Source organism: Oncorhynchus gorbuscha, linkage group LG25, assembly GCF_021184085.1.
Source record: "Oncorhynchus gorbuscha isolate QuinsamMale2020 ecotype Even-year linkage group LG25, OgorEven_v1.0, whole genome shotgun sequence".
NCBI lineage: Eukaryota > Metazoa > Chordata > Actinopteri > Salmoniformes > Salmonidae > Oncorhynchus > Oncorhynchus gorbuscha.
Window position 1 is genome coordinate 25,405,459 of NC_060197.1, and position 117,901 is coordinate 25,523,359.

The following is a 117,901-nucleotide window of genomic DNA, read 5'->3' on the forward strand; positions in this document are numbered from 1 at the left end:
TTGGGAAAGAGGTAGTTGTTTGTATATTCATTTATGATTTATAACAGGGAGGAATACGCAATGGGCAATGTTTTGCTTTTTGGGTGGACACCCTAATTGCGTTAGTGTTTAGGTCAATTACAATCTTTCCGGTCACACAGTCCGGCGAAATTTTTTTGACGAAAACCCTGAAAGCAACATACCAGTAGCTAGCTAGATAAACAACATTCAGCATAGAGCTAACTTTTGCTAGCTAATCAAATCAAATTGTATTAGTCACGTGCCGAATACAACAGGTGTAGGTAGACCTTAGTGAAATTCTTACTTACAAGCCCCTAACCAACAGTGCAGTTTCAACAAAAAAATATGGCTAAGAATAAGAGATAAAAGTAACAAGTAATTAAAGAGCAGCATTAAAAAATAACAATATATACAGGGGGGTGCTGGTGCAGAGTCAATGTGCGGGGGCACCGGTCGGTTGAGGTAGGTAGAGTACATGTAGGTAGAGTTATTAACCTCTTGCTCCTACCCGACACGCAGGCGTCCCATCAAGACATCTGGAAATGCAAATGTGCTACGCTAAATGCTAATAGCACTCGTTAAGACTCAAACGTTCATTAAAATACACATGCAGGGTACTGAATTAAAGCTACACTCGTTGTGAATCCAGGCAACAAGTCAGATTTTTAAAATGTTTTTCGGCGAAAGCATGAGAAGCTATTATCTGATAGCATGTAACACCCCAAAAGACACGCAGGGGACGTAAACAAAATAATTAGCATAGTCAGCGCTACACAAAATGCACAAATAAAATATAAAACATTACCTTTGACCATCTTCTTTGTTGGCACTCTTAGATGTCCCATAAACATCACTATTGGGTCTTTTTTCCGATTAAAGCGGTACATATATAGCCTAGATATCGATCTATGAAGACTGTGATCAAGGAAAAAAATAGTTTTATAACGTAACGTCATTTTTTAAAATTAAAAGTCGACGAAAAACTTTCACAAAACACTTCGAAATACTTTTGTAATGCAACTTTAGGTATTAGTAAACGTTAATAAGCGATCAAATTGATCACGAGGCGATGTATATTCTATAGCTGTACGTCTAGAAATAATGTCCGGGTAAATCTCAACCAAAATATCCGGTCGGAGACCGGAAGAACTGCGCTACCTCATGTCTGTTTGACCAAGAAACAAATCGTAGGCAAATGACAAGACTGTTGACATCGTGTGGAAGCTGTAGGTATTGCAACCTCGGCCCCATTTAATGTGGTTCACGTTTAACAATGGGTTGAAGTGGCGCATGGATATATTTTCCCATTTTCAGTGATCAGATTTTCCTGCACTTTTCGATGAAACGCACGTTCTGTTATAGTCACAGCCGTGATTTAACCAGTTTTATAAACGTCTGAGTGTTTTCTATCCACACATACTAATCATATGCATATACTATATTCCTGGCATGAGTAGCAGGGCGCTGAAATGTTGCGCGGTTTTTAACAGAATGTTCAAAAAAGTAGGGGGTAGGAGTAACATGTTAAAGTGACTATGCATTGATGACAACAGAGAGTGGCAGTGGAGCGGAGGGGCAAATAGTTTGGGTAGCCATTTGACTAGATGTTCGGGAATCTTATGGCTTGGGGGTAGAAGCCTCTTGGGCCTAGACTTGGTGCTCTGGTACTGCTTGCCATGCGTTAGCAGAGAGAACAGTCTACGACTTGGGTGGCTGGAGCCTTTGACCATTTTTAGCGCCTTCCTCTGACACCGCCTGGTATAGAGGTCCTGGATGGCAGGAAGCTTGGCCCCAGTGATGTACTGGGCCGTTATCACTAACCTCTGTAGTGCCATGTGGTCGGAGGCCGAGCAGTTGCCATATCAGGCAGTGATGCAACCAGTCAGGATGCTCGCGATGGTGCAGCTGTAGAACCCTTTGAGGATCTAAGGACCCATGCCAAATCTTTTCAGTCTCCTGAGGGGGAATAGGTTTTGTCGTGCACGCTTTACGACTGTCTCTGTGTGCCCTGACCATGTTCGTTTGTTGGTGATGTGGACACCAAGGAACTTGAAGCTCTCCACCTGCTCCACTACAGCCCCGTCAATGAGAATGGGATGCTGGGTAACGTCAATTCACTACACTAACTTTATTTGTGATTGCTAATATGCAAACCCTAATGCAAGGTATGCTAACTTTAAAGCTGTGTTTGTGCTGAGCGATTAACCAAAATGTAAGTTATTGTTCAGTTTTAAAAAACTAATTGCGTCTTTGGTTCAATTATTTGAATTCCATTTAGTTCGTTTTTTTCTTCTTCTGTGAGCTCAATGCGCGCATTGCACAGTTCTCTAAAGATAAATTATATCCAGCCTGAACTGTGTGATGTAGTTGAGTTGTAGTTTCCAATAGGCCAATATTCGACATAGTCTAGCGCATAAAACATGGTAATTAACTACAATGATCATAATCCATTGCACATCTCTACTGAACAAAAATATAAATGCATCATTCAACAATTTCAGTGAATTTACAGTTGCAGTTCATATGAGGAAATCAGTCAATTGAAATAAATAAATAAATCAGGCCCAAATCTATGGATTTCACCTGACTGGGAATACAGATATGTATCACAGTGGGCCTCAGGATCTCGTCACGACATTTTTGTGCATTCATATTGCCGTCAATAAAATGCAATTGTGTTCGTTGTCCATAGCTTATGCCTGCCCATACCATAACCCCACCACCACCATAGGGCACTCTGTTCACAACATTCACATCAGAAGACCGCTGGCCCACATGATGCCATACAAGTGGTCTGCGGTTGTGAGGCCAGTTGCACGTATTGCAAAATTCTCTAAAACAACGTTGGTGGCGGCATATGGTAGAGAAATTAACATTAAATTCTCTGGCAACAGCTCTGGTGGACATTCCTGCAGTCAGCATGCGAATTGTACTCTCCCTCAACTTGCGACAACTGTGGCATTGTGTTTGTGTAACAAAACTTCACATTTTAGAGTGGCATTTAATGTCCCCGGCACAAGGTTATCATGCTGTTTAGTCATCTTCTTGATATACCACACCTGTCAGGTGGATGAATTATCTTGCCAAAGAAGAAATGCTCACTGACAGGGATGTCAAATGTCTGTTAACTTTTATGTCAGCTCATGAAACATGGGACCAACACTTTAAATATTGTTTATATTTTTGTTCAGTGTGCTTGACCGGTCTGTTTATTTTTCACGCCTGCTACAGAAGAGACAAGAATGCATGCTTGTGAAGGGATATAGAGAGCAGCTGTTGCTTTGCGAGGTATCTCTAACTGAAAATACAAAGTTATTGATAGTTGGTATTCAGCAGTCATAAAAGTGTGCCTTATTTACTTTGAAGAACTACAAAATAGTAATTTTGTCAGACCGCATAGGCAACAGCTGATGATGACTTGGAATTAAATAATATTAATCAATAAAACAAATGTAATATACACAACTGAAATATTTTATTAAAGTACATTTAATAAATTATTCAGTGGTGTTACAGCATTCAACCCAAATAATCTAATCCAAGATTATTTTGAGTAATTCAACAGAAACTGAACTGACCTCAAAAGGCACTAATTGTTCTGCACTACCAGAAATGTTGTTAATTCACTGAGTTAGCTAAATGACTTGTCTTTCTCTTGCTGAGCCGACCTGAACTGCCTGACTACATGCAGAGTATGTGAGCGGAGTTGAGCATCGGAAATCCCGTTCCTCGCTCACGGAGCGCTGCTTGCCGCTCTAGCGCTCCACATCCTTACGCGTTCAGCATTTAAACATTTAATTGTATTAAATCACCATAGTCTATAAATTGCGCATGTAGGCCGTGACTTAAAACTAAATAAAAATGAAAAAATGCTTTATTAGGCTCCTCATCTTAGTAATTAACCTTGATTTTGCACCTGTGTGCTTTTTCAGTTTATTTATGAAAAAATGTAGTGAACTCCATGACAGTGCCTTTTGAATTCACTTTTAGAAACACAAGTTTGGCCAGAGTCTGTGGCTTCAGGCTCATGTGACGGTGCCTGGAGAGTAGGCCAGTAGCGGAGAATACCCTCTCTGCGATTGCGGAGCCACGGGATGCTGAACACCCTTCGGCCCACTCTTGCCAGGCTGGGCGGGGAGGAGGAGTTTTTCTTTATGTAGGCGTAAAGTTTTTTTAATTTTTAGGAAAAATAACCCTATCAAAACAGAAGGCCTCTTGACAGAGGTAATATGTCAGGCTTATTGAGCCAAAACCAAGGATACCCTATTGTATAGATAATAGAACGAACATGAAGGAAACTTTTAAGAGATCAGATTTTTTTGTTTATGAATACTTGAATACAATGGCACACTTAGCTAGCTACCCATCTCGTTCCTTTCTGTTAGCATGTGCATGTAATACATCATCATGCTTTCGGGGTACGTGTCTTTTCAGATTCCACAGTGATTCGTTAGTGGACACTACATCACCGCTCTCCCGCTCTTGCTCTTGGTCCTCATCTTTGTGAGTCACCTTGATTTTGCACCTGTGTTTTTTTTTCAGTTTCTTTATGAAAATATTTAACGAACTCCGTGACTGTAGCTAATGCAAAAGGGGCTATAGCAGCACACAAGTAGACTACAAATGCATGTCCTGATCTCGTGAAATAAGTGGAACTGGAGCGAAATTGGAGGGGCCGAGACAGCCGCTGCCTAATCCTTTGGGAAACTGGCTCTGCGCTTCAGTCAAATTCGGCAAGCTCCTCTCTAGGCTCTGCTCTGCTCACATACTTTGGTTACACGACACAAGAGTGTTGTCATGTCTCTTAAAGAGACAACACATATTTTTGAAAATATATTTTTTTAAAGACAAAGGGCTACTTCTGTAAAAAAAAAAAATGTCTCTATCAGTAGGCCTAACGTGGTCTCAAATGAAAGGGCAACAGATTGTCTTCTGTTGCCCCATAGACTACTGAAAAAGGCCCAAAAGAGTCAATAAATCAATCCATGAAGACCTCTTAAATATGAAATCGCCTGTATTGTGACTAGGCCTATACAATCTTGCTTCACCCAGTTTATCAATAAATGTACCATTATGTTAAGTAGTTATAGTGTTAAGAACAAAGTCAAATTGATTGTATGGTTGTATAAACGATTTGTTGAAGCCATATATGGCTTTCTATGGGAATATTTATTCAAATGTTAATTAAATTATTGAAATGTTCAAATGATTAAAATGTTCACATTTTCAAGGTATTATCGCCATAAAATATTGGCCATTTTTAAATTTTTCTCCATATCGGCCCTTCAAAACCCATATCGGTCGTTCTCCACAGAAAATGACAACGAGCGTTTCTTATTGGACATTTCCAGATAGTCCCTCCCTGTTTCTGTCCATTTTCGTCTGTTTCGTGCTTACATAACACGGCGGCGGTACATCGACATGGTTGGTGTAAATCAAAATGTGGGTCTTGTTGTGTTGTAGGTATCAACCCACCCCCTCCTGGTATAAATACTGGTGGAATGAACCCACCCCCTCCTGGTATGTCCATGATGCATACCCAGAGACAGAGAGTTCCCCCACCGCCAGGGGAGGATGCCAGAGAGGTACGACCCAACGTCAAGCTAATAGACATTGTCCTTGTAAATATTGTTTGTCGTGGTCTACTTTGCTTTTAAACACAAGGGACAAATACCCATGTAAATTGAACTGGATGATTGTTTTCATTTAGTGAGTTATCTCAGGTAAGAATTCAGCTGCTATAGAAGTCTGCTCGGTTTAAGATTTAGAAGAAATGTATATGCGATATGTTTAGTATCAGGAGACACCTGACCTAAGAAAATCTAGTGTGCGTGTGTTTAACAGGTGTGGCAGGGAGAGGAGGTGGGCATTGGCCCTAAGATCCCTCAGGCCCTGGAGAAGATTCTCCAACTAAAGGAGATCAGACAGGAGCAGCTAAGCACCGCTCCCACAGGTCAGAACACACTGGAGTGGGATTATGCATAAATCCTTAACAAATGACAAAATCATGACTTAAGCAAATAAAGTAAGCTAACTCTATTTATAACATATATTTATTGAATGTTTCTTTCAGTAAGTTAACATCAACCAAACCTCTAACCCTGATGGTATCTTTTTATTCTAAGTACTGCAGTCCTAGTTCTTGTTATCTGGGTTCAGAGCCTTGTAGGAGCTTGAACTGGTCAGTGAATGTTCTGTGTTTTCTATCCTTTTCCAGAAGAAGAGGAGGAGGAGAGCCAGGAGATGGAGATGAACAACTCCTCCGCCCCCGTCTTGTCTGAGACGGAAGAGGATGACAGTTCTCTCTCCAAGAAAGATGTGAGTATTGTTCTCATTCACAACTTCTCTCCTGCTGTCTGTGGGTGAATCTCAATTGTATTTTCTTGATTCCTTGCCTCCTTTTCAAAAGGCAACAGAGGGGAAGAACCTTGGCGCTTCTCCAATGCGAATTCAGAATGATGCGATTCAGCAGGGAATTTAGCTCACAACCTTAGAATTTTACGGCGGACACTCTAACCACAAGGCCACTGAGTTGGTGTGCGGATTAAGAAATGGTGCTATTTCCTGACATTATCTCTCTTCCCTTCTCAGAAAAACCGCAAGCGCAGGAACCGCAAGAAGAAGAACAAGAAAAGGCGTGTGCAGGAGAAGAGGGAGCAGGCGGTGGAGAAGAAGGAGGAGGATGGAGGGAAGGAGAAAGAGCATGAGGTGGAAATCGAGTACGTCACTGAGGAACCGGAGATCTACGATCCTAACTTCATCTTCTTCAAGAGGATCTTTGAGGCCTTCAAGGTGAGAGCCTGCTCCGTTTTGATCATTTGTTTATTCATAACGAATGAACAAATGATCAGTCGAAACATCCTACACATTTGTCCGCAATCTTCTTGGCCTTATTATTTACCATTTTGATGACCACTTATGAAATACAATATACTGTTGTGCAATTTGGATATTGGTTTTCTGTTTGAGTGTTCAGTAAATTGCTTCACTTAACCGGCTTTGTCTCCGTCCCTCTCGCTGTTTTTTTGTTTTGTTTTTCATCCCTCAGCTGACTGACGATGTGAAGAAAGAGAAAGAGAAGGAGCCGGAGAAAAAGGAGGCTCCTACCATGTTGAAGAAGAAGGGGTTCGAGGAGGAGACAAAAGACAGCGATGACAGTGATGACGTTAGTATTCATCTATCCTATGGTTTCTTCATTCCTTGGCTTGGATGAAGAAGACAAAATCTCAAGCAGGACTGTTCAGTGTCTCAATTATCTAGGCTACTGCCCTAAGTAGTGCACTTTCAGGGAGAAAGTTAGAGGATTGGGACATGGGGGATAGTGTCTTCCTGTTCAGGTTGTCAATTACTCCTTTGGAACTGTTGACCATTGAAGTCCTCCTTGCTCCTCTTTCTCCATCTCTCGCTCTCGCTCTCTCTCTGTGTGTGTGTGTGTATACAGGAGATCAGAACAGATGTTCCCAAGCTGTCTAAGAAGAAGCTGAGAAGGATGAACAGACTGACTGTGGCTGAACTCAAACAGGTAAACCACTTTCTTATAACATAGTGGTTATAAGATCTAGCTGGTACCAGTCAAAGGTTTGGACACCCCTACTCATTCAAGGGTTTTTCTTTATTTGTATTTTTCTACATTGTAGAATAATAGTGAAGATATCAAAAACTATGAAATAACACATGGAATCATGTAGTAACCAAAAAAGTGTTAAACAAATCAAAATATATTTTATATTTGAGATTCTTCAAAGTAGCCAGCCTTTGCCTTGATGACAGCTTTCCACACTCTTGGCATTCTCTCAACCAGCTTCATGAGGTAGTCACCTGGAATGCATTTTAATTAGCAGGTGTGCCTTGTTAAAAGTTAATTTGTGGATTTTCTTTCCTTCCTTCTTAATGCATTTGTGCCAATCAGTTGTGTTGTGACAAGGTAGGGTTGGTATACAGAAGATAGCCCTATTTGGTAAAATACCAAGTCCATATTATGGCAAGAACAGTGCAAATAAGCAAAGAGAAACGACAGTCCATCATTACATTACTCTAATGTACCTGTCCTGACAGGTGTGGCATATCAAGAAGATGATTAAACAGCATGATCATTACAAAGATGCACCTTGTGCTGGGACAATAACAGCACTCTAAAATGTGCAGTTTTGTCACACAACACAATGCCACAGCTATCACAAGATTTGAGGGAGCATGCAATTGGTATGCTGACTGCAGGAATGTCCACCAAAGCTGTTGTCAGATAATTTAATGTTCATTTCTCTACCATAAGCCGCCTCCAACATCGTTTTAGATAATTTGGCAGTACGTCCATCCGGCCTCACAACCGCAGACCATGCTTAACCACGCCAGCCCAGGACCTCCACATCCGGCTTCTTCACCTGCGGGATCATCTGACATGCTGACCACACCAAAAAAAAATACACATACATGTTATTCATTAATTTCAACCAAACCGCTCGCACACGTCAACAGGTATCTGCGTAGCCAGGCGCTAAAATAGTCCTGCCTCTCCCATCTTGTTATTGGTTTTTAGAAGCATATACCCACGTGGGTGATTGAAAGCTGAACTGAGGTCTACACTCCAGTCGGGGATTATAATGCACCTTAAAGTTGGGGTGGCAGGTAGCCTAGTGGTTAGAGCGTTGGACTAGTAACTGATCGAATCCTAGAGCTGACAAGGTTAAAATCTTTCTGCCCCTGAACAAGGCAGTTAACCCACTGTTCCTAGCCGTCATTGAAAATAAGAATTTGTTCTTAACTGACTTGCCTAGTTAAATAAAGGTACAATTAAAAAAATCAAATAAAAGTTGGTTGCCAACCGCCATATAAAGTCAGAAGATTACTAGAATCTTACTAGGTTTACCCTTTTCTCTGTGGATTGTTGGAGTAGAGGACCTTGTGTTAAATAACAACCCAATGTTTATATCCCAGGACAAATTAGCTACAACTGCAAGCTAGCTACTGCAAGCTAGCTAAATGGCATGAATGTTTAATGCGTTTCGACCTGTCCCCAAATTTATATAGTTGGTTCAGAGTTAGTTTTGATATTTTCACCTGCGTGTCCTGATCGTGAATGGACAAAATTAACAAGCGAACGATGGCGCATGCGAGTCCCAAGTCTAGTCAGCATGTGACCTCCCAACTTTATTACCTCTTTTTTTGCTCCCTTCTCTCCTGTCATCCCCCTCCCTCTCTCCAGTTGGTGGCGCGTCCCGACGTGGTGGAGATGCACGACGTGACGGCCCAGGAGCCCAAGCTGCTGGTACACCTGAAGGCAACCAGGAACACGGTCCCCGTCCCCCGACACTGGTGCTTCAAGAGGAAGTACCTCCAGGGCAAGAGGGGTATAGAGAAGCCCCCGTTTGAGCTGCCAGAGTTCATCAAGAGGACGGGCATCCAGGAGATGAGAGAGGCTCTGCAGGAGAAGGTGGGTGACTGGTTGGGGTTGAGTGGGTACAGGGGGCCACAAGCTGGTGGCAAGTGGGTCCATTTTGGGATGTACTCATGTTTGAATGCTTTTGAGGTTAACAAGGATCCATCATGACTAGATAAGTGTAAGAATGTGGTTGGGGCATTGCTTTTATCTGTGATTACTTCGGGGATCATCAACTAGATTTTTCATGAGCGGATGGTCAGGGGGCCAGAACATAATTACAAATTTGTTGACGGCAAGAAGCACAGATATAAAGGAATGCGAGTCTTATTCAGTACATTTAGTAATTAGTTGCTTTTCTAAAGTCTACCAACCTTGCCAGCAGGCATGCCAGCTAAGATAATTAGACAAGCTAGCTACTTTAACTTGATTGATAGCCTGAAATTGGCTTCTTGGTAGCTAATTGAGGTTGGGAGATGGGGAACCTGTCTGAAACCAACTTTATAAAATTGGCTAGTAGTATTACAGAAAAACAACAAGACAAATCTGATGGGGCGTGTGCCGCTTTTGATCACATACAGTATATCTCTCTATTATACTTTCGAACAGATTTCCAAAATTAAAATCAATTGGAGCTGATTTGCTAGTGTTTTTAAAGTCCCCCTCCCAAAAAGTAAAATAAACTCGAGGGGCCAAATAAAATCACCTGTGTGCCAAATTCGGCCCGCGGGCCTCCAGTTGGGGAACCCTAATGTATTTCTATTGTAGTAGGACACAATCTAATATGCATCTGTTTTATCCTGTGTAAACTCTTCAACACTATGTTCCCTGTTCACAGGAGGATGCCAAGACCATGAAGACCAAGATGAGGGAGAAGGTTCGTCCCAAGATGGGCAAGATCGACATTGACTACCAGAAGCTCCACGACGCCTTCTTCAAGTGGCAGATGAAGCCTAAACTCTCCATCCATGGAGACCTATACTACGAGGTAGATATACTACACCAAAAGTATGTGGACACCTGCTTGTCGAACAACTCATTCCAAAATCATGGGCATTAATATGGAGTTGGTCCCTCCTTTGCTGCTATAACAGCCTCCATTCTTTTGGGGTGGCTTTCTACTAGATGTTGGAACATTGCTGCGGGGACTTGCTTCCATTCGGCCACGAGCATTAGTGAGGTCGGGCACTGATGTTGGGCGATTAGGCCTGGCTCGCAGTCTGCGTACCAATTCATCCCAAAGGTGTTTGTCTAGAATGTCATTGTATGCTGTCACGTTAAGATTTCGCTTCACTGGAACTAGGGGTCTAGCCCAAACCATGAGAACAACCCCAGATCATTATTCCTCCTCCACCAAACTTTACAGTTGGCACTATGCATTGGGGCAGGTAGCATTCCCAAGTTTAAACAAATTTGATTAGTTTTACATGTATAGACAGGTTGGTTGTTTAGCAACAAATCCGATGTGTGCGCAACTATGGGGAAAAACACACGGTTGGCTTAGATTGTTGACAACATGTAAACTATATTCTATGATTATTGAAAACATAAATACATTTGCACAAAGAGCACTTCTTGTCTCAAATACATCATTACAGTTGTTGGTTAGCTAGCTAGCACATTTTTTCCATATTAGCATTGACATGAAATCAGTCAAAACACCTCAAAACAAGACATGGTATCAAGAACAAGATGAAATGAGCTTGTATTTATTTATTTAACCTTTATTTAACTAGGTAAGTCAGTTATGAACAAATTCTTATTTACAATGACGGCCTAGCTGAAACGAGTCCCTTACGATTCCCCAGCATAGCAGTTTCTTATCATTGTTGGTAGCCATCTGGCCATCCAGAATCATAACAAATCACGAACTTCTGCACCATTTGAAGCATGCGCATCGTTTTTTGTGTGTGACATTGTCAGCTAACCCATCTCTTTCAACTATCCGGATATCCCCCAAAAATATCATATTATTTTAAATAGTGAATTATATCAAATTCACTTCCCTAGCACATGAATGTTATAAACTTACCATTCTATTTATCAATATCACATACATTTAGGGAATTTATCGCGATATGGATTTTTGTCCATATGGCCCCAGCTCTCCTATGTGTTTGATTTTGGGTTTCCTTCAATAGTTCCTTGTTCTTGAATGAAATCCTGGTTGTCAGTGGACTGCTCTGGTAGGTTTCTGTTTCTCACACTGACCTTTCTCTCTCTTTCAGGGTAAAGAGTTTGAGACGAGGCTGAAGGAGAAGAAACCAGGCGATCTGTCAGATGAACTGCGTATCGCTCTGGGCATGCCGGTTGGACCGGTGAGTTAATCTTCATCCCCACCACCGCTACTTCATTTTATTGTTATCTCGCCACTAACTTTATTGTTGCTGGGCAGCTTTATAGTTGTGCTTTATTTGATTTGACGAAAATAAATTGTATTGATGATCGTCTTTTTGAGAGCAGAATGACACTGATACACAATGGTCTTGTCACTAAAATTGCTTCACCATCCCCTCTGTGCAGAACTCTCACAAGGTGCCCCCTCCCTGGCTGATCGCCATGCAGAGATACGGCCCCCCTCCCTCCTATCCCAACCTCAAGATCCCTGGACTCAACTCACCCATCCCAGAGGTAAGCCCGACTTTAACAGACACACTCTTTAACAATTTACCGACTTGTTACAAAAGTATTAACACTGTATTGAAATGTTGCAGTATCGTGAAGCTCATTACAGACGATTAACTCCCCCTCCTCCGCTCTCGCTCTCTCCCTCCTCTCAGAGCTGTTCGTTTGGTTACCACGCTGGTGGTTGGGGGAAGCCTCCTGTAGATGAGACAGGCAAGCCTCTGTACGGTGATGTGTTCGGGACTAACGCAGGAGACTTCCAGGTTAGATCCTCCTCATACACTGATGGATAACCTACAATCGAGCCTCATACCCCTAATATTTACCATACACCAAACTTCCCTACACTCTACCACATGTGCCTATATCATACAACCAGTCTGCTTTCAATCTATTGGTGTATTGACTGGTGCCCTAATGTGTGTGTGTGTGTGTGTGTGTCTTTCTCTCTCTCTCTGTGTAGGCTAAGGCTGAGGAGGAGGAGGTAGATCGTACGCCGTGGGGAGAGCTGGAGCCTTCAGATGAGGAGTCTTCAGAGGAAGAGGAGGAAGATGAGAGCGACGAGGAGAAACCAGACGAAACCGGCTTCTTCACACCGGCAGACAGGTAGACATTCACATGTTGTTTACTGGACGTTTGAAACACAAGTTGACATTGACTTGAAATGAACCAGTCTCTTTATACTGTTGGATCAATTGGCCTTTGATCGCACGGAATGACATTTGCATTTGGTTGACTTGAGTACCTTGATTAGTGTTCCAACTCCAGCCCTGTGTGTGTTTTGTATATGCCTCTCCCCCAGTGGTCTGATCACCCCAGGAGGCTTCTCGTCAGTGCCTGCTGGTATGGAGACTCCAGAGCTCATCGAGCTGAGGAAGAAGAAGATTGAGGAGGCCATGGACGGGTGAGTGTGTGGCCATACTTAAGCTGTGTGTGTATTCTCTATTGTGTGTGTTGTGCTACCTAGGCTGTGAGTGTGTGGGTTTGTATCTTCTGGTGATTTATTTCTGCTGAATGATGTGTAGGAATGAGACTCCTCAGCTGTTCACGGTGCTCCCAGAGAGGAGAACGGGCTCTGGAGGGGCAGCCATGATGGCATCCACACACATCTACGACGTATCGGGGGTAAGAACCACGTCTGCTTTCATGCCAGTTTTGATACATACTGTACACTAATGCATTGCATAGTCAACACATCTACATCCATGCTCAGGATCATACGCACACACACACTACAACTGCGCCTGAATCAGCACCCAATCTATAGTGAACTACTTTTGGCCAGGTCTCCAAACCATTTGGACGCAGTTGTACCACACACACACACACACACACACACACACACACACTAGGGAATTAGGGTGCCACTGCCATTTCAGATTGTCTTTTGTTTGAACCCCCTTCTCGCTCTCTCTTTATCCCTCTCCAGGCGATGGCTGGTCGTAAGGCGGGTGGAGGCCAGGAGTCCCAGGGGGTGGAGGTAGCCCTGGCCCCAGAAGAGTTGGAGCTGGACCCAATGGCCATGACCCAGAAGTACGAAGAGCATGTCAGGAACCAGGAGGCCCAGGTGGAGAAGGAGGACTTCAGCGACATGGTGGCCGAGCACGCCGCCAAACAGAAGGTGAGAGGTGGGAGCGACTGCAGGCTAGCGTACTGGAAATCTTTATTCTCGGTTTTCGAAATGTATTAGACCACTAGAGCCTTGCTGAGGTTAAGAGTGTTTGTATTACCAGTTTTCAGTTCAAAAGGAAGCAAAAACAAACACGAGATGGGAAGACTAGAGGGCCATTTTTATTATCTCTACTGGTATGAGTGATTTCAACACCTAAATCCCTATTACAACTTTCATAATAACTAATATTGCAAGGCCTTGCTTTAAAAAAAATGTTCTCTATGCTTGTGAATATGGCCATCCTCCTGTAATATCAGTATTTGAAAGGGGCGTGCACATGCACAGCTATCTCCCTCCTTCCTCTCTCCCTCTTATCAGCCCTGTAGAGATAATGAGAGAGAGACCTATGTCAACATGTTGTGCCGGGATAGGGGGTTAGTAGAAGGGGGGGGGGGGGAGTAGTCTTTTCACTGTTGTATGACAATATTGACAACTTGTTTTTTTCTCGCACTCTCATTTCTCTTTCTCCCACAGCAAAAGAAGAGGAAGGCCCAGCCCCAAGACACACGAAGTGGTGCCAAGAAATACAAAGAGTTCAAGTTTTAGACCAACAAAATCACACAGAGCGGAAATGGTAAGGGAAGAGAGGACAAAGTAGAACGAGACTGACAGGGCTCAGATTTTAAACCATGAGGAACCACTCTTTCATGACCACAAAACCATCAATTATCACGGTTGTTTTATTTTCCTTTAAATGATGATGTAAATAAGTGTCTGGCAGGATTGGGGTCATTTCAATTTCAATTCCAGTCAATTCATAACGTAAACCAAATTCCATTTCCCAATGTTCCTTATTGAGCGTTGAAGATAATTGGAATGAGATGTTCAGTGTAATTCCTGAATTGAAATGAAATTGACCCCAAGACTCGTGTCCGGTAGAACCACTGCCAGGTCTCCTCCTCCGTATGCAGCATTTGTATGACCCATCAATTCAATCCTGTGTGACTGTTATTTGTTCATGTAACTGCTTTTCTGTTTTTGTAAATAAACGACTCAAATCCATTCCATGGATCCATATGGTTAATATTTTCAGGGTTTATTGTTTCTTTCCTGGCCATGTGACCTGTCACCTGACCAGGAAAACTCCTGTCCCTAGTTAGTGATCGCCAATAACAAGTCGACACACGGTGCGGAAAAACTGGGCCCTACATTGCTGTAGTCCTTACTTTAGTGATCTACACCTTTAACATTCTGTCAACATGCCTATGGCTCTATGAAGTCAAACCTAGCATGAAAAACCATGAGCTGGCCTCATGCCTCGCCGATATACCCCCTGACCAAGTCCTAAGGCTCTCTAGAGCCATAGAGCTGACTGATGTACTAACAAGGTGTAGTTCTACACTCGTCCACCAGGGGCTGACAGAGGACCCAGTGTGACAGACACCTGACGTCCGGGGAAACTTACCCTCATACGAACCATCCTGATCTTTCGCCTAACAGAATGTAAGCTCACGAGATCAGGACGATGCTAGGAAACACTCACTGTGACCTAAATAACTGCAGTAGCCGCATGCTGACTCGATCACTAGTACACACACATATATATACACACACACACACAGTAACACAATGCCTGTGAGCCCCCCTCTGCACCACACTGTCTGGCAGGCTCTCTCCAATACCATTCCAGGATTTGTCAGCCAAGCGTATAGTAGCCTACTACAACCTCTCAGCCACATGCTCGAATAACTATTCCATGTATTTTTCTCATTAGCCTGCTTAAAAAAAGAGGTGACTGCTACATAACCATATGATATACACTATCTCTCAAATATGGTTAAAGATATTGTGTCAAACCCAGATGAGAAAGACCAAATAAGTATTTTCCTGTGTCTTAACGTCTTCATGAAAGGTCAAGTGGACTCGAGACATTGCCTATTGTTGTGGAGATGGCGTGACATCATTTGAACAGCATATGAAAGAATTCTCGCCCCACACTGGAGAAACCCTGGCATGAATCATCTGGCCGAAGACACCACATGGATGGGATCACACACACCGTGGGAGATTCAGAAACCGGTAAAGTCACTCACATTAATGAATGAATGTCATCCTAACTGCAAGTACTAGGCTTGGCCATTTACACAGTCATCAGTGATTCGCAATGGCCCCTTCAATAGACATGTCCTTGTCTTCCATACTCAGTTCTCGTTGATAAGATATATTCAAGACACTTGTTTCTTTACCACTAATTGGCAGTCAAGCCAAAAGTTGCACCGTCACTGATAAGTGGTCCTGTGTAGCTCAGTTGGTAGAGCATGGCGCTTGTAACGCCAGGGTAGTGGGTTCGATTCCCGGGACCACCCATACGTAGAATGTATGCACACATGACTGTAAGTCGCTTTGGATAAAAGCGTCTGCTAAATGGCATTTATTATTATTATATTATATATTATAAGGTCATAAATGACATTGGATTTATTTTTTATTTTTACCATAGCTGGTCTGAATAAGGTATCTTCTCCCCTTGACGTCTTGGAACGCAGTGAGATGTGGCAGATCCAGAGCACTGTTTAGAACCCCTGGGTCCATCCATGGCCATCATTTAATCTGTGTCATCCTAATCTCTTTCTGGATGTCATCACAAGCAGCAGTGGTGGGAAGAAGGAAGCAAGCAACACCTTATTTAATTTTACCTTTATTTTACTAGGCAAGTCAGTTAAGAACAAATTATTATTTTCAATGACAGCCTAGGAACAGTGGGTTAGCTGCCTGTTCAGGGGCAGAACGAAAGATTTTGTACCTTGTCAGCTTGGGGATTTGAACTTGCAACCTTTCGGTTACTAGTCCAATGCCCTAACCACTAGGCTACCCTGAGACAAATATAAATGGCCTGCCTGCACGCATATTATTCACGGGTGCAGGCATAGCCACGGGAAGTAGGGGTGCTGCAGCACCCCCTTGAAAAATCGGAATTAAAAAATATATGTTTTGAACAAATATATATTTTTTTGCCTCAAAAGTAGTGCACTGGGCCTTTACTTGTATTAGCTGACCGATATCGACGTCTGCAGTTCAGGCCAAAGAAAATGTTCAGCATCTCTCCGCTTTGGCAAAAAAAAAAAAGAAGGTAGTTGTATAATTAAGAACAGTGTCGAGCAGGATTCAATGGTTGGAATTGCATGAGTTGTTGCCCTGTCCCTTTCTCTGAGATTCATTGTAATGGAATCCAAAAGAACAAAACCCTGTCCTCAAACATTTTCATCAAAGGGTGCCAAGTTCTGGGCAAAAACACAAAACATCCACATCAAATGTAAAAATGTTTCTTGATCAAATAACATGGAAAACAACTTTTTTTTGTGCAGTGTTAATTTACCATCCTTACAACCCACTTAATGTAAATGTACGTTACTGTATATAGGCTGGTCATTTAGGTTTGTACCTGTAGACTTTCCATCACTGTGAAGAAAAACAATACACAATACAGTAATTGTGTACATTGAGACATCAAGTGGTATGTGATGATGTGGCTCATCTGGTGAAACATGGTGCATGCAATGCTGGGGGGTTTGATTCCCACGGGGGACAAATATAAAAATGTATGCACTCACTACTGTAAGTTGTTCTGGATAAGAGTGTTTACTAAAATGGAAAATGAATTAATAGACCATTTCAGCTTCCACATAGAAATAGGTTGCATCCGCAAGTCAGCAATAAAATCGCAGCACTCCCAAACTATTTTCCAGCAGCTATGGGCGCAGGGTGTTTATTTCAATAAACCGTTGCCTCCAGGAAGATGAAACATGCTATGTGAATACCGGTTATGACTAATTCATGACAAGTATGCATATATTATCACTAGCCAAGTAACTAAACTCATCCACGGAATTGAGTGTAGACGAGTTTTTTTTTCATGAACCTCTGACTCCTTCGAGTCGTTATGCGTCGATAGGCCTACTTCAAACATGTACATTCTTAAACCGTATCATGTACCTATGTTTGTCATTTGTTGTTTCATGCCTTTCTTTGTTTGCTGAAATCCATACTTTTTAATACAGTTTTAAGAAAATACAACCACTGACTGTTTACACATTGCTTTTGCTCTAAAATGGCAACAAAGCACGAACGCGTAGGCTATGTGCCAATTTAATCTCAACAAGGAAACAGTCGGTGGTTGTGTTTTATTCAGGCCATGTGACGTGTGTGTGATTATCAAATGACAACATCTAAGTGATTCATAGTCTAGCCAGACGGTAGCCAGACTATAAAATGCGCACCACTTCTCCTTTTGGCATTGGGCCTACAGCTAACCGCAGTAGCCTATTCACGTGCCCGTATCACATTGAAACCGGCCACGATAAGCCTAATTATTACTATCACCATGAAGAATCAGTTACTCGGTTATAGGCTGTGACTACCGAAAGTAGTAGAACCAATTGTAAATGAAAGGGAAAGCAACCCGTAGTCAACATGTGCACAGTCAAACATTTCCCCAAGGTCGTGTGACGCAACGAAGGTGAGCTCATATGCTAAATCAAACGTCTGAATGTAACCAGCTCTGCATCCTAATAAACTATCTTTATTCATGAGCTAAATCAAACATCTGACTGTAACCAGCTCTGCATCCTAATAAACTATCTTTATTCATGAGATAAAACAAATCAAACGTCTGACTGTAACCAGCTCTGCATCCTAATAAGCTATCTTTATTCATGAGATAAAACAAATCAAACGTCTGACTGTAACCAGCTCTGCATCCTAATAAACTATCTTTATTCATGAGATAAAACAAATCAAACATCTGACTGTAACCAGCTCTGCATCCTAATAAACTATCTTTATTCATGAGCTAAATCAAACATCTGACTGTAACCAGCTCTGCATCCTAATAAACTATCTTTACTCATGAGATAAAACAAATCAAACATCTGACTGTAACCAGCTCTGCATCCTAATAAACTATCTTTATTCATGAGATAAAACAAATCAAACGTCTGACTGTAACCAGCTCTGCATCCTAATAAACTATCTTTACTCATGAGCTAAATCAAACATCTGACTGTAACCAGCTCTGTATCCTAATAAACTATCTTTATTCATGAGATAAAACAAATCAAACGTCTGACTGTAACCAGCTCTGCATCCTAATAAACTATCTTTATTCATGAGATAAAACAAATCAAACGTCTGACTGTAACCAGCTCTGCATCCTAATAAACTATCTTTATTCATGAGATAAAACAAATCAAACGTCTGACTGTAACCAGCTCTGTATCCTAATAAACTATCTTTATTCATGAGATAAAACAAATCAAACGTCTGACTGTAACCAGCTCTGCATCCTAATAAACTATCTTTACTCATGAGCTAAATCAAACATCTGACTGTAACCAGCTCTGTATCCTAATAAACTATCTTTATTCATGAGATAAAACAAATCAAACGTCTGACTGTAACCAGCTCTGCATCCTAATAAGCTATCTTTACTCATGAGCTAAATCAAACATCTGACTGTAACCAGCTCTGTATCCTAATAAGCTATCTTTATTCATGAGATAAAACAAATCAAACGTCTGACTGTAACCAGCTCTGCATCCTAATAAACTATCTTTATTCATGAGATAAAACAAATCAAACATCTGACTGTAACCAGCTCTGCATCCTAATAAACTATCTTTATTCATGAGCTAAATCAAACATCTGACTGTAACCAGTTCTGCATCCTAATAAGCTATCTTTTACTCATGAGCTAAATCAAACGGCTGACTGTAACCAGCTCTGCATCCTAATAAGCTATCTTTACTCATGAGCTAAATCAAACATCTGACTGTAACCAGCTCTGTATCCTAATAAGCTATCTTTATTCATGAGATAAAACAAATCAAACGTCTGACTGTAACCAGCTCTGCATCCTAATAAGCTATCTTTACTCATGAGCTAAATCAAACATCTGACTGTAACCAGTTCTGCATCCTAATAAGCTATCTTTTACTCATGAGCTAAATCAAACGGCTGACTGTAACCAGCTCTGCATCCTAATAAGCTATCTTTACTCATGAGCTAAATCAAACATCTGACTGTAACCAGCTCTGTATCCTAATAAACTATCTTTATTCATGAGATAAAACAAATCAAACGTCTGACTGTAACCAGCTCTGCATCCTAATAAACTATCTTTATTCATGAGCTAAATCAAACATCTGACTGTAACCAGCTCTGCATCCTAATAAACTATCTTTATTCATGAGATAAAACAAATCAAACGTCTGACTGTAACCAGCTCTGCATCCTAATAAGCTATCTTTATTCATGAGATAAAACAAATCAAACGTCTGACTGTAACCAGCTCTGCATCCTAATAAACTATCTTTATTCATGAGATAAAACAAATCAAACATCTGACTGTAACCAGCTCTGCATCCTAATAAACTATCTTTATTCATGAGCTAAATCAAACATCTGACTGTAACCAGCTCTGCATCCTAATAAACTATCTTTACTCATGAGATAAAACAAATCAAACATCTGACTGTAACCAGCTCTGCATCCTAATAAACTATCTTTATTCATGAGATAAAACAAATCAAACGTATCCTGACTGTAACCAGCTCTGCATCCTAATAAACTATCTTTACTCATGAGCTAAATCAAACATCTGACTGTAACCAGCTCTGTATCCTAATAAACTATCTTTATTCATGAGATAAAACAAATCAAACGTCTGACTGTAACCAGCTCTGCATCCTAATAAACTATCTTTATTCATGAGATAAAACAAATCAAACGTCTGACTGTAACCAGCTCTGCATCCTAATAAACTATCTTTATTCATGAGATAAAACAAATCAAACGTCTGACTGTAACCAGCTCTGTATCCTAATAAACTATCTTTATTCATGAGATAAAACAAATCAAACGTCTGACTGTAACCAGCTCTGTATCCTAATAAACTATCTTTACTCATGAGATAAAACAAATCAAACGTCTGACTGTAACCAGCTCTGCATCCTAATAAACTATCTTTACTCATGAGCTAAATCAAACATCTGACTGTAACCAGCTCTGTATCCTAATAAACTATCTTTATTCATGAGATAAAACAAATCAAACGTCTGACTGTAACCAGCTCTGCATCCTAATAAGCTATCTTTACTCATGAGCTAAATCAAACATCTGACTGTAACCAGCTCTGTATCCTAATAAGCTATCTTTACTCATGAGCTAAATCAAACATCTGACTGTAACCAGCTCTGTATCCTAATAAGCTATCTTTACTCATGAGCTAAATCAAACATCTGACTGTAACCAGCTCTGTATCCTAATAAGCTATATTTTACTCATGAGCTAAATCAAACATCTGACTGTAACCAGCTCTGCATCCTAATAAGCTATCTTTACTCATGAGCTAAATCAAACATCTGACTGTAACCAGCTCTGCATCCTAATAAACTATCTTTATTCATGAGATAAAACAAATCAAACGTCTGACTGTAACCAGCTCTGCATCCTAATAAACTATCTTTATTCATGAGATAAAACAAATCAAACGTCTGACTGTAACCAGCTCTGTATCCTAATAAACTATCTTTATTCATGAGATAAAACAAATCAAACGTCTGACTGTAACCAGCTCTGTATCCTAATAAACTATCTTTACTCATGAGATAAAACAAATCAAACGTCTGACTGTAACCAGCTCTGCATCCTAATAAACTATCTTTACTCATGAGCTAAATCAAACATCTGACTGTAACCAGCTCTGTATCCTAATAAACTATCTTTATTCATGAGATAAAACAAATCAAACGTAACCAGCTCTGACTGTAACCAGCTCTGCATCCTAATAAGCTATCTTTACTCATGAGCTAAATCAAACATCTGACTGTAACCAGCTCTGTATCCTAATAAGCTATCTTTACTCATGAGCTAAATCAAACATCTGACTGTAACCAGCTCTGTATCCTAATAAGCTATCTTTACTCATGAGCTAAATCAAACATCTGACTGTAACCAGCTCTGCATCCTAATAAACTATCTTTAATAAGCTATATTTTACTCATGAGCTAAATCAAACATCTGACTGTAACCAGCTCTGCATCCTAATAAACTATCATCTTTTACTCATGAGCTAAATCAAACATCTGACTGTAACCAGCTCTGTATCCTAATAAACTATCTTTATCCTAATAAGCTATCTTTACTCATGAGCTAAATCAAACATCTGACTGTAACCAGCTCTGTATCCTAATAAGCTATCTTTACTCATGAGCTAAATCAAACATCTGACTGTAACCAGCTCTGCATCCTAATAAGCTATCTTTACTCATGAGCTAAATCAAACATCTGACTGTAACCAGCTCTGTATCCTAATAAGCTATCTTTACTCATGAGCTAAATCAAACATCTGACTGTAACCAGCTCTGTATCCTAATAAGCTATCTTTACTCATGAGCTAAATCAAACATCTGACTGTAACCAGCTCTGTATCCTAATAAGCTATATTTTACTCATGAGCTAAATCAAACATCTGACTGTAACCAGCTCTGCATCCTAATAAGCCATCTTTAAATCAAACATCTGACTGTAACCAGCTCTGTATCCTAATAAATCAAACATCTGACTGTAACCAGCTCTGTATCCTAATAAGCTATCTTTACTCATGAGCTAAATCAAACATCTGACTGTAACCAGCTCTGTATCCTAATAAGCTATCTTTACTCATGAGCTAAATCAAACATCTGACTGTAACCAGCTCTGTATCCTAATAAGCTATCTTTACTCATGAGCTAAATCAAACATCTGACTGTAACCAGCTCTGTATCCTAATAAGCTATCTTTACTCATGAGCTAAATCAAACATCTGACTGTAACCAGCTCTGCTATCTTTACTCATGAGCTAAATCAAACATCTGACTGTAACCAGCTAATAAGCTATCTTTACTCATGAGCTAAATCAAACATCTGACTGTAACCAGCTCTGTATCCTAATAAGCATATTTTACTCATGAGCTAAATCAAACATCTGACTGTAACCAGCCCTGCATCCTAATAAGCCATCTTTACTCAGGGTGAGAGATAAATGGTGGAAGACGGTGAGTCACACCGAACACAGACCGCATACTGTCAGAGTCAGGTAGGCTAGTAACCGGACCTGGGCCGATTAATTCCCTGTGGGATTACAGCAACAATAACATGGCTGAAATTCCAAAACACCTGAGCCCCCCCCCCATGTCCTGACTGATGGATTTCAAAATCTCAAAATTAAATAAGCACCTCTAATAATGTCACTTTGGGGAAATTCCTGGAATTCATCATCAGTGACACCAAATGACTTTTTGAAGCATGAGCTCGGAATGAGGTGCATTATGAGTACAAATCCATACACATTGATTGACTCATTGATTAATCAATTTAGTTTGTTTAACTCTCTAACAGCATAGCCTAGCATTTATTTATAAAGCTTTACCTGAAATAGTTTCTTAATTAACCAACTTAACCTTCAAAAATAAGGTGAATGCACCAATTTGTAAGTCGCTCTGGATAAGAGCGTCTGCTAAATGACTTAAATGTAAAATGTATGTAAATGTAAAAAACAGAATGTTAAGGGGGCACATGTTGTCACACTGTTTTTATGAATTTCCCATCTCTCACTCTCTCTCCCGCTCATGTAAAATAATAAAATAAGCATACATCTTCTTTAACCCTTCAACCACATTCTCAACAGGCTTGTAGAGCAAGTTTTGACAATGGATTTAGAAGTGAATAGGAAAAAAAATATTCACTTGAACTTGATTGGTCAACTAATACAAATAATGCCTATAATAGTAATAAAGAACGTCACTTTGTCTTATATTTTCAAAATGGGAATATTTTTTGAGGGACTGCACTATACCTCCACCTGAAAACACATTCATTTCAATGTAACTGAATATTCATGTTTGGACATACAACATGACCTTTATAGGTTAACATGTAACAGTCTTCAACAATACTTACCTATCAATAAAAGGCAATTGAAGCAGACTTAAAGTATTGTTTAAATAATATTGAAATGAGTCAAAATGCTATGCAAATTGCCATTCTAATATGGCATTGCTGGTATGAGCTTATTTTACTATCTCAACTACCTGGTAGAGCTCTGTTATTTCCAAATAAACATCAAGTTGAAAATTAACTATTGTAAAGTTGTTATTTTAGCTGTTAGTAATAGGAATGTATGGTGCAAACATGTTTTCATATTTTTTTTTAGAAACAAAGGGTTAACAAGAGAAGAGGCACGTTGATCATGCATTGTGACCAAGATTTTCATTATATTGACAAGATAGTTGAGTGACTGCTGTTACAATGAAAATACATTAACTCAATGATGGAAGACAGGCGCCAGGAGGCGAGATCAGGTGTGACCATTTTAGCCAATGAGAGGGCAGATACGCGTGTGACCACAGGGCACAACTCCGATAAAAAGTCGTATTTTTTCAAAGTGGCCGAAATGCCACGTGGTCCACTTATATCAGAGCATTTGTAACAACCCACCCAATACAAACCATATATTCGGTCAAAGAAGCCTCACGTAGAACATTTGCAATTATTTTTGTTGTTGACCAAATTCGAGACTCATTGACCTCCATACAAAAATTCCTCACTTCGTGGTCTTGTTTTCGTGGGCAGACTTTGGGGGGGAGTAGAACCTCTCGCTTCGCCTCTTCTCTGATTGTGCGATTTGCCTTGGTGGAGAAATGTTCTGTTTCCTGCACCAGGCTAGAGACAAGTTGAGAGCGAGAAAGAGGGTTTGCTCGTTGTGCTCTCTGAAAGAAAGGAAATTCACGGTAAAGTTACAATTTAGTACGACCAAAATAATAGTTATTCAATTGTATAGGAGATACGGATTCACTTTTAATTGCACAGACGAAAATTTTAACGTGTAGCCTAGACAGGCACACCGAGGTTTTTGCAACGAAGAGGCAGAAGGGAAAGAGGCTTTTATACCCCTTCGTTTAAGCTAACCTACCTCCAGGATGTCGGAGCGAGGAGGGCTCCCGCGGACTGGAGGTGCCCCCTCCCCGCACTTGCAACCCTCCAAACCGGTCACGATCACCTCGAATCGCCCTGTCCACATGAACCTATACGCCACCTGGGAAGTGGACCGCTCTTCACCAAGCTGTGTGCCGAGGTAAGAGCCTTCGAGTAAGGGAAGTAAACGTTAGTTCTATCCGTTGGTTCTTCTTGTCTGTTTTTTCTTCGTTTAAGACAAATAAGTACTGTTTGCAGACCATTTAAAGACGCCCACTGTGGGTTTTACGGGTCATACTTTGGGTTTACTACCAAAACGATCTTAAATTCTCTAACATAACTGTGGCAGACATAAAAGGCAGTGTTTGCATTGTTTTTAGGTGACTGGGTAAATAGCATAATAAGACATTCTCAACTTGCAATAACATTTTATTGTTGTCTATCTGGTCAACCCAGACACGTAGCCTATAGGTTAGTCTGCCACAATCTAATACAGAATCAACTTCTGTATCGTTCTTGTACACGTACCCCTCACGAGAGTATCCTGTGCCTATGTTTACGATAGAGCATTTTTATCTCTCGGTCGGTCGCGGTATTTTGGGGGAGATCCGTCATATCAAATGCACCACTGGCCATTCAGATGGTGGCATACAGAAACCAGTTGTTCGTTCCACGACAGAACAGACTGTCGGTGTATTTCCCCATAGCTCAAGGCTCCACCGTTAGATTTGGATTCCAAGGTTGCCAGGGGTTTTAGCAACGTTCTACGATCATTAGTATATCAATTGATAGGTTAGATTTGCTGTAATAGAAGTTATATTTTGGAGGGGGGTTTAACTGGAAGGGAGTGTATTAATCCAATGTGATGGAGCAGTAGGAAGAGTAGCCAGGAAATCTCACACACCTGACATCCATCCATGGTCATTCTGAACAAAGGCTCTCAAGATCCCGTGTGTGTGTGTGTGTGTGTGTGTGTGTGTGTGTGTGTGTGTGTGTGTGTGTGTGTGTGTGTGTGTGTGTGTGTGTGTGTGTGTGTGTGTGTGTGTGTGTGTGTGTGTGTGTGTGTGTGTGTGTGTGTGTGCGCCAGTGCCAGTTTTTCTATTCCACTTTTCCCCTTTCTCTGTTATATTATAATATACTGTATGCTCATATGCTACTGTATGTGTTTATGCTAAGTTTATTTCTGATGCATTCGGAAAGTATTCAAACCCCTTGACTTTTTCCACATTTTGCTTTACGTTACAGCCTTATTCTAAAATTGATTACATTTTTCCTCATCAATCTACACACAATACCCTATAATGACAGAGAAAACAGGCTTTTAGAAATTTTAGCAAATGCATTAAATATAAAAAACAGATGCCTTATTTACGTAAGTATTCAGACCCTTTGCTATGAGACTTGAAATTGAGCTCCGGTGCATCCTGTTTCCATTGATCACCCTTGAGATGTTTCTACAACTTGATTGGAGTCCACCTTGTGGTAAATTCAATTGATTTGGAAAGGCACACACCTGTCTATATAAGGCCCCATAGTTGACAGCGCATGTCAGAGCAAAAACCAAGCCATGACATCAAAATAATTGCCTGTAGATCTCTTGAGACAGGATTGTCTCCTAGACACCTAGAGCTGGCCGCCTGGCCAAACTGAGCAATCGGAGGAGAGGGGCCTTTGTCAGGGAGGTGACCAAGAACCCGATGGTCACTCTGACAGAGCTCCAGAGTTCCTCTGTGGAGATGGGAGAACCTTCCAGAAGCACAACGGTCTCTGCAGCACTCTGGCAAATCATGCTTTTATGATAGATTGGCCAGACTGAAGCCACTTCTCAGTAAAAGGAACATGACAGCCTGCTTGGAGTTTGCCAAAAGGCACCTAAAGGACTCTGATCACGAGAACTCTTTGGCCTGAATGCCAAGTGTCAGGTCTGGAGGAAACCTGGCACCATCCCTACGGGGACGCATGGTGGTGGCAGCATCATGCTGTGGGGATGTTTTTCAGGGACTGGGAGACTGGTCAGGATCGAGGCAAAGATGAACAGAGCAAAGTACAGAGAGCTCCTTGATGAAAACCTGCTCCAGAGTGCTCAGGACCTCAGACTGGGGTGACGGTTCACCTTCCAACAGCACAATGACCCTAAGCACACAGCCAAGTCAATGCGGAGGAGTTGCTTCGGAACACATCTCAATGTCCTTGAGTGGCCCAGCCAGAGCCTGGACTTGAACCCGATCGAACATCTCTGGAGAGACCTGAAAATAGCTGTTCAGCAATGTTCCCCATCCAACCTGACAGAGCTTGAGAGAAACTCCCCAAATGCAGGTGTGCCAAGCTTGTAGCATCATACCCAAGAAGACTCGAGGCTGTAATCGCTGCCCCAGGTGCTTCAACAAAGTACTGAGTAGAGGGTCTGAATACTTATGTACATGTGATATTTCCAGATTTTTTTTGCCACTTTCTCCCCAATTTTATGGTATCCAATTGTCTCATCGCTGCAACTCCCGTACAGACTCGAGAGGCAAAGGTCGAACGGCGTGCATCCTCCGAAATGCAACCCAACCAAGCCGCACTGCTTCTTGACACAATGCCCACTTAAACCATGAAACCAGCCGCGCCAATGTCTCAGAGGAAACAAAGTACACCAGGCCACTGTGTCAGCGTGCACTGTGCCCGGCTGGTCACAGGAGTCGCAAGTGCGCAATGGGACAAGGACATCTCTGCCAGTCAAATCATCCCCGAACCCGGACGACGCTGGGCCAATTGTGTGCCGCCCCATGGATCTCCCGGTCACAGCCGGCAGCGACAGAGCCTGGACTTGAACCCAGAATCTCAAGTAAGCACAGCCTTAGACCACTGCGCCATTCAGCAGGCCATTTTCTAAAATTTATACTAACCTGTTTTTGCTTTGTCACTATGGGTTGTTGAGTGTAGATTGTAGGGGGAAAAAAAAATATATATATTTTTTTTATAAGGCTGTAACGTAACAATGTGGAAAAAGTCGAGGCGTCAGAATACTTTCCAAATGCACTGTATACCCCCCCCCCCTCCAAATGGCGATAGATACCTCAGCAGTATTTCAGTAATATGTCAATGCAACATTCACCTGTAGAAGTCGGAGGAGCGGTGCTCCCTCACATTTTTTTCCAATTTGACTCGAGAATACACTGAGCTGTGACACTATTTCTGTCAAATGGCTTCTGAGAAATTATATTTAATTACAGCAATAATTCAATGTCAAACCAAATATTTATAGCAACCTAGAGGTAAATGGTGGTTTCTTATCTCTGGCGGTGGCAAGAACGATGAACTATTAGGCCACCAGTGTGCACTGCGGAGGCCTGTCCGAGTTCTGATTGGCCAAAGTGGTCAGGACGTTTGAATTAGTCCTTGATGATGTTCACGAAACTCCACGGAGCCCTTGTACACTGTGGAACCCAGAACGATATGTGACCACTTGGTTACGACGACGCCGTTTTGCCCAGGACACCTAAACCATAGTGGCCATCGGTTTTGTTCACTGCAATTGATTTGATAAAATTTCATCTATGCACATCAATTCTATGTTTTGTTTTATTCTGTAATGGGGTATATCGTCACCGTGTGTTCAAGCTAATCACGAACAGTTCAATGATATTAAGCTATATGCATGTGCATTCGGCTGTAGCCTAAAAACAGCTATACCACGTAGTCGTAGGCCTATTAGGTTAGTCCTACTGCAAGGGCCGTGGCTTTTGTGGAGCGATGGGTAACAATGCTTCGAGGGTGACTGTTGTTGATGTGTGCAGAGGGTCCCTGGTTCGCGCCCGGGTATGGGCGAGGGGACGGTCTAAAGTTATACTGTTACATTAGGTCAGAGCCAAGTCACAGAAAAACACAGCTATTTTTCCAGCCAACGAGAGGAGTCACAAAAAGCAGAAATATAGATCAAATGAATCACTAACCTTGGATCTTCATCAGATGACACTCATAGGACATCATGTTACACAATACATGTATGTTTTGTTAGGTATTTATATTTAAATATTTATTTATATTTTTTATATTTATATCCAAAAATCGGAGTTTATATTGTTCAGTAGTTCCAAAACATCCAGTGATTTTGCAGAGCCACATCAATTTACAGAAATACTCATAATAAACATTGCTAAAAGATACAACTATTATACATGGAATTTTAGATCCACTTCTCCTTAATGCAACTGCTGTGTCAGATGTAAAAAATTTTTTTACATAAAAAGCACACCATGCAATAATCTGAGTATGGCGCTCAGACAACAAAATCAAGCCATACAGATATCCACCATGTTGGAGTCAACAGAAGTCAGAAATGGCATTATAAATAATCACTTACTTTTGATGATCTTCATCAGAATGCACTCCTAGGAATCCCAGTTCCACAATAAATGTTTGTTTTGTTCGGTATTGTCCATCATTTATGTCCAAATTCCTCCTTGTTGTTAGCGCGTTCAGCCCAGTAATCCAACTTCATGACGCACGAGCAGGCAAAGTACAAAAGTTCCGTTACAGTCTGTAGAAACATGTCAAACGATGTATAGAATCACTTTAGGTTGTTAACATAAATCTTCAATAATGTTCCAACCGGAGAATTCCTTTGTCTTCAGAAATGCAATGGAACGCAGGTCGCTCTCACGTGAACGCGCAAGACTGAGCTCGTGGCTGCTGGCAGACCTCTGACTCATTCCCCTCTCATTCCCCTCCCCACTTCACAGTAGAAGCATCAAACAATGTTCTAAAGATTGTTGACATCTAATGGAAGCCTTAGGAAGTGCAACATGACACCATAGACACTTTTCAATAGGCCAAGCTTTGAAAGACTACAGTCCTCAGATTTCCCACTTCCTGGTTGTATTTTCTTCAGGTTTTTACCTACCATAATAGTTCTGTTATACTCACAGACATCATTCAAACAGTTTTCGAAACTTCAGTGTTTCCTATCCACATCTACTAATTATATGCATATTCTAGCTTTTATGGCTGAGTAGCAAAGCAGTTTAATTTGGGCACGCTTTTCATCCAAAATTCCCAACGCTGCCCCCTACCCTAGAGAAGTTAACCTCTCTAGGGTAGTGGGCAGCATTTGGAATTTTGGATGACAAGCGTGCCCAAAATTAAACGGCCCTGCTACTCGGGCCCAGAAGATGGTGCTTGTTTAGAAAAAGTGATCAATGTCTTGCCAGATCATATAATGATTTAATTTGCATGTTACATAACAGAACCGAAATATAATGGCATAGTAGGGCTGTAACATTACTGCTACACCAAAAAAACCTAATTTCTAATGAGATTTTAGGATGGTTAGCTGAAGCCGAATTGTCAGAGATAGGCGCTTTGATTGAAACAAAACACAAGAAGGGCTAATTGTTTAACCCGGTCTTCTCTAAATACGCTCACGGAACAGTTATTCAAGAAGATCTCTAAACGCATATTCCCGCGAAACTGACTGATCAATCAAATGGTCGGTGTGGACATGCAGCTGGGACTTTTCCCCGGGTAAAACATGAAGAACTATCCCTTACGATTTGACGGTGGTGATGGCCCATTTAAAAAAAAAATGAGGTAGCCTATCCCGAACTTGGAGTTTTGAGGGTGTTAAAAATAGGCTCATGTCAAAAGGAAAATGGCTGCGTGAGCACAGGCGGATGTTGCATTTTGGAGGATCTGTTTTCTTTTGCATCTGTTGGCGCACACTTTTGAGGAAAAGTTGACGTCATTTACATTTTTCTTTGTGCTCCCTCGCCTAAATAAATAGCGCTACTAGCACCCGTAGTAAATTAATGACATTATTAAAATAATAAACATACTATAGAATCAATGAATAAAGATACCACTGTATGAGACAAGGTGGGTAAAAACATCATTAATGGGCTTTAGTACTGTACGTCTTCTCCGGTTCAAAAAGCTTTAGAGCTTGGCTGGTTTAGTACTAAAGCCTTTGAGTGTGTTTTGACACATGCTTTTTAGTATTTTTGTCAAGTGCTTTGTTTGGGGTAAGTAAGTAGATGAGATATTTTTAGAGCACAACTCGTCTGTGTCCTGGACTCAGATCTCCGTTAGTTTGACGTCCTGTCTCTGATTACTAAGAATCTTTTTATTTGGGGGGGGGGGGGGGGGGGGTGTATAGTGATGTCACCTTGCTGGATCTGGACAGTTTCAGGGCTTTAGCAGAAGCCACGGTCCATCACCCCTTCTTCCATTTTACTGCAGAGAAGCCGAGAACCAACCAGAACGCTGAGAAATACAGCCTTCCTTCCTTTCCTTCCTGGAGACAATCACTGATCTGACACCATGTAGATTGTTAGACTGTGTTATAGAACCCAGAGTTTCGCCTGTCCAGTCGTGTTCGATGTGATCACTTCAAGGAAGGAAGGAAGTGGAGGAGGTGAGGAGTGATTTATTTTAGAAGCATCGTACCCAGCCCTCACCTGTGTCTCAAGACATTGTGATGGCTGGGTATGATTCGAACCGGCCAGGGTGTCTTATTATTGTTGTTGTTGCAGGAAGCTGACACGTGAACACCCTCCCTGTAGAGGTTTGTAGCTGTAACCTCTTCTACTTCCCGTCTACCCACAATGCTGTTGGTGTGTTTACATAGAGTGAGAGTGCCTCTGTAAGGTCAGTTCTTATGGACACTTTACCTTCATGAACTATTCTGTGGGCGGGAAACTATCAGTATGCAGTAACCTACTTCCTCAATTTACCATGTTTCTGCAGCATTGTCACCAGCCGTCCCTTTCTCACAGCTTTTTCAAATTTATCCCAAGCTAAATAATCCCAGTGACACCAGCAGGCCAACTACCTGTCTTTGGGTCTCTTAAAAAGTGTCTTCAAAAGCTCTATTAAAGTGCATTCGGAATCTATTCAAACCCCTTGACTTTTTTCTACATTTTATGTTACAGCCTTATCCATTTTTTCCCTCATCAATCTACACATACCCCATAATGACAAAGCAAAAACAGTTTTTTTTCTCCTACATTTTTGAAAACGTATATATATAAATATAAATAAAAACCCGCCCGGAAAATATCAAATTTACATAAGTATTCAGACCCTTTACTCAGTATTTTGTTGAAGCACCATTGGCAGCGATTACAGCCTCGAGTCTTCTTGGGTATGACGTTACAAAGCTTGGCACACCTGTATTTGGGGAGTTTTTCCCATTCTTCTCCGCAGATCTTCTTAAGCCCTGTCAGGCTGGATGGGGAGCATCGCTGAACAACAATTTCCAGGTCTCTCCAGAGATGTTTAGCAGGGTTCTCGTCTGGCCTCTAGCTGGGCCACACGAGGACGTTCAAATCAAATTTGATTTGTCACATGCGTTGAATGCACAGGTGTAGACCTTAAAGTGAAGTGCTTACTTACAAGCCCTTAACCAGCAATGCAGTTCTAAGAAAATCCCTAAAAAGTAAGAGAGAAGAATAACAAATAATTAAAGAGCAGCAGTAAATAACAATAGCGGGGCTGTATACAGAGGGTACCGGTACAGAGTCAATGTGCGCGGGGCATTGGTTTCGAGGTAATTATGTACATGTAGGTAGAGTTATTAAAGTGGCTATGCATTGATAATAAGAGTAGGAGCAGCGTGGGGGGGGGCAATGCAAATAGTCTGGGTAGCCATTTGATTAGCTGTTCAGGAGTCTTACGGCTTGGGGGTCGACGCTGTTTAGAAGCCTCTTGGACCTAGAGTTGGCGCCCCGGTGCTGCTTGCTGTGCGGTAGCAGAGAGAACAGTCTATGACTAGGGTGTCTGGAGTCTTTGACAATTTTTAGGGCCTTCCTCTGGCACCGCCGGTATAAAGGATCCCGGGACTAAGGGGATGGTTGGGATTCCTCCTCCTTCTGACTGTTGTTGGAGCTTTAGGCCCGGGCAGGAATCAAACTCAAGTCCTGTAGTCTATCGCAGTGAGATGCACCTCCTTAATGCCCACACCTGAGCTGTCAATGAGAAACACTAGCTATGAACGAAGGAAGGAAGCCCACAGATTGTAGGCTGTGTGCTGCTCTCGTGTGCTTTTAATCAATCCGCACCACAATAGGGTGTCACACCGCTACGCTATACCACATAGTCAGTTCTTGCCTAACCTGCCCTCTCCACACACACACACACAATCTCACGCTCACACTCATACTCGCCTGATTTAAGAAAGACTGGCACATGGATCGGGCCACTGCTCACTCTTCCGCTCAGTTGAATGGCTGAGAGGTCTGAAGCTTCCCTTCGCGCTCCGCTGCCAGGAGAAGTAATGGCAGACGGAGTGAGGTGGAGCAGGAGGGAGGGATGGAGGGACCCCATTCTCCACCCTTCTCGCGGGCCCACACTACGCTTCTTCTCCACGTGGGCACTCGTCCCCCCCATGGATGTAAAATGAATGGACTCTCTAGTCCTGGCTGACACCAATTCAATGCGTTTCAGTACATCTATGGGGTGTAGTGAACAAGTGTACACGCCTAGGGAGGAGAATAGGATCGTATCTCTGCTCTCTGTCGTCTGCCGCTAGAGAACAGTCGTATTGTGATGGGAGACTGTCTGGGTTACTTTGTTGAATGTGGATCGTAATGCTGCTGAATCCTGAGATGTTGGGTTGTCAATATAGGGTGTTTTGTGGAGGATCACTTCTGTTCTTGTCCTCACCAGAGTCGTGTGTGTGTGTGTGTGTGTGTGTGTGTGTGTGTGTGTGTGTGTGTGTGTGTGTGTGTGTGTGTGTGTGTGTGTGTGTGTGTGTGTGTGTGTGTGTGTGTGTTCACACAGTTAATTGGCCCTGACATCAATCTCATAGCTGTGGAATCCTATCCTCACATCTGGCAGAGGACCAACACCGGGATGTGTGTATTACTGTGTGTATGTGGAAAGAGGGTAGACATCCTGTTATGGCCACGGACGCTGTGAAATACACTGAGTGTACAAAACATTAGGAGCCATCCGCTCACCCGGACGACGCTGGGCCAATCGTGTGCCTCCTCACGAACCCGGATCTGCGGTGACGCCTCTATCACTGCGACACGGTGCCTTAGACCGCTGCGCCGCTCGGGAGGCCCCTCCATGTGTATTATTTCTGTTATGTTATGATGCTGATAGGGGTTGACCTCGACACAGTGGGATACTGACACACTAAGTAGTAGTGACACTCTGAAGAAGAAGCACTGTGACACAGTCTGAGGGAACTGAGTTGTTACACTACCTCTCCGGCATGATATACAACACACACACACACACACACACACACACACACACACACACACACACACACACACACACACACACACACACACACACACACACACACACACACACACACACACACACACACACACACACACACACACACACACACACACACACACACACACACAGTGCAGCCCTAAACAGGATTAGACGTGTGCTTTGGACATTAATCTCTAATCGCTTTAATGAAGGGCCAGAATCTTTCTCGCTCTCCTCCCCTTATCTCTGTACCGCACATGAAGTAACATGGTGTCTCCAGGAACAAGGGGTTAGGGGTGAGCGACCAAGGTGCTGGGTTGGATAACCGGGCGCTAACGCACGAGAGCGCCACTTAGCAAAGTTGTGATGTCCGATCAGTTCTATGACATTACAGTACTAGTCAAAAGTTTGGACACGCCTACTCATTCAAGTTTTATCTTTATATATATATATTACAATTTTCTACATTGTAGAATAATATTGAAGACATCAACTTTGAAGTAACACATATGGAATCATGTTGAAACCAATATTTTTTTCAACAAATCAAAATATATTTTATATTTGAGATAGCCACCCTTTGCCTTGATGACCGCTTTGCACACTCTTGAAGGTGTTCCCACATATGCTGAGCACTTGTTGGCTGCTTTTCCTTAACTCTGCCGGTCCAACTCATCCCAAACCATCTCAATTGATTTGTGGTCAGGTGATTGTGGAGGTCAGGTCATCTGATGCAGCACTCCATCACTCTCCTTCTTGATCAAATAGCCCTTATACAGCCTGGAAGTGTGTTGGGTCATTGTCCTGTTGAAGAAAACAAATGATAGTCCCGTTAAGCACAAACCAGATGGGATGGTAGATCACCCATTCACCTACTCTGTGTCTCACAAAGACACGGCGATTGGAAGTAAAAATCTAAAATTTGGACTCCTCAGCCCAAAGGACAGATTTTCACAGGTCTAATGTCCATTGCATGTGTTTCTTGGCCCAAGCATGTCTCTTTATTGGTGTCCCTTAGTATTGGTTTCTTTGCAGCAATTCAACCATGAAGGCCTGATTCACGTAGTCCCCTCTGAACAGTTGATGTTGAGACGTGTCTGTTACTTGAACTCTGAAGTATTTATTTGGGCTGCAATTTCTGAGGCTGGTAACTTTTTCATGAACTTGTCCTCTGCAGCAGAGGTAACCTCTGGGTCTTCCTATCCTGTGGCGGTCCCCATGAGAGCCAGTTTCATCATAGCGCTTGATTGTTTTTGTGACTGTTCTTGACGAAACTTTCAAGAAGACACACCTGTTAATTGAAATGCATTCCAGGTGACTACCTCAAGAAGCTGGTTGAGAGAATGCCAAGTGTGTGCAAAGCTGTCAAAGGCAAAGGGTGGCTACTTTGAAGAATCTCAAATAGAAAATATATTTTGATTGGTTTATCACTTTCTGGTTACTATGTGATTCCACATGTTATTTCATAGTTTTGATGTCTTGACTATTATTCTACAATGTAGAAATAAATCATAAACCTGGAATGAGTGGTCCTGTGGTTAGCTGTTGTGCTGCTGCTGCTAATGTTCTAACTTTAATTCAGTGAGAGACGTGCCCAACACTTACAGAGGGGGGGGGGACTATTCTCTTCAATCAGCTATTTTATTTAACCTGTGTGTGTGTGTGTGTGTGTGAGAGAGATGACCTTGCTCGTGTCTGGTCATTCACGGAGTTGACCTCTACGAGTGAAGGACCTACAATGCAATACATATTTTGCAGCACTTCATCCTGATAAAAAAAAAAAATCTGTATCAGTGGTTGGAGAGAGCCTGTGTGTTGCCGTTTGTGTGGTTTTACTGCAGGCGTCTGACTGCGCCCAACAGATTGAGCAAATACGGGGCAACGGAGGGTGGCGGAAACGATTGGGGGGGGTTGTAGAGTGAGGGAGGCCGATTATTGCTTTTTCTATCTCCCCGCAGAGAAAGCGAAAGGGGGAGGGAAGGTTCTTTCTCTCTCTGTAGACTAGTAGCTCAGAAAGCAGCACCTATTTATTTTTGCCTGCTCTCTGTCACACACCTGCTGTTGCCACCGCGGCTCTAGGTTGTTATTGCCACGGGCAGCATAACAACACTTCTCCCCGCCGCCGCTGCCGCCACCACTGCACAAGACAAACTAGGCTGTTCTGAAGCTGCTTTGCCATTTCTTCTAGCCACGCCACGGTCCAACCAAGGTGACGTGTGAAACCAGGAGTGAAGCAGTGCGAGGCAACGGAATATCGCCAAACGGCCGTGGAGAGAAATGGAATTCGGTAGCAAAGTATGTAAAAGTTGTTCAGGTTAAACAAGGCACCAGTAAACATGACCCCCTTTTGGACCAATTAGTGGCAACAATTGAAGCTCAGTTTGGGATTTCAGTTGATTGCTGTAGCGTCCCCCTTCAGCCAATCAGTGTCATGTTGTAAATTCCAGATCTCTATGGCATGACGCATCATTCACCCAAGTTTAGTCAAAATTGGGGCCAGTTGTCTCTGCGATATCTCCTGTGACTTACGCACGTACTAACATGCGTACGTATGAACGGACAGAGACGGATCCATAGTCCCCCCCCCGATTTTCGTCACGGGTCAAAAACGAGCCCATTTCAGCTTGGCTAAGAAGTTCGAAGCGGCCATTTTTAAGCGTTTCTCTGCCTCTTGTCAGAGGTGTAGTTTGGACAGAGCACAGCTTGACTATGGACACTGCCTTTTCACTTGATGTTTTCTCTTCCTTAGGAAGAATTAAAAACCGAACGAGTCTGTTTTAAATGTATTCGCATCGTTCTCACACTGTCGCTATATAATTGATATTTTGTCAAGTTAAAGGAATAATCCACTCAAACTATCTTTTGGTATTTGTCTTCACTATTCCACCCTTCACTGTTGATACAGTCCCACAGTGTTAAGGTCTTCGAAGTTTCGGTTGTGTTGACGTCGGGACATTTTTAAATGAGAATTTCCCACCGAGATTAGAATTGGATAAGAGCTCTGTCTTTCTCCAGAAGTGGAGCGTACAGCCACATGCACTGTGCAGACTAACTTCCTCCTCCAGGGACCCCTCTCTCTCTCTCTCTCTCTCGACTACCGCAGTTTCTCTACTGGCTGTCTGTGACGAGCGCAGGAAGAGAAACGGAGGTTTGTTATGACCTTTTGTTAGACTTGCTGTGGCGGAGGGAGAAACCCATAGAAACGCACAACGTGGAGGATGTACTGCGTTCAGATTAACTATGAGCCAGAACACACACACACACAGTCATGCATTCTGATTGTGGAAAGTGCACATGAATACATATTACTTATAACCCACTTTGACCAATACACCCCCCCCCCCCCACACACACACACACACACTGATAGAAGCATCCAGGGACATTTAAAGGAATGCGCTGGCAGTTTGATGTGATTGAGAGCTAGTTCATACACACAGACACCGAGAGGGAGGAGAGCTTGAGCGGGGGGAGGAGAGAGCAGCGGGTTGGGAGAGGGTGGAAAGAGCAGGGGAGGAGAGGAGGGGGTGTGGAGAGCAGGGGGGGGAGAGGACGGAGGGTTGAGAGCAGGGGAGGAAGAGCATGGGAGTTGGGTGTGGAGAGCAGGGGGCAGAGTGAGCGGGGAAGAGGAAGGGGTGGAGAGGAGAGGAGGGGTTGTGGAGAGCGGGGGAGCAGGGGAGGGGGCGGAGAGAGCAGGGGGAGAGAGGACGGAGAGAGCAGAGGAAGAGCATGGGAGATGGGTGTGAGAGAGCGGGGGGCAGAGAGAGAGTGGGGAGAGTGGGAAGGAGAGAGCGGGGGTGATCGAGAGAGTGGGGAGATGGGGTGGGGGGCGTGGGAAGGAGAGATGGGAGTGGGGAGGGGGGGTGGGGGGCGTGGGAAGGAGAGCGGGGGTGATCGGGAGAGCGGAGAAAATGGGGGGTGGGAGAGAGGCTTGGGGAGATGGGGGGAGGGAATGAGAGAGCGGGGAGAGAAGTTGAGGGGGGAGAGTGAGTGGGGGAGACGTGGGGGGACGGATGAGATGGGGAAGGAGAGCATGGTAGATGGGGGGAGAGTGGGGGAGACGTGGGGGGGGGGGTGAGATGGGGAAGGAGAGCATGGTAGATGGGGGAGAGTGGTGGAGCGGTCGATTGGGGGGGGAGAGCGGGGGAAATGGGGGCGAGAGACCTGGGGGGAGAGTTGGGAGGATGAGAAAGTGAGTTGGGGGGGGGGGGGGAGCAGGAATGATGGGAGGGAGAGAGAGCGTGGGGGAGATAAAGGAGGGGAAGCGGGTGAGATGGGAAAGGAGAGCATGGTAGATGGGGGAAGAGCGGGATGGGGGAAAGGAGAGCATGGTAGATGGGGAGAGAGAGCGGGATGGGGGGAAGGAGAGAGTGGAGAAAATGAGGGGGAGAGTTGGGAAGATGAGAGAGCGAGTGGGGGGAGATGGGGGAGCAGGGAAAATTGGGGGGGGGGGCGCGGGGGAATTGGAGGGGTGCAGGAGACCTCGTGGAGAAAGTTGGGGAGATGAGAGAGCAGGGAGAGGAGTGGGAGGGAGAGAGAGCAGGGTAGAGGGTGGGGGAGATGGGGGGCATGGGAAGGAGAGAGCGGGGGAGATGGGGAGGAGGGAGGGGAGACCGTGGGAGAAGGAAGGAAGGATGGAGGGAGAGAGGGAGCAAGGGGCAGGGAGGGAGGGAGGAGAGAGCAGGGGAAAGGGAGGGAGGAGAGAGGGCTGGGGAGAGGGTTAGGGGAAAGGCTGGGGGAAAGAGGGAGGGATAGAGGGCAGGAGGGAGATGAGAGGTGGATGAAGTTGGATGGAGTGAAGCAGAGGCTCTATCGGATGAGACCGATTGGGAGGGAGAGAATTAAGGAATGCAAGTGTGGAATGAAAAAGCCTTGAGATGAAAGGAGAGCGAGGAAAGGAGAGATTGTCGTTTTCATTGGCAGGCGGAGGCAGTGGTCCCCGGCTCATGTTGCCGTGGGCGATAAGAATTTGGGAAATGGAGAAACATGACAATGACACCCGACGAGACAATCGGATGAGACATGAAGCCAGCCACATACAAACACACACAGTATGGACACTGCTGCCGGGCCTCGAGCTGCTGGGCCTCGAGCTGCTGGGCCGTTACACACAGACACACAAAATGGAGAAGCGAAATGCCACGGGAGGAAGAGAGACTGGCAGATCGGGACGTCTTCGTTTGGCGCCTAATCTCCCTTGGCGGAGTGTATCATAATGTCTCTTTTGTCGTAGAATAGATTGAAATATCCACGGCGAGAATACACCAGCTGCTTTAACGGGAGCAATAACCCATAAGGCACTTGTCGTGCATAGCGCTCCAAGCGCTCTGAAAAAAAATGAATAATAATCATAATGGTTCCAACGTCAGACGAGACGATTTAGGATGACACGGAGGAAGATGCTTTCCCCAGAATGACATTGGAGACTTTTCATCATATTATGACACAATATCATTATGGTTTTATTGAAGTGATGTCATTCTGCATTTGGGGATACCTCGACTTTTATTGGGGCTGTGGGTTAACCTGGTCAGGATCCGTGAGCGGCGTTACGCGAGTACAGACAGAGGGGGGGGAAGGGGGACAGAAAGCCAAGCAGACAGAACAGGAACATGCACTCACTCGGCATTAAGTTTTCAGAAGCTCCGGGATCATTTTAGGGGAACTGGGTGCGTTAGAGCAGATTTGAAAGGACCTCAACATCAGTCACTGTCGGCAGACAGGTCAACAGACGGACAGAGAGACTGTAGACCGGCAGAAGGACACTCAGACGAGCAGTATAGTGGGTGGGCTCAGCAGTGTCTCTGTTAAAACTAATGAGAATCAGCTCGGATCGGATCAATACTGACTGACTGTGCTAAAAGCTGCTGTTCTCTCTGTCTCTCACTCTTCATCTCGTTGTCTCTCTCTCTCATCTCTCTCTTTCTCCTCTTTGTCTGCCTCTCTCTCTCTCTCTCTCTCTCTCTCTCTCTCTCTCTCTCTCTCTCTCTTTCTCTCTCTCTTTCTTTCCATATCTTTGTCTTTCTGTGGTTCTTTTTTTCTCACTGTATTTCTGTATCCCTCCCTCTCTCTCCTCCATCTCCCTCTCTCTCGATCTCATTCTCCTTACTCTCTATCTTCTCTCTCTCTCAAGCTCTCTATCTTTCTCTCCCGTCTCGTTCTTCCATCTTTCCCACCCGTCTCTCTCTCCATCTATTTCTCCATCTTTCACTGGGCTAACAGCAGAGTCACAACCCAGTCTGGGTGCAGCCAAGCGTACTTGCATACTGATCAGCACCGCTGTCATTATCGTGTGTGTGTGTGTGTGTGTGTGTGTGTGTGGGGGGTGTCTCTGTGTTCATTTATTGGCTTGTAGCGATCCATACCAAGCAGAGAGGAAGCAGCCACCGTCTTTCCATACAGTACCAGTCAAAGGTTTGGACACCTACTCACTCCAGGGTTTTTCTTTATTTTTTGACTATTTTCTACATTGTAGAATAATAGTGATGATATAACAACTATGAAAGAACACACATGGAATCATGTAGTAACTAAAAAAGTGTTAAACAAATCCAAATATAATTTATATTTGAGATTCTTCCAAGTAGTCACCCTTTGCCATGATGACAGCTTTGCACACTCTTGGCATTCTCTCAACCAGCTTCATGAGCTTGTCACATGGAATGCATTTCAATTAACATATGTGCTTTGTTAACCTTATTTATGCAATTTCTCTCCTTATTGCTTTTGAGCTAATCAGTTGTGTTGTGACAAGGTAGGGGTGGTATACAGATAGCCCTATTTGGTAAAATACCATATTCCATATTATTGCAAGAACAGCTCAAATAAGCAAAGAGAAACGACAGTCCATCATTACTTTTAAGACATGAAGGTCAGTCATGTCAAAAACCATCGAGTGCTATGATGAAACTGACTCATGAGGACTGCCACAGGAAAGGAAGGCCCAGCGTTACCTCTGCTGCAGAGGATAAGTTCATTAGAGTTACCAGACATCTTGATTTCTTTCCCTTTATTTAACTGGGCAAGTCAGTTAAGAATGGCCTAGGAACAGTGGGTTAACTGCCCTTTCAGGGGCAGAAGGACAGATTTGTACCTTGTCAGCTCGGGGATTTGAACTTGCAACCTTTCAGTTACTAGTCCAGTGCTCTAACCACGAGGCTACCCTGCCGCCCCCGCTCTGACATTTCCAGCCTAATAAATGCTTCACAGAGTTCATGTAACAGACACATCTCAACATGAACTGTTCAGAGGAGACTGCGTGAGTCAGGCCTCCATTGTCGAAAGAAAGAAACCACTACTAAAGGACACCAATAATAAGAAGAGACTTACTTGGGCTAAGAAACATGAGCAATGGACCTTAGACCAGTGGAAATCTGTCCTTTGGTCTGGAGTTTAAATTTGAGATTTTTGGTTCCAAATTCTGTGCCTTTGTGAGAAGTGGAGTAAGTGAACGGATGCTCTCCCCACATGTGTGGTTCCCACCGTGAAGCATGGAGGAGGAAGTGTGGTGGTGGGGGAGTGCTTTGCTGATGACACTGTATGTGAGTTATTTAGAATTCAAGGCACGCTTAACCATAATGGCTACCGCAGCATTTTGCAGCGATACGCCATCCCACCCGGTTTGCGCTTAATGGGGTCTATCATTTGTTTATCAACAGGATAATGACCCAACACACCTCCAGGCTGTGTAAGGGCTATTTGATCAAGAAGGAGAGCGATAAGAGTGCTGCATCAGAAAATAGTAAAAATAAAGAAAAACCCTTAAATGAGTAGTTGTGTCCAAACTTTCAACTGGTCCTGTAAATCCTTCCATAGTTAGTCTGTTTTTCACTGCAGGTGTTAGACAAATATTGATAAGATCCCAATCGCCAGGGCCTGCCCATCTCCCCAGCCCACCTGCTGCTAGGCTAACCGTTAATGCTGCTAATGCTACATCAGCAACATTTACCATGAGGCATTTTATAATACATTTTAGAGTGTGTGTGTTTGTGTGTTATTGGTTGGTAAAGTCAGCTATGACGTGTTTATGAATGCTTCTAGTAGTATTTGAGTAGAGTAGACTCTATGAATGCTCATAGGTGTGTTACAAATGCTTACAAGCTAGTGTTATAGTGTACGGATAGATCCCTAGTCCCTCTGTAGTCTGGCTGTCGGTGTGTCTGACTGCTGCTGTGAGACGCATGCTAATCGCTAAACCCCTGCCAGCAGGACGCTACACACACACACACACACACACACACACACACACACACACACACACACACACACACACACACACACACACACACACACACACACACACACACACACACACACATTCTCTAGAGCTGGATGATAAATTGCCTGAATTGGTATGATAAATAGAGCGAGAAGTTTATGACATTAATGTGCTCCACCGTAAATCATTTTGTATTATCCTCTAAACTACTACTAGTTTGATGGTTGTTGCCATCATTTATCCCGTTAACAATCAGCCATATTAGCAGACGTATTTCCTTTCGAACTTCACATTTCTCTAATTTAGGCTACTTGTTGCAATGAACGATATCAGGAACAAATGCCTGCAGTAGGTGATCGGTATGGTCTGTATCAATCATTTTTGGTTAATCTTTCCAGCTCTAACACACACACACACACACACACACACACACACACACGTTATGTTTTTCTATCCTTGTTGGAACCTACAATGAATTTCCATTCAAAATCCTGTTTTCCCTAAACCTAACCATAGCCCTAAACCTTACTTCTAAACCTAACCAGTTACCACCCTAACTGCCACCATAAACCTAACCAGTTACCACCCTAACTGCCACCATAAACCTAACCAGTTACCACCCTAACTGCCACCCTAAACCTAACCAGTTACCACCCTAACTGCCACCCTAAACCTAACCAGTTACCACCCTACACTGCCACCATAAACCTAACCACTGAGCTTGAAATATTCTTTGTCCTCATGGGGATGTGGGAAAAGTCCCCAAAAGGGAGAATTCTTCTTATTTTTAATGTCCTTTAAAATCCATTTGGGGGTTTTAGGTCCCCACAAGGATAGAAGAACCAACCCACACACACAGTGTGCACGTAACAAATACACACACATAATCCCAATTACACACACACACACAGAGCTTCTCTGTCCTAGTTAAAACAGACAGTGTGAAGCGCTATTACTAATCCCCGATATCTACTCGGTCAAAAATAACAAAACCCATTGATGGGTGACTGCTGGTTTCCCTCAACCCAGGGTTTCTGTTAGGAAAATGTGGCACGGGACATTTGACCGGCAGCACTTCAATTTCCGGGACATTTTGAGAAGTTCACCGAACCCAAATGCATTGGGTGCGTAACCTGATAAGGGCGTCCAACCACGGTGCTCAGAATGACAGACTTCAGATTATTAGATTACGGTAATTCATATTAACAAAACATGGAAGTCCAGGGTGCAACGATGTGCGGTGTCCTAATATTGAGGCGCACTCCGACGTGAGAGTAACTGTCCACATTTGCTTTTCCACCTCTAAAAAAAGACGAGTACCGAACGGCAAAATCACGAGACTATCCCCCTATAGTAGACCTATTCTATTGGTTAGTATGTCGAGAAAGAAATGGCCTAATTCCAAACAGATTCAGGACAGTTGTGGGAGGATCGATCCCACATTCATACAACCAGTAAACCGAAGCTACATAAAATATGTAAAAACGTTGACCCAATGAGTCTGATGCAACACTATTGAACGTTTAGCTTAAAAAGTTGATCACCTATTATTTCTTCACCTTATAAGCCCAACAATGCGCACAAAGGCAGTAGGTTATGCACAAAGTTCGTTCCACAATGCAACTAGTGGGAGAACACCATTGTCAAAAGCGCACCCCACATGCAAGCGACAGAGATGAAAATATCCGTTAGAATTTTTAAAGAGGAGAGGTCTGATATGCACCAATTACCATGGGTTGCTACTATGACAAGGATTGTGCCTTTGGCTACTGGACAATGAAAGAAAGTTTATATAAAATAATTGCCTCCACGGATATGGTCTGAGGCTACTTTGAAGCAAGGCCTCGTAGGCCTCACATGCCTCATGTGTAGTAAAACTTTCAGGTTTCAAACAATTAAGTATATGTTTTCAAAATGCATACTGCCTCCAGCACATTGCAAGGTGAACAAGATGGCGCCGGAGAACAAGGCTGAAGTTTTGCGTATTCCTGACCAATTTTTTTTTGTGTTGTTTGTAGCTTATTTTTAAAAACTTTGTACATAATATTGCTGCTACCGTCTCTTACGACCGAAAAATAACTTCTGGGCATCAGAACTGCAATTACTCACCACGGACTGGCAGAATCTGTTTTTTTCCGTTAACGAGTCCAACGTGAATTATCTACTGCTTTCCCGGGAACAGGCCCAGATCCCCATCATTTGCTTGAAGAGAAGGTGGAGAAAACTGGGCCAGAGGGCAGGCTGCCTTCTGAGAATTCATAGGCGATCGAATAAACCCCCACTTCCTTCCATTCTGCTAGTAAATGTGCAATCTTTGGAAAATAAAATGTAAGATTAAATTGAAGATTAAACGACCAACGTGTGTGCTCTGTATCTGTGTGCTCTGTATCTGTGTGCTCTGTATCTGTGTGCTCTGTATCTGTGTGCTCTGTATCTGTGTGCTCTGTATCTGTGTGCTCTGTATCTGTGTGCTCTGTATCTGTGTGCTCTGTATCTGTGTGCTCTGTATCTGTGTGCTCTGTATCTGTGTGCTCTGTATCTGTGTGCTCTGTATCTGTGTGCTCTGTATCTGTGTGCTCTGTATCTGTGTGCTCTGTATCTGTGTGCTCTGTATCTGTGTGCTCTGTATCTGTGTGCTCTGTATCTGTGTGCTCTGTATCTGTGTGCTCTATCTGTGTGCTCTATCTGTGTGCTCTATCTGTGTGCTCTATCTGTGTGCTCTATCTGTGTGCTCTATCTGTGTGCTCTATCTGTGTGCTCTATCTGTGTGCTCTATCTGTGTGCTCTATCTGTGTGCTCTATCTGTGTGCTCTATCTGTGTGCTCTATCTGTGTGCTCTATCTGTGTGCTCTGTATCTGTGTGCTCTGTATCTGTGTGCTCTGTATCTGTGTGCTCTGTATCTGTGTGCTCTGTATCTGTGTGCTGTACACATGATAAATAACGAATATACTGTACACTCGCAAAATATTCCTCTTCTCCTGGACAATTGTCCGGTGACAATTTTAGTTATCAGCTTTTAAAAAATACAAATAAATGGGCCAAAAGCTGTCTATTTCTGGCCAACGGAAACCCCATCTCAACCATAACATAACCAGTGATGACAGTTTCTCTCTGTTCGACTGTACGTCTAGCGAAGATGGTCCCTGTTTCTCTTTGACCACTACACAACCAATCACGACCAACCTGGTCTAAACGGAATTGCAACTCAACCAATCACGACCAACCGGGTCTAAACGGAATTGCAACACAACCAATCACGACCAACCGGGTCTAAACGGAATTGCAACACAACCAGTGACGATGTCTTTGTCTAAACTGAGCTCATCTGCTTTTCATTTGACGAATCCCAGAATACAGGAGGATTCGGTTGGAAATGTACTGTACTAAATATGTAATCTGTGTCCTTACAGGAAAACACTACATTGTGTTTATGCCGAGGTTTATACAGTTGTCTTAACAACAATAACATAGACGTTCATCTCCACAGTGTGTCTCCCTTGGTAGTCACTGGTCACCCTACACTCCAACGCTTCTATTTTAAGACTGTCAGTTTCCCTTTGAAATGGCTCAGAACCAGGGCTATATAAATACTTTTTTTTCATGTCCTCTTTCCGCCCTCCTTCTCCTCCTTTCTCTTATCTCCCTCCCTCCCCCGTGCCGATTTGAAGGAGCCTTACTGTAAGGTGTGTGTGTGTGTGTGTGTGTGTGTGTGTGTGTGTGTGTGTGTGTGTGTGTGTGTGTGTGTGTGTGTGTGTGTGTGTGTGTGTGTGTGTGTGTGTGTGTGTGTGTGTGAAGGATTGAAGGGTGGTGGGGGGAGCCGATAGCTTAAATCCTCACATGGTGCCCTTTCTGATATTTCAACCCACCCCAAGAGGCTTTTGGGTAAGCTCTACCCCTTTGGGGGGCCACACCAAAGGAACCAGGCAACGGTACACCAGCACACGACCACGAGACAGAGGTGAGAGTCTGAGGTAGAGGTCGACCGAATATGGTTTTTCAACGCTGATACCAATTATTGGAGGACCATACCGATTAATCAGATGATTTTTAGGTAGGTAGGTAGGTAGGTTTAGGTAGGTAGGTAGGTAGGTAGGTAGGTAGGTAGGTAGGTAGGTAGGTATAATTACAACAATACTGAGTGAACACTTTTTTACCTTTTAATATAATACACATAAAATCTATTTATTCTCAAATAATGAAAAATGTTCAAATTGGTTGAAATAATGCAAAAACAGTGTTGGAGAAGAAAGTAAAAGTGTAGTATGTGCAATTTATACGACTATTTCTCACTATATAATTTGTATTTCATATACCTTTGACAATTGGATGTTGTTATAGGCACTAGTATTGCCAGCCTAATCTCGGGAGTTGATAGGCTTGAATACATAACCAGTGCTGTGCTGCCGGCAAACGCAGGAAAGTGCTGTTTGAATGAATGCTTACGATCCTGCCGCTGCCTACCACCGCTCAGTCAGACTGCTCTAACAAATATCAAATCATAGACATAATTACAATATAATAAACACACAGAAATATGAGCCTTAGGTCATTAATTTGGTAGAATCAGGTAACTATCATTTTGAGAGAGAGTTTATTTTTTCAGTGAAATACGGAACTGTTCTGTATTTTATCGAACGGGTGACAACCCCAAGTCTAAAAATTTCTGTTACATTGCACAACCTTCAGTGTTATGTCATAATTATGTAAAATTCTGGCAAATTAATTACGGTCTTTATAGGAAGAAAACGTCTTCACACAGTTCGCAACGACCCAGGGGGCCCAAACTGCTGCATAAACCCTGACTCTGCTTGCACTGAACGCAAGAGAAGTGACACAATTTCCCTAGTTAATATTGCCTGCTAACATGAATTTCTTTTAACTAAATATGCAGGTTTAAAAAATATATACTTGTTTATTGATTTTAAGAAAGGCTTTGATGTTTATGGATAGGTACGTTGGTGCAACGATTGTGCTTTTGTTAAATCATCACCCGTTTGGAGAAGTAGGCGGTGATTTCAATAATAAATTAGCAGGCACCGCATTGATTATATGCAATGCAGGACAAGCTAGTTAAACTAGTAATATCATCAACCATGTGTAGTTAATTAGTTAACTAGTGACTATGTTAAGATTGATTTTGTCAAAGAAGAACTGGAGGGGACAGGGAATGTGTTAAAGGAGTGGGGGACTCTTAACTCTTACTGACAATGACTCCCTGCCTTACTCCTGATCAACGAACCACTACCTCGGAGGAGAAACGGAGAGGGGAGGTTTCCTGAAGGTCAGCTAGAACGATTGAGGAAATGCACAAGAGGGAAGTTGAAAGGTGGGGAGGTGCGCAATCATTGTGTCTTGGACGCAGCTTGCTTGTATGACACAGCAAGGTTACAAGTCCCATGATGGTCTCTGTTACCAAGGGAACCACATTGCAACTGCCTCTTAAAGCTGCAGTCGCGTATTTAAATCCCCTCCCAACAGCCGTGATATCACCGTTTCGTCCCATATTCATTCCTTTCTCTACTAGAAGCCATGGTGCGGGAATGTAGGCCAAGGCTTTTGTATCGTAGTTGGCGAGCCCCTATTTCACTGCTGGCACTTAGATCATATTGACACGCGCTTCAAACGTCAAAATAGGCGATTTTATGTTGTTGCAGACAGATGCCGAAGACGTAAGAATAAATGTCAGTGAGAGGAGCGATTGGATTAGCACTCATTTAGCTGTTGGCTGTTTTGGAACAGTAGGATCGACTGTAGTACGTGTCACCATTTTTGAATATGCTATTTTGTAAAGGTGCCATGGAATTTTTCTGTGGTATTTCAACAGGCAGGGGGCTAAATGTTTGTCTTGTGACTAACACTCCCGACACACTCTCACAGATTGGTTCCATTTTTATGACAGACAGGGATTCTTTGTGTTTTTACAAGTCTTGTCTGACCCTTGTGTAGAGAGAGTGAGAGAGAGAGAGAGAGAGAGAGAGAGGGAGAGAGAGAGAGAGAGCATGTAAAAAATAGAGAGGAAGGTAGAGAGAGCGAGAGAGATTGGGGAGGGAGAACGACGCGGAGAGACAGACCATTGTGAATACATCCCGTATGTTTATTTCCCCTTTTTTTGTAATTGAACTATTTGCCCATCGTTACAACGCTGTGTGTAGACACATGACATTTGAAATGTCTCCCTATTATTTTGGAACTTCTGCGAGCGTAATGTTGACTAAACTTTTTATTGTTTCACTTTTTTGTTTATGATCTACTTCATTTGATCTGGCAATATTAGCATATGTTTCCCATGCCAATAAAGCCCTTGAATTGAATTGTGAGAGAGAGGGGGGGGGGGGGGCGTTTATAGCTGGGGTTTATGATAGCAGTGAGTGATGTGTCTGTCAGGTCGAGGCCTCATAAAGAGACAGGCAGTCAATGAGAGAGGTAGACATTATTATCTCAGCCTAGCAGAGCGCGGGAGGGAGCTGTGCTAGTAAAGGTTACTGGGCCTGTAGTCACAAAGTAACTCAGAGTAGGAGTGCTGATCTAGGCTCAATTTAGCCTTTTATTTTTTATTTTTTTAATCATAAATTAATAAGATTATACGGCCAGAGAGGACCTGATCCGAGATCAGCATTCCTACCGTACTCAGAGACACTTTGTGAATACAGTCAGGCACTGGACAGTCGGGCAGACTTGCTCTCCATTCAAGATACTTTATTATGAACTTGGCTTACGAGTGTTTATTTGTTTCGGGCGGTCTCTTCTAATAAATGTAGGTGTTCGGAGGTACTTTATATGAGTAATTAATGGAATTGTTTCATGATATCAATGTTTCATGATACCCCTGAAGTGATTATGAATATTCACATATAACAAATTCCTTATATGGAAATGTGGACCATATAAGTCAATTAAAACGATTGACAGGTAGCACCATGTCCTTGACGACCGACCTTGCCATCCCGACTCCTTCATCACGTTTCTTTGAATTAAAGTTGAATAAATGCTTTGAACACACGGATCATCAACATTCAGCACAATGGGGAACGTCTGGTGTTATTAAGGTCTGGATCGTGTTTTCTACTCCAGACATTTCTCTCCTCTGGGATTCCCGTGGTAAACCCTGACCTCTTGTCCATATCTGCCTTATTACCTCACCAATGAAAGGAAGCCAGGCCGTCTGTAACCAGCGGTATGATTTTCAATACGCCACTATTTTATAACTAAACCGTAAGTTGAGTATAACTATAAGACATCTAAGATGTGTCATTCTATCCAGTTTAGGGCTCCAGCTGTACATTTGGTTTGTTAACTTGTTAGTGGCTAGATGTCAAGATCAAACTTCTTGGTTACTGCAGAGATATTCAATCCCCTCCTGGATCAAGATCCCTGTTGCCTAAATAGTTTTGTGTGTAAAAATAATAATAGTGCCTCCTGTGTGCACTTCCGGTAATACCGTATATCCCGGTATGGTACAGAAATGGTATGAAAATCTTACCCTCAAGGGGCAAGTTTTACCCTTTACCCGAGGGGCAAGTTTTACCCCTTACCCAAAAGGGGCTAGATTTACCCCTAACCCAAAAGGGGCTAGATTGACACCCTTACCCACAAGGGGCTAGATTGACACCCTTGCCCACAAGGGGCTAGATTGACACCCTTGCCCACAAGGGGCTAGATTGACACCCTTGCCCACAAGGGGCTAGATTGACACCCTTGCCCACAAGGGGCTTGCCCACAAGGGGATTGACACCCTTGCCCACAAGGGGCTAGATTGACACCCTTGCCCACAAGGGGCTAGATTGACACCCTTGCCCACAAGGGGCTAGATTGACACCCTTGCCCACAAGGGGCTAGATTGACACCCTTGCCCACAAGGGGCTAGATTGACACCCTTGCCCACAAGGGGCTAGATTGACACCCTTGCCCACAAGGGGCTAGAGTGACACCCTTGCCCACAAGGGGCTAGATCTACTAGAATGGTTTGGATCTTTTCCACCTAACCTGTCAGAGGGCAAGTTGTCTTGAAAAGCTGACCCTTGGCATCAGTGACTAGGGCCTGGTTTCAATGATGGACTCTTTTGGCATAGAGGAACTACGTCCCTGCCTTAGTCTCTACTTTATCAGCTTGAATAAAATACAATATGGTAGCTACTAAGATGCAGGTCAGAGGTTATTTTTAATGAGTGCATTTCACAAGAGGCTTAAAAATATATATATTTAAGTTAACAAATTCTTATTTACAATGACGGCCCAGGAACAGCGGGTTAACTGCCTTGTTCAGGGGCAGAATGACAGGTTTTTACCTTGTCAGCTCGGGGATTCGATCCAGCAACCTTTCGGTTACTGGCCCAACGCTCTTAACCACTAGGTTACCCGCCGCCCCAGTTTGTGTTAACTAACTTCACTAAAACCACTGCAAAGGTTTTGCCTGCCAACTTTGGTCTTGAACCGGGACCTTGTAGCAAGTCTGCTTGGTGACTATCTTTTAATTCGTTTTTTTTAGGCTAATTTGTCTGAAGAGGACCCACCCCAGAACAGTTTTTTTCCCCCCCGTTATCAAACTTGCCAAAAGGGTCCATTGAAACCCAGTCACTGTCGCCTAGGGTCTGGGTTTACAAGACTAGGCAAGTTGAAGCTAGTATTACCACATTATCCAATCCTGACTATATCTGGCTTAATGTGACTAGAGGTTAGGGCCTGAGGGTTGGTTTGGAATGGAGCCGACGTTGGTGTCTGTCTTGTCCACTAACTTGTTCTTTATGGCAGTCATGACCCTGCTGTGTCCAGGCCACATTAGCAGAGCAGCGATTAGCACTGCTGTCTGTCTGTCTTTTATCTCTCCCTATCTCTCTATTATATCTCTTTTCCTCCCCTTGCCCCACTCCCATCCCCTCTCCCTCCCTACATCTCTCTGCCCAGGCCTGTTTAAGTTGTGTCTCAGAGGCCCCAGATGTGAATAATTCAACACACTGACCTTCTGGGTTGGACTGTTCAGTTGGTGGGAGGAGGTGGGGTGGGGGAGTGGAGGGTCGAGGGGTGGGGGGAGGTCTAGTCTCCATTTTCAGTCTTTAACGTAATCTTTTGGAAGCAGTAGGTGCGGTTGTGTCTGAGCTGTGCTGTAGGTGCGGTTGTGTCTGAGCTGTGCTGTCGTTTCGGGGGGTTTCTGTAAGCATCCCACAAAGCACGTGTCTGAGGTGGATTCAATTTAAAGGACTTTTGATTTACCTTTGGCGTTTTTTGTTTGTTTGTTCAGCTGTGATTGACTGTAACGGCAATTGGAAAAGTGAAGAAAATATCCCGTCCTAATTCTGTTGAAAATCGACTAGTCAGCGACAATGTGTCATAAGCTAAACGTTAGAGAACCATTATGGTAATGTGATGTGGTTTTCTGTACGGTACCTTCCTTGTAGTGGCCCGTGTGTTCTCGAGTGACCTAGGATGTTGTTTTCAGTGCATTTTGCTCAGTCTCTCTCTCTCTCTCTCCTGTCTTATTCCAGGCTGTTTAACCTGACCCTGAAAAAGCTGATCATGTTGAAGGAGCTGGACAAAGACCTGACGTCTGTGGTCATCGCTGTCAAACTACAGGTACTGCCTGACCCCGAGATCACTATAATACACTGTTTCATTGAATTCTATTCAATGCCCAGCATTCCTCAATTCCATCTCCCCCCTCTACTCGCCATCACTAGTCTCTTGTTCTCCTTATACTCTGTCCTCCCCTTTTCTCCCCTTTCTCCATCCTTTTCCCCTCTCATCCATCCACCCAGTCTGTCTCTGTTGATAAAGGCTGATTGTTTGGACTCTGTAGTACGTCAATGATCATCTTTAACCAGATCTATCCTCCCTCCCTGCCTCCCTCCCTCCTCGACCTCTTTTTATTCTGCTATTCATGATCCGACCCTCCCTGCCTCCCTGCCTCCCTCCCTCAGGGTTCTAAGCGTATCCTGAGGTCCAATGAGATCTTGTTGTCTTCAGCGGGACTGACGGAGACAGACCTTCAGCTCACCTTCTCTCTACAGGTACAATACTACTACTACTACTGCTATTACAAATACAGTAGGGCTGGCCTTGCAACTGAGACTATGTACATAGGAACGGGGTCACCACTCACACCAACCCCCCCAACCAGGTAAAATATTAAAGTGTCCTTGACCTTTTCAGTAAGGGATCCCCACCGATATTCTGTACATTGCCCTGATGAAGGCACAGTGATGCCGAAACATGGATGTTTAAAATATATATTTTTAAATGTATTACCCGATGTGTTACTGGGAGGTTATACATTTGGAGTGTGCGAGTCTTTTTTGTTTTTCTAGCTTCCAGTTTATTCTCCGTTTTTCAGCACCTCTACACTAAATAATTTTCTCGTGTGCCGGTAAATTATTATTATTATTATTAGTATTTTTTTACCATGCAGTCCTCAGCTCTTGGCAGAGTTCATTTTTTTTCTCTCTCTAGGTTTTATATTATTATCTGTCCCAGAGACGTCCGACTGTCCCATTTATCTGAATCAGAAACGAGTAGTCCGCATCGCTGTGGTACTGCAACACAAACACACAAAAACAGTCCCGTTTTATCGAGGTCAGTTGTTTCTGTACGTGGGTAACGGGGTTGTTACAGACTGCAGAACCGGGGTGATTTCATATCTTCAAGTCGGTTGAACTTTCCGTTGAAGGTTGCTGCGGAGCGCTCCGGTCACTGTAGGTTAGTCTGATTTGGGGGGTGTTACGAGTTGTGACCTGTCACTACAGAGTCAGAGACCGGTCGCAGAACAGGAACATTACTCAACACTCCGATTCTATATCTGTGTAGTTTCTACAGTCTGACGATGAGTCTGTCATGGTTCTCTCTCTCTGTGTGTGTGTGTGTGTGTGTCCTCACAGTACCCCCACTTCCTGAAGAGAGACGCCAACAAGCTTCAGATCATGCTGCAGCGTCGCAAACGCTATAAGAACCGAACCATCTTGGGCTACAAGACACTGGCGCTGGGTCACATCAACATGGCTGAGGTACGGCGCTAACCTCTAACCTTTTATTCAACCTTAACCTCTTGTCAACATTATTATTCAATTCCTATTTCATCTCCAATCATCCTTGGTTTAACGTATATTTGATCGATCTTCACCACGCCTTTACAAGTCGCACAGAAAGGAAATAGGCTCCTGCCCTGAGGGCCATTCTGGCTCAGACGAGGCTACTTACTTTACGTAGATCTACCTTTACAGTAGCTAACAGTTGGTGTTTAAAGTCTATTTTGCCTTTGGCTAACCTCTGTTCAACCTTCATTCAACCAGCTACACCTTTAATCAAGCCTTTAGTAAACCTCAGTGTAGCCACAGCACTCTGTCACAACACTCCATGTCATTCTGACACGCTCTACCCAAAGCTCTGGCAGTGTTTTTGAAGTTTAATAAAAGAACTGCGCTGTAGCTGCTGCATTTGTGTGTGTGTGTGTGTGTGACTGCTGCCTGTGTAATAGGATGTGTAGACTTCATTAGTCTGTGACCAGACTGCAGAGAGAAGGGGGGAAGAGAGCTGATGCTGTTCTGAACACCAGCCTTTGTACAAAATATGTGGTGATCCCTTTTTGTTTCCCTCTGTTTTCTATTTTCTCTGTCCCCCTCTCTGTCCCCCTCTGTCCCCCTCTCTGTCCCCCTCTCTGTCCGTCTCTCTGTCTGTCCGTCTCTCTGTCTGTCCGTCTCTCTGTCTGTCCGTCTCTCTGTCTGTCCGTCTCTCTGTCTGTCCGTCTCTCTGTCTGTCCGTCTCTCTGTCTGTCCGTCTCTCTGTCTGTCCGTCTCTCTGTCTGTCCGTCTCTCTGTCTGTCCGTCTCTCTGTCTGTCCGTCTCTCTGTCTGTCCGTCTCTCTGTCTGTCCGTCTCTCTGTCTGTCCGTCTCTCTGTCTGTCCGTCTCTCTGTCTGTCCGTCTCTCTGTCTGTCCGTCTCTCTGTCTGTCCGTCGGTCCCTCTCTGTCCGTCGGTCCCTCTCTGTCGGTCCCTCTCTGTCTGTCCGTCTCGGTCTCTGTCTGTCCGTCTCTCTGTCTGTCCGTCTCTCTGTCTGTCCGTCTGTCTGTCTCGGTCCTCTCTCTGTCCGTCTCGGTCCCTCTCTGTCCGTCTCGGTCCCTCTCTGTCCGTCTCGGTCCCTCTCTGTCCGTCTCGGTCCCTCTCTGTCCCGCTCTCTCTCCTCTCTCCTCTGTCTCTGTCTGTGTCCTTTCTGTCTCTGTGTGCTCTCTTCTATCCCTTTGTCTTCACTCTCATCTTTCCCCCTGTTTCCATCCCCCCTCCCATGTCCAGGTGATGCAGCATCCCAGTGAGGGGGCCCAGGTGTTGGGGCTCCACAGCCAGTTGAAGGATGCCTCAGTGCCTGTGGCGGAGGTCAGGGTCTACTCCCTCTCCAGCCAGCCCATTGACCACGAGGGACCCAAGGCCAAGATGTCTGGTAAGGGATCTGAGTCTCTGTCACTCTCTCTCTGCGCTCCATCCCTCTACTCCCTCTTAGACTTTTCCCCTCCTTCCTTCCTAACCATTAATGCTTCCTCTCTCCCTCTCCTTCCCCCTCTATCACCTCTCTCTCTGCTTCCCCCTCTATCACCTCTCTCTGCTTCCCCCTCTATCACCTCTCTCTCCAGATCGTTCTCCAGACATTGATAACTATTCTGAGGAAGAAGAGGAGAGCTACTCATCAGAACAGGAGGGCAGTGACGACCCGATCCACGGCCAGGTGTGTGTGTGTGTGTGTGTGTGTGTGTGTGTGTGTGTGTGTGTGTGTGTGTGTGTGTGTGTGTGTGTGTGTGTGTGTGTGCGCGCGTCTTTTTGTCCTGTCTTGTTTGTGAAGCAGAGATACCTGGAGCCCAAGGGATTTGAGGAGGAGGGAGGGAGGTGATGGAGTGAGAAGGAGAGGAGAGAAAGCAGCAAGCAGACAGAATGAATAGATAAGAAGAGGGGGACATGGCTCGGGGAGGACAGATGAATAGAGTGAATGGAGGTATGGAAGGGGCGAGGAGTGAAGGAGAGGACTAGTGAAAGGATGGAGGGAAGGAGGTCACGGTTGGTAGGGTATAAATAACCTGCTGTGAGTGTGTGTCTCATGCTCTGAATAACTCTCCAATCCTCCCCCCTCTCTCTGTGTCATCACTCTTTCTCCTCTCCACTTCTCTCTCTCTCTCTCTCTCTCTCTCTCTCTCTCTCTCTCTCTCTCTCTCTCTCTCTCTCTCTCTCTCTCTCTCTCTCTCTCTCTCTCTGACAGTATCTGTGATGAGGATGAGGTGAGGAAGAAGAAGCCCCGACGGAAGCTCACCTCCAACGCTTCCATCACTAGAGTGAGAAACCCTTCTCTCCCTCCCTCCAATCACGCCCATCCCCCTCTCCCCCTTTCACTCCATTCTACTGCTCTCAAACCTCCTCTTTACACCTCCCTCTATCCCCCTCTTTTTCCACCCATCCCTCTCTCCACCCCTCTCTTCAGTCAACCTCTCCCTCTATTGTTCTCCCTCCTTTGTCCCTAATTCTGCAATCACTCTGTTCCTCCCGTTCTTCTTCAATGTGTGTAATTACATTTCCCAGGAGGCAAACAGACGATTCTGAAAATATATCCAAACACACACTCCCGCACACACACTCCCGCATGCACCCACACACACACATGCACCCCACGCACACACACACACACATGCATGCAGAATGAGGCCATGGCTCCACTAGTCACTATATATGATAGAATACACTGTAAAACACCTGAGCATCATTTGTCTTGGACTGCAGCAGCATCTTAAATGATCTGTTCTCTGGTCAGTTGATATTCATATTCATTCAAGGGTTTGTAGATGGGTAATTTTCAAAAGGCACCGGACGGAAGATAATGGACTGACACGGGGGGGGGGACCACCTACGCTCGTTCTATAAGAAACGCTTGTTTTCGTTTTCTTTATGGAAAAAAAACAGCGTTTTGCACTAATGAATTTGACCCAGGTCTATAGAGAAATGTGCTGTTGCTTGACAGTTGTCCACGAACTCTATGTTTCTCAGAACACTTAACCCCGGGGGAAAATAATAGTTGTCTCTCTTACAGCAACCAAACATCAAGCAGAAGTTTGTGGCTCTGCTGAAAAGGTTCAAGGTTTCTGATGAGGTAGGCATCTCGCTAGCGCTCCTTCTCTCTCTCCTCGTTTCTTGTCTTTCTCTCTCAATTCAATTTCAGGGGCTAGGAAACACGTTGACATTGCCAAAGCAAGTGAGATGGATAATAAACACAAGTGAAATAAACAATAAAAAATGTACATGAAACATTACACTCACAAAAGTTCCAAAAGAATAAAGACATTTCAAATGTGATATGTCTATATACAGTGTTTTAATGATGGGAAAATAGTACAAAAGGGAAAATAAATAAACATAAATATGGTTTGTATTTACAGTGGTGTTCTTCACTGGTTGCCCTTTTCTTGTAGCAACATGTCACACATCTTGCTGCGGTGATGGCACACTGTGGGATTTCACCCAGTAGATATGGGAGTTTATCAAAATTGGGTTTGTTTTCGAATTCTTTGTGGGTCTGTGTAATCTGAGGGAAATGTGTCTAATAGGGTCATACATTTGGCAGGAGGTTAGGAAGTGCAGCTCAGTTTCCACCTCCATGTTGTGGGCACATAGCCTGTCTTCTCTTGAGAGCCAGGTCTGTCTACAGCAGCCTTTCTCAATAGCAAGGCTATGCTCACTGAGTTTGTACATAGTCAAAGCTTTCCTGTGTACTGTGTACTCTCTGGACAAATAGCATTCTAGCCCTACTGTAATTCTTTCCAATTTGTCAAATAATTCCCTTTTTTTTCATGATCTGGTTGCTGCTAATTGTGTTGCTGTCCTGGGGCTCTGTGGGGTCTGTTTGTGTTTGTGAACAGAGCCCCAGGACCAGCTTGTTTAGGGGACCCATCTCCAGGTTCATCTCTTTTGTAGGTGATGGCTTTTTTATGGAAGGTTTGGGAATCACTTCCTTTTAGGTGGTTGTAGAAATTAAGGGCTCTTTTTTGTATTTTTATAATCAGCGAATATCTGCCTTAATTCTGCTCTGCATGTATTATTATATATTTTTTTAACGATGTACACAGAGTATATTTATTTGAAGAGTTCTACATGCATGGCCCCGAATTAGGTGTTTCCCGTTTTGTCAATTCTTGGTTAGTGAGCAGATCCCAGACTTCACAACCATAAAGAGCAATGGGTTCTATAACTGATTCGGGTATTTTTTGCCAGATCCTAATTGGTATGTCAAATGTTATGTTCCTTTTGATGGCATAGAAGGCCCTTCTTGCCTTGTCTCTCAGATCGTTTACAGCTTTGTGGAAGTTACCTGTGGCGCTGATGTTTAGGTTGAGGTATGTATAGTTTTTTTGTGTGCTCAACAGTGTCTAGATGGAATATGTACTTGTCGTTCAGGCAACTGGACCTTTTTTGGAACACCATTATTTTTGTCTGGGCCCTGAAATTTACTGTCAGGGCCCAGGTCTGACAGAATCTGTACAGAAGATCAAGGTGCTGCTGTAGGCCCTCCTTGGTTGGGGACAGAAGCACCAGATCTTCAGCAAACTGTAGACATTTGATTTCAGATTCTAGTAGGGTGAGGCCGAGGGCTGCAGACTGTTCTAGTGCCCTTGCCAATTCGTTGATATATATGGTGAAGAGGGTGGGGCTTAAGCTGCATCCCTGTCTCACCCCATGGCCCAGAGCAAAGAAATTTGCTTTTTTGCCAATTTTAACAGCACACTTGTTGTTTGTGTACATGGATTTTATAGTGTTGTATGTTTTCCCCCCAATACCTCGTTCCATCAATTTGAATAGAAGACCCTGATGCCAAATTGAGTCAAAAAAAGTTTTGAAATTTTCAAAGCATGAGAAGACTTTGCCATTGTTTTTTTGTTGTTGCTTGTCAATTAGGGTGTGCAGGGTGAATACGTGGTCTGTCGTACAGTAATTTGGTAAAAAGCCAATTTGACATTTATACATTTCCTTAATGAAAACAATGTAATGAGCGAGTCAGCTGTTAATGAAAATGCAGAGGATTTTTCCCAAGGTTGCTGCTGCCCACGGTAGATATGGTGGTCAAATTTTTCTCCAGCTTTGTGGATTGGGGTAATCAGTCTTTGGTTCCAAATATTGGGGAAGATGGCAGAGCTGAAGATGATTTTTAAGAATAGTCCATTGGAATTTGTGGTTTGTATATTTTCATTTAATTTAGGATACCTTCAACACCACAGGCCTTTTTGGATTGGAGGGTTTTTGTCCTCTAGTTCATTCAATATAATTGGATATTCCAGTGGGTTCTGGTCGTCTTTTAATAGATGATTCTAAGATTTTGTATTTGATCATGTATAATTTTTTGCTGTTCTTTGGTATCGGGCCAAAAAGCCTGGAGTATTGGTTTATCCATAGATCTACATTTTGGATAGATAACTCTGTGATACAATTTTCCCAGGAGTATTCTGTATACGGTTTAGGTTTTCTACTGTCAAGTTTACACCTTCACTATTACAGTGAAACCTTTTGTCCAGGAAGTTGTCTAAAAAGGGATTTAATTTGTTGTTGCCTAATAGTTTTTTTGGTAGGTTTCCACACTACTTTCCTTCCATCTATAGCATTTCTTAATATTATTCAGTTCCTTTGGCTTTGATGCCTCATGATTGAGGATTGCTCTGTTCAAGTAGACTCGTGATTTTGCTGTGGTCTGATAGGGGTGTCAGTGGGCTGACTGAACGCTCTGAGAGACTCTGGGTTGAGGTCAGTGATAAAGTCGGCTACAGTACTACTGCCAAGAGATGGGCTATAGGTGTACCTACCGTAGGAGTCCCCTCGAAGCCTACCATTGACGATGTACATAACCAGCGTGCAGGAGTTTTTGTTGGTTATGTTGTTGTAGTTGTGCCGAGGTTGGTATATGGGGGAGGGAATGCTGTCACCTCCAGGTAGGTGTTTGTTCCCCTGTGTACTGAGGGTGTCAGGTTATTTTCTTGTTTAGTTCTGGCATTTTGGTTGCCGCAGACTAGTTTTTTATTTGATCTAACCATTATTTAACTAGGCAAGTCAGTTAAGAACAAATTCTTATTTACAATGACGGCCTACCTTGGCCAAAACCTAACTCGGACGATGCTGGGACCATTGTGCGCCGGCCCATGGGAATCCCAATCACGGCCATTTGTGATACAGCCTGGAATCAAACCAGGGTCTGTAGTGACACCTCTAGCAATGAGATGCAGTGCCTTAGACCGCTGTGCCACTCTGGAGCCCATGTCCTTGGGCCTGGAAATTGTGGATCTCCCCCTCTAGGGTGGAGAAGCTATCATCGTTAAGGTATGGTAGCACACAGGAGGATGTTTTTCTCTGTTGAGATAATTTCCTCTTGAATTTCTAGCCTAATGTAAAGTGTTCCTGTTTTGATTCATTTGAGTGAGTTAGTTTCTTATAGGATGACAATGTCTGTATTTCTGATTTTCTTTGGCGAAGTCCAGGTTCCTGCTCTTTAGGCCAGAGGCAAATTTCCTCAGGCCTTGGATTTTCAAGGATGAGATAGTGAAGCCTTTGTGTTCCATAAAGTGTCCAATGTTAGTCGTGTGGTTTGGCCTCAGACCGGCAAGTGTGAGCAGAGCCTGCTGATCATCTGGTACATGCCATTGGCTTGAGCTTGTGTAAGAGTCGGGGGCTGGGCCTGTTCGCCTGCTCACGGCCTGTGCGTATGTGTGACTTTCGTGTTGAGGCCCTCTTTCCGGGAGTGGGGGGCATGGGGTGAGCAGAGGAGGGGCATAGGTCGGATCTGAGGGGGACTATATGGTGTGTGTGTGTCTCTAATCAACTGGGATACAAAAACATTCTTCACTCAAACTCCCGACTTACACCCCCCCCGCTCTGTTTCACTTCTCCTAACACCCTGTTTTGTGCAAGTTGCAGACATTAGAATTGCAATTTGATGGTGTTTCTCTACACACAAGTATGTGTGAGAGAGAGACAGAGAGATGGATGTGGTAATACAACTGGAGCTCTTTTATTTTTTGTTTCCTTTTCAATGCCTGTGCGTTATAAGACTGTGCCTCTGTCTGTGATGTTGGTATGAGTGAGCTATGCTTCTGTACCCGTGTAATATGTTGATGTGTGTGTGTGTGTGTGTGTGTGTGTGTGTGTGTGTGTGTGTGTGTGTGTGTGTGTGTGTGTGTGTGTGTGTGTGTGTGTGTGTGTGTGTGTGTGTGTGTGTGTGTGTGTGTGCAGGTGGGTTTTGGTCTGGAGCATGTCTCTAGTGAACAGATCCAGGAAGTGGAGGAGGATTTAGATGAGCTCTATGACAGTCTGGAGATGTACAACCCCTCTGACAGTGGCCCTGAGATGGAAGAGACGGACAGCATCCTCAGCACACCCAAACCTAAACTCAGGTAGCTGTGTGTGTGTGTGTGTGCGCACCTAACCCAATCATGCTTTGGCCTTTACGTACAGTGCATTCGGTAAGTATTCAGAGCCCTCAACTTTTTTCACATTTTGTTAGGTTACAAAATTGATTCTAAAATGGATAAAAAAATATATTTAAAATCCTGACTTTTTATAAATTTATAAATACATTTTTATTTTATTTTTTACCCATCAATTTCGTGGTATCCAATTGGTCTTGTCTCATTGCTGCAATTACCATACATACTTTGGAGAGGTGAAGGTCAAGTCCTCCGAAACACAACCCAACCAAGCCGCACTGCTTCTTGACACAATGCCCGCTTAACCTGGAAGCCAGCCGCACCAATGTGTCGGAGGAAACACCGTACACCTGGCGACCGTGTCACTGTGCATTGGGCCCGGCCCGCCACAGGAGTCGCTAGAGCGCGATGGGACAAGAACATCCCTACCGGCCTAACCCGGACGACGCTGGGCCAATTGTGCGCCGCCCCATTGGTCTCCCGGTCGCAGCCAACTTCGACAGAGCCTGGATCTCTAATGGCACAGCATGCAACTGCGATGCAGTGCCTTAAACCACTGAGCCACTCGGGAGTCTCTCTCAATCATTCACAATCTACACACAATACCCCATAATGAAAAAGCAAAAAAAATCATTTTTGCAAATGTATTAAACATTTTTAAACAGAAATACCTTATTTACATAAGTATTCAGACCCTTTGCTATGAGACTCGAAATTGAGCTCCGGTGCATCCTGTTTCCATTGATCACCCTTGAGATGTTTCTACAACTTGATTGGAGTCCACCTTGTGGTAAATTCAATTGATTGGACATGATTTGGAAAGGCACACGCCTGTCTGTACAAGATCCCACAGTTGACAGTGCATGTCTGAGTAAAAACTAAGCCATGAAGTCGAAGGACCTGTCCGTAGAGCTCCGAGACAGGATTGTGTCAAGGCACAGATCTGGGTAAGGGTACCAAAAAAAACGCCCGCAGCATTGAATACTTTCCGAATGCACTGCATATTTTTATTTTGCGACGTTATGAACATCGCTAGCAACAACAGAATAAAACACATTTTTAACACATACAACAGGAATACAACAGGAAAAGAGAAGAATATCTTCTTTCTAATGATGAACTTTATTACTCAACTAATACTGATCATCACTATGAACACACCGCTCCATGTATGTTACAGTCGGTGCTAACTTTGTGTGTGTGTGTGTGTGTCCATCCAGGCCGTTCTTTGAGGGAATGTCCCAGTCCAGCTCTCAGACGGAAATCACCAGCCTGAACAGCAGGGGAGGGAGCCTGGGACGAGATGCCTGCTTCAGCCCTGTGAGTAATGGAGGGAGAGAGGAGGAAGGGGGGGGTATAAAGTAATGCATTAAAGGATGGAGGGGGGGGGTCAAATCTATTTTTATTGGTCACATACACATGGTTAGCAGATCTTATTGCGAGTGTTGCGAAAAATGCTTGTGCTTCTAGTCCCGACAGTGCAGCAATATCAACAAGTAATCTAACAATTCCACAACTACCTAATGCACACACATCTAGGTAAAAGGATGGAATAAGAATATGTACATATAAATATATGGATTAGCAATGACCGAGCGGCATAGGCAAGACGCAATAGATGGTATAAAATACAGTATATACATATGGGATGAGTAATGCAAGATGTGTAAACATTATTAAAGTGGCATTAATAAAGTGACTAGTGGCCAAATGATTTCAAGTCTGTGTGTAGGCAGCAGCCTCTGTGTTGATGATGGCTGTTTAACCTCTCTGGGATCGTTCGGGACGCTAGCGTCCAACCTCGCCAACAGCCAGGGAAATTGCAGGCCGCCAAATTCAAAACAGAAATCTCATAATTAAAATTCCTCAACCATACAAGTATTTTACACCATTTTAAAGATACGCTTCTCGTTAATCCAACCACAGTTGCCGATTGCAAAAAAGGCTTTTCGGCGAAAGCAGAACATATCGTTATGTTAGGTCAGCAACTAGTCACAGAAAGCATTCAGCCATTTTCCAACTGAAGAGAGCCACATCAAATAACAGAAATACTCATCATAAACTGATGAAAGATACATGTTTTACATAGAATTAAAGACAAACTTGTTCTTAATGCAACCGCTGTCAGATTTCAAAAAAGCTTTACGGCAAAAGCACAATGTTCAATCATCTGAGAACAGAGTTCAGCCACAAAACAAGCCATACAGTTACTCGCCAAATTGTGGAGTCCACAAAAATCATAAATAGCATTATCAATCTTTACTTACCTTTGCTGATCTTCGTCGGAATGCACTCCCGGGACTCCCACTTTCACAAGAAATGTTTGTTTTGTTCGATTACGTCCATATTTATGTTCAAATGTTTAGTTCACTATTCCAAGGGCACAATGCACGAGCGCAAAATCCAGACAAAGTCAAAAGGAGTTCCATTACAGTTTGTAGAAACATATCAAACGATGTTTACAATCAATCCTTAGGGTCTTTTTATAATAATTCTTCAATAATATTCCAACCGGACAATAGCGTATTCATTACAGAGGGAAAAAGAAGGAACCCGTGTGACCGCGCAGTAAACAACTGATTAGCCACAGCCTGGTCCACTTGTTGAAACAGCTCTTATTTGACCTCCTTCCACAATAGAAGCCTCAAACAACTTTCTAAAGAATGTTGACATCTGGAAGCCTTGGGAACTACAATCTGGCCCCATAGACACAGCATATTGGATAGGCAATCACTTAAATGAAACTACAAACCTCAGATTTCCTACTTCCTGGTTGGATTTGTATCAGGTTTTCGCCTGCCATATGAGTTCTGTTATACTCACAGACATCATTCAAACAGTTTTCTATCCAATACTACTAATAACATGCATATATTAGCATCTGGGACAGAGTAGCAGGCAGTTTACTCTGGGCACCTTATTCATCCAAGCTACTCAATACTGCCCCCCCTGTCACCATGAAGTGAACAGTCTGATGGCCTTGAGATAGAAACAATTTTTCAGTCTCTCGGTCCCGGAAGAATCTTGTGAGAAGGGGCTTAAACAGAAAGGAGACAACAAGAGAGGAATGTTCGAGGGGAAAAAAGAGGGCGAAGGTGAAGGATTGATATTCACACCAGGTGAAGTGTAGCCTGCGTTCAACCGGCCGGTTCTTGCGAGTTTCACGGCGCATCGGTCATCCCGTGATCATCAGTCTGGTAATACATGGCTCGGTGAGATGTGTGGTAGTGACTGTTCCACTGGATGTCATAAGGTGAATGCACCAATTTGTAAGTCGCTCTGGATAAGAGCGTCTGCTAAATGACTTAAATGTAATGTAATGTAATGGTAGTGACTGTATTTCCTGCATGTCTCCAGCAGGGGGAGCAGCGGCCTGTGGAGATGAAACACTCTCGCAGTCGCAACCTGGAGGTGGAGACCCTCTCTGAGACGGACACGCTGGTGAGACGCGCTAACAGGCTCTGTGTGCTGTGTAAGAGGTAGCGATCCATTCTGAGCTCAAGCTAATCTGTGTGCGTTCTGTGTGCAGGAGTTGACGGATCAGGAGATGTTTCCGGAGGGCCCCTGTATTACGGTGTCAGGGGCTGAGAAACCCCGTACGCCCCTGAAGAGCAGCAAGAGTGGAGGAGGACAGACCATGCCCTCCCCCAGGTAACTACAAACACACACACACACGCAGACTCTTGCCATAGTGACTCCAACAAAATGACACATGCCTGATACCAAACCAACCTCCCAGGTGCCTTTGCAGATGTGCATATTTTCCTCAGAAAGGTAGAATTGTTCCAATCATTCATCCCCAGAGGAAAGGGTTTGGGGTCAGTTTGGAGTTTTAACACAAATGTGTAATACCCTCCACACTGGTTGAACTGGGGATCGGTCTCCTTTAAAGGTGTATGTGTGTGTTTCACAGGCTGGATGGCAGGGGCCCCACCCCCAAACAGAAGAGACAGAGTAGTACTCCTATGAAAGAGAGACAGCTGTCTAAACCAATCAGTGAAGGGGGGAGGACCAACAGCTCCGACAGCGAGAGATCCCCCGAACTGGGACACAGCTCACAGGTAGCTCATGTGTACACACACACACACACACACACACACACACACACACACACACACACACACACACACACACACACACACACACATTCTTAAAACTACTGTGAGCGCCAAAAGTATTGGGACCGGGGTTCCATTTAGTTGTTGTTTTGGCTCTATACTCCAGCACTTTGGATGATTTTGAAGTTCTACAATGACTGAGGTTATAGTACAGACTGACAACTTTAATTTGAGGATATTTTCATCCCTGGTGAACCGTTTAGAAATGAACCCATTTTTTGTACATTCCCATATTCATAGCATGCAACGACTACATCAAGCTTGCGTCAAGTGACTACAAGTTTGTTTGATGCGTTTGCTGTTTGTTTTGGTTGTGTTTCAGATTATTTTATGCCCCAATGGAAATTAACGGTAAATAATGTACTGTGTCATTTTGGAGTCACTTTTATTGTAAATAAGAATAGAATATGTTTCTAAACACTTCTACATGAATGTGGATGCTACTATGATTACGAATAGTCCTGAATGAGTCGTGAATAATGATGAGTGAGGTAGTTACAGAGGCATAAATATCATAACCCCAAGACACGCTACCCTCTCACCATTACACACACACACACACACACGCACACTTAAAAAAATAATAATAATTATAGCAGGGGGTCCTATAGTTCCAGTTGTCACATCTCATCCATCCATGGATGGGTGACCAGATGCTGCTGGAAGTGGTGTTGGAGGGCCAGTAGGAAGCACCCCTTCCTCTGGTCAACAAATATATATTTATAGATATGTGTATATATATTTATATTTATATTTCGGATGGGAAGTTAAACGGGTGTCCTGACTCTGTGTGGTCACTTATCGTAAGATTAGAGGTGTTAACCCCGGTGTCCTGGCTAAATTCCCAAGCTGTCCCTCATACCATCACGACCACCTAATCATCCCCGGTTTACAATTGGCTCATTCATCCCTCCTCCTCTCCCCTGTAACTATTCCCCAGGTCGTCGCTGTAAACGAGAATGTCAACTTACCTGGTTTTTAAAAAAAACACACAAAAACAAGCTTAAGGAGAGCACAGTGTATGCCAAGAAAGAAATGTTGTCTCTCTCCATTCCTCTTCTCCCCCTACTCCCTTCTTGTCTAAATAAAGAACATGAATGTACCCATGATGACGAGACTAAGAATGAATGATGTATGTGTTGTTGAGTCATCAAAAAAAAAAAACCTGCTCCACTTTGTGCGTGTGTGTGTGTGCGTGTGTGTGTGTATGTGTGTGTGTGTGTAGGTTCTGAGGAAGGCGGTGTATGATCAGCTGAACCAGATCCTTCTGTCTGACGCGGCTCTGCCTGAGAGTCTCATCCTGGTCAATGGCACCGACTGGCAGGGCCAGGTAAGAACCGTGTGTGCTGGTGGTGTTAATAACCCATCCGTAACAGCCTGACCATATGTGAAAATCGGAGGCCAACTCTCCATTTCGCAGCTTTTCTCTTATTGAATTCAACTTCGACATTGTCCTTTTTTTCCTCTGCGGATCGGCGCTAAGTTTTTTTTGCCCGTTCCCAAAAGCATTTGGCGATTTGCCCGTCTAGGCTATTTGGTGGGTACAGTTAGGCCCTTAGTCACTAATACCAGATAACCTAAAATAATGAATGAAAAACAAATGTAGCCTATAGATTTTAAAAAATCCAGAATCCTTGTGCAATTTCTATGTTATTCTTTTCTCTTTATTTAACCCGCCCTTGACCCTAAACTCATCCACCCCGCGGATATAACCGCAGGTACTGTGGGTTATGAGTCCTCCCGCGCATCACTGGTGTGTGCACACGCGTGTGTGTGTGTGTGTGTGTTGTGTCAGAACAAACCTGTATGTTGCTGCAGTTCTTTAAGTGTGTGTGTGTGTTCCAGTACGTGGGAGAGCAGCTGCAGGTACAGAGGCACCCGGTGGTGTGTACGTGTTCAGGAGCTGAGATCCAGGCGGTGCTGTCTGCTGTCCTCACACGCATCCAGAAGTTGTAAGTCTAACACTTTATATGCATGCGTACGAGCACACACACACACAGAGTTGTGAGTCTGTTGGTCTAACACATTATCTATGCTCTATTAATCTCACTGTCTATGAAATATTTAGACTGCCAAACTCAGTCTCTCTCAGCTCCTCTCTCTCTCTCTCTCTCTCTCTCTCTCATTTTCTTTATTTTTTAAGTGAAGTATTTCAAATGTCATGGTGTATCCTCGTATGTCACAAGGATAGTCAAATTACATTTTATAGCAAAGCTTTTTCATTGTCAAAGTAGGCCTAAAAATAAAATACTCAAGTGGTCGAATGCTAGCATCCATTCGAATACCTGGATATTCGACTAACCGTGCTCATCGCTACTTGGTGGGTTATGTGATTATCTTTACCCCCCATCTCTCTCTCCCCCTCTCTACTTTCCTCTGTAGTTGTAACTGTAACTCGTCCATGCCCAGGCCGGTCAAGGTGGCAGTGGTGGGTAGTCAGAGCTACCTTGGTGCCATCCTGCAGTTCTTTGTCACACAGTTGGCAAGCAAGACCTCTGATTGGCTCAACCACCTGAGGTTCCTGGTGGTGCCCCTGGGTGAGACAAACAACATGGGCGCCTTCTGTCCGTATCCATGGTGACGGGCGTAGTGAATGGTTGACAATGGAAAAGAGTTGTTGTTGTCAGGCTTGATCACGTACACTAAAAGATCATCTCTCCGTCTTTCTCTCTCTCTCGCTCTCTCTATGGTCTTATAGGCTCTCATCCTGTTGCTAAGCACCTGGGTGCCATAGACAACCGTTACAGCTCTGCGTTCTTAGACGGGGCGTGGAGAGACATGTTCAGCCGCTCTGAACCCCCACAGACAGGTGCGCGCACACACACACACACACACACACACACACACTGGATCTGGATACATAAAGTTAGCACTCTAGAGCCTGACCAATGACCTCTAATCTTTGATCTGTGTTCCTGTGCTGCAGACCTGTTGGACGTGGCCGGTAGGATCTCCCAGTACGTCAGTGGCGCCACCGTCACACACCAGCTGCCCATCGCTGAGGCCATGCTTACCTGCAAACACAGGACGTGAGTGGACTCGCTCGCACACACAAACTGTCAGGGTGTAACGCATACCTTAACCCGGAGCAATAACTACAAGGTGGCATTCAATTTAAAAACCCATGTAACTGGTCATAACTCATTATTTGTCTCTGTTCAGGCACGATGAAGATTCCTACCAGAAGTTCATTCCTTTTATTGGGGTACGTATATAGTGAGCCAGGTCTCTCAGTAGACTCTTCCATAGATCTACCGTTGAAAATCTGTATATAGCCCATCCTTCTACCTCATCCCCATACAGTATTTATTTATTTGGCTCCTTTTGCACCACAGTATCTCTACTTGCACATCCATCTTTTGCACATCTACCATTCCAGTGTTTAATTGCCATATTGTAATTACTTCGCAACCATGGCCTATTTATTTCCTTAACTCTCTTATTTGACCTAATTTGCACTCACTGTATATATTTGTTCTTTTTCTTTCTACTGTATTGTTGACTATGTTTTGTTAATTCCATCTGTAACTCTGTGTTGTTGTATGTGTCGACCTGCTATGCTTTATCTTGGCCAGGTCGCAGTTGCAAATGAGAACTCTCAACTAGCTTACCTGGTGAAATAAAATAAAAAATAAAAATGGACTAGTTTGGATAGTAACTCTTCAGCTGATTTAGGGTGTTTGGAATATGAGGTATTTGTCCTGATGTTGTAGTAACAGGATGTTGTCATGTGTTCCAGTTGGTCAAGGTTGGTCTGATTGAGCCAGACACTTCCTCTACAGGTAGGTGGTTTAAAAACCAATGAAGAAGTACACTCTTACTGCTGTATTTCCATCATCTAGGCCTATTTACTTGATAATATTACAAATAGTGACATTAATCTCACCTCCACCCCTTGCCCCTGCGGTCGCCTAGGAGACACAGAAGAGGGCGTGGCAGGGAGCTTGGCTGTTCCCTCTACGTCCCCTCCCTCCCACGGCTCTCCCACCGGGCTGATCAAAGAGGCTGCCACTCCCCCCTCCTCTCCGTCTATGAGCAGTGTTCTCGCAGTACAGGGGTAAGTCTGCACCCAACCCCCCCCCCCTAGCTTGGGGTATAGTCTTTTGTGCTGTTATTTCTTATTATAAGGTGCTGGGCAATTCCAGTTCTCAGGAGCGGCTACGTTTCCTCTCTTTCCGAGTGATCTTGAGTGGATCAATTAAGTGCCAGAGTGTCTGCATACCTCTTTGTGTCTAAATCAGTCCCTGAATGGAACGAGAACCAATAAACCAACGCACTGTGTGTGTGTGTGTGTCCCCCCCTTGATCTGATCTGCCTGCCGCTGTTTGAGTGAAAGAAAGGAAAGGGGAAAAGCGAGGGAGGAAGGGAGTGCGGGGGGGAATATTACCAGCAACACTGCTTCTCCTCAGGTCAGCCATCTCGGGTTCATTATGTCCCCTTCATGTCTGCCCTGGTGAAACTCTAGAGCAGTGATCCTCTCTGTCCGTCTAAAAATAACCACAGTTGCATCAGCAGCTTCTAGCGTTATAGCCCATCATTGTTCTGGGGTTTGGTGCTGTAACAGACTCTCTTGTCCTCTCTATAGCCAAACTCAGGGTTGATGCACCGCATGAAATGCCCGGCCCTTGAATCCATAACCTCTCTGTCGCTGAATACCTCCTCCCTACACCTCCCAAATGAACAAATCCTTTTTATACTTTGTTAGCACAGAACCTCCATAACTTTCTCTTTCCTGTATTGTATCCTAACCTGTCCTCGTGGCCCTCCTCTTCCTGTCCCAGGAGCCCCAGTATGTCCCAAGGTGTGGACGCCATTGGGTTGCAGGTGGACTACTGGCTGGCGTCGCTGGCGGAGAAACGCCGAGAGGGCGAACGGCGCGACACAGGCTGTAAGAACACCCTGAAGAGTGCCTTCAGATCCCTGCAGGTCAGCAGGCTACCAGGAGGGGGCAGCAGTGAGACACAGGCCCAGGTCAGCACCATGGCCATGACCGTGGTCACCAAGGAGAAGAACAAGAAGGGTAAAGAGTTTTAGAATAACACTTTTCTATGGCACAATCAAAGTAATTCAGTGTTTTAAAAAAACAAGCACAGTTTTTAATGCTGAATGATCAGTGGAGTAGATGCATTCCATCTAGTTGGTGTTCTTCAGTCATTCTTCCTACAGTATGTGATGTGACTGTTATAGTCTTCCTGGTTATATAGTTCTAGAAATCTTATTGCATTTATAATGAAGGTTGACTTTCTCTGTGTCTGTAGTTCCCACCATATTCCTGGGTAAGAAGCCGAAGGAGAAGGATGTCGACTCTAAGAGCCAGGTCATTGAGGGTATCAGCAGACTCATCTGTTCTGCCAAGCAGCATCAAACCATCCTGAAAGGTACAGGAACATGAGACGAGGAAGGAGGGAGGGAGGGAGGGCGGGCGGGGAAGAGGTATGACCAGTGAAATTGGAGAGAAGGCTCTGAGAAGAGGGAGGGAGGGGGAGAGAGAGAGGTGAAATTATAGTGCTTCTCTAGATGCACAATCTTTAGAAAGAGTCGACCCATCAGTAAAGATGAGGTGTAAGAGAAGGCAGGGGAAGAGGAAATGATTTATTGGGGATGTTGGAGCAAAGAGAAAATGAAGGAAGGGTTGTGTTAACGGACCTCTAAGACTGTGCCCGAAATAGCACCCTATTCCTAACACTGGGCCAATAGGGCTCTGGTCAAAAATGGTGCACTACTGTATATAGGGAATAGTGAGCCATTTGAAACGCAGCCTAAAGGTGCCCGCATACTAGGTTCAAACGTCTGTGCCCCTTGAAAAATTAGATAAAAACTGCAATTTTACTGTTTGTCCCTCTTGAGATGCCGTATAAACATTGTAGCCTGTATGCACTTCCTCAAAGTAGTCAGAATTATTCAAAGATAAATCAAGAAATCTGGAATTAATTTTGACATTTTTCCTGAGGGAAGTCTTTGTCTCACAATTTTACATCTAACGAAGATGTTTGGTGCAGTATTTCTCAAGTGAAAAAATATGCATGAAAAGTCGTCGTCTCTCGTTGAATGACTACAAACACTTAATTGAAGAATCCTGTCCATAGTTCCCAATCACAGACAAAGGGGCGTAGACTTGTGCTACCGAACTACAACTTGCCTCAAGAAAAAAAATGTAATATCCACAAATGTTCTGAAATGCAACTGTAGCAACTGTTTCTACTGGGAAGCGTGCGACAGGCTTAAGTGTTCCCTGTCTGAACAATAGTCATACTTAACCGGTATCTGTGTGTCTCCTGTGTGTGTCTCAGTGTCCATAGATGGAGTGGAGTGGAATGACGTCAAGTTCTTCCAGCTGGCTGCCCAGTGGCCCACCCATGTCAAGTATCTCCCTGTTGGACTGTTTGGTTACAACAAACCCCCTTCCTAGGGTCCACCCTGTACCCCTCGCCCAATCCCGTCCCACCTACGCACACAGACCCCTGCCTCTCGGAACGCCGTGGCGACTAATATCGGTCAATTATGATGAAGGGTTGAGGGGCCGAATGTATTTGCTATGTTTTGTCTTATTTCTCTATAGTAGGGAGGGAGAGATGGGTCGGATACGGGGTGCAACGCTACTAGTCACTTTAATGAATTGAAATGCCCCTCTCTGTCTAGCGTGTGTGTATGAGGGGCCCACAGCACAAGATAACGGACTGCCGTTCAACTAATCCTAACGATGAGATGCACCCGCATGAATAACTCCCATGACGAGCCCTGACCCTTGACCCCTGACATCTGACCCTTTAACCCTTAACCTTTAAAACCCTGACCGGGTAGTTCTCTTATCACCTTGAACCTGCCCGGTGTCATCAAAGGCCAACCGGCATGCTGTACTACTACACCACCACGTGCCAGGACATGTTATAACAGTAATGCCACGGTTATTATGGGGTATGGAGGGGAACTTGGGATCCAAACATACTGTACATGTGCATGAAATGGAATGAACAACAGACACCTACAGTAGCAATGCTTTTTCTGCTCCCTAATTACATGAAAATGCTTTTTTTTCTCTCACCAATGATGTACAGTAAGTTGACATGTTATGCATACGAAGAGCAGAAAATATAAGAGAAGGCTCTAGTTTTTTTGTAACGACATTTGAACTCCCTGTGGACAGCGAGGGCGCCGACCTAAGAGCTCACTGTTTGCCCCAACTTTACTGAGAAGAGGCAACATTTCTGCTGTCTGTAAGGCTTGTCCCTTTATCAACCTCCGTTGTTGTTGTCAGCGTTGCTCTCTTGATCCACCCTCCACTGTATAGTCCTCCTTCCGCTTGTGGACGTACAGTATATCACCTGTGTGGGGCTGTTGCATGCTGGGATTTGTAGGCTGAGGCTCGTGCTGAGGTTAAATTGGGGGACATCATCTTCATTTTTTTGCGACGCACTTCTAGTAACTATAGTAGCATCTTTCTCCAAAGCACAATGTCGCACGCTACTAGTGACTTTTTATCCCTGTCTTTATCTGTCAAGGATTGCAAAATTCCGGTAACTTTCCCCAAATTACCAAGTTTTCCAGAAATCCTAGTTGGAAGGTTTCTGGAATTAGGAGGGAATAAGTAGTAAATCCGGAATCTCCCGACCTGGATTTCTGGAGAACATGCATTTTCCAGCCCTGCCTGTGATAGACGGGCAGCGTTCACGCCACTGAAATGGTGGTGTGTTGTGTCTAGGGTGTTGTGAGGTGGCCAGTGTCCAGTGACAGGTGTGTTATTATGTGATGTGGTAAAATGAAAAACAATATTGAAATATCTATGAAACCAATTTTTATAAGTAACCCACGCGACACAGTATGATTGTTTTGTGTGTGGCCACGTGTTTGTGTCGAGATGTGGTCAATATCGCTTTATGAGTTCTGTAGGCTGCCGGTATCAGCGGCCAGACGTTTGCCTTGTAGACTGACACAAAGATAGGTGACACCAAATTACCTTTTTAAGAGCTACTAACAGCTCTGGTGCTTTTTAAGAAAAACTGCAGACAAATCATTTGTATCCAAAGAATTTGACTTAAATAATTGATTTTCAATTTAGTAGCAAAGTCTATGGTCTAATAATGTACCTGCAAAGTACATTCAAATTAGTATATTTTGAATGAAATGGCAATGTGTTGTAAGCAAAACACTAGTTCTCTTGCTGTCTAAAATGAAAGCTAACGAGTGTTGAGTAGCTTAGCCTTGTGTCACCTACAAAGTAACCTTCCCCATCTGTGCGGCGTGAAGAATTTTGACAAATATCAAGTATTACAATGCCAATGTCTCGATTTCTGCTGTTATTATGATTTTCGGGGTAACTTAGAGGTAGGTTTTTCAGCTTAGGTGTAACCGTGTTTAAAATTGTGACGTCAACACCTTGTGTAATTCAAATCTGGCCCTGTTGTCTTTTTGGGGGGGGGGGCTAGTACAAAGTAAGGTTTTTGCACCAAGGGCTTCAAACTGATTGAGAGCATAAGTACACAGCTATGCATGTTCCACAAATCAGTCTGAATGATAGTATGTACAGATCTCAGACAACACTGATGTATTTCCAGAAATCATTAGAGGTATCATCTGAACTTAATTTGAATGTGCAGATAATATTCATCGTTAGTTTCTATTATCTCTTCTCGGTCTTGTCGACAAAAGCTTTATCGTTTAGTAAACATACATTTTGGAGGTTTTAACACCATTTTTACCAGTCCAGAATAGGGTTGCAAAGGGAGGATATATTACTGGAAACTTTGTAAGTTTGCCAGTAAACTACCACCATTTTTGTAACTTTCAAGGATTTTATGTAATTTATCACGTCTATTGGCCATTTTGGGTACTTCAGATTAACACAGATGTCTTTCATTATCTGTGGCCTAATCACCTATATGAAATAAAATATAATATAATCAAATAAGATTTAAAATTTTAAAAAATGCAATGACAAAGCTGTAAAACGTATTAATAACGTATTAATAATAACTTAGTGAATACCATTGGTGATTAATATGAGGGTTTCAGCATGACATGTCAACCATAACATTTTTTTACACACTTATTTATTTTACTATATCAATATGCCTTTGTTGTAAACGTCATGGCAGTTGTGAAAAAAGTCAATAGTTGGAAGAGTTGCAGAGTTAATTAAGAATAATGCCATTGTTGATTAGATGCTTTTAAAAATTAATTTGGCTATTTTCTCTTGATCAGAGGGTGTATCCACTAGGAACTAATGGATATTATGGACACAGATATGACAAGTGAATACTATACATGATTTTATTTTTTAATTTTTTACATTTACTCAAGTTTAAATGACAAGTTACCGTCGAATGCTATAGATTCCGGCAACTTTTGTAAATTACTGGTAGCTTTACCCTAGTCCATAACCACCTGTTATTTCACTAGAACATTTTTGTTTTATTATAGAAGAAAACACACCATAATAATCTCTCTCAACTCCATAGTCAGTTGACCTTGTAACCTCTGTGAGCTTGAATACTTTGTGCAACTTCCCTGTGAGTATCAAAGAGAGATACAGCAAAGGCAGTGGTCCTCTTGAAAGCAGACCATTTAAACCCTGCTTCTCATAGCAAGTGTCACTGCCCACCAGTCAAGGGCTAGACCCAGACCAATGCCTTCATGTGGACTTGGACTCTTAATGCATATTTTAACGGAGACTGTATCCTACTGTATGAATGTTATGTACAACAGGGTTTTCTCTATGGGAGAGACGTTTTTGCTTGAGGATAGTGAACCCTACCTGTAGCTACGCTACTCCCTAACCACAGATCTAGGATCAGATTACAATGACCCCCTCCCCCCCTAGTTCTAACCATAACCATTAGGGGGATTAAAAGATATCGGACCCCGTGTCAGTGGTTAGGGGAGACTTCTACCGTCTCTGAGCAGAACAAAGAGGTCCAATTTCTCTATGCCTTGCAGCGTGTTATTAGCGTAATAAGGAGTGTAAGATAGAATCATCTATTTGAACTCCCGTCTCTTCATAGGGGGATCATAAGCATTCACTGAATGGGACAAAGAAATCACTGCCAAGATCTCAAATGTTACATGGATATAACACCAAGCTGAAGCGGGGGTGATGTAGATATAGGTGTTAAATGTTTTTGGTGATAAAACTTTGTTTCAAAGTAATCATTTTAATGTTGGAAACATTCTTTTTTTTCCGCTATACATTCCAATGTTTACTCCTCTCTCTCCTCTCCCCCTGTTTCCAGTTCAGTCCCTTCTGTCAGCTGTTGTACCATTAACATTGTTGTTGTTTTTCCTACCTTCTCGAGGCCTATTTGTCCTGTGTGGCTGTCTCTCAAACTTGTACCCGTGTCTCTACCTGTATTGACCTGTAGTTACTCTTATGTCCATGACTAACGTATAGGGACAGCGTTTTTTGCTGACCATGTGACCCGACCAGGAACAATCCTGGGCCTTAGTTATAGTCTTTTGAGTACAGGGCTCAGACTGTCTCCCGAAACGGGTCATATGGTCCTGAAACACTTCTGTCCTGGAGGGGAAGAACAGTATGATCTATTAATATGAATAAATCAATTTAGCGGATCAATACTGTCCTTCCTCTCTGCTATCATCACAATGTGTTTCAGAACAAATGGAGTGAGAGATCTAGAACAAACCGTAAGTTTTCTAGAGTCTCTGGCAGGATTCCACAAGCTTTGCTTCTAATAAAGCCCATTTCGAAAGGATCCCTGCTTGTAAAGTAGCACCATATCACAGAAGAGAATCTGTTTTTGCATAACACTGCTTAGACTACACTTATGCTTGGTTGTAGTTTGAGGGGAGGATTCTAACGCTTGTGCATTTGGAGAGTAATTTTGCACATGCCATTGTTTCTTCAGCAGCTTTTTTTGCCTTTTGTCTATAAACAGTAATAATGCTTGTACATATCACAACAGTACTTCTGTATTGTATCTTGTCCTTGTTTTTTTATTTGAAATGTTTTGTAGTACTTTTTCATTATTATGTTGTCAATTAAACTGATGTGGGATGGAAAAGTGGAACTGTTTGTTTTTTATTTATTTTGTAAATACTCCTGAGTTGTGTGTGCGTTCTGGTGCTTTTTCAGTTATTCATTTGAATGGAAGCTAGGAATTAATGTAGCTTACTAAAGTTAAAATTAAGTTAATTTAGGCTTCTCTAGACGAGTTATTATAATACACAGGTCTACATTAGAATGAAAAAAAAACGTATTGTAAATGCTTATGGTGATTAGCCACAGGAAATATCCACAAGCCTACAAATAAACGTTAATTGCGCATCACCCTTTATTTTGATCTCTCCCATGTAACGGGTAGCGGTGAAGTCGTATCGCCCGGACTGTGCTTGAGGATTGTGGGAGAATTCGAACAGCAGCCATTTTCGGGTCGCGACTGTCATTCTTCGAACACGCTTCTCAGACTGAGAACGCAGCGGGTCCCGCACTCTCCCAAAACAACTTCCCGAGGAAAGATCGGACGATGTCGATTCACTTTGCGAACAGCCTTCCTGTATTTTGATCCCAACTCCAGATGAAACCAACCGTCGCAAGACAAGATAACATTTTGACTAGGCTAATTCGTGCCCGGATCGAATTCATTAGCTAATCAGCAATGCTAACATAATTGGTAACAATGTATTACTTGGAACTCGCAAGCTTTTAGACGCCAGCGACAATCGGATTTAAGCAAAGTGGTGTTCCGTGGGCTATTTATTTATTTTTACAGCTAGTTCAGAAGGTTGAATAACGCGTCACCCGGATCTTACCCGTGGGGCAACAGCAGGGGAGAGCAGGTAAATAACGTTGTTTATCGTGATGTACAGGCTATTACTTTCCTCACATCGACCTGGTACATTTGACAGTTTCTGGTTTTGGAGATTCATGGTGATCTAGCCCACCGTAGGCATAGTTATTTTTTTAGTGTGGTAAGTGTAGGGTTATATTATCCCTAGCCTTGATGTTATTGATGTGGACGAGCGTAGCTAGATAGATAGTCCCCTGACGACAAGTGATGGAAGCCGAGCATCACAACAGTAGGTCGAGGTAGCCAGGAGCAGCGCACTTGTCTTTGGGGAAAATAGAACCGTTTCGAAGAAGGTAACGTTTGGCCGACACGGTCTTTTGAGTGCATTTTATTATTATTATTATTATTATTTTTTACGCGTTGAGTTATATTGGAATATATTTTTGAGTCCAACAAAGAGCGAGAAACTAGTGAATCGTGGGCTACGCCAACGGATCAATGTCTTGCTAGGCTGGTGAAATGTCTCTACCGATGTTGCCAATCGAGCTCGACTTGGTTCTTTACAATAAGCGACGGCTCGTCAAAGACAATGTAAGTGCCGAGGAAATGGTTATTCTTAGTCACATAGAGACAGATTTAGGCCTCACGACCGCATCCGTGCAGAAAGACCTTGCAGCAGCATATTTCTGGCTGGGCCTCGCTCAAACCTGCCAATGTTTACAATAATGTTGTAGTGCTTTGTAGGACATGATCCTACGTGTGAGCGTGACAGTTATACATACTACAGTATATACGATATATCTTACAATACATTTAGTCTGAGAGACGTATTGTACTATATTTGTGTGTAACGCTCTCTATCCGTCACCTTCATTGATTCTCCCCCATTTCTTGTCATTCTGTGAGGGGGTGGAGAATCCTGGAGTGTGTCGGCCCATATTTTACTACATAACACTAATTGACAGTTTAATGGATCGATGATAACACCTGCACATTGCCAAACGTCCCGTACAGCTCGTGAGAGATTTGTTAGCTGTGCCTGCGGAAACAAGGATGATAGATTACGGGATCGCTCATATTGCTGCATTGCGGTCAATGGATGGGATGGGGTGGGCGGAGTGGTGTTGGTGGGGGAACAGAACAGGTGCTCGTCCAAAACGGAGCAGCGCAGTGGACAAGTTGCAGAGTAGCGCATTTCTGATCACTCCACCTGCAACGACCAGCTTGTTTACATTAGTAATGATTCTACTTCGTCAGTTCTCTTCTCTCGGGAGATAGAACAACTGATTTAAGGCAGTGCCACTCAAAATATGTATAGAGTAGGTTTGGAACCGAAACGCGTACAGTTCCTTACTTAATTGTCTCATGATCAAAAGATTAGAGTCCAATTGGAGTAGAAACAGGGTCCAGAGAAATGAACTGTGCCTTGGTTGGTTTTTGGTAACATACTGAACAGTTGTGTGAACAACATTTCTTGATTTGGCATAATTTATTTGGAGGGAATTTGTTTTCCTTTATGCTCAGCCTTGCATATATGTCATAATTGTAATAATCTCATCAGACATGAATTCTTGCTGTGTCTTGTAGTTTCTCTATATACTGTATACAGTACCTGCGGAAACTATTCAGGCCCCTTGACTTTTTCCACATTTTGTTAGGTTACAGCTTTATTTTCAAATGGATTAAATCTCCCCCACAATCAATCTACACACTACCCCATAATGACATGGCAAAAACAGATTTTTTAATGAATGAAGCATTTAATTTAATTGATGAAGTACCTTTGGCAGGGATTACAGCCTCGAGTCTTCTTTGGTATGACTCTAGAAGCTATTCACACTGATATTTGAGGACTTTCTCCCATTTTTTTCTGCAAATCCTCAAGCTCTGTCAGGTTGGATGGGGAGTGTTGCTGCACAGCTATTTTCAGGTCTCTCCAGCGATGTTCAATCGGGTTCAGGTCCATGCTCTGGCTGGGCCACTCAAGGACATTCAGAGACTTGTTCCAAAGCCACTCCTGTGTTGTGTTTTGGCTGTGCGCTTAGGGTCGTTGTCTTGTTGGAAGGTGAACCTTCGCCCCCAGTGTCGGGTCCTGAGCTCTCTGGAGCTGGATTTCACTAAGGGCATCTCTGTACTTTGATCTGTTCATCGTTGCCTCGAACCTGACCAGTCTACCAGTCCCTGCCGCTGAAAAACATTGCCACAGCATGATGCTGCCACAACCATTTTTGAACGTAAGGATTGTGCCAGGTTTCCTCCTTGTTTGTCACGGTCTGAGAGTATTTTTAGGTGTCTTTTGCCAAGCGGGCTGTCATGTTCCTTTTACTGTGGAGTGGCTTCTGTCTGGCCACTCTACCTTAAAGGCCTGATTGGTGGAGTGCTGCTGAGATAGTTGTCCTTCTGGAAGGTTCTCCCATCTCCACAGAGGAACCCCGATGGTCACTCGAGCTCTGTCAGTGACCATCAGGTTCTTGGTTACCTCCCTGACCAAGGCCCTTCTCCTCCGATTGCTCAGTTTGCCCGGCGGGCCAACTCTAGGAAGTGTCTTGGTGGTTCCAATCTTCTTCCATTTAAGAATGATGGAGGCCACTGTGTTCTTGGGAACCTTCAATGCTTTTTTTGGTACTTTTCCCCAGATCTGTGCCTTGACACATTCCTGTCTCGGAGCTCTACAGACAATTCCTTCGACCTCATGGCTTAGTTTTTACTCAGACATGCACTGTCAACTGTGGGATCTTATGTAGACAGGTGTATGCCTTTCCAAATCATGTCCAATCAATTGAATTTACCACAGGTGAACTCCAATCAAGTTGTAAAAACATCTCAATGGAAACAGGATGCATCAGTCAAAAGTTTGGACACCAACTTACCCCCCCCCCCCCAATAAAAAAAAAAAAGATTTTCTAATTTGTAGAATAATAGTAAAGACATCAAAACTATGAAATAAATAACACATTGAACTGTAGTAACCCAACAGGTGTTAAACAAATCAAAATATATTTGAGATTCTTCAAAGTAGACAATCTTTGCCTTGATGACAGCTTTGCACACGCTTGGCATTCTCTCAACCAGCTTCATGAGGTCGTCATCTGGAATGCATTTCAATTAACAGGTGTGCCTTGTTAAAAGTACATTTGTGAAATTTCTTTCCTTAATACTTTTGATCCAATTTGTTTTTGTAGTGACAAGGTATGGTTGGTATACAGAACATAGCCCTATTTGGTAAAAGACCAAGTCCATATTATGGCAAGAACAGCTCAAATAAGCAAAGAGAAACAACAGTCCGTCATTACTTTGACTGACCTTCATGTCTTAATCTGGAAAATTTCAAGAATTTTGAAAGTAAAAACCATCAAGTTCTATAATGAAACTGGCTCTTGTGAGGACCGCCATAGGAAAGGAAGACCCAGAGTTTCCTTTGCTGCAGAGGATAAGTTCATTAGAGTTACCAGCCTCAGAAATTGCAGCCCAAATAAATGGTTCAGAGTTCAAGTAACAGACACATCTCAACATCAATTGTTTAGAGGAGACTGTGTGAATCAGGCCTTCATGGTCGAATTAGTGAAGAAACCACTTCTAAAGGACACCAATAAGAAGACACTTGTTTGGGCCAAGCAACACGAGCAATGGACATTAGACCGACGGAAATCTGTCCTTTGGTCTGATGAGTCCAAATTAGAGGTTGTTGGTTCCAACCACAGTGTCTTTGTGAGATGCAGAGTAGGTGAGCAGATTATCTTTGCATGTGTGGTTCCCACTGAAGCATGGAGGTGTGATGATGTGGGGGTGCTTTGTTGGTGACACTTTAAAATTCAAGGCACACTTTACCAACATGGCTACCACAGAAATTTGCAGCAACACCATCCCATCTGGTATGCACTTAGTGGGACTCTCATTTGTTTTACAACAGGACAATGACCCAACACAACTTCAGGCTGTGTAAAGGCTATTTGACCAAGAAGGAGAGTGATGGAGTGCTACATCGGATGACTTGGCCTCCACAATCACCCAATGTCAACCCAATTGGGATGAGTTGGACAGCAGAGTGAAGGAAAAGCAGCCAACTAGTGGTCGGAATGTGTGATCTCCTTCAAGACTGTTGGAAAAGCATTCCAGGTGAAGCTAGTTGAGAGAATCCCAAGCGTGTGCAAAGCTGTCAAAGGCAAAGGGTGGCTACTTTGAATAATCTCAAATATAAAATATATTTTGATTTGTTTAACACTTTTTGGTTACTGCATGATTCCATATGTGTTGTTTCATAGCTTTGATGTCTTCACTATTCTTTTACAATGTGGAAAACCCATGAATGAGTCGGTTTGTCCAAACTTGGACTGGTACTGTATGTAAATAGGGTATTTCTGTTTAATAAATTAGCAAACATTTCTTAACCTGTTTTTGCTTTGTCATTATGGGGTATTGTGTGTGAATTGCTTAAGTTTTTTTGGTATAATACATTTTAAAATAAGGCTGTAACGTAACTCTTCCTCAAACTAGCTTCAATTCCAAGCTCTCTGTACAAGACTAGGAGTATGGTAACATGAGACCAGTCCCTATTTAACCTCTCTCCCCCTTCCTACAGTGTGTGTGAACCCGGGTGATCTCCACCATGGTGTACCCACGCAGCGAGGAGGCCCTGGAGCGCCTGACCCAGGATGAGATAGTGCTCAACACCAAAGCTGTGATGCAGGGCCTGGAGACCCTCCGCGGGGAGCATGCCCAGCTCCTCACCTCCCTGCTGGACTGCACACAGCCACCTGCTGCCCAGGAGAAGTCAGGCCTGCTGCGTAAGAGCCTTGAGGCCATCGAACTGGGCCTGGGAGAGGCACAGGTAGGAACAAGATGAGGGATGTGGAGGGAAGAGGGTGAGGGCTAGCGAGGCAGAAGAGAAGTGGAAGACGAAAGAGGGAAGGCACAGGGGAATGAGAGAGACAGGCGGTGGGTGAGCGGAAGAGGCTCAGCCTTGAGAGGTAAGGGAGGATAATGAAATGATGGGAGAGTAGAGGTGAATGGAGAGGGGGAGGATGCTGGTGCTCGATGTGGGTTATTGCTAGTTCATACGCTGTGACTAAGACTTGAAGGAGAGGATGAATTTAGATGCATGCATCATAGAGCGTGAGGAGGGTGATTCATCAAGAGGATATGAGAGTTGTTCCTGTAGGAAGGCAGCGGTGGGAATCTGGGTTGGGTACAGATGGTCTGATATAACATGAACGGCATAAAAGAAGGTCCCTAAAGACAACTCCCCACCCTCTTTTGAATAGACCAGACTATAATAGAAGGATATTCTCCTCCAAGAAGGAAATTCTTTGCACTTGTTTTGGAGCCGGTGACAACAGTCACGCACACCGTACAAATCCCAGGTAAACATTCTACAATGCTCCTCACTTCTTCCTAGCCTGGTAGTCCCCGCTAACGTACAATGTGGTCTGGCCCCCAAGCTAGCCGCTTCCCCTTTTTTGTTTTAGTTTCATTCCTGCAGCGTTACTTGTTTTATTTGAACCACCTCATCTCTCTCTCGTTTCCCTCTCTCGTTTCCCTCTCTCGTTTCCTTCTCTTGCCATGTTGTCATTGAAAATAAGAGCTGGTTCTAACCCCCCCCCCCCCCACCCCCCTTGTCCAGGTGATCATTGCCCTGTCGGGCCACCTGAGTGCGGTGGAGTCTGAGAAGCAGAAGCTAAGAGCCCAGGTCAGACGACTGTGTCAGGAGAACCAGTGGTTACGAGACGAACTGGCAGGAACACAGGTAGACATACTACAGCCAAATCCACCTTACGTGTATGTACAGCGTAGGACACGGCATCATTCACTCCGATATCAAAGTCTTTGTTTTCAGACCTCGGTGGTGAAATGTTCTGGGGATGTGGGATGAGTCCACATCCCAACGTACACAACCGACTGTGTGGAGTGTGGACTCACCTCAACGTTACCTTTGAGGGCGGTCAACATCTGGCTAACATTTTAGGGATTTTGGAGTATACGATCACTTTGATCCTTTCCGAAGCGAGACGTTTCCAAAGTGTCCCCTTCCACTCCCCCCCCTCCAGAGCAAGCTGCAGTGTAGTGAGCAGAGTGTTGCCCAGCTGGAGGAGGAGAAGAAACACCTGGAGTTCATGAACAAGATCAAGAAGTTTGACGACGACGTGTCTCCGTCTGAGGAGAAGGCTGCGGGCGAGACGTCCAAAGACAGCCTCGACGACCTGTTCCCCAACGACGACGACCAGGGACAAGGTAGGGCGCTTGATTGGCCCGAGGAGAATCCCATTGCGGGGACAGGGTAGACATGGGGTTAGATGGTAATGTTGAAGACGATGGGTGTTAGATATGGTTGGGGATACAGAAGGCTTATGACTTATGATACTTGATTTATTGATTTGGCATTTTGGTTCCTGACACTGCCACCTCTTAAAACGTGAAATAAATGACATATCGTCATCTCAGATATTCCTTTGCGAAATAAGCATCGTCTCTTAACATGCCAGTTGTACCTCAGCGCGAGCACGCCATTCTGTACCAAGAATGAAAGCCCTTTTTTGATTTGGAACCCCTGTTCTGTCCCAACAAAGTATTCAAGAGTGAATCACTTTTAACCCCCTCCGCATCCCCAGCCCAGCCCAGCGGAGAGGCTGCGGCCCAGCAGGGTGGCTACGAGATCCCGGCCCGCCTGAGGACTCTTCATAACCTGGTGATCCAGTACGCCTCCCAGGGGAGGTACGAGGTAGCCGTGCCCCTCTGCAAACAGGCCTTGGAGGACCTGGAGAAGACCTCCGGACACGACCACCCCGATGTGGCCACCATGCTCAACATCCTGGCCCTCGTCTACAGGTGAGAGGGGAAGGGAGAAATGAGAGTGAGTGAGGGAGATGGATGGAGTGCGGGACCGGTGGGATATGCTCGTGGAAGATGGACGGCTGGATGTGCTCATAGAAAAAGATGATTGGGTGCGGAGAGGATGTGTGGATAGCCGGGTAGAAGAATGAATTGAGACTTACTGCTTAATTACGGTGCTTCTGCAAATCTTCTTACCTGGAATTATATTTGTGTTCCAGGGACCAGAACAAGTATAAAGAGGCAGCCCACCTGCTGAACGATGCCCTGGCCATCAGAGAGAAGACTCTGGGGAAGGACCACCCTGCGGTGGCTGCCACTCTCAACAACCTGGCCGTGCTCTACGGGAAGAGGGGCAAGTACAAGGAGGCTGAGCCCCTCTGCAAGAGAGCCCTGGAGATCAGAGAGAAGGTACACAAAATAACACTAATGATTTTAATTGCATTTATGACTCAACATGTGTAGTGACCAGAGAGAACTCTCATCTCCTTTCATTGTAGCTAAAGTAAGTCTTGATGTGCGTCTCTGTGCCTGTGGTGTTCAGGTCCTGGGCAAGTACCACCCTGATGTGGCCAAGCAGCTGAACAACCTGGCCCTGCTGTGTCAGAACCAGGGAAAGTACGAGGAGGTGGAGTATTACTACAGGCGAGCCCTGGAGATCTACCAGTCCAAACTAGGAGCTGATGACCCCAACGTAGCCAAGACCAAGAACAACCTGGTGAGGGGAGGAATATTGAGGGGGAGGAATATTGAGGGGAGGAATATTGAGGGGGAGGAATATGGAGGGGGGGGGAGGAATATGGAGGGAAGGGGGAGGAATATGGAGGGGAAGGGGGAGGAATATGGAGGGGGAAGCAGGGAGAAAGAGAGGTGAAGCGGGAGGGAGAGAGCATATTCTGGAATACCTCAGATGATCATTTAGCCAAATTTTTACATTACATTTACATTTAAGTCATTTAGCAGACGCTCTTATCCAGAGCGACTTACAAATTGGTGCATTCACCTTATGACATCCAGTGGAACAGTCACTTTACTTTACAGTGCATCTGTATAGGGCAGTACAAAGTAATGCATTCTAATCTTTAAAAAATACCCTGTTACCCTGTTTTGGGAAATGTAAAACAGTTTTGTTATTGATGCACATGCTTTTATGTGTTGATGTGAAATGTTTGTCATTAAACCTGTGTACATTTCATCGTATCTCTTTAGGCTACATGCTACCTCAAACAGGGGAAGTTCAAGGATGCTGAGTCTCTGTACAAAGAGATCCTGACCCGAGCACACGAGAAGGAGTTTGGCTCAGTCAACAGTGAGTCTCCTACAATCACATTGAAGGGACTAGGCCTGCGTCCCAAAATGGCACCCTATTCCCTGTAGTGCACTTCTATTGACCAGAGCCCTTTGGGAATAAGGTGCCATTTGGGACACTGCCTGGTTCTACATTTACCACCACGCTAGACCTAACGACTCTATGAAGTCTTCATTCTGGCCACGACTTCCTAGTGAACCCTGTGGTTATTGGCTGGCCGTGCGCGGCCGTGTCCTGACCGGTCGGATCAGGGCTAATCTGTCGTGCGTGGAGCGGCTTAATTCACCACTGTGTCCAGATCACTGCCCGTAAGCCAATCAAACACGGACATACTCAGGACAGCACAGTAGAGGGCGGCTTTGGCGTTGTTTAGCTAGCATGGCACAGACCAGCATAACCCACTTTGTACCCCCCTACACAAGTTAAGTGTGTTGATTTTACGGTTTAATTCGTGAAATGAGCACACACTGACGGGTAAATGCATGGAGAGGTTAAATCCTCTGAGTTACATGCCATAAATCAACCCATTTTGATTTTAAATTCAAAACCCAATCTTTTTCCAGTGAGGGGAGCACCTACATTCTTACACGTTTTGGTCCACGCAAAACAAGGTGTATGAATGTACACATAACACAGTGACACTGATAACCCCCCCCCCTATACCTTCTGTTCTCTTTCAGATGACAACAAACCTATCTGGATGCATGCGGAGGAGAGAGAGGAGAGCAAGGTACTTTACAGTATGGACCTGTTGTATGTTGTGCTGAACCACGGTCCTGTTACTGGATGACACTGTCCGGGCTATTAACTCTGATGGATAGGCGGACCTGATAGAACTGAGAGGGAGAGCGTTAATATGATAACGGAGGCTTTGTAATAAGGTCTGTGATTTGTCTCTGCTGCTGCTGCTTATAGTCCAGTGGCTAAGCCTAATGTTTGACGGCAACTGTGGACTTTGTGGTAAAGGCACTAAATTACACACACAGCTAGGATGAGTCCTTAGTGTTTTTAGCTATAGTGGCATCGCATTTTGTGTTGTTTTGTCGTCACAAAGGCATTTGGTTAAAATGGGTTTACCTGTCTCCTTTGCTGGACATAATGCATTACTATGGGATTTTACCTAGAGAGATGTGTGCATTGGAGGTTTGGTGTCACGTTTCTTGAAATTGACATAGTATGTTATATCATTGTGTCATTGTAAGCAGCCCGACTTCAGGGAAAACGTTACTTTTTGTTTTTAAATACCCGCAGTCAACTTTTGCAACTTTTTTTTTTTTTTTACATTCTGAGGCTTCTAATTCCCCAGAACAGTTGAGACAGTCATGTGTTTGTTTGTAAATAGCACAACGGGTGAAAGCTGGAGCACGTGAGTTCAGCTGTGTATTGACAGGGGTCGCTTTTTATATTTAAAGTCGGGTGTTTTTTTGTTGTTGTCGTTGGGTTAAATAGAGTGATCGGGGATGTGCAACTATAGTTTTCCATCACAGAAAATACATTAGTGCAACACATTCGGCAGAAAATAGCTTCATTTTCATGATCAGAAGTGGAACACTATTTGGCTGGTGGCCGCAAGTGAATGAGTTTTTAACATTCAATGTCATTCAAATGTCCACAATTTCTTCCCTTAGTCGCTGGACTATAACTGCCTGCCTCTCTCTCTCTCGCTCAGGCGAAGAGGAAGGATGCTGTGCCCTATGGAGAATATGGGAGCTGGTACAAGGCCTGCAAAGTTGACAGGTAACAGTTAGTATTTGAAATTAATTTTAATGTGAGAAATACAACTCGGTGTTCTAAATTATATTAATGTTGTGCTTTAATCATGTATGGAAGTCCAGAAAGGACATATGAGTAAAATAAATAAAAATCCCTCATGTCTCGATCACAACTTTATCTCATGATCACGACACGATAAAAGTTGCTTTTTCGAGATCAGGAGATAATCAAAAGTACAGTGCTTCATTCATTTGTTCCCATGCACAATAACCACCTCAAGGAGCCCAGTGGCTGCACTCGTGGGGGATTTAAGCCGCGAACAATGCCTGACAGGCAGCCTATTCTCCCAGGCAGCGTGCCACCCCAAGACCACAGACAATCTCATGCAAGGAGCAACGCAGCCAACTTGTCTAGTCTTGTTAGCATGCATAACTGATACGTGTATAATTATAAGGGACATATTTACATTTACAATGGGTGAGCTCCATTCCTGACAGGCTGATCAGATTCAATTTCAGCTTTAGAGGCTGATAAGACAGGATGCTGCCTTTTTTTATTCTGTTTTATAGGTAAGGCTCCTTGTAGACAGCCAACAAGGCAGCATCCTGAGACTGCTATTGAATCTGATCAGCCTGCCAGGAATAGAGCACACCCACTCTTGATCATATACATATTGCACTGACTGTTAATATGCCTGTCAGAAATGGGGCCCACCCACCCACTCTGTAAATGTAAATATTATCCAGAAAACATCAAGTGTCCATTACAATTATACACATGCCAGGTATGCAAGCTAACAACCAGCATAGATAACAAGCTAGCAAGACTAACTAGCTAGCTCGATCAAGACTAGCCAAGTTATCTGCATTGTTGCTTGCATGCGATTGGCTGTGGTCTTGGGGGGGGTGGCACAGCCTGGGAGACGAAGCTGCCTGTCAGGCATCGTTCAGGGCTTAAATGCACCACGAGGGCTTAGCTCAAAGTAAGGGACATTTAGCTTCCTAACTTTCTTAAACTGATAATGAGCTCCAAACACAAATACAAAGCTTGATGTTAGCATGAAATGTACCATCCCTTGTAGCGATCAATGAAATGTATGTGCTGATCCACCATGGGCTCTGCTGTCTCAGCCCATACTGTCAATCTGTCATCAATACATCCACTCCTATTTAGAGTTTCTTTCGGGATCTCGATGTATCAACTTTTGTGATGTCGTGATCATGAGATCAATAAGTTGTGATCTCGACGTAATGAGGGAATACCTTTTTTTATTCGTACGGTATGTCCTCTCTGGACTTCCGTAAATGACATGATATTGGCATGTGCTTAATTCCTGTTAGCCCAACGGTCAATACCACCCTGAAGAGCTTGGGGGCGCTGTACCGCAGACAGGGTAAACTAGAGGCAGCTGAGACACTGGAGGAGTGTGCTACCAAGACACGCAAGCAGGTACTGCACGATCACTGACACACGCAGGTACTATACAATCAGTCAAAAAATCAATTGCTACACAATCATTAAAAAAGCAGGTACAGGCACTCGGATACACTGGCAGTGCAATTACCCACGGTTGTGGTCTCGAGCCTTAAAGCTCTGAATGCATTCTGTTTTAACCCAGCGGACATTTAGAATGAATCATCTCTCTCACTCTATCCCTCTTTCGTCCCCTCCTCCTCTCGCAGGGTATAGATGCCATCAACCAGAGTAAGGTGGTGGAGCTCCTGAAGGATGGGGCCCCTGGAGGGGGGGAGCGACGTCAGAACCGGGAGGGTTTTAGTGGTCCCCAGCGGGGGGACTGTGAGGGAGATGATGGAGCAGAGTGGAACGGGGTACGAAACCTCTGTCTTTTGGGGGGGGGGGGCAAATAGCTCAAATAAAAAAAATCTGGTGTGATGTTTGTCCAATACATTGATAGAAGACATGAGAAAAGGTTTTGGAAAAATAATCAAATACCTCAAATGACTATTGATTCATGTTTTAAGGCCTATCCTTGACGGGGTGTGTTTGTCTTGTTTTCTCAGGAGGGTAACGGTTCATTGCGTCGGAGCGGCTCCTTCGGAAAGATCCGCGACGCCCTGCGCAGGAGCAGTGAGATGCTGGTGAAGAAACTACAAGGCAGCGGCCCCCAGGATCCCTGCAACCCAGGGTGAGCCGTCACTGCTCATACCATGCATGAATTAGTGTTTCCCCCCAGGGTTTTTTCTATGGTGGGGAGCCGACAATGCACCGTAGTTCGTCAAACTGATAATAACAATAAAGCAACATCCAAGCAATGACATTTTTATTTTTATTGAAGCCTAAAAGATTGTGTGATCCTTAGGATGACGAGAGCGAGCTCTCTCAACTTCCTCAACAAGAGTGCAGAAGACCCCTCACAGGTACCAGCAGCACACTGTTAACCCCCCTCCCTATCACATATAGTTATTAATTAACCTGTTAGTTATGAGCCAAGGACTGCTGTGACAGACAGAGAACAAACAAGTCCTGGGTTATACATTGAGATGAAAGGATTGGACTTGGACAGTTTCAGATTTACTCTTGGAATATCCCTGCTAAACTCCCTCCCTCTCTCCAGGATGCCAACACGGGCCTTTCGGAATGCAGAGGACTGAGCGCCAGCAACGTGGACTTGTCAAGACGCAGCTCCCTGATTGGTTAAACAGACAGGAGGCGGGACCAGGAGGAGGAAGGGCCAATGAGAAGAAACTGCTGGCTGTCCGATGCGATCAAAACACACTTCAGGTCCCAACACTCGCATTCAAGACATTTTCGGGAAGAAAAATGATCGAGAAAAACACGACTTGACATGGCTTTTTTGTGACAAATCTCTGTGTCGGTCTGCTTCACTGTATACTTCGCTGGCATCAAACAGTAGAGAAAATGTATATTTAACACGGCATGCTGCATACTAGAACATGGAATGTCTGCACTACTTATGGTGACTGAGGCATAGCATCATAACAGAATAGCGAGTAATTATTATTGCAACTTGACAAATGTCTATCATAACTGCCTGGTACTTCTGGTGCAGACGCTCGGCCATAGAAATCGGAATAGAACTAGTTTATCTGTCTTCGAGAAGCATCACACTCATTGATTATTAGTGGCATGAATACTGCAAATGCTAGCAACCTGTTCAATAGATATCACAGTGCTAGAGCGGTATAAATCATATAGGTTTTTAAGACGAGTTACAGGAGGTATGAACTACAGCTGTTAGAAGATTCAGCAAGGACAAAGACTGTACACAATATTTTGGCGATGATGAAAATAATCTGAGTGCGTCTGTATTTTAACATCAAATGGGAGCAAAACAGCGCTGACCAGTTCAAGCTCACTATTTTGCCTTCTGAATTTTTGTTCTGTATATACTGGTTTAAGTTATTTAATATTTCTTTCTTTGTATATAGCACAAACAGTTTTTGTTTAGAGCATAGGAGGACCTTTATTGGGGAGACAGATGCTGGAATTATGTCAAACAAGTGAATAGAAACGGAGAAAATACACTCACCAGACAGTTTATTATATTACCCCTCTAGTACCGGGTCGGACTCCTCCTTTCCCTCCAGAACAGCCTGAATTCTTCGGGGGATTATACAAGGTGTCGTAAACGTTCCACAGCGACGTTGGTCCGTACTGACACGATAGCATCACGCAGTTGCTGCAGACTGGGCGGCAGGTACATTCATGCTGTGAACATCCCGTTCCATCTCATCCCAAAGATGTTCTATTGCAGAGGTAGGCAACCCTGTTCCTGGAGTGCTGCAGGGTTTTTTAACCAACTAGGCCCCACACCTGACCAACTACGCTAATTGATCAGGTCAGTAATTGCTTAAATTCAACAGACCTGAACTTCCACGTCAGTTAACTCAAAAACATGGGCCAGGGTTGCCTACCTCTGCTCCATTGGTTGAGGTCTGGGGACTGCACGGGCCATTCAAGTAAACTGAACTCGCTGTCATGTTCCAGGCAATGTTTTTCCACTCTTCAATTGTTTAGTGTTGGTGATGGCGGGCCCTCTGGAGCCGCCGCTTCTTGTCTTCAGATGATAGGAGTGGAACCCGGTGGGGTCGTCTGCTGCAGTAGCCCATCCGTGACAAGGATTAACAAGTTGTGCATTCCCGAGATGCCGTTCTGCGCACCAGTGTTGTACGGCGTTGTAATTTGTCTGTTTGTAGCCCGCTTGCACGATTCTTGCCATTCTCCTTTCTCGTCAACGAAACTGCCGCTGACTTACGATCATTCCACGCTCAGTCGCTTGGGTCACTCGTTTTGCCCATTCTAACTTTTCATTCGACAGTAACTGAATGTCTCGATGCCTGTCTGCCTGCTATATATAGCAAGCCACGGCCATGCGACTCACTGTCTGTAGGAGCGATTCATTTTTGTGGACACGGTGGTGTACCTAATAAACTGGCCGGTGAGTAGAACAGTGAAAAGACAAACGGGGGAATATAACTTCTAGTCAAATGTATTACTTAGTCTCGTTTGACATCAAGTGAAAATTTGACTTAAACCGAAGTTAGGATTTCCCTCAATCTGTAGCCTGATCTGTCTAGATTTGTTTGCGCTCTAGCCAACTACGCTATCATTAGTTGTCTTACCAGACAATTCTGAACGTGATAAATAAGGCTGTTTACATAGGCAGCCCAATTCTAATATTTTTTTTTTCCACTAATTTGTCTTTTGACCAATCACATCAGCTCCTTTCACATCAGCTCTTTTTCAGAGCGGATCTGATTGGTCAAAAGAGCAAATAGTGAAAAAATATATAAATCGAGCTGCCCGGTGTGAAAGTAGCTCATTTTGGCGGAAGCACAGACCGATTTTTAAACCAGGTTCGAATTCATTAGGCACGAAACTGAAGAAAAGGGGCTGAAACCTAGGACAACCTGGACTCTTCCAATACGAAATGCTCGTTTTCTGTTGCTCCAAAAAAGTTTTTGCTACGATGTGCACTAATGAATATGAGGCTAACTTAGTTCTGCTCAGGGGGGGATACTGGAAATGCTGACATTGGACAAACAGTGCATCTCAGTCAGTGTAGCCCTTTAGGCACGACGCGGTACAATCTCCAGACACACTATAAATGGAATGCACAGACACAGCACAACATCACTCCAATCAAGTTAGATTTCCACGTAGTTGTACTGCTCTCTGATGAGTTTAGCGAGGTACTGTATCTGTTTCTTTAAGAGGTTAGAGTTGGGAGAACGGTAACGTTATGTAACTATCAATTCTTCTAGTTCTTGTGACTTCTCTCTTTCCTTGGTTGGCGTTTTACTGAATATATGAGCATGATCTTTCCATCTCTTTTTATATATATATATATATATATATAAAACAATGATTCCTGATCACTACTGTTGATTGGAATGATTCAGATCGGTTTACAGAAGCTGGCTCTAGGATGATCCAACCAATGACCGTCCTCTCACCAAACGTTGTCGTCATTCGGTCTGTTTTTGTCTGTGATCGGCTCCAACCTCAAGTGAAGATGTGCAGGTTGTTGTCGAACACCGAGTGGTTGATTTAAATGTTGGGTTTTTACTTTTATCATGGGAGGGCGGAACAAGGAGGAGGGGGTTGAGAGTTGTGTTGGCTCTGTAATTGTTTTGTTTTTTAAGACCGATACCAAGAGACTTGGCCACAGAATGTATGTTACTGTACGTCTTTGAGAAGGAGAGTGGTCTTGACGATTTGCATCTTCTGATTGCGCTGCTAGTGCTTTGTCATGTGGGGGAATAGGGATGGGATCGGGGATATAGATTTGTACATGGAGGGGAGAAATGATGGAACAGAGGCTAAAGTGTGTGACGAATGAAGACTGAAGAATGATGAGAGGAAAAAGAGATGTGAATCGCTGTTAGGTGATAATCAGTGACTGAAAAGAAATGGCACGTTGGAGCGAAGGTATTGGGGGGAGGAGGGGGGGGGGGTGCTTTGCATCAGTGCAGCAAATAATGTACAGAATTGCCAATGTATGACCTCTGTCACACGCACTCAAACTTACTCCCAATGCGTACAGGCGCATTATCTCAAACACACACACTTCCATCCTCATGCTTTGTAAATATGTAGACGTTGGTGGACTGTAGTTTGTAGACTTATAAAGAGGCTGTATTTATACACCGAGGAATGTTTAAAAGAAAAACACACATACCTAAACGCAGTGCTTCTCTTCCAGATAGATAGATAGATAGATAGATAGATAGATAGATAGATAGATAGATAGATATATATATTTATATATATATATATATATATTTGCCACATGTAGAAGTAAACACCCCTCACTGAGTCAGTGGGTTACTATGGGATGGGGGGGTTATGTGATCCGCTATACTGAAGTAGAGTGCATCTCACTGTTAAGGGGCCAACAACCTTGTATATTTTATTGAAAGTTCAATAAAGGAAAAACTCCACTTTTCAAACTGATCCTGATCTGTTTGTGTGACGTCATTCTTTTTGACACATTGAAACGGCTTGATTTGAAATGAGTTTGAAATACACACCTTGCCTGCTGGAACGTAGTAAGAGATCAATTTGTACACCACGTAAGCCAACAAACCAGTGTGACGTTTATTGGATAAATGATAATGGTGGACCAGGCTTCTGGTAAGTATCAAGTTGACGTGTGTGTGTGTGTGTGTGTTCATATTCTGGGTTGAGGGTGTTACTCAGTGGCTTCCTGTCACTGTTATAAGCCTACAGCCTCACATGAGGAAATCAAATCCACCAGTGTGCTTCTGAAGAAAAGGTTGAGAACAGTAGCCACTGTTCATTTGTCAATGTGTCTTTTACACGAGGACAGGAGACCGGGCTGCTGAGATGGAGCGTTCCGAGCCTGGAAGGTGTCAACTGGACTGCATGGACTCAAGTAAGAGGGTTTACCTCACCAAAAGTACTGTGCTGTGTCTCGGTAGCCATGTTTGTCTGATTTGAATTAGGAAAGAAAATCTAGTATGTCAATATGCGCTGTTATTTTGTTCATGTCTTGACAAGCTCCGTGCCTGTGAAGTACATTCAGTTGCTGTGTATGTAGGACATTTGCTGTATGAACAAATGTTAGTTTTAGTCTGCCTCTGCATCCATGATCCATCAGTACTTCTGTTCCTGATGCATCTGTTGAATCTCTCCTATAAGCCTTATTTCGGTCATACCTCTCTAGCGCTCTCTCTATCTGTACCTATAGGTACTCTCTCCAGGATGTCAGTGGCCCGGTCTAGCCCGGGTACCCCTGATCGACCTTCCGCCCCCGGGCCCCTCCAGGCACCTCTCGGCCCTGCCTTGGTCCAGTTCCAGCTAGGCCTCTTCAGGGAGGTGGTATGGGTGCCTAGAGGGCAGCTCAGCTTTCACCACGCCAAGAGACTGGCGGCAGAGATCATAGAACGCAAGGTAAACCCCCCCCCCTCCCCCAATCTAGAATAGTTTAGCCAATTCCTTTAACTATTGGTGTGATGCAACACAGTAGCTAAAATGTCTTTCCCTGCCTCTCTCTGTCTCTCCCTCTCTCTCTCTCTCTCTCTCTCTGTGTGTCTGTGTCTGTCTCTACCACACCTCAGTGAGAGATAGCCCTGTTACTATGTCAGCTAGAGGGGCTTCTGTGTGGTTTAGCTGTGTCTGCAGCTTACTTTCCAACCACAACCTCTTCTCCTGCATCTCTCTCACTCACACACACACACACACACACACACACACACACACACACACACACACACACACACACACACACACACACACACACACACACACACACACACACACACACACACCTACACACCTGCTCAAACTATGGTTAGGTTTAAGGTAAGGGTACAGGTTAGGGGTTTGGGAAAATAGGATTTTTGAATGGGACTGAATTGTGTGTCCCCACAAGGTTAGTTACACAAGTGTGTGTGCGCGCGCATGTGTAGGTGTCTTTGACCATGGTACTTGCCTACGGAGCAGAAAGAGGAACTGTCCCTCCCTACCTTCAGGTTTATGCTCAAACCCTACACCCCAAACCGAGCACTCTGTTCTCTCAGCTCCCACTCAGCCCAATCCAAGCTCTTCTCTGTCCTGGCACCCCAATAGTTAAATCTGCTTCCCCTTGAAGTTAGGACAGCAGAGTCCCTGCCCATCTTCCCGAAAACATCTGAACCCCGACCTCTTCGAAGAGCATCTTAAATACCCCCCCCCCCCCCCCCCACGTGAACTAACACGTGCACTTGACTTTATCCCTCCTTACTAGCTCGTGACTTTGCTGAAATGTACCTTGAGGAAAAATGTATTTATTGTGACTGTGATATGTGGTTGTCCCACCTAGCAATCTTAAAATGAATGCACTTACTGTAAATTGCTCTGGACAGAAGCGTCTGCTAAATGACTTAAATGTAAATGTTCATGTGTGAACCTTCTATGTGGTCTGTGTGAATAATCTGGAAATCCCCCACCACCCACCCCCAGAGGTCATTGCACTTTGCCTGTTTTTGGTAGCAAACATACAAACGGTCAGAAAGCCTGGAAATAAACCCACACTCAAACTTGTTTCCATCACATTTGAATATCTAACGACAATGACGCTTGACATCCCTCACATTGTTCCGTGACCAGTCTCTCTCCTCACTGAACGCCCACTGTCTGCCTGTCTGTCTGCATGCTTTTGATGATGCGCATCCAGATGATAAACCAGCCAGAACCAGACTGATTGATTGATCGAACATATCTCTGGGTATTTTAGGCTCCAGACTGCAGTGTGGTGGGTGTAGGGGAGAAGGTCCTCCTGTTTAGACACCAGCCTGGCTCAGAACACCTCCTCCACAGACTCACAGACCAGGATCCACTGCTGGACGGAGACCTCATAGAGGTCATCCTCTCAGGTCAGGCTGGGGTTGTGTCCCGACTAGCATCCTATTCTGTTTTATCGTCCACTACTTTTGACCGCGTATTGAATCGACTTACTTACTAGTTTAACGCCTCGATCAGACCCGACAGCGTCATTGAATATTTTTTGGGTACGCCAGAAGTACATTCATTTCCAAAGGACCGCTGCGTTTGCCTTGCAGCATTAGCGTTACACAGGCAATCGCAGTGTGTTCTGTGTTGTGGTGCATACGATTTATCCAACGCGTGCATCCAATTGTTAAGCGTAGACTTGACAGAACTCGTAGCAAAAGGTGAATGTTGGAACTTTTATTGCACACATATCCACACACATTTTGGATCATGAAGAAAAGTTGGAACTGCAGCATTTATTGCACCGCATTGACGCAATAACGCTGTCAGTCTTATCGAGGCATTAGCGTCCTAAGGTTAATGAGTATTGCCAGTTCAGTCTGGCCTGGAGCCTACTGCAGCCCACTGCAGCCCACTGCAGCTCACTGGTAACATACAATATCTGCCCCGTTGTCCTAAAGGACCCATTAAAGGACTGTGCCAGTTCTGGACTTACTAGATTTACACCTAGTTTTTCTGGATCTATGTCAAGTAATGCAAGTGGGTGAAAAATGGCATTTTGGGAGGGGGTGTGGATGACCACACACCATAGCAGTCATCACAGATTGGGATAGACAATCTGCTCATTCTGATTGGACTCAGGATCAGCTGCTGTGACGGAGATGAAGATCCGCCCACACACCCTGGCTGTCCAATCGTATCGCACCCCCACCTTCTGTCACCACTGTGGTGAGATGCTGTGGGGACTGATGCGTCAAGGGTTAAAATGTGAAGGTAAGGTGTTGGATACAGTAGTACTTTTTCTGTATATCCTATCTTTAATCACATCGAGGAACTCCAGTATTTATTTAATGTTGAATTGTATTGAATTCTTAGTCGTATATATCTTTGTACCTCAATCTATTCAGCAATTGTCCGATTCTGTCTCAATTATGTCTCTCTCTCTCTGATACTCTCTCCGTAGGTTGTGGGTTAGACTTCCATAAGCGCTGTGCGCTGCAGTTGCCTAGTGACTGTAGCCGCGCACGGCGTCGTGTGTGTGGCCCCAGCCTGTCCCTGTTCCCCCCTGGCAGGCCCCGGACGCACTCCCTCTCCACACCTGCAGGAGGCAGTCTAGAGGAGGTCAGAATGCTTAGATACAGTGAGCGTCAAAAGTATTGAGACGGTGACAAATGTTTTGTTTGTTTGGCTCTGTTCTCCTGCACTTTAGATTTGGAATGATACATTGACTATGAGGTTAAAGTGCAGACTGTCAGCTTCAATTTGAGGGACTTTTCATCCAAATCGGGTGATCCGTTTAGAAATTACAGCAGTTTGTGTACGAAGTCCCTTCATTTTAGGGGACCAAAAGTGTCGTGTATTATTAATGGTTAGAGCGTTGGACTAGTAACCGAAAGGTTGCAAGTTCAAATCCCTGTGCTGACAAGGTACAAAATCTGTCGTTCTGCTCCTGAACAGGCAGTTAACCCACTGTTCCTAGGCCGTCATTGAAAATAAGAATTTGTCCTTTTAACTGACTTGCCTGGTTAAATAAAGTTTTAAAAAAAAAAAAAAATCAAGCTTGTCTCCACAAACTTGTTAGATGTGTTTGCTGTTTGTTTTGGATGTGTTTCATATTATTTTGTGCCCAATAGATATGAATGGTACATTAATTTATATTTGTAAATAAGAATAGAATAAGTTTCTAAACACTTCTACATTCATGTGGATGCTACCATGATTACGGATAGTCCTGAAGGAATTGTGAATAAGGATGTGTTCAGAAACACACACTGGAGTGGCTGATGTCATAGACCTGCATACGTTCTATTCTAATTCTATGTTAGCAACACTCTTCGTGTATTCACATGGATACACCTATAACTATATTACAGGGCAATATTGGGTGGTTCTAATGGCAACAGTAGGACCTGAAAATCTCTCTCTTTTTCTTCCTTTCCTTTCCCTCACCCCTTCCTTCCTCTCTGCTCTCTTCCCCTCCACGTCTAGATCAGCATGTCCAAGCCCAGGTCCAGACCCCCGTCATGGACAGATCACCCGGTGTGGCTGGGGGTGGGCCAGGGAAAGGATGGTGAGACGGGCAGGGCCAGGGTGCCCCACACCTTCCACATCCACAGCTACACCAAGCCTACCGTGTGCCAGCACTGCCGCCACCTCCTCAAAGGCCTCTTCCGCCAAGGCCTGCAATGCACCGGTGAGTTGGGTCGGGGGGGTCATAGTTCAGATAGGGTGTGTGCTTATGGGAGCAGCTGACAGATTTCAGGATTTATTTTAGCGGAGGATGCTTTCTCTAGTCGTACGTTTCTGGAGAGGGTACGTCGATCGCTTGGTCAGATTTCACGTGTTATTTCTGTGTCCGTCGTCTTGGTGTACTGAAGTTCACCTCTCTCTCTAATTCTCGCACTCCCTTTCTCTCGTTCTCTCTTTCTCTCTCCAGACTGTAAGCTGAACTGCCATCGTCGCTGTGAGAGCTCCCTGGTCCCCGCGGACTGTCCTGGAGAGAGGAGGAACACCAATGGGGAAGGAGGTGAGAGACGACGTCTCGGAGCAAGACAGGCCACTGAACTTATTAACCAATGGAGTCCATGTCGAACGTGCTTCATGGAAAAGTTAAAAACCCTATTTTTGATGTAAATGTCCGGACACTTGTTTAGCGATTCTTTCCGTTGCCGTTTCTAAAAGGACATATTTGAGTGTTTTTGGAGTCTTTGGTCCGGATTTTCTGTGCTTCTACAACTGCAGAACAAGCATGAGGAAGTATATTACTGGTGGGGTAAGTTTCTCAAAACCAATTGAAAGAAATCACAAAAAAAAGTGTCTGGACACTTCTATGACATTTACATCAAAAATAAAGATTTGGTTGAAAAAAGGTGAAATTGTACTTAAAATGATACATTCCATGTTCATGCTTTGACAGAGTAGAACTGCCTTACTTCTCATTGACACAAACAGTGCCTTCGTAGCTTAATATTGATGTAGAAAGTGTTGTGACTCAGACTCAGTGTCCAGTCTCGGCTACAAGAACGACACAGAGGATGATGAGGAGGATATGAGCTTGAGTTTAACATCACTAGAAGACGATGACGACGAGCCATCTACCGAGGTTCCATTTGCTGAGAACAAGGAAGTGGGACATCAGCCACCAATCCTGTAAGATATGTATTATTTTTAAATGGCTATGATAGGATGTCAAGTTCAGTATGTTTCCATTTTGAGTTTTGATGATAATAATAATTTGAGTATGTAGTACATGAGTGTCTCATTGAAGTTGTAAAAAAGTCCCTCCCTCCCCTTATTGGTCCCTCTCTCCCCTTATCGGTCCCTCCCTCCCTCCCCTTATTGGTCCCTCTCTCCCCTTATCGGTCCCTCCCTCCCCTTATTGGTCCCTCCCTCCCCTTATTGGTCCCTCTCTCCCCTTATCGGTCCCTCTCTCCCTCAGTCCATGTTTCAGTAGTTATATTCCTCTAATGCGGGTAGTCCAGTCAGTCCGTCACACTAAAAGACAGGCCAGTGGAGTACTGAGAGAGGGTTGGCTACTCCATCACACCAACACTGACACACTGGTGAGAACACATACGCACACAGGCAGGCATGCGCACGCGCGCACACACACACACACACACACACCGAGAGAACACTCACACCATACTTTCTCATTGTTTCTGTCAGAGGAAACGGCATTACTGGATATTGGACTGGAAGAGTATCACTCTGTACCAGAACGAGATCAACACCAAGTACTACAAGGTTGGTTCAATGGGGAAAAAAGAGCCATCTATCATTCTAGCATTTACCATCCAAGGCCTGTCCAGTCACCTCAACACTACAGTACTGACTGCTTGTGGCCAAATAGAACATCAACAAAATGTGTTTTTCTTCCTCCCTCCCTTCTCCCTTGTCTCTCACTCGTTCCCTCTCTTTTCTTCCCTTCTCCACACCCTCTCCTGTCTCCCTTCCTGTCTCATTCCTCCCTCCCTCTAGGAGATTCCTCTATCTGAGGTGCTGCAGGTACGAGGCCCCGCCCAGTTGTCTGTCCCCTTGTTGCCCGGCAACAGTGCCCACTCCTTCGAAGTGGTGACGGGCACGCTGGTGTACTGTGTGTTGGCGGGCCGGGACGGGCAGGCCTGGGAGACCGCCGTACGCCAGGCTCTGATGCCCGTGCTGAACAGTGGGCAGGTGGACAAACTGGGACAAGGTGAGTCGGAGAAGTAGCATGTTTGGACTGGGATACTAGAGTATTGTTCAGAGAGAGACCAATGACTGACATCAGAGCCAAGTATTTAGAGAGTTTAGGTCATTGCGGGTTCTGTCTGAACGCTCTGTGGGTGACCCCACAACTCACCTGTGTCAGTTGGCCAAACTCTGAGTGCTCTGAGGGCCATGCCACTGGATGGTCTCTCACATTTGTTTTTCATAAAGGCTTTAAAGTAAAGTTGGCATCATCCTCAAGCATGTTATGACTTAGTTCCATGGTCATGTTCTTTAACAATGGTGAGATTGACAGTTGGTGCTTTTAATAAAGAGAACTCTTTCTGTTGTAGACCATGAACCCCAGAGTGGAAAAAGCCCGGTAAGTGTGTGGGGTGGGTGGCTGCTGGATCTATATGGAGTACGAGCTCTCACGTCTCATTGTCTGAAATGGATACATTTACATTACATTTACATTTAAGTCATTTAGCAGACGCTCTTATCCAGAGCGACTTACAAATTGGGTAGATGGGTAACTAACACTGTGTTTGTGTGTATTGCGTGCATTTTGTGTTTATGTTTGTGTGCCTTTTTATGCTTGTGTGTGTGTGTGTCATTCAGGATGTCAGCTCAGTGTATCAGATCTTCACTGATGAGGTGCTGGGTTCAGGACAGTTTGGAGTGGTGTATGGAGGTGCGTTTGTCGTTACACTGGAAGAAATGCTTTCTCTACCGTTACCTGTTCGGCTCAATGAGATTCTTCTATTCGGATTGCATATAGGGTATTATCATGGTATTACTCGGCTAGCTGAGAGTCGTCTCTCTTGTCCCCAGGCACCCACAGACAGTCTGGTCAGCCAGTGGCCGTCAAGGTCATCGACAAAACCCGTTTCCCTACCAAACAGGAGAGACAGTTGAGGAACGAACAGGCAATTCTACAGGTGACGGTTCTACATTTTGTTTGTTTATGTTGCGTTTGTGTTACAGGGAGGTACGGTGTTTGAAATGAACATCCCCCGTTGTCATATTAGTTTCCCCCTTTCAGTGTGTGTGTGTGTGTGTGTGTGTGTGTGTGTGTGTGTGTGTGTGTGTGTGTGTGTGTGTGTGTGTGTGTGTGTGTGTGTGTGTGTGTGTGTGTGTGTGTGTGTGTGTTTTCAGAATCTGTCCCACCTCGGTATAGTTCTACTGGAGGGCATGTTTGAGACCATGGAGCATGTATTCATTGTCATGGAGAAGCTCCATGGAGATATGCTGGAGATGATTCTGTCCAATGAGAAGGGCCGACTGCCAGAGCGCACCACACGTTTCTTGGTTACACAGGTACTGGTGACAAGGCGGAAGGACACGGACTATTTCTTCAACAGTCTGCGGTATTCAAATAGGGCCTCTAGAGGGGGAAAGTAGTGCTTTTTTTAATAATATGTTTGATGTATAAGTCAATGTAAAATTCAGTTGATTTTGAATTCTTTGTTGACTCATAGACGTGTGTGTGTGTGTGTGTGTGTGTGTGTGTGTGTGTGTGTGTGTGTGTGTGTGTGTGTGTGTGTGTGTGTGTGTGTGTGTGTGTGTGTGTGTGTGTGTGTGTGTGTGTGTGTGTGTGTGTAGATTCTAGAGGCCCTGCGCTACCTGCACTTCAAACACATCGCTCATTGTGACCTGAAACCTGAGAATGTACTGCTGGCCTCCCCAGACTCTTTCCCTCAGGTGTGTGTGCGTGCGCGCGCTTCAATTTGTCTGTGAAGACTACTTTGTAGAAGAATCCTTCCATCAGACATTACAGCGTCTCCTCTCCCCTCAGGTAAAGCTGTGTGACTTTGGTTTTGCCCGCATCATCGGCGAGAAGTCGTTCCGCCGGTCGGTGGTGGGCACGCCGGCCTACCTGGCACCCGAGGTCATCAGTAGCCATGGTTACAACCGCTCGCTGGACATGTGGGCGGTGGGTGTGGTCCTGTACGTCAGCCTGAGCGGAACGTTCCCCTTCAACGAGGACGAGGACATCAGACAACAGATCACCAACGCTGCCTTCATGTACCCCCGCCTGCCCTGGTCTAACATCTCACTAGAGGGTAAGTTTGTTCCCCTGGTAGGACCAATGCAAGCAAAAGAGTCCCATAATGATCATCAGTGATCCACCACCATATTGTACAGCTGATATGAGGTTATTTTCTGCTTATGCATATTACTTTCAATGGTGAATCCACCAGTGGTTTGCGTGGCCATAGAGCTCTATGGTCGTCTCATCTGACCAAAGCACCTGGTTCCAATCCAAGTGCCAATGCTGTTTTTTTTTTTTGCAAACTCCAGGCGTTTACATTTGTTGGTTGCTCTTAATAAAGGCTGTTCTAGTGGTAAGTGGTATACTGTATTTCCTCTTAGCTGTTTTGTACCTGATTTATGAAGGTCAACAAACATTTCTCTTTTTCGTTTGTAAGTTCTTTATTTATTAAGTAGGTCTGTACCCCCGCCTGCCTTGGGCTAACATGTCACTGGAGAGTAGGTCTGTACCCCCGCCTGCCTTGGGCTAACATGTCACTGGAGGGTAGGTCTGTACAGAACGCCTGCCCTGGGCTAACATCTCACTGGAGAGTAGGTCTGTACCCCCGCCTGCCTTGGGCTAACATGTCACTGGAGGGTAGGTCTGTACAGAACGCCTGCCCTGGGCTAACATCTCACTGGAGTGTAGGTCTGTACCCCCGCCTGCCTTGGGCTAACATCTCACTGGAGAGTAGGTCTGTACAGAACGCCTGCCCTGGGCTAACATCTCACTGGAGAGTAGGTCTGTACCCCCGCATGCCTTGGGCTAACATCTCACTGGAGGGTAGGTCTGTACAGAACGCCTGCCCTGGGCTAACATCTCACTGGAGGGTAGGTCTGTACAGAACGCCTGCCCTGGGATAACATCTCACTGGAGGGTAGGTCTGTACAGAACGCCTGCCCTGGGCTAACATCAGTGGTTTCAAAAGTAACATTCCCCCTAGTGTTTTGTCTAAGGCGGGGAGCAGAAACCAATGAATCAGCATTCAAATATTTGATTTCCTTATCCCTGGGCTAACTGTTTTATCTGTGTGGAGGTAGAATCAGTCTCTCATTACGTTGTTCTCTCGCACTCTCGCTCTCTCTCTCGCTCTCTCTCTCTCTCTCTCTCTAGCGGTGAGTCTTATCAACAACCTGCTCCAGGTTGCAGTAAGGTGTAGGTTCAGTGTGGGAAAAGCACTGGGACACCCCTGGTTACAGGTAAAAGACCTCAACTCCTCCTAACAGAAACACTTTAAGGCTCAGACACACCAATGATCTTGACTGTTGAGATGTACTTGGCACCTCCTGTTGGCAGGTAACTTTTTGTTGTTCACATATCACAGATACACCACCGATGCGATAGTCAAAATACTCCAGACCACAAGGTGGCAGTAGCTTGTTTGGCTTGTCGATAGCTAATGTTAGCCAACTAGCAAGATAAGCTAATTATGTTGCTAGCTAGCTATAATGTGTAGGAAGTCCTTGTTGATATGAGACATGGCCACAACTAGATAACTAGCAACATTATAATTAAATCCCAAAGGATTTTTTTTTTCGTGAAGCAGCTGCCTCTTAAGTCAGTGGAGAAGCTAGCTACAGTTTAAGTCGGAAGTTTACATACACCTTAGCCAAATACAATTAAACTCAGTTTTTCCCAATTCCTTACATTTAGTCCTAGTAAAAATGCCCTATCATAGGTCAGGAAGGATCACCGCTTTATTTTAAGAATGTGAAATGTCAGAATAATAGTTGAGAGATGTATTTCAGCTTTTATTTCTTTCATCACATTCCCAATGGGTCAGAAGTTTACATACACTCAATTAGTATTTGGTAGCATTCAAATCAAATCAAATTTATTTATATAGCCCTTCGTACATCAGCTGATATCTCAAAGTGCTGTACAGAAACCCAGCCTAAAACCCCAAACAGCAAACAATGCAGGTGTAAAAGCACGGTGGCTAGGAAAAACTCCCTAGAAAGGCCAAAACCTAGGAAGAAACCTAGAGAGGAACCGGGCTATGTGGGGTGGCCAGTCCTCTTCTGGCTGTGCCGGGTAGCATTGCCTTTAAATTGTGTAACTTGGGTCAAACGTTTCAGGTAGCCTTCCACAAGCTTCCCACAATAAGTTGGGGGAATTTTGGCCCATTCCTCCTGACAGGGCGGGTGTAACTGAGTCAGGTTTGTAGGCCTCCTTGATCGCACACACTTTTTCAGTTCTGCCCACAAATTTTCTATAGGATTGAGGTCAGGGCTTTGTGATGGCCACTCCAATACCTTGACTTTGTTGTCCTTAGCCGTTTTGCCACAACTTTGGAAGTGTGCTTGGGGTCATTGTCCATTTGGAAGACCCATTTGCGACCAAGCTTCAACTTCCTGACTGATGTCTTGAGATGTTGCTTCAATATATCCACATAATTTTCCTTCCTCATGAGGCCATCTATTTTGTGAAGTGCACTAATCCCTCCTGCAGCAAAGCACCCCCACAACATGATGCTGCCACCCCCATGCTTCACGGTTGGGATGGTGTTCTTTGGCTTGTCCTCCCACTTTTTCCTCCAAACATAATGATGGTCATTATGGCCAAACAGTTCTATTTTTGTTTCATTCGACCTGAGGACATTTTTCCAAAAAGTACAATCTTTGTCCTCATGTGTAGTGGCAAACTGTAGTCTGGCTTTTTTATGGCGGTTTTGGAGCAGTAGCTTCTTCTTTGCCGAGCGGCCTGGATATAGATACTTTTGTACCTCCAGCATCTTCACAAGGTCCTGTGTTGTTCTGGGATTGATTTGCACTTTTCGCAACAAGTTATGTTCATCTCTAGGAGACAGAACACCTCTCCTACCTGACCGGTATGGCGGCTGCGTGGTCCCATGGTGTTTGTACTTTTATACTATTGATTGTACAGATGAACGTGGTACCTTCAGGTGTTTGGAAACTGCTCCCAAGGATGAACCAGGCTTGTGGAGGTCTGCAATTTTTGTTCTTGGCTGATTTTCTTTTGATTTTCCCATGATGTCAAGCAAGGAGGCACTTGGTTTGAAGGTAGTAGGCCTTGAAATACATCCACAGGTACTCCTCCAATTGACTCAACTAATGGCAATTAGCCTACGAGAAGCTTCTAAAGTCATGACATCATTAACTGGAATTTTCCAAGCTGTTTAAAGGCACAGTCAAGTAAGTGTATGTAAACTTTTGACCCACCGGAATTGTGATAGTGAATTATAAGTTAAATAATCTGTCTGTAAACAATTGTTGGAAAAATTGCTTGTTTTATGCACAAAGTAGATGTCCTAACTGACTTGCCAAAACTATAGTTTGTTAAGAAGAAATTTGTGGAGTGGTTGAAAAACTAGTTTTAATGACTCCAACCTAAGTGTATGTAAACTTCCGACTTCAACTGTATGTTGTGCTACTGGAAATAATGACCATGCTAACGTTAGCTAGAATGTGAACTGGCAGAGCGGGATAGTGGAGAGTGAATTCAATTATTTATTATTCATCTTGCTAGATAGCTAGCTTAGTAAGGCATTTAGTGTTTTGTGCATTTTCCTGCACTTACAAACCCATTCGATTCATATGAAGTGTTTGCGGAAGTCAGTTGGTCAGTTGGCACGCTAACGTTAGTGAGCTTGTGCACATTATCAAGCCGAACAAAAAGACACTTATTCAAGTCCAACACTCCTTAGCTAGATGTACAACAAATAATGCAATGCTTTATTGTTTTAGTTAGAACAATTCTGATGAAAAGAGAGAGGATTGGTTATTTTTTATTTTTTTCTTGACAACCGTTGTCTCCCTGCCACATGGAGGTTTGTGCTCTCTGATTGGCTTAAAGTAAAGTTGACGGCCACTGCTGAGAATCGTAGTGTCAGACAGGTTAGTAGAAATGACAGGTTTGTCGGCACCAGTATGCCATGCCACAGGTAGTCTACGTATTTTTCTAGCAAGAGAAGGAACGGTGCTAGGCATAGCAGTGGGAAGTAGGGGTGCTGCAACACCCCCCTGCAACACCCCCTGATAAATCGCAATTTAAAAAATCAATTTAAAATCTTAAACAAACTGAAAACATATCAGAGCAGTTTGTAAGGTAATGGGTTTAGCCTATAACAAGTGAGAAGGGTAGCCAGTTTGTAACCCATTATGAATGGCCAGTCATTGACAAACCATCTCTACATTTCACACTTCTTTCTCTCTCTCTGTCCTTTTCTACCCCCCCCCCCTCCTCCCCCTAACCCTAGCTCCATTCCGGCTCAACACCAACCCTAGCCATAACCAAACCCTTGTAATGCTTTACCATAATCTTAACCCTAACCTTAACTCCCCAGGACTTCCAGTTGTGGTGTGACCTGAGGGAGTTTGAGAAGAGAATGGGCTGCAGGTACCTGACCCACGAGGGGGACGAGGACCGCTGGAGATGCCACGCCTTGGACAGGGGCCTGGTCTTCCCCTCTCACCTCACCTGGACCCCTGGGCACGATGACAGCATGTGACCCTAGGCCCAAATGTCAAAGGTGAAGGGTCGGACAAGATGGCTTCTGGACTACTGGTGTGTTTCAGTGGTGTTCAGCATAAACAACTGTCTGGATGCTGTTAGTGGACGGTGGAGTGGAGTCTGTTTTTATAGCAGTCTCGTAGAAAAAGATCACTGGAAGAGATGACGACTCCGGATTCGGACACAGTGACAAATCCTGGACTTTATGGTGCCCTAGTTGTGCCAGCTCTTGTAGTGGTTATTTTTTAATAAATCGTAATATTAAGACTAATGTTTCAGGCCCTTTTTTATTTAACTAGGCAAGTCAGTTAAGAACAAATTCTTATTTTAAATGCCGGCCTAGGAACAGCGGGTTAACTGCCTTGTTCAGGGGCGGAATGACAGGTTTGTACCTTGTCAGCTGAGGGATTCAAACTTGCAACCTTTCGGTTACTAGCCCAATGCTCTAACCACTAGGCTACCCTGCCCGCCCTCTGTGCCCCAGAGTAGTAGTTTACCAGGATCACAATGCAGGTTCTCTGTCCTTCTCCAAAATGCATCCTTCTATGACCCTCCTCCACAGAGTCCAGACAAATTCACTCAGCCCCTCTATCCTGCGTTTGGCAGGTATTGGTACGATACTGAGATGTGTAAGCCTTGGTAGAGGTGATGGCCTACGCACACTATATATAATGCAGAAGTATGTGGACACCCCTTCAAATTAGTGGATTCGGCTATTTCAGCCACACCCATTGCTGACAGGTGTATAAAATTGAGCACACAGCCATGCAATCTCCATAGACAAATATTGGCAGTAGAATGGCCTTACTGAAGAGCTCAGTGACTTTCAGCATGGCACTGTCATAGGGATGCCATCTTTCCAACAAGTCAGGTCATCAAATTTCTGCTCTGCTACAGCTTCCCCAGTCAATGGTAAGTGCTGTTATTGTGAAGAAAAAAACTCTAGGAGCAACAACATCTCAGCCGCGAGGGGGTAGGCCACAAAGGCTCACAGAACAGGACTGCCGAATGTTGACGAGCGTAACTGTCCTCAGTTGCAACACTCACTACCGTGTTCCAAACTGCCTTTGGAAGCAACGTCAGCTTCCAGAGGCATGGAATGGGTTTCCATGGCCGAACATACACACACAAGCCTAAGATCACCATGCGCAATGCCAAGCGTCAGCTGGAGTGATGTTAAGCTCGATGCTATTGGACTCTGGGGCAGTGGAAAGGCGTTCTCTGGAGTGATGAATCACTCTTCACCATCTGGCAGTCCGATGTCCGAATATGAATCTGGGTTCGATATTAGGAGAATGCTACCTGTCCAAATGCATAGTGCCAACTGTACAGTTTGGTTTAGGAGGACTAATGTTCTGGGGCTGTTTTTCATGGCTCAGGCTAGGCCCCTTAGTTCCGGTGAAGGGAAATCTTAACGCTACAGCATACAATGACATTCTAGATGATTCTGCCCTTCCAACTTTGTGGCAACACTTTGCGGAAGGCCCTTTCCTGTTTTAGCATGACAATGCCCCCGTGCGCAAAGCGAGGTCCATACAAAAATGGGTTGTCGAGATCGGTGTGGAACACTGGCCTGCACAGAGCCCTGACCTCAACCGTATCGAACAACTTTGGGGTGAATTGGAACGCCGACTGCAAGTCGGGCCTAATCGCCCAACATCACTGCCTGACCTCAGTAATGCTCTTGTGGCTTGATGCTGCAGGGACTTGCTTCCAATCTTCCTACATTTAGTGGAAAGCCTTCACAGAAGAGTGGAGTCTGTTAAAGCAGCAAAGGGGGGATCAACTGCATATTAATGCCCATAGTTTTGGAATGAGAGGTTCAACGGGCAGGTGTCCAAATGCTTTTGGTCATGTGGTGTGTGATGCTTTAACATTTTCCTGTGCATTTGTTTTTCAAAATGATTGGATTATAAAACTGTCCACTTGATGGCGCTGTTTGCCAAACAATAAACAGCATTGCTAATCTACTCACTAACTTGCTTCATTATCCTAGAAAGTCTTTAAATAATGATGTTTAAGATCAACTATCTAGAGTGTAGAATAGATTAAAGTAATGCTACTGTTTAGGGGGTTTATAAAGGTTTTAAAATAGTTTAAATCTGTTCTCTTACGCTCTCTCTCCCTCCTTCCCTATAACCCACCCCTTAGGCAGATCCCTCCCATAGTCCTCTCTGTCTGTGTCTCTGTCTGTTTGTCTCTCTCTTTTTCTCTCTCCCCCTCCAACTTCTATCCCTTCCTCCTTCCCCTCTAACTCCACCCCTCCCACACTCTCGTCTGAGGAAACGAAACTGATCGGAGTCTATGGCCTTTTCTCATTTGGGCATAGAAATAGTACACACAGAACATATCAAATAAAGTTACAGGGTTGACCGTAACAGGGTTGACGACTTCATCTTAAATCAGCCATAAATCCCCTGGAGACGGGGGGGGGGGGGGGGTGGAATGTTGTTGTGTGCAACAGGGAAGGGCAATTGAATATAAGCTTCACAAAAAAATATATATAACTATAACAGGGTAACAGGGTTGACATGTTCTACTCTAAGTGCTCAGTTTTCCACCAGAAAATGTCTCTCTTGCTTTTACACTGTGATTTGACTATTCAATGTCTCTTTTAAAATATATACATATTTTTTTTAAGGAATAGTTTCACCATATTAAAATGAGAGTTTAGTTCACGTAACAGGGTTGACCTTAACATCAGGGACAAGTTTAACTAATAACATGAAATGTATAATTATCTTCATAAATGACTTTGTCAAAGCAACAAAATAACTTTACTATGAAGGTGAAAATGATGGGGTTAAGTGTAGGTTAAAATCTTCCTGGATGTCGCAGACGATGCACAGAGGGACATGTAAATATGCGGAATTTTGGCACTTTAGCATGTCTTTATTCATATGAAAGGGTACTCCATTTAATATAAGGGGCTTTTAAAATTTGATATTTGTGTGAAATTTCTACTTCTAATATCGAAAGGCACTCATTTTGTGGAACGACCCAGTTACTGCATCGAGGGCTGCTGGGATCAGGATGAACAGAAGCAACCCTCAGTGTAGTCAGACATTCACTCCGAGGCCTGCTCTGAGGAAAAATAACATGTTGGCTGAGGTAGTGCAGAAACTGAAGAAGACAGGACTCCAGGCTGCTCGTGTCATGCTGGACCTGGAGATGTAACCTGTGATTTCTGCACTGGGACCAGAAAGCAGAAAGCTCTCATGTCCTGTCTGGTGTCTGTCTGCGAGACTTGCCTCCGACCTCACTATGAAATTCCTGGATTTAAGAGTGCATGAGCTGGTCAAAGCCTCCACATATATCTGCAGGAGCAGATCTGCTCTAGTCATAACAAACTGCTGGAGGTTTACATGCATACTGAGGAACAATGTATCTTTTATCTGTGTGTGATTTTATTTGAACAGGGATTTCCAGTGCCTTTTTGCAATGGAGTCCTGCATCTGACAATTACACAGCAATGCTATGGATGAACATAAAGGCAGTGTCAGCTGCAGCATAGAGGACTGAGGTAAAACAAGTCAAGACGAGCTTCGGAACTTTGGCGACGACTAAGTATATATATTTTTTAAACCTCCCGCTTTGGGTGGGATATTTCAATGTGCATAATCTATGAGCATAATTACTGTTTTACCTCAATTAGCCACAAAAATCCGGTACCGGTACCGAGTCAATGTGCGGGGGTACAGGTTAGTCAAGCTAATTTGTACATAGGTAGGGGTAAAATGACTATGCATTGATAATAAACAGCGAGAAGCAGCAGTGTAAAAACAAGGGGGGGGGGGTCAATGTAAATTGTCCAGGTGGCCATTTGATTAATTGTCCAGCAGTCTTATGGCTTGGGGGTAGAAGCTTTTGAGGAGCCTTTGGACCTAGACTTGGCGCTCCGGTACCACTTGCCGTGCGGTAGCAGAGAGAACAGTCTATGACTAGGGTGTCTGGAGTCTTTGACAATTTTTGGGGGGCTTTCCTCTGACACCCCGCCTAGTATATACAGTGGGGCAAAAAAGTATTTAGTCAACCACCAATTGTGCAAGTTCTCCCACTTAGAAAGATGAGGCCTGTAATTTTCATCATAGGTACACTTCAACTATGACAGACAGAATTAGAAAAAAAATCCAGAAAATCACATTGTAGGATTTTTAATGAATTTATTTACAAATTATGGTGGAAAATAAGTATTTGGTCACCGACAAACAAGCAAAATTTCTGGCTCTCACAGACCTGTAACATCTTCTTTAAGAGGCTCCTCTGTCCTCCACTCGTTACCTGTATTAATGGCACCTGTTTGAACTTGTTATCAGTATAAAAGGCACCTGTCCACAACCTCAAACAATCACACTCCAAACTCCACTATGGCCAAGACCAAAGAGCTGTCAAAGGACACCAGAAACAATATTGTAGACCTGCACCAGGCTGGGAAGACTAAATCTGCGATAGGTAAGCAGCTTGGTTTGAAGAAATCAACTGTGGGAGCAATTATTAGGAAATGGAAGACACAAGACCACTGATAATCTCCCTCGATCTGGGGCTCCACGCAAGATCTCACCTCGTGTGGTCAAAATGATCACAAGAACGGTGAGCAAAAATCCCAGAACCACATGGGGGGGGATCTAGTGAATTACCTGCAGAGAGCTGGGACCAAAGTAACAAAGCCTACCATCAGTAACACACTACGCCGCCAGGGACTCAAATCCTGCAGTGCCAGATGTGTCCCCTGCTTAAGCCAGTACATGTCCAGGCCCGTCTGAAGTTTGCAGAGAGCATTTGGATGACCCAGAAGAAGATTGGGAGAATGTCATATGGTCAGATGAAACCAAAATATAACTTTTTGGTAAAAGCTCAACTCGTCGTGTTTGGAGGACAAAGAATGCTGAGTTGTAATCCAAAGAACACCATACCTACTGTGAAGCATGGGGTTGGAAACATCATGCTTTGGGGCTGTTTTTCTGCAAAGGGACCAGGATGACTGATCCGTGTAAAGGAAAGAATGAATGGGGCCATGTATCGTGAGATTTTGAGTGAAAACCTCCTTCCATCAGCAAGGGCATTGAAGATGAAACGTGGCTGGCTCTTTCAGCATGACAATGATCCCAAACACACCGCCCGGGCAACGAAGGAGTGGCTTCGTAAGAAGCATTTCAAGGTCCCGGAGTGGCCTAGCCAGTCTCCAGATCTCAACCCCATAGAAAATCTTTGGAGGGAGTTGAAAGTCCGTGTTGTACAGACCACATTCACTCAGTCCCTCTATTCTGGGTTTACACTTCTTGGTACTGCTGACTGAGCTGTGTAAACTGTGGTAGAAGTCCATACTAGAGTAATGCCTCATCAACTTCTGGCAGCGAGAACACTGCAAAACTTTAGGCACAAATACTCTAACCATGTAACTCATATCCTAGAATTACACTATCAGGGAGAACCTCCAACTCAAAGCACAACACCACGGCCAGACTCTCTTCCCTCCACCTGCCTCGATTTATGTTTAGTTGTCTGGCTCCACACATGCTAGGAACCTTCTTACAGGGTGACTACACTTCCTGATTTGGATACATTTTTCATCTATGCTCATAAACAAATCCTACCAGCCATGACTGAGGGCAACCGATAGTTATCATGTGGGTGTGGTTTGATGTGGGTGTTTCTTGGGTGTGTCTTTGCCATTCAGTCACAACAGAAGTGAGTACAGCGAGGTTAGCCAAGTTAACTTTGCTATGGAGAGAACAAAGTTTTGAAGTTGAGGACTTCTCCCCTCCTGACTGACTCACCATCTCAAGATGGTCAGCTAATTCAGTTCTATGTGTAGGCTAAAGGCTGTTCTGACCTTGTGTTTAGCCAAGCTGACAGCAGCTAGCTAGCATAGCTTGGTGATAGAATAGCCAGCTGCAGCTATCTACCTGGTATGTCTCTGTCAACACAGTCATGGCAAGATAGCAAGAGCTAGTGTCTGGAATGTGTTTCATAAGACACTCCTTCTACAACACCTTGCTACGAAAGAAGCTTGCAAGTTAGTTTCAACGGTTCATCACATCAGGGAAATTCATGTTGCTGTGGAAATGATATCAAATACTGTGAGTTGAATGCCCATGAGTTGTCTTCAGTCAGCTCACCTACAACACAATATTCTATAACTGGCTAGATGTCTCTCGTCTTCACTCTCCTTATGTCCCCTGTTAGATATTTCCCAGGAGACAAATCCCAGAACTAATATCCCTACAGTTGTAGGCTACATTGAGAACACTACACAAACGTCGCCCAGCTTTAGTGCAGATACAATGCATTCGGAAAGTATTCAGACCCCTTGACTTTTTCTACATTTTGTTACGTTACAGCCTGATCTTAAAATGGATGAAACAAAAAAAATCCTCTTCAATCTACACAATACCCCATAATGACAAAGTGACAAATAAAAAAACAAAATACCTTGTTTACATAGGTATTCAGACCCTTTGCTATGAGACTCGAAATTGAGCTCAGGTGCATCCTGTATCCATTGATGATCCTTGAGAGGTTTACAAAACTAGATTGGAGTCCACCTGTGGTAAATTCAATTGATTAGACATGATTTGGCAAGGCACACACCTGTCTATATAAGGTCCCACCATTGGCAGTGCATGTCAGAGCAAAAACCAAGACATGAAGTTGAAGGAATTGTCCCTAGAGCTCAGAGACGACAGGATTGTGTCGAGGCACAGACCTGGGGAAGGGTACCAACAAATGTCTGCAGAATTGAAGGTCACAAAGAACACAGTGGCTTCCATCATTCTTAAATGGAAAAAGTTTGGAACAACCAAGACTCTTTATGGTAGAGTGGCCAGATGGAAGCCACTCCTCAGTAAAAGGCACGACAGCCCGCTTGGAGTTTGCCAAAGGAGACCTAAAGGACTCAGACCATGAGAAACAAGATTCTCTGGCCTGATGAAACCAAGATTGAACAATTTGCCCTGAATGCCAATCGTCACGTCTGGAAGAAACCTGACACCATCCCTACGGTGGAGCATGGTGGTGGCAGCAGCATGCTCTGGGGATGTTTTTCAGCGGCAGGGATTGGGAGACTAGACAGGATCGAGTGAAAGATTAACGGAGTAAAGTACAGAGATCCTTGATTTAAAAAAAAAACTTCTCCAGAGCACTCAGGACCTCAGACTGTGGCAAAGGCTCACCTTCCAACAAGACAACGACCCTAAGCACACAGCCAATACAACGCAGGAGTGGCTTCGGGACAAGTCTCTGAATGTCCTTTTGTGGCCCAACCAGAGCCCGGACTTGAACCCAGTCAAACATCTCTATAGATATCTGATAGTAGCTGTGCCGCGACGCTCCCCATCCAAACTGACAGAGCTTGAAAGGATCTTCTGAGAAGAATGGGAGAAACTCCCCAAACACAGGCTAAGCTTATAGCATCATACACAAGAAGATTCGAGGCTGTAATCGCTGATGAAGGTGCTTCAACAAAGTACAGAATAAAAGTTCTGAATACTCATGTAATTGTGATATTTCTAAAAACCTGTTTTTGCTCTCATTATGGGGTATTGTGTGTATATTGATGAGGGGGTAAAGACTTTATAGTAATTTTAGAATGAGGCTGTAACGTAACAAAATGTGGAAAAAGTCTAGGGGTCTGAATTTCCCAATGCACTGTCTCCTTATATGGCTCTGAATGCGCCAGGAATGAGCCTGCGCTTTCTGTATATTCCCCAAGGTGTCTGCAGCATTGTGACGTGTTTGTAGGCATATCATTGAAGATTGACCATAAGATACTACATTTACCTGGTGTTCCGCCCGGTGTCCTGTGCGTAATCAGTAAGTCCATGAGCGTTCCATTTCTTCAGAATTGAAAGTAAACTCCTCATTGAAAACATCCAAAGTTCTTCAAAGGTCAATTATTTTATTTGAATGCTTTTCTGGTTTTTGTGAAAATGTTGCCTGCTGAATGCTAACGCTAAATGCTACGCTAGCTATCAATAGCTATCAATACTGTTACACAAATGCTTGTTTTGCTATGGCTGAGAAGCATATTTTTGAAAATCTGAGATGACAGTGTTGTTAACAAAAGGCTAAGCTTGAGAGCTAGCATATTGATTTCATTTCATTTGCGATTTTCATGAATAGTTAACGTTGCGTTATGGTAATGGGCTTGAGGCTGTAGTCACGATCCCGGATCCGGGATGGCTCGACGCAAGAAGTTAAGCCATTTTGCCACAACTTTGGAAGTATGCTTGGGGTCATTGTCCATTTTGAAAGCAACCAAGCTTTAAGTTCCTGACTGATGTCTTGAGATGTTGCTTCAATATATCCATGTAATTTTCCCCCTCATGAGGCCATCTATTTTGTGAATTTAACCAGTTCCTCCTGCAGCAAAGCACCCCCACAACATGATGCTTCCCGGTTGGGATGATGTTCTTCGGCTTACAAGTCTCCCCCTTTTCCCTCCAAACATAAGATGGTCGTTAGGGCCAAACAGTTCTATTTTTGTTTCATCAGACCAGAGGACAATTCTCCAAAAAGTACAATCTTTGTCCCCATGTGCAGTGGCAAACCGTAGTCTGACTTTTTTTATGGCGGTTTTGGAGCAGTGGCTTCTTCCTTGCTGAGCGGCCTTGCAGGTTATGTCGATATAGAACTCCTTTTACTGTGGATATAGATACTTTTGTACCTGTTTCCTCCAGCATCTTCGCAATGTCTTTTGCTGCTGTTCTGGGATTGATTTGCACTTTTCGCACCAAAGTATGTTCATTTCTAGGAGACAGAAGGCCTCTCCTACCTGAGCGGTATGACAGCCGTGTGGTCCCATGGTGTTTTATACTTGCATACAAATGAACGTGGTACTTTCAGGCGTTTGGAAATTGCTCCCAAGGATGAACCAGACTTGTGGAGGTCTACAAAAACAATTCTGAGGTCTTGGCTGATTTCCTTTGATTTTCCCATGATGTTAAGCAAAGAGGCGCTGAGTTTGAAGGTAGGCCTTGAAATACATCCACAGGTACACCTCCAATTGACTCAACTGATGTCAATTAGCCTATCAGAAGCTTCTAAAGCCATGACATAATTTTATGGAATTTTCCAAGCTGTTTAAAGGGACAGTCAACTTAGTGTATGTTAACTTCTGACCCGCTGGAATTGTGATACAGTTAATTATAAGTGAAATAATCTGTGTGTAAGTAATCTTTTTGAAAAATTGCTTGTTTTATGCACAAAGTAGATGTCCTAACTGACTTGCCAAAACTATAGTTTGTTAACAAGAAATTTGTGGAGTGGTTGAAAAACTAGTCTTAATGACTCCAACCTAAGTGTATGTAAACTTCTGACTTCAACTGTATATTTTTCTATTTTCCCAAATCTGAGGATTTGGCTAATCACACGCTGACATGCACAGCTCTTTGGGTGAGGTTCTGTCTTCAAGTGTCCATTGGGTGATGAAGTCCCATCTATGTAATGTGTTGCAGGTTATGAACAGGTACAGTCCGGTGGCAGAAGGGTGCAGTGCATGTGTGAAATGCAGGAGGATGGCACTCTTGTCGTAACCCTCTGTAGGCCTCAATTATCAACATAGCTCGAGAAATAACGTCATCTCGTTTGGAAGCTAATTCTATGCTTTACAGATTGACCTGCTCCAGATTGGATTCAGACCAGTTACACCTTTATACTATGCAAGCAACTGTGTGACATGTTTTGCTATGGCCCTGAGTTGGTTTGGGTTTGTTGTACACTTTTGTAGTCAGACATGCCACTTTTATGTTTACACACCCTACATTACTCATCTCGTATGTATATACTGTACTCGATACCATCTACTGCATCTTGCCTATGCCGTTCTGTACCATCCCTCATTCATATACCCTTATGTACATATTCTTCATCCCTTTACACGTGTGTGTATATGAGGTAGTTGTTGTGAAATTGTTAGGTTAGATTACTCGTTGGTTATTACCGCATTGTCGGAACTAGAAGCACAAGCATTTCACTACACTCGCGTTAACATCTGCTAACCATGTGTATGCGACAAATCAGATTTGATTTGAGGTAGTACCACCATAGCTGCGTACAATATTTTTTTTGTGCCCTAGACATGGGTTCCACCTCGGCTACTGTGGCTTTTGTCTAAATTACTCTAATGTATCGTGGAGTGGAAATATGATGACATTGCTAAAGTAGGCTAATGAATCTTTCTAATTTACTTTAGAAAGATGGCAATGTTGCCATTACTGTTACTAGCAAAAGTTGTCCAAAATAGCTAGCAATGCCAACGTTAATTAGCTAAAATACTCTTAATCTTACTTAGCTGGCTAAATGTACACTGCATCTAAAGTCAATCTGGTGACATCACAATCACGACCAAATGTTTTCCTTCTACTTATCTACCTTCTTTTTAAATGTTTCCGAACCGAATCCGAGTTTTATTGATGGAGGCTAACATTAGCCAGCTAGCTATCTAGTAAGGCAGCTAACGTCAGCTATGCTAGCGATGATAATGATTATCAAAATATAGATAACCAGATACATATCCATATCGTCTAGCTACCAGTATACTCACCACCATTGGGCAACCAACTAACTTGAACCACCTATTCCGACATGGTAGGATACTTGGGCAGAACATGCAAAGCATAGTAAGCTGCGCAACCCGCTGGAAGCATGCATTGTCGAGCCGGAGCCGGAGGCATGGTCAATCCGTATAGGGCTTTTCAGTCTCAAACGGCCGTTATCCTTTGAACGTGTTGGGTGCGATAAAACAACTTAGCTTGATTCAACGGAGGGAAGTGCTGGGCGATTTGCACTTCGAGCTTGGCAAAAGGGGGCATGAATTGTTGACATTGTAATCCAAACCTTCAGTTACTCTGTTTTTAGATGAGACTGACTTTATGAACAAAATGATCCTATTTACAATTTTGACACTAGAATAAATGTTTCTGACTCATATCGATGCCGTTGGTTTTTAGGGGCAGTCACTCTTTAAGTTGCACAACCACTACACTCATAGGCTTATCACCCCCTTGAGAGGAACTTTGACTAAAGCTCATTAGTTCCCGTTCCCCCATTCAAACTGTTAGACTATGGGTGAAGCTTGGAACATGCAGAAGCATAAAGGAGTGAAAGAGACTAGTGTTTACAACAGAAGTAAATTGTAGGAGACAGGTGGCTTTGGAATGTTTTGTTTCTTCCTTTCTTTCTTTATTTAACGAGGCATGTCGGTTAAGAACACATTTTTATTTTCAATGACTGCCTAGGAACAGTGGGTTAACTAACTGCCTTGTTCAGGGGCAGAACAACATATTTTTTTACCTTGTCAGCTTGGGGATTCGATCTTGCAACCTTTCGGTTACAAGTCCAATGCTCTAACCACTAGGCTACCTGCTGCCCCGTGTTGAGTGCACGGGAGGAAGTCACAGGATTCCTATTGGGGAAGCAGATGGACATCTGTGAATTAGGCGAGGGAGGGAGAAAGGGAGAAATTATGGTTATTACCCTCTCCCTGTCAAACCATAAGATGTAACGATTGGAGAGAAGGAGAAGTGCCTAAAGTGGAGTATATATACTTCTGGTGGTGGAAACATGTTTTTGTCTGAATCCAGCTGTATCATCCCTTTTGGGAAGAATTAAACTTGGTTAAGCTTCTCTAGTGTCCGTGGGTTATTTACTCTGAAAATTAGAAACCAAGCACAAAGCTCAATTCCTCTAGGAGACAGATGTACACTCTATCCTAATAAATCCACTTCTCGCAACCTTGACTGGCTGCACCTCTCCTAGATTACTTTACACCCACCCTGATACCTCAAACCAATCAGACAAAACTCCATGATTTGACTTTTTCATTGATTTGTACTCCAATCAGCAAAGAATCCTCGTGGGCACGTCGTGGATTTCCATTTCCCGACTCCTCCTTTTCCATTCTTCAGACACTGCCTCTTCCTCACTCCCTCCATGTCACTATTAACAGGAGAGACAAAAGGTCCTCAGTTCTGTACCCTGGTCAATCGGGAGACGTAGGCCTATTTTCAGGAGTCGCATGTTTGTGTTTTGTGTTTTTTCCTCCTTGTCATAACTCGACCTAACGCCTTGTTACTAAATTTGACTGTCGCT

The 117,901-nt window shown here is 44.0% G+C and overlaps 4 protein-coding genes across 10 annotated transcripts in view; all 4 read left to right on the forward strand.

Annotated features, from left to right (window-relative positions):
• LOC124014528 (splicing factor 3B subunit 2-like) overlaps window positions 1-14,675 on the forward strand; it is a 19,389-nt gene extending 4,714 nt beyond the window's left edge. For both annotated transcript variants that reach the window (XM_046329631.1, XM_046329632.1), the window contains exons 7-22: window positions 5,464-5,585; window positions 5,845-5,953; window positions 6,218-6,318; window positions 6,592-6,792; window positions 7,049-7,165; window positions 7,442-7,522; window positions 9,203-9,430; window positions 10,215-10,364; window positions 11,605-11,694; window positions 11,900-12,007; window positions 12,157-12,264; window positions 12,465-12,607; window positions 12,804-12,905; window positions 13,027-13,126; window positions 13,431-13,622; window positions 14,148-14,675. In XM_046329631.1, coding sequence (XP_046185587.1) covers window positions 5,464-5,585; window positions 5,845-5,953; window positions 6,218-6,318; window positions 6,592-6,792; window positions 7,049-7,165; window positions 7,442-7,522; window positions 9,203-9,430; window positions 10,215-10,364; window positions 11,605-11,694; window positions 11,900-12,007; window positions 12,157-12,264; window positions 12,465-12,607; window positions 12,804-12,905; window positions 13,027-13,126; window positions 13,431-13,622; window positions 14,148-14,219 — 2,024 coding nt within the window. In that variant the 3' untranslated portion in view covers window positions 14,220-14,675. The remainder of the gene's footprint in view (window positions 1-5,463; window positions 5,586-5,844; window positions 5,954-6,217; window positions 6,319-6,591; window positions 6,793-7,048; window positions 7,166-7,441; window positions 7,523-9,202; window positions 9,431-10,214; window positions 10,365-11,604; window positions 11,695-11,899; window positions 12,008-12,156; window positions 12,265-12,464; window positions 12,608-12,803; window positions 12,906-13,026; window positions 13,127-13,430; window positions 13,623-14,147) is intronic.
• Window positions 14,676-24,144: 9,469 nt separating this feature from the next.
• LOC124014529 (phosphofurin acidic cluster sorting protein 1-like) lies at window positions 24,145-75,608 on the forward strand. 2 transcript variants are annotated; one of them, XM_046329634.1, is made up of 24 exons: window positions 24,145-24,783; window positions 51,535-51,622; window positions 51,967-52,056; window positions 52,921-53,046; window positions 54,327-54,471; window positions 54,662-54,761; window positions 55,279-55,351; window positions 56,101-56,160; window positions 60,279-60,439; window positions 61,693-61,792; window positions 63,833-63,913; window positions 64,002-64,123; window positions 64,386-64,533; window positions 65,816-65,920; window positions 66,436-66,542; window positions 66,973-67,127; window positions 67,289-67,399; window positions 67,517-67,619; window positions 67,753-67,795; window positions 68,330-68,372; window positions 68,506-68,647; window positions 69,372-69,610; window positions 69,849-69,968; window positions 70,881-75,608. In XM_046329634.1, the coding sequence occupies exons 1-24, from the start codon at window positions 24,629-24,631 to the stop codon at window positions 70,997-70,999; spliced, it is 2,736 nt and encodes a 911-aa protein (XP_046185590.1). In that variant the 5' UTR covers window positions 24,145-24,628; the 3' UTR covers window positions 71,000-75,608. The 2 variants fall into 2 exon arrangements, with proteins under 2 accessions (XP_046185590.1, XP_046185589.1); XM_046329633.1 differs by having other exon boundaries at window positions 24,146-24,783; window positions 54,662-54,755; window positions 63,830-63,913.
• Window positions 75,609-75,908: 300 nt separating this feature from the next.
• LOC124013703 (kinesin light chain 2-like) lies at window positions 75,909-89,515 on the forward strand. Of its 4 annotated transcripts, none has more exons than XM_046328136.1 (15): window positions 75,909-76,380; window positions 80,911-81,159; window positions 81,952-82,074; window positions 82,376-82,559; window positions 82,937-83,153; window positions 83,378-83,567; window positions 83,701-83,874; window positions 84,366-84,465; window positions 85,146-85,195; window positions 86,135-86,202; window positions 87,519-87,627; window positions 87,861-88,007; window positions 88,200-88,324; window positions 88,499-88,556; window positions 88,754-89,515. In XM_046328136.1, exons 2-15 carry the CDS (start codon window positions 80,938-80,940, stop codon window positions 88,835-88,837), a joined length of 1,851 nt encoding a protein of 616 aa, XP_046184092.1. In that variant the 5' UTR covers window positions 75,909-76,380; window positions 80,911-80,937; the 3' UTR covers window positions 88,838-89,515. The 4 variants fall into 4 exon arrangements, with proteins under 4 accessions (XP_046184092.1, XP_046184096.1, XP_046184093.1 ...); XM_046328140.1 differs by lacking the exon at window positions 75,909-76,380 and adding an exon at window positions 76,491-76,512; XM_046328137.1 differs by lacking the exon at window positions 75,909-76,380 and adding an exon at window positions 76,555-76,684.
• A 140-nt stretch (window positions 89,516-89,655) lies between these two features.
• LOC124013702 (serine/threonine-protein kinase D3-like) lies at window positions 89,656-106,078 on the forward strand. Of its 2 annotated transcripts, XM_046328135.1 has the most exons (20): window positions 89,656-92,048; window positions 92,993-93,058; window positions 93,374-93,576; window positions 94,901-95,039; window positions 95,758-95,889; window positions 96,080-96,237; window positions 97,105-97,309; window positions 97,553-97,642; window positions 98,112-98,265; window positions 98,555-98,678; window positions 98,785-98,862; window positions 99,097-99,310; window positions 99,657-99,685; window positions 99,925-99,997; window positions 100,138-100,244; window positions 100,462-100,623; window positions 100,909-101,007; window positions 101,102-101,369; window positions 102,452-102,537; window positions 105,645-106,078. In XM_046328135.1, the coding sequence occupies exons 2-20, from the start codon at window positions 93,010-93,012 to the stop codon at window positions 105,807-105,809; spliced, it is 2,535 nt and encodes an 844-aa protein (XP_046184091.1). In that variant the 5' UTR covers window positions 89,656-92,048; window positions 92,993-93,009; the 3' UTR covers window positions 105,810-106,078. The 2 variants fall into 2 exon arrangements, with proteins under 2 accessions (XP_046184091.1, XP_046184090.1); XM_046328134.1 differs by lacking the exon at window positions 89,656-92,048 and having other exon boundaries at window positions 92,434-93,058.
• The last annotated feature ends 11,823 nt before the right edge of the window (window positions 106,079-117,901 follow it).

Bases quoted from the DNA above. Each gene is read 5' to 3' on its own strand.
- LOC124014529 (XM_046329634.1), top strand. From the start codon at position 24,629: ATGTCGGAGCGAGGAGGGCTCCCGCGGACTGGAGGTGCCCCCTCCCCG. The intron at 52,057-52,920 runs GTACAATACTAC...GTGTCCTCACAG, and splicing joins AGCTCACCTTCTCTCTACAG to TACCCCCACTTCCTGAAGAG. The intron at 61,793-63,832 runs GTGAGTAATGGA...TGTCTCCAGCAG, and splicing joins GAGATGCCTGCTTCAGCCCT to GGGGAGCAGCGGCCTGTGGA.
- LOC124013703 (XM_046328136.1), top strand. From the start codon at position 80,938: ATGGTGTACCCACGCAGCGAGGAGGCCCTGGAGCGCCTGACCCAGGAT. The intron at 82,560-82,936 runs GTAGGGCGCTTG...CCGCATCCCCAG, and splicing joins CGACGACGACCAGGGACAAG to CCCAGCCCAGCGGAGAGGCT. The intron at 87,628-87,860 runs GTACTGCACGAT...CTCCTCTCGCAG, and splicing joins CTACCAAGACACGCAAGCAG to GGTATAGATGCCATCAACCA.
- LOC124013702 (XM_046328135.1), top strand. From the start codon at position 93,010: ATGGAGCGTTCCGAGCCTGGAAGGTGTCAACTGGACTGCATGGACTCA. The intron at 98,266-98,554 runs GTAAGATATGTA...TCTCTCCCTCAG, and splicing joins GGACATCAGCCACCAATCCT to TCCATGTTTCAGTAGTTATA. The intron at 102,538-105,644 runs GTAAAAGACCTC...TTAACTCCCCAG, and splicing joins TGGGACACCCCTGGTTACAG to GACTTCCAGTTGTGGTGTGA.